Source organism: Lepus europaeus, chromosome 3 (genome assembly GCF_033115175.1).
Source record: "Lepus europaeus isolate LE1 chromosome 3, mLepTim1.pri, whole genome shotgun sequence".
Classification (NCBI taxonomy): Eukaryota; Metazoa; Chordata; class Mammalia; order Lagomorpha; family Leporidae; genus Lepus; species Lepus europaeus.
The window spans coordinates 105,809,221-105,953,399 of NC_084829.1; the positions used below are offsets into that span (position 1 = coordinate 105,809,221).

General features: G+C 44.2%; 1 protein-coding gene across 1 annotated transcript; it reads right to left on the reverse strand.

Moving 5' to 3' along the window:
* Positions 1-30,524: 30,524 nt before the first annotated feature.
* On the reverse strand, positions 30,525-117,371 carry SEC63 (SEC63 homolog, protein translocation regulator). The gene is made up of 21 exons (XM_062186577.1): positions 117,167-117,371; positions 82,477-82,576; positions 77,220-77,334; positions 74,925-75,037; positions 69,619-69,680; positions 68,999-69,057; positions 67,887-67,937; positions 66,464-66,572; positions 63,880-63,974; positions 63,664-63,796; positions 61,962-62,054; positions 61,129-61,283; positions 59,143-59,290; positions 55,494-55,576; positions 53,236-53,295; positions 52,881-53,054; positions 49,394-49,552; positions 47,666-47,767; positions 42,937-43,035; positions 36,113-36,217; positions 30,525-31,578 (listed from the first exon to the last, which is right to left on the reverse strand). Exons 1-21 carry the CDS (start codon positions 117,288-117,290, stop codon positions 31,435-31,437), a joined length of 2,283 nt encoding a protein of 760 aa, XP_062042561.1. The 5' UTR covers positions 117,291-117,371; the 3' UTR covers positions 30,525-31,434.
* Between the last annotated feature and the right edge of the window lie 26,808 nt (positions 117,372-144,179).

A 144,179-nucleotide genomic window follows, 5' to 3' on the forward strand; every position in this document is an offset into this window, starting at 1 on the left:
GACCCAGGTGTCACACAAGGTGCTCCGAGGTGGGACATGATGGCTTAGCAACTAAGGAACACCTGTTCCTACGAAGATCTCTTTTTCAAGACTGATTTATTTGAAAGGCAGAGTTGAGAGAGAGAGAGAGAGAGAGAGAGAGAGAGATGGTTCACTCCCCAAATGCCCACCACAGCCAGACCTGTTGTCTCCCACAGGGGTGGCAGGGAGCCAGCATTTGAGCCATCATCTGTAGCATTCCCAGGTACCTTAGTGGGAAGGTGGATCAGAAGCAGGGTAGTTGGGACTTGAAACACACTCCATCATGGGATCTGGGTGTCCCAAGCCGTGGTTCAACCTCCTGAGCCACAATGTTGGCCCCTACAAAGGTATTTTTTTCCCAAGATTTATTTATTTATTTGAAAGTCAGAGTTGCAGAGAGACAACAATCTTCCATCTGCTGGTTCACTTCCCAGATGGCTGCAACAACCAGGGCTGGGTCAGGCTGAGGCCAGGAGCCAGGAGCTCCATCTGGGTCTCCCATGTGGGTGTCAGGGCCCTCCCCCCACCCCAAGCACTTGGGCTGTCTTCCACTGCTTTTCTCAGGCCATTAGCAGGGAGCTGGATCAAAAGAAGAGCAGCCAGGATACGAACTGGCACCTGTATGGGAAGCTGGCGTAGCAGGTGGCAGCTTTATCAGCAAGGCCAGCCCCTACAAAGCTATTTTTTAATGCAGCATTTATTATAAAAACCACACAGAGTGAGCTGCTGGCACTTTCAGGGCAGAGACTCAGGATGCTGGAGGTCCTGCAATAGCTTGCGGAGGGAGGTGCGGGGATCCCCACACAGTGAAGCGCCACCTTGCGGTAGAGGAAGTCCTTGTTTTTCTGAGCAGGAAATAACCGCACTTCATGTATAAACACCGAATTTCCCGGCCACGCGCCAACCTACACACTTTCTCCCGGAACACGATCAGTAGGGAAATCGAGGGCAGAATATGGCTCTCCTTAGTTCGGAATTCCAAGAGCATCTATCGTGTGGCCCGTTTTAGGTTGTCTTGGCGGGGAGTGGGGCCGCACAGAGCTTCTGGGAGCAGGTGTCAGGGCCCGATCACCCACTCTGCCGCCTGCGTGCACTGCCAGGCCTTATGAGAATTCCCTTGCCTTCATTCCTCTTTCTGTCTCGGTTACAACATTTTGTGAACTTTGCTTAAATGACAGGTGGCAGTGGGTTATGGTATCTGAGAAGTTCAGGATTATAAACAGGACACTGAAAAATTACTGGTAATGAAAATGAGCAGAGAAGGCACTGCTTTAAAAAGAAGTTTGCTGTGGAGCAAAAACACCTTCCCAGGTGGCAACACCGGGCAATCATGTCCTTTCTGGAACCTGCTGGGCCTGGAACAGCCCAGCTGGGCTGTGCAGGAGCAGCCAGCTGTGGGCAATGAAAGAGCTCTTTGTCCTTCGTCATTCTCAAACTGGAGAAGAAAACACTTGACAGACTTCCTACGGCCCTGTGGCCCCTGCAGGTTAGCTAATGCAAACCTCAGTTTGCCCGTCTGGGGGATGGAGATAAAAATACCACCCACATTCACTTCCTGTATGGATCCCACAAGATAAATAAGACTGAGCGTGTTTAGTCTGCATCATTGAGTCTATGGTGTTCAATAACGTAAACACGCGTGTGTTAGCGTGCACGCGGTGCTCATGGCTTCCCCAGTCCTTTTCTGTATGCTGCTTCCTTGAGCCATCAGGGAAGTCCAGCACTGGAGATCTCTTCCCCCAGGAAGGGAGGAGCTCCAGCCAGCTCAGGGACACCACGATACTGGCCCTGGGTCATTCTGGTAGCCATCAGCGGCTTTCCATGTAGTTCCATGTAGATGTATTCTGTGCAGCTCTGAGGACCAAAACAAGCCCTTGGAAGAGGAAACAGTTACTGGAGAAGGAAATTAGGGGAAGTTCTGGGGGTGGGGGGCATGTGGGGGAATGCATTGCTTGCAGCTAGAGCTTGCTCGCCATGGCAAGGCGAAGGCCGGAGCTCTCTGGGGACGCTCTGAGCCCTGCCCTGGGAGGCAGCCTTCGCACCAAGCCAGGGAGCAAGTCTGGAATCTACTTAGAGGCCTCTTCTTCAGTTCTTTCTTCAAACGTCAGAGGGTTATTCAACCTTCAAGTTCATTAATTTGCTCGTTTTAACCAGAGGCATGAGCCGGCTGGAAAATGGTCAGGGACCGAGTGGATTCCTGTTCCCAGTGTCCATTCTCCTCACTAAGGCCCAAGCTTGTATTCTCGGGGGTGAGAAAGGAAATCCCTAGAAACCAGTGGTCAGTGCGCACAGGGAGGCCGCGGGAAATCTGTAGTGGGTGGCCCAGGTCTCCCCCCCGTCACAGGCCGCAGTGGCAACAGAATATACCAATCTGGCTTCAATTAACCAGTGACCACAAGTTTCTCACAACTGAAAAATACAGAAATCTATTCTTAGAGTGCAGCTTTTTACTGGCCAGTAACCCCATGCCTTAGCATTTTTGAGTTGTTCTCTTTGGAATAAACAGCATGTCTCATAGCTAATTGTCTGATAAAGTCACCTAATTTCCCATCAGGGACGGCACCACGCCCAGAGAACTGTGAAGGAAAGAGATCAGAGATCAACCTCTTGTGTTTTGGTTGTTGGCTTTTTTTTTTTTTTTTTTTAAGAAGGCCACAGAGGATGATTCTTGTCCTGCACTAGCTCAGAAATGGTTAGGCCCAGAGGTATTGTTTGTGATATGTGACCGCCAAATCCTTTCTCCAAAACCATAAGCCTTGCAGGAGCTGTGGTATAGTGGGTTAACCACTTGCAGAGCCGGCATCCCCTATAGGTTCAAGTTCCAGCTGCTCCTCTTCCAATCCAGCTCTCTGCTATAGCCTGGGAAAGCAGTAGAAGATGGCCCAAATCCCTGGGCCCTGGCACCTGGAGACCCAGAAGAAGCTCCTGGCTCCTGTCTTCAGATTGGCACAGCTCCTGCCGTTGCGGCCAATTGGAGAGTGAACCAGCAGATGGAAGACCTCTCTCCCTCTCTCTCTCTCTCTCTCTCTCTCTGCCTCTCCTTCTCTCTGTGTAACTCTGATTTTCAAATAAATAAATAAATCTTAAAAAAAAAAAAAAAAAAAAAACAGGATCAAAAGCTGAGGCCAGCCCCAGGCTGACCTGCAGGACATCCAAGGCCTCACCCAGAGCCTCAGCCTTGGCCACCCTTGAGTGTTGCCTGGGCCTCGTGAGAGTGCTCAGAGGCTGGCTCTGGACTCCAGGCAGAAAAATATACTCCTGAATGTCCAACCCTGGTCTGCTCATCAGAGCGATGATGTCCCAGGGAGACCTGTGGACAAGAGAGCAAGGGACAAGAGGAAACCAAGTGTCTCAGCTGAGAGCCAGCTGTTAGCGACTCCTTCCAGAGCGGCACCCGGATGTGAGAGGGGAGCAGCGGCCAAGGCCTCCTGGGAAGGGAAAGGCGAGGCTCCGTCCTCTGGGCTGTGTCCAGAGCTCCTCCGTTCTGGGCCGTGTTCCCCGGGCTGGGCTTGGGTCACTCTTGCCTTTCCCCAGCCCAGTGTTGGTCCCGAGTTCAGCACCCACGTTCATGCATATTTCCTTAGGATTACCTCCAAGTGGTGCTGCTCAAAGAATCAGCAAAGGGAAAGGGAAGAAAAGGGCAAAGGCTTTTGCATCCAAATATTCAGCTCCCAAAAGTTGAGTCACCCTGATGGGGCTCAGAGGACAACAGCGCCAGCTCTCCAGGCCTGGCACTGACACCGTTGTCCCTGGCACCATCATTTCCTCCTGACGGCTGGCTCCACTCCTCCACTCTGCTCTGTGTGCCTAGTGGAGACAGACCACCACCCCACCGCCCGCCCTCCAGAGCCTCACGCAGCCTGGAGGCAGGAAGGGCTCACCATTTCTGGAAATCCACAATGGTGGGCCCACCCAAGTGCCATCGATCCGACCCATAAATGCACTTGCCAGAAGCAGAAATGCACATCTGCCTCCCCATGAGCAACAGTGTAAGCAGCGCGGGTCCAAGCAGTGGCAAGAATAAAAAGGAGCTTGTGCGGCTTCATGTCATCGAACTCTCCGCGTAACACAGCCGGCACCTTGGGTGCAGCCGCAGGAACCCCAGCGAGGCCCGCAGTGAGGCCCTCGCGGTGCGCTCCCATGACCGCAGACGGAGAACTGCCGCTGGGTAACCAATTCCGTTCTGTCCTAAACAGTTGCCTGTGCAGTGATCATCAGAGAGGCAAGAGGCATTTTATGCCCTCAGGGGTAGCAAAAGGTCCCTGGAGATGGTGAAGGTTGATGGACTCTAAATGCATCAGTGCTGCTGGCTGCCACTCCTCACCACCGCATCCCGTACCCTGGCCAAAAGGTAGAGATGTCCACCCCCGGCCAAAAGGCAGAAGTGCCGCTTCACCCAGCAGGGCGCCTTGTACCCTGGATTCCTCCCTGGCCAAGGCTCCTGGCTGAGAGAAGCAGGACTCCAGCAATGCTAACATCTGAAGAACCAGGAGGTCTGGCTTCTGAACAGGGGATGGCACCTGTGACCATGACCACGGGTCGCCTTCCAGCTGCTCTGACCAAATAGCGGTGTCCCTGGTGAGGCTGCCCCTTAGTGTCATCCGCCAGTGACCAGCAGTAGCACTGGGAAGTGTGTGTGTGTGTGTGTGTGTGAGAGAGAGAGAGAGAGAGAGAGAGGATGACAGATTCAAATGCAATCTGACTATTCTGAGCCACTCTTTGGATCTCCGAAGTTTTCACCATGACCTGGATGATCCTACTTGTCTTTGAACCACATGAGGAAATATCACAATCGATTTTTGAATTAAAATCCAGCAGGTTTTTGCCAAAAGACCAATTGTTCACAATTGGCTGTATGCCGGAGAACTCGCTGCTAGGCTGTGGACTGCCGGGACTGAAGGAATTGCTAATTCCAGAGAAGAGTTAATTATCGCCTATTGATAAAGGGGTAATTTTTAAAGCTTGTGATGTGGCGTTCGTGACTCGTTAATTAAAATCTAAAGTCATTTACTAGACACCCTGGCGGCTTCAGGCGCATTAAATCTGTACCAAGCTGGTTGATTTTTCTCGCAGGGGCTATTTTCAGTCCCCTCATTTCTCCTCTTTTGAAGGCAGTAAAAGCAGGAAAAAATATATATGTAAATCCCAAGCTAACCTTCTGGGACATCACGGGATTAAGAAGTAAGATGTTCAAGGAGGTGCATTGTTTCAAAGCTCTGGCTTAGGAATGCCAAGTTTGATTACAAAAGAGATGTGTGCTCACCCAAGGGAACCACTCTCACAAGCCCCATCCCCGAGGGTGAGGCCAGGTTTCACTGACAAACAAATCAGAAGGTCTCCCTCCCTCCCCTTCCCCTGCTGTTCCACTCCACCACCAAAGCCCGGGAGTCAAGGGAAGAACTCAAGGAAGGTCCTCAGAATTCTAGAACCCCCAGCCCAGAAGGCAGTGTCCCCCAGGGCAACCCGCAGGACATGTGCATGGGTGGGGTGGCACTGAGCCCTCCAGGGCACTGACCTAGGGTGAAATCCATCTTTGGGAGTCTAACAGGGACCCTGGGAACCCCACTCTGCCTAGACAAACATTACTCTAAGGCATGAGTCATAGGGATGAGTGTGTGTGTGTGTGTGTGTAACAGAAAGAGAGAACTTGTCCTCCAGCCACACAAGACTGTAAACCTGACACTCCTTCAGCTCCCCAAATCCCTCTGTGATTTCAGGGAGCCACACTTAACGCTTCTCAAACTTGTTGAAGTATTCAAGACTGAAAATCGAGATGAAAAAAGACATCAAAAACACCACATTATGAGAGGTTTAAGGCAATCCGTGATGCTTCCCATGGTTTAGAGTTTAAATTTTTTTTAAAAAAAAGTTCTATCTTTGGACTTCGGGGCGTTGATTGAATGCCAACTCTTGTTTACTCTTAGGCTTTGGCTTGTGTCATTTGGCACCTGACCTGCTCGGTGTACCTGCTGCTGGGGGCAGCCCTGACACCCCCCTACACCCCGGCCTTGGCCCCAGGAAGCAGAAAGTGAGCGTGCTTCTGCTGGTTTCCCTTGCCTCAAAAACACACCACGCAAAGCCGAGAGACTTCGGAACGCTGCTGACCCTGTTTCTTAGGAGTTTTCTTGTCTTTCTATCACCCTTCATTAGCTTTTATGGGTTTACTTTTTTTTGCAACAAATACAAGTCATTGTGATGGCACAGGGAAGGAAATTAAACATGCTTTAAACATACGGCATCTGGTTCGGGGATGGATTTACACTTTTCTTATAATTCCACAAATCAAGGAGACGGTTAAGTATACCAAAATATTCTCGAACTCTTCTGCAGGCACAATTCAAAGAGCTACAGAGAATGCATTCATATTTTAAAAGATTTCTGTCACAAGTGTTCAAAAGCAAAGCCTTGGAAGCCACCCAACGGCTTCCCCAGGATGCGGCTCCGACACTGCACCTCCTTTGAGTTCTGACAACGTTCAGCCAGCGCCAGGGCTCCGGTCCCCACCCTGTTTTCCAGGCTGGCTCCACCAACCAACACAGGAAGAGCCCCGCACAAATATTGCACTCTAGACAGCTTAGCATTCCCTGAGTTTCCCAGGGTTGTTTTTGCATTTTCACTCCAGATAGTCTATTTTGTTTAAAAGTCTTCGGGGGAAAAAAAAAGTCACGCACCCTTCAAAATCGGACCCTTGGGTTCGAAGGAAAGAAACCACAGAGTCGACACACAAAGCCTTGGCTCCAGGCACCACACCAAAGCTGCCTTCTCTGATAGCTCCTGTTGTCTGCCCCTCCCGGGAGCCATCGGAGAACCTGCAGATGTCAGCACAAGACACCTGTCACCCAGCGTCTCCGTCGCCATCGCACGTACTGGGGAGAACTTCTACTCAAGCCCATCAACTACCAGCCAAGAGCAGGCTGCACCTCACCCCCAATCTCCAATCCCTCCCATCCCTCCAATCTCCTTCAGCGACCTGGAGAGAGCCCTTTCCGCCAGTGGGGGAACACGGACAAGGTGGCCCGGATGGAGCGCACTGTCTATTTGAACTTTGGAAAATTGCTCCTGACACCCGGTGGTCACCTGTTTCATTTCCCTCAAAACTAAAACCAGCAACTCGCCATCATTGCTATTCTCATCTATGCCTGCTGAATTAGGGAAAATCCATCTCCAAAACACACTCCCCCTGAGATTTTCAAAATAAAAAATTCAATTAAAAAAACACTTCTACCTATTCATAACCTCCCAATTTTAATAATCAAATGCTAAGTAAATTTTTTTATTCAAGACATTCTGAAATTTTTAAAAATTAAAGGCACAAAGCAAAGCAAAATTATTTGTGGAGAAAACAAAACCAAACAGCTATTTGAGTTCCTAATTGGGAAAAAAAAATGCAGAGCCAAAAAGTAGTGACTGGGCATATATCCCAAATTTATAAACTCTGGAGTTCAATGCCACATGTCCCCTCTGAGATCCAGTTAAGAAGTTCAGGGCTGCATTTTTTGCATAGGAAGAACTCAAAGTTTACCTGCTGGGCTCAGTGTTTTAGCAGAGACACTCAGGCATGCAACCCTGCAAAACGGAAACAGGGAGCTGCCCATCACGCTGCCGGTTACATGAGAGGGAGCTTCGTCAGCGGGACGCCCTCCAACTGAGCCTCTGCCTTACCTACAGCGTGTTCACCCGAGCCCTGATCTGCTTGTCTACAAAGCCCAGGAGTGTTGAGTCAGAAGACAGATGACTTTCAGCACATGCAAACCGAATATTGCAAAAGCGATCTTCCGCCTGTGTGTGAGTAGCTCGCAGTCAGTCTCCAGCAGCCTCGCTCTCTGCCTGCAAACATCTCATCAGACCAAGGCATTCGGCACAGGCAGGAAACGCCACCATAGCCACAGCAACAAATTTCCATAACGCGGACAGCTTCAACCACATCATGTCCGGAAAAGCAGCCAACACTGGCTCTTAAAGAACACACATATTTTACACGCAGAAAGTGGTGTGTGTGTGTGTGTGTGTGAGGTTTCCTTCCTCTTAACATCCAAACTAAGAGTAATGTGCACAGTAGCTTTTTGTCCACACAAGCTACAAGGTAATAACACTTCTGCGTCTTTGGTACTTATGTCCTTGTCATAACCTGAGTCATGTCACAGTTGTCAGAAGGGGTGTTTCCCACATTTCAGTTTTCATTGCCCCTCCTCTGTGCCATAGAAACAAGACTGTGACGTCATCTTTTTTTTTTTTTAAGCCTTCTGGCTTTTTTTTTTTTTTTAACAGGCAGAGTTAGATAGTGAGAGAGAGAGACAAAGAGAAAGGTCTTCCTTCCGTTGGTTCACTCCCCAAATGGCTGCTATGGCCGGCGTGTTGCGCCGATCCGAAGCCAGGAGCCAGGTGTTTCTCCTGGTCTCCCATGCGGGTGCAGGGCCCAAGCACTTGGGCCATCCTCCACTGCACTCCCGGGCCACAGCAGAGAGCTGGCCTGGAAGAGGAGCAACCGGGACAGAACCGGCACCCCGACCGGGACTAGAACCCAGGGTGCCAGCACCGCAGGCGGAGGATTAGCCTAGTGAGCCGCGGCACCGGCCAACATCATCTCTTTGTCCCAGTCCAGCTGCAATGTGGGCCAACACTGGGCTTCTAAGATACTGGTGAGCTGGCAGAGTGAAGGTTTTGACTTTGGACAATTTACACAGTCAGAAATATTCCAAAGCAGCCTGTTCGGGAGAGCCGGGTGTGGGCCAGAGGAGTGTGCCAACCGGAGTGCACGCCCCATGGTTGTGCATATGAACTCTGCAGCTGCCTGCGGCACATGTGGACGGTGCGTTAAACACTGGGCACCGCCTCTGGGTCTGCATGTGCGCGTGTGAGTGCCTCAGTTTCTCTACACTCCTGCACACATGGAGGGTCCACACAGGGTGGCGTGGTCCTCACACAAGAACCGGGCGACTACTCACTCTCTATGCCCCACTGCCTCCTCCTCTCTTTTTGTAAAGCGGAGCGAGGATCCCCGTTGCCCATTTCATTCACTCTGGGGTATTGGAGTGGCCCCAAGTATTTCCTACAGATGAAGCATCCAATCTATCGACTGCGAGTGAGCCGTAACAGAGCTAGCCAGAAGGAAACGTCAGGGAGGGCTGACCAAGGCGTGGGCCACAGCTCGCCCAGTTACGGGGAGTAGAAAACCACGCAGTTATAACTGCGCCATCTTCTGGGTACTTGTACAGATTCCCAGCAGAAAGAAACCAGACATCTCGCTCCTTGAATTATGAAGGTAGGAAAAATTTGATTTTCTAGGTCAACGCGTTGTACTTCTTGAGCAAGAAGTAATTCACTCTTTTGTTCACTTAATCTTTGAATTTGGTTGTTTCATTTTATGCGGGGGAAAGCAGGTTTGGTGGTTTTTCATTTTAGTCGTTTCGTAGAAGTTGACTTCATTAAAGAGTTGGGGGAGGAAGGAGGAGGAAGAGGAAGAGGAGGAAAAGATGAAGATTTCAAGTTTGGCCAGCATCTCTGTTTCAGCTACACACACACAGCTCCACGCTACCTCAGCTGCAAAGCACCTGGAATGGGCTGAGACACAGACACGTCTTCACTGTGGAACATTTCTTCAGGGGCCGACATGGTGGCGCAGCAGGTTAAGCCACGCCTTGTGATGCCAGCATCCCATGTTAGAGCACTGGTTCGAATCTTGGCTGCTCCGCTTCTGATCCAGTTCCCTGCTGATGCACCTGGGAGAGCAGCAGAGAATGGCCTGAGTGCTTGGGCCTTTGGCCCCCCATATGAGAGACCCAGATGGAGTTCCAGGCTCCTGGCTTCAAGGAACCTCGCCCACTTCTGGCCATTTGCAGGCATTATGGGTATGAACCGGCAGATGGAAGATTTCTTTCTCTCTCTCTCTTTCTCTCTCTGTCTCTCTCTCTCTTTCTCTGTGTGTGTACGTGTGTGTCCCTCTCTTTCTCTCTGTTACTCTCCCTTTCAAGTAAATAAATAACAAATCTTTTAAAAAAACTTTTCTCAGATAAATAAAATTAATCTTTATTCAGTAATCAAAAATACTCCTGAAATCCTGTACAAGAAGAAAAAGGCATGGTGGAATCTACCCAAAGGAAAGGCCTGTCCGAGAAGACTTCTGATTTTCATCCCCAGGGCCCAGGATTCCTTGCCTCCTCCCAGATGCGCTGTTTTTGTTTTGTTTTGTTTTTTTTAATTTAATATTTTATTCCCATTTTATTTTAAAGAAAAAAGATAGACACATACAAATACACACACACACACACAGATCTTCATCTGCCGGTTCATTCCCCAAATGCCCACAACAGCCAGGGCTAGGCCAGGTAGAAGCCAAGAGCTAGGAATTCCACTGGAGTCTCCCACTAGTAGTAGCAGGAACTCCACCACTCAAGCGTTCACCTGCTGCCTCCCCAGGCACACTATAGCAGGAAGCCAGAACTGGGAGCAGAGGTAGGACTCAAGGCCAGGCACTCTGATCTGGGCTCCGGGCATCCAGAGCAGCATCGGAACTGCTACATCCAATGCCAGGCCCCCAGGGGTGCTGTTGTGTGTCTTGTCCTTGAGTCCGGTGTGGCTGGGCAGGCCTTGTCATCTCTCAGGCCACATTGGCAAGGATACCGACCATTGAAATTAGCTAGAGCTGGTTTGCTTTAACAATGCACATAGACGTAACTGACTGGGCTTTCTTTAGGCAGCCAGGACTGTAGACCTTAAGATATTAAATCAATGGTTTGGAAAAAAAAAAAAAAACCTATATGTTTTTAATTCCAAGAGAAGTTTAAACCAAACAAGTAGGAGAAAAGAAATTTGGCGGTATGCTGGTATCAGCTGAGAAGGCTGCCACGAGGGAAGAGGCCCTTTTCCCAGCAATGTCCCTGGGGCTGGGATACGCCAGTCCTGCAATTGGGATGCTTAGGCTGAGCCGCGTTGTTCATTTTCATTTCTCTCTGAGATCACAAGCAGCAAGCACCACTCTTCCCACGCACCTGCTGCCTGTTGGTGATTAGCAAGAGGAGCAGGTTAATGTCCTCAAATGCAAAGCCCCTTACAGAGGTCTCCTGCCCACTGCTGGGGAAGCAGACACATCCCACATGGCCCTGGTCCCCGAAAGCTGTGTCCTCCAGCACACGCATCGAGTGGAGGGGACTCCATCTTGAACTGGGGGGTCATTGGCACTGCAATGACCCTCGTTCAAATGAGAAGAGCTGCCATTTGCTGAAGGATTACTGTGGGTGAAGCACCCTCCATACAGCAACCCATTTACAGCAACCCTATGGAGTACACATTAAACCATTCCCATTCTACAGACAGACAGACTGAGACTTAGGGATGTGAAGGAACTGGTCCTCGGTCACGCAGCCCACGGGTGGTAAGTGCAGGATGGACCTGAAGTCTGGCCGCAGAGACACCTGAGTCAATCATCCCGACACGTGGCACTGCCCCTGGTTCCAACTCCTCTGTTAATCCAATGGCACTGATCAAACCACTGCCTCTCTGCGGGAGAAGGGGTAGACACAGGGGACGAGGTCATCTTTATGGCACGCTACAGTCCTGCATGGCGCCGGCACAGACCACTGCTCTGGGTTGTAGGACTGCTCAGTGTGGTCACGGTGCCTAGGAAGCGGCAAGCACCCCTCACCTTCCACAGGCTGGGACTTGGTAAACCAGCATGCTGGGCTGTCCAGCTGGGGCATAGGCAGGGAGCCAAGAGCACGGCGAAAGAGCTGGAAGAAAAGCCAAGATTCCGTCCCGAGAAAGGGGCGAGAGACCAGCCGCCCACGCTCAGGCAGCCCCACAACTCCGCCCCCACATCAGTCCCCCCGCCTCAAGTACGCATGAAAGTTTGAGAACCTTTGGGACTATGGAAGGCACGAGGTTGATAATTACCAAAGGAGAAGGTGGGGCGGCAAATGGCTAACCTGATGAGCCCGCCAGCATAGGGCGGATCTCAAAGCTAGTTCCTCTGTCTGTCACTTCAGCCCAAAGCCGATTCACACAGGCATCTTGCTAAAATAAAAGAAAAACTGTTCTTTGCAGTGAAGCAAAATGAGACCCAACCTACACATTCAATAAGGAGAGATTACCTAAATAAACATTATGTGAGGGCAGCACTGTGGCTTAGTGGGCTAACCCTATGCCTGGGGCGCCGGCATCCTGTATGGGTGCAGGTTCAAATCCCGGCTGCTCCTCTTCCGATCCAGTTCTCTGCTATGGCCTGGGAAAGCAGTAGAGGATGGTCCAAGTGCTTGGGACCCTGCACCTGCACGAAAGACCCAGAAGATGCTCCTGGCTCCTGGCTTCAGATCTGTCCCAGCTCTGGCCATTACAGCCATTTGGGAAAGTGAACCAGTGGATGGAAGACCTCTCTCTCTTTCTAAACTTTACCTCTTAAATAAATAAATAAATATTTTTAAAAAGTAAATAAACATGGCCAGCGCTGTGGCTCAATAGGCTAATCCTCTGCCTGCGACACCGGCACACCAGATTCTAGTCCCAGTCGGGGTGCCGGATTCTGTCCCGGTTGCTCCTCTTCCAGTCCACTCTCTGCTGTGGCCCAGGAGTGCAGTGGAGGATGGCCCAAGTCCTTGGGTCCTGCACACGCATGGGAGACCAGGAGAAGCACCTGGGTCCTGGCTTTGGATCAGCGCGGTGCGCTGGCTGCAGCAGCCATTGGGGGGTGAACTAACGGTAAAAGGAAGACCTTTTTCTCTGTCTCTCTCTCTCACTGTCCACTCTGCCTGTCAAAATAAATAAATAAATAAACAAATAAACAAACAAACATATCATGTGCCCACACCAAAGAACATACAATGCCAGCACCAGAAAGGATGTTATAGAAGAACATGAAATAACACACACACACAAATCTCACTATGTGGTTGCTAAAAAATTGTGGGTTACAAAGCAATACATAGGATAGAATCTTAAGTTGAAAAAAAAATAATGATTCGCAGAATATAGAAGATTGTTAATAATAATGGTTCTTTAATGATAAGATTATAAGTGATTTTAATTTTTTTTCTTTTTTATATTTTCTACAAAGGAATGCCCACTTTTTTGTGACAATAAAAAGTTGCTTGGAATAATTTATTGGGTTAGTAATGGAATTTTTCCTTGTCATATCAGCAACATATTCGCTTACAATCCTCATAAATATTCAAACTCAAATTCAGTCATTGTGCGGAGTCCTGGCTGCCCCACTTCTGATCCAGCTCCTTGCTAATGCACCTGATAAAGCAGTAGAGGATGGGCCAAGTGCTTAGGCCCCTGCACCCATATGGGAGACCTGGAGGAAGCACCTGGCTCCCAACTTCAGTCTGGCCCAGCACTGGTCTTTGCAGCCATTTGGAGAGTGAACCAGCAGATAAAAGATCTCTCTGTGCCGCTCCCTCTCTCTGTGCAACCTTGCCTTTCTATCCTTTTTTTTTTTTTAAGATTTATTTATTTATTATTTGAAAGGCAGAGTTACAGAGAAGCAGAGGCAGAGAGAGAGAGAAAGAGAGAGAGGTCTTCCCATGTGGGTGCAGGGGCCCAAGACTTGGGCCATCTTCCACTGCTTTCCCAGACCACAGCGGAGAGCTGGATCAGAAGGGGAGCAGCCGGAACTTGAAAGGGCACCCATATGGGATATCGGCACTGCAGGCAGTGGCTTTACCTCTTATACCACAGTGCCAGCACCAGACTTTCAAGTAAATAAAATAAATCTTTAAAAAAATAAAATAAGGGCTGGCACTGTGGCGCAGTGGGTTAAAGCCCTGGCCTGAAGCACTGGCATCCCAAATGGGTGCTGGTTCTAGTCCCAGCTGGTCCACTTCCAATCCAGCTCTCTTCTATGGCCTTGGAAAGCAGTAGAAGATGGCCCAAGTCCTTGGGCCCCTGCACCCATGTGGGAGACCCGGAAGAAGCTCCTGGCTCCTGGCTTCGGATCAGTGCAACTCCAGCCTTTATGGCCAACTGGGGAGTGAACCAGCGGATGGAAGACTTCTCTCTCTATCTCGACCTCTCTCTGTAACTATGTCTTTCAAATAAATAAAATAAATCTTTAAAAAAATAAATTAAATTAAAAACATAATTATTGTAATAACAATAGTCGTAGGTTACACGGCCACTGTGTTATCTTGTGCTCCATATTTGAAGCCCACTGTCAACTCACTGCTCAGCCCGCCATCCTCCACTCTGGACCGCAGCATCACAAGTATCTCCAGGTCCCACGCAGGGCACTAGCACTGCTACTGAAAACTCAGGGGCAGACTCCTGGTCCCCCCACCCAAGAGATCTTTCTTAGTGGGGTCCTCTCAGAGCTGACAATATTCGATCCCAGTTTTAGCGAAGCTGCCGACTAAGCACACGGGAGTTGGTGATGCATTGAGTCCCACCCGAGGCAAGGACGAATCACCCACATTCTCCTGGGCCCAGAACGTGGCTCCTCTCAGGCCGGGTCTTGTTTCTTTGCTGCTCTGAGCCTGTGGCCCTGGTTGATATCTCAAGATTGCCTTGGTGGACACAGTGGTCTCAAGGTGTGGCAGTTTCGGTGGAAGCACAGGCCAGAGTTGTCCACCCAAGGGCGGTGCCTGGTTTTAGGGTCGGTACGGTGAGGGCATGTGGCCGATGGCCAGGAGAAGGGAAAGGGACGTCGGGAACTGTGCCAGGGTCTGCATCAGGCTCTGTCCCCCTGCCCCCGCCTCTCGCAGGAAGAGCAGGGTCTCCAGCCCGGAAAGGCCACAGGGGGGCGGGGAGACCCTCTGCCCCCATCGCTGAGGGCTGGCCTGATCTCCCACGAAGCCAGCCCCTCTGAGGTTCTGGGAGCTTCGAGACCTGAGTCTAGCAGTCAAGCAAGCCCCGGTCTTTGGAGGAAAGAGCCGTCTCTGAAGCACCACTGGACAGCTCCTCTCCCCAGGGAGGTTGCGGGTTACACGGTGTCCATGGAGAAAAGGTGATGGCGGAGGCCTAACTCCCTGTGCCACACATGTGGCCTGCTTTGGAGACCTTAGGACCCACGCGGAGTCCTTAGGAATATCAGAGAGACTTGCCACTTGCAAGGGATTGAGTCTTCGTCCCAATTCTTTAAGTAAGAGAAATACCGGTCCCACATGTATGTGTCCCACGGGACACTGGGCAGGAAATGGTTACTGAGACGGAAGCTCATGGTCCAGGGTCGCGTCCAGGCGATGCCCAACAATTCCTCATCAACCTGCACCCCAACCAGAAAGCAAATCTCCCTTCAAAATAGCAAAGTACGGATGTTCTCATAAAGACGAGCGAATGTGAAAGCATGAAACCCCTCAGAAGGGAAGTTGCTGTAGCAGCAGGTGTAGCTAAAAGCCAAGTTTAAAATGATTGGTGGCTTCTTTGAAAATATGCGAAGAAAGCAAGCTGATGGCTTGGGGACAGGGGAACTGTCACAGGCAAGGTTGAACTTCAGCTTTCCTGAAACAAAACAGAGAAGCCAGATTTTTCAAGAACTCTCAGCGTTTTATAAGGGTGATTTAGGATAGATAGATAGATAGATGATAGATAGATAGATAGATAGATAGATAGATAGATGATAGATAATACATACATATATGCATAGAGAGATAGTAGGTAGATAGAGTAAAAACCCAAGTAGAAATAAATTCATTCCTGGCTCAGATTCTAGAAACAAACAGGACAGCTAGCCAAATTTGAATTTCAGGTAAGCAAGAAATATTTGGGATATACTAAAAAATAATGTGCTGTTTATCTGAAATTCGAATTAAGCCCTGCACCCTGTTGTGTGTGTGCAAAACGTGCCAACCCATCGAGAGCTCGGCCAGGACACTGGATCCGGTGGCCGAACGAGGATGAAATTCGTGTTGTAGACCCCTGGTGCAGCCAGAGGCCTCGGCACTTGTCCCCTGGCGAGGAGTTCAGGGCCTGGAGACAGCGTGGGGCGCCCCCGAGGGCAACCGAGGAGAAGCAGCTCGGTCCTGGGGTGGCCTCGGGGTATACTGCTGGGACTTGGGGTCAGGGACACGCGGAAGCCCCCAGGCCACCCTGAACTGCGGGGTGGTTGAGAGCGATGGAGGAGGTCGGGTGGCCGCAGCCTGAGCCGCCCTCGCTCCCCCGCGGGCCTCCAGGGCCGGCCCCCAGCGGCCACCTGCGCCCCCTGGTGGCCGCCGCCAGAGAACCCGCCTGCTCATTTCTCCCGTGGCCGCACCACTCCGCAGGCCGGGGACTGCAGGTCGGCACGGCAGAAGCAGAGAGGCCGCCGACAGAGGCCCTCGGGAGCCCGCGCTTCCTGGGGCAGGGGCGTAGAAAGTACCGTTTGCGCTGAAGACACCACTTTCAGTGTCTTCACCGCCAAAGTAATTACACAGCCGTGAGTCCCCCCAAAGCCCCTACCCCGGCACCCTGTTCTGGTTCAGTGTGCCCAGGAGAGAGCCCAGCTGCTCCTGGGAGCGTCTTTGCCAGCTGGCTTCTGCAGGCATCGAGTTGCCGGATGCTTGGCTGGCCCTACCATTTGGCCACCGTGTGTTCTGGGGAAAATCCCATCTTTCTAAATGCGAGATTTCTAAGAAAAACACACGTCAACATCTTCCTCATTCAACAGTAATAATGGAAAGATCTAGGTCTTCCCACGATGAGTGCATCTCCTTCCCTGTCCCACAGTGCAGTGGGAACCTTCTCTCACCCAGGCAACAACCCAGAGGAAGGTGCTTTGAGTGACAGCCAAGGGCAAGAGGTTCCTGAGTGTGTCCCACCCCCTCCCTCCCCACCCTAAGCAGAGACTGTGACAACCAGCACTTCTACGTCTGACAGCTGGTTTTAGGGGTCAGTTTGGCCAGGCTAAATACAGCATCCAGGGTTTTGGTGGTAATTTGAAGAGAACATGGTTTCAACCAATAGACTTGGAGCAAAGCAGGTTCCTTGGAGCAAAGTGATGGGAGTGGAGCTTGTCAATCCATTGCAGGCCTTAAAAGACTGACCTTCCTGGGGCCGGTGCTGTTGTACAGCAGGTTAAAGCCCTGGTCTGCAGCGCTGGCATCCTGGTTTGAGTCCCGGCTGCTCCACTTGCGATTCAACTCTTTGCTATGGCCTGGGAAAGCAGTACAAGATGGCCCAAGTGCTTGGGCCCCTGTACCCATATGGGAGACCTGGAAGAAGCTCCTGGCTCCTGGCTTTGGATCGGCGCAGCTCCAGCCATTGCGGTCATCTGAGGAGTGAACCAGCGGATGGAAGACCTCTCTCTCTATCTCTACCTCTCTCTGTAATTCTGTCTTTCAAATAAATAAAAAAAAAAATCTTCCCCAAGTCAGAGGGGATTTTGTCCCTAGATCACCTCCTTTCCTTGAAGGGCTGAGTGACAGAGAGAGGGAGAGACAGAGATCTTCTGTGTGTTGGTTCACTCCCCCAAATGGCTGCAACAGCCAGGTGTGGCCCAGCCTGGAATCAGGAGCCCAGAACTCACCATCCAGGTTGCCCCTGTGAGTGGCAGGGTCCCGAGCACTTGGGCCATCCTCTGCTGCTTTCCCAGGTGCATTAGCAGGGAGCTGGGGAGTAGCCAGTACTGCCGGGACTCAAACCAGTGCTCTGATCTGGGATACTCACATGGCAAGCAGGGGCTTAACCCACTGAGCGCCAAAGCCTACCCCAGTGCACCTTCTGACTGCACACCGCAGCCCTGGTTCTCCTCTGGGTCTCCGGCTTGCTGGCCTTCATAATCGGTGAGTCAGTGCCTTCAAATAAACTGGCTTCTCAATAGCTAGATCTCTATAGAGAGATCTGGATATCCACCCATCCGTCTAGAGGGATTCACACACACACACACACACACACGCACACTTGATCATGGATACACATCTACATGGCTGATTTTGTGTGCTTGTGGCCTGGCATGCGGTTCAGCCCGGCTCCACTCCCTCTCACCACCTCCCGAACATGGCTCCAGCAACCCTGTGTCGTGTTTTCTCTTGGTCTTGTCTGTTTTTGCCCCTGCAGTAGGCGATTTCCTTTTGCATAAATCATACTGCTGCTTCTCTCATCTTAAACACCTACCTCGATCCCGCCCCTCTTGCAGCTGGTATTCTCCAGTTTTTTGATCTTTTTGCAATAAAATTCCTCTGAAGAGTCATCTGTCTCCAAGTTCTCGCTCCCACTCTGTTCACCTTTCTACTGTGAGACGTAGCATGCGTAGAGAAAAAAGGGAGAAGACAGGAGCAGGCAGCTGGGATTTCTCCAGAGCAAACAGCCTTGCAGCCAGCAGTCAGGTCAGGAACACGTGGGCACGAGCTCCGACGCCCTCCCCTCCCGATTCCCAGCCCGTCTGCCCCCCGGGGGTCTGCACTGGACTCACTTCCTGGATTTCTTTTATTTGATCCTCTTAGGCGCGAAGCCCCCAGCACTGTCCTTTAGCTTTACTTGATGTTGGAACGTCAAATAATGAAATAAAACAATACGTCTTTTTCTGTGGCTGGCTTCTTTCACCCAATACAGTCTTGTGTCACTTGACAATGATTTTCCTTTCATTGGAAAGAGCATGTTCTAAAATAACAATTAAAAATATAGTGAAGGGGACAGGCACTGTGGTGTAGTGAGTAAAGACACCACCTGCAGTGCTGGCGTCCCATATGGGTGCCGGTTTGAGTCCCAGCTGCTCCACTTCCGATCCAGCTCTCTGCTATGGCCTGGGAAAGCAATAGAAGGTGACCCAAGTCCTTGGACCCTGCACCCACATGGGAGATCCAGAGGAACTCCTGGCTCCTGGCTTTGAATGGGTGTAGCTCCAGCCATTGTGTTAAATTGGGGAGTGAACCAGCAGATGGAAGACCTCTCTCTCTTTGTCTCTCTGCCTCTGCCTCTCTGTAACACTGCCTTTTAAATAAATAAATCTTTTTTAAAAAGTACAGTGAATACACCAGTAACGTAGTTGTCTATCATCCAGCAGTTGCATCGTCCACAGTGGCATATGGACAGCTCACTGGGTCAGCTCACACCATGCACACATGAGAAATGCATTGTGCTGGGACCGTACGACAGCTACCACCATGAGGTCCCGAGGCGATAAGGAGGCTGCAGCCTGTGGTAGCCCTGTGGGGCCACTGTGGCATGTGTAGCCATGGTTTATCGAAACGCCATGGACCATATTGTGTTGGTGAAATCCACCCATGTTAACTGCATTTCACTTATTTTTGTTACTCCATAGGAATCCCATTGTATTATTTATCTAGTGCTGTGTAACAAGCGACCCTAAAACCGAGCGGCTGACAACTAACATTTATTACATCACCCTTGTTCCAAGAGTAAGGGGGCTGAGGGTGGCTTAGCCAGGTGTTCTGAGCCTGTAAACCGCCTAAGACTTAACCAGGCCTTAGGGCTCCATCTCCAGGGGTCAGTGTTGTGGCTCTGTGGGATAAGCCCCTTCTTGGGTGCCCATATCCCTTATTGGGATCCAGCTCCCTGCTAATGCAGCCCAGGAAGACAGCAGATAATGGCTCAAGTGCTTGGGTGCCTGTCACTCATGTGGGAGACCTGGACGGACATCCTAGCTCCTGGCTCCAGCCTGACCCAAACTTGGCTGTTGCAAGGCATTTGGGGAGTGAACCAGAGGATGGAAGGTTCCCCTACCCACCCACCCACCCCTACTGTCCCCATTGCTCTTTTAAGTAAATGAAAACATTTTTTTTTTTAAGAAAGAGAGCCACATCCAAACTCACTCCCATGGCCGCTCATAGTAGACTTCAATACTTCCACACGTCCTTTCTGTAGGGTGGCTCAGGACACAGATCACCCAGAGCAAATAAGCCAAGAGACCCAGCCTGGGAGAGAGGGCGCGCCCAAGATGGAGGCTGCAGTGTCACTTCCAGCCTAACCTCGGATGTAGCAAGCCACCATGCCATGCCCATGGCACCGATCCCACAGAGCAACCACAGCCCGTGTGGGCGGGGACCACACAAGGATAGAAGTGCCAGGGGACAGGGACCAGGGGCCACTGCCTTGGAGGCTACCACCACCTCTATTCTACACACAGAGACAGGTGTCTACCCGTTCTCCTATTGGGGCTGTTTCTAGTTTGGAACTGTCAGGACCAGAGCTCCTGGGAACCTCCTTCTGCGTCTCTCCTGGTGCTGTCAGGTGAGGACACACCTAGAGCGTCCCCGCCTGTGTCTATCTCAGCCTTCCTACCCTGTAGCAAGCTGCTTTACCAAGCGCTCGACACGGTCACACTCCCCAGGTGCACACAGATCCCCAGTTCCTCCAGCACAACCTGATCCACTGAGTTCTTTAACTTCAGCGATTCTGGTGGGCGTGTAGCGGTATCTCACCCTGGTTTTGACATGCCTTTCCCTGGTGGGTACAGAGCTCGAACGGTAGTTCGTGTCTGTGTTGGCCATTGGGATATCCTGTTTGGTGAGGGGCTGTAGACGTGGAGAGAAGACCCTTGGATCTTCCTCAAGGAAGGGTTTGCTGCCTAGCTGTGGGGGCTGCGGGCCTCCTGGGTCCAAGGTCACGCGCTTCCCCAGGGGAGTCCAAGCACACGGGGACTAGAGGCGCAGCTGTTTCAGCCTGACCCGGGCCAGGCGAACCAGCAACTTTCACAGCTAAGCTCTGGCCACGGCTCGACCAGACCTAGGGCGCCGTCCAGCTCCTTCCTCTGCCTGTGCGGCTGCCTCCCCCTGTTGCTCGCTCTATGCCTTGTGCACCCAGACTGCCTTCCCTAGCTTTGCTTCCCAAGAGCCCCGGCCCAGACAGATGTGCTTTTTTCAAGTCTGTTGCACATTTTCCTCTTGAATGTTCTGCAGTTTTGTTTTGTTTTGTTTTTTTCTCTTACCAATTTGTAGCTTTTTTTTTTCACTATGGACATGAGTCCTTTGTCAATTCCATGGGTGGTAAATGTTTTCTCCCGCTCTGTGACTTGCCTTTGAAACATCTTTCTTATGTCTTTGAAAAACAGAAGGTCTTAATTTCCATATAATTCAATTTATCGATTTTTTTTTCCTTTTTTAGAAATATTCTTTGTGTCCTGTGTAAGAAATCTTTTCCTACCCTAAGGTCAGGAATATATTCCCCTATATTATAAAATAAAAGCTTTATTGTTTTGCCTTTTCAAATTTAGATTTATAAGCCACCTGGAATTAATTGTTTTTAAGGCACAGCATGGAGGCCAAATACCTTTTTTTCCCCCAAAATGGCTGTCTTCTTATCCCATATTTTGGGAATGCCTGCCTTTCCCCACAGGGCTGCAGTGTCCACTTGTCACATACATCAAGTGTGTGGGTCCTCCCACACGTGCGGGCCTACCTCTGGACCCTGCTCCTGCATCGTTGGCCTCTTTGCTTTTGTCCCAGACCACAGTCTAACTCTCATTCTCTTTTTCCCCCAGATTTTTTGTTTGTTTTTGTTTTGTTGTGGAAAAGTAACCATAACCTAAAATTTGGCATCTCTTTGCCATTTTTAATGGTGGTACTGACCACGGTCATAATGCCGTACAGCCATCACCTGGTTTCCAGAACATTCTTTCCATCTTGTAGAGCTGAGACGCCCATCAAGCAGTGACACCAACCCCCTCCTCGCAGCCCTGGCAACCATCAATCTGCTTTCCATCTCTAGGAGTTTGATTTCTCTAAGCACTTTATATAGGTGGAATCACACAATATTTGTCTCTTTTAATCAGCTTATTTCACTTGGCATAATGTTCCCAGGGTTCATCTATACCACCATCCTTTTCTTTTTTAAAAAAGAGAAAAACGATTTATTTACTTATTTTGAAAGAGTTACAGAGAGAGAGGAGCAGAAACAGAGGGAGAGATCTTTCATCTGCTGGTTCATTTCCCTAGATGGCTGCAACAGTCAGCGCTGGGCCAAGCCGAAGCCAGGAGCAAGGAGCTTCATCTGGGTCTCCCACATGGGTGCAGGGTCCCAAACACTTGGGCAACCTTCCACTGCTTTTCCTGGGCCATTAGCAGGGAACTGGATGGGAAGTGGAGCAGCCAGGCCACAAACCAGCGGCCTATATGGGATGCCGGTACTGCATGCGGCAGCTTTGCCTGCTACACCACAATGTCGGGTCCCCATTTCTTTCCTTTTGAAGGCAGCATTAGTCTGTTTCTGTTATTATAACACAATACCCGAAGCTAGGTACTCTATGAAGAAAAGAGAGTTATTTAGTTCAGAGTTGGGGAGTTGAAAGTCAGAACAGCATGGCACGGGCTCTGGTAAGGGTGCCCTGGCTGCATCACATGGCGGTGGAAAGCATCATGGTGGGAGCAGAAAGGGAGAGCCCATGGGGTGAGACGGGAAGGCAGACCGAGAAGAGGGGCCTGGTGGGCTCCTTCTCCGATAGACTTCTCTGAAGAACTAACGCAAAGACCCAAGAGCAAGAGCACTACCTCAATCCCTCCTGAGAGCAGCGGCTCCAGCTGCCCTCCCGCCAGGCCCCACCTCTTAAAGGTCCTACTGTCTCTAGCCAGTGCCGTGGCTCAATAGGCTAATCCTCCACCTGTGGTGCCGGCACCCTGGGTTCTAGTCCCAGTCGGGGCGCCAGTTCTATCCCGGTTGTTCCTCTTCCAGGCCAGCTCTCTGCTGTGGCCCGGGAGTGCAGAGGAGGATGGCCCAAGTGCTTGGGTCCTTGCACCCCATGGGAGACCAGGAGAAGCACCTGGCTCCTGGCTTCGGATCAGCGTGCTGCGCTGACCGCAGCAGCCATTGGGGGGTGAACCAACAGCAAAGGAAGACCTTTCTCTCTGTCTCTCTCACTGTCCATTCTGCCTGTTTAAAAAAAAAAAAAAAAAAAAAAAAAAAAAAAAAAGGTCCTAAGGTCCTACCATCTCTTAACATCACCACATTGGAGACCCAGCTTGAAGCACACGATCCCTTGGGTGATAAACCACATCCAAACCACTTAGCAAAAGCTGAATACTATTCTATATATTGCATTCATCCATCAGTGGCCACCTGGGTTGATTCTACATTTTAGCTGTTGTGAATAACGGTGTTAAAAATGCAGGCATACAAGTTTCTCTCTGAGACCCAACTTTCAGTTTTTTCAACTACACATCCAGTAGGAGAATTCCTGGATCATATGGTAACTCGATTATGAGGAACACACTATGGCGGTTCCTTAGCACCTGTATCATTTTATGTTCCCACCAACAGTACACGAGAGTTCCAATTACTCTATATTTTTGTCAATACCTGGTTTTTTTTTTTATAACAGTCATCCTATTGTTATTGTTATCCATTGGTATGGTATCTTATTGTAGCTTTAATTTGCAACTGATTTTTGTGGAGGTAAAGACACTAGTTAGGATGCCTCCGTCTCCCAGGAGAGAGCCTGGGCTCAAGGACCTGCTCCTGCTCCTGACCCCAACTTCCTACTGTCCCAGTCCCTGGGAGACAGTGGCGATGGCTTGCTTCTTCCCAGGCCACAGCAGAGAGCTGGATTGGAAGTGGAGCAGCTGGGTCCCGAACCGGTGCCCATATGGGATGCCAGCACTGCAGCTGGCAGCTTTACCCACTACACCACAGCGCCGGCCCTCCAAGCACCGTTTATTAAAAAGACTGTCCTCCCTCCAGTGCATGCTCTTAGCACCCTTGTCAAAGCTCAGTTGGTTGTGGACATGCAGGTTTACTACTCAGCTTGCAATAACCTGACTTCCTGCTTCACCGTGCTCCTTACATAAGAAAAAAAAATCAAAATAAAACCACAACAGCTGGAGGACTCCTTCTACGACACAAGCCAGATCTTTCACTCATCTGTTCAAAACCCTGCAGTGCTTGGCCGATGCCATGGCTCACTAGGCTAATCCTCTGCCTGTGGCACCAGCACCCCGGGTTCTAGGGTTCTAGTCCTAGTCGGGGCGCCAGTTCTGTCCTGGTTGCTCCTCTTCCAGTCCAGCTCTCTGCTGTGGCCAGGGAAGGCAGTGGAGGATGGCCCAAGTGCTTGGGCCCTGCACCCGCATGGGAGACCAGGATGAAGTACCTGGCTCCTGGCTTTGGATTGGCTCAGCGCACCAGCCGTAGCAGCCATTTGGGGAGTGAACCAACAGAAGGAAGACCTTTCTCTCTGTTTCTCTCTCTCTCACTGTCTAACTCTGCCTGTCAAAAACAAAAAACAAAAAACCTGCAGTGCCTCTCACTTTACTCCCACTGGAAGCCAAACTCCTTCCAACAACCTGCAAGGCCCTGCCCGTGGGACTGCCATTCTCTCTCTCAGCTCCTGTCCCATTGCTGCCCTGTCACTTGCCTCGCCTCAGTCGCTGGCTTCTGGAACATTCGTCCCTCAAACATCCAAGTGGTTAACTTCACTCCTTCAAATCCTGGCTCAGATGTCAGCTTCCGCATCAGTTGTGTCCTGGCCACTAAACTTGGGGCCTGCCCTTCTTCCTTCTTCTACCTTGCCTCTCCACCATGCACTCAGCAGCTTCAGCTGCAACACTTCAATGGCTTCTGCATCCCACCTGGTGCTTTCTCCTCCCCAGCTCCCAGACTGCTTGGCAAGGCTCTTTACCTGTGTTTTCTCCTGGTTCGTTCTTTCTATCCAAGCACTTAGAATGGCAGACAGTAGTCACAGCTGGTTTCGTCCCCTGCCCCTGCCTAGATGCCCAGGCCCCTGGACTGTGGCCATGTGCAGAGCTGTGCACCGCAGCTTCCTGTTGGAACTCTGCTACAGAAAGACATTCTGGGCACTGGGAGAGCCCCGTTCCAGTCCCGGCTCCGGCACTGCACAGCGCGTCTCCCGGTCCGTGTCACCTGCTGTCCCTGGGCTTGCATTTGCTGGCCGGTGGAATGCTGACACCTTCTCATCCGTCCCGTCTGTAGGACTTGTGGGAAGGCCAAATGAGATGATGTCTTGAGGATGCCTTGCAGAGTCTGGAGGGGCAAACGCAAGCCAGCATCACCGTGCCGTGGCGCGCAGCCTTCTCTTTGCTGTTCCCAGGACAGGATGCCAGGCTTGGGGACCCTGTGTTCAGGCTGTGCACTGCACAAAGGATGAGTGCAAGAGCAGGCCTCCCAGGTACCCCACACTGACACTGCCTTCCCCTGCCGAGAATGCACCCCATGGAGGTACCTCCAAGAGTAAAATTCCCGGGATTCTGTTTCCAGGCCTATGTTCTAGCTAGAGCGGGGTCTGGGGGCAGACACTTGGTTCCATCAGGTTCTAAGTCCCCTAATATGAAATGAACGCAAACAAAATTGTAGCTCCCACACTGAGTAGAAAATGGCTTCTTAAAAAAATTTTTTTTTCTCACTCTAAAAATTGTTCAACACCTTGAAACATTCAAACTTCGACTCAAAACTCTGATTCCATATTAGCAAGTCCAGGGAGACAGCCCGGCATTGGGTCAGCAGGCTTGGAGGAGGTGGGGGTCCCAACCCTCCAGCCACATCCCCCTTCCCAAAGTGCTCTGCTGAGGATCGACTTAGTCCTTGTTGTTTCCATGACAATAGATGGGGGGGGTGCGCAGGAGTGGGTGGCTGGGGCACCAGCTCCTGGGAGCTGTGTGAAGGGTGGGAGGTGGCACCCCTGAGCTGGCGGGGCAGACACCAGGGACTCCGGCTCCTCTCAGCTCAGGCGCCCCTCCTGGTACTCGGCCCCTCCCCATCACGGGTAGTCATGTCTGGAAGAAGAGCAGCATTGCTTCTGGAGCAATCTGGGAAGTGACATAGAAGACAGCCAGTGCCTGGAGTCCCAAGAAGGTGGCAGATTCCAAGCAGATGAAACAAAACCAACCAATCAACCAACGGGAGAGAACTTAGGTGCAATTATAAGGCTTGGAGCCCAATTTAGGGGACACAGATGCAGGTGAGGAAGACAAATAACTGACTTCGAAGATGAGAACTTTTCTCTCTCACGGAGCTGCAGTCACAAACACCCATCAGCCAATGAGATGGCCCTCCGCGCACACCAGCCAGCTTGGTCAAAGACTTCTCACGGTTCAGTCTCCCCTCACAGGAAGGCAGGGTACCAGGAAGTCTGCTCAGGCATTTCAGCCAATGAAAGTCGAAGGACTCCCCAGGCATGGGCGGCATATTTGGGAAAGCGACATCCCGACACGACTTCAAACTATTCTACAAGGAACCAGAGTCCCTAGAAGGCAAATATTCCACTTACCCTGAAGGGAAGCGCACAGGTGCTGTTTGGGGAAGGGTGCAGGAGGTCAGAATTGAAATGGATGCTGGTTCCAAGAGGCTTCGTGCCATTTTGTTAGACAACGCCTTTTCCAGGATCTCAATGGGCTGGATTTCACTTGGAAATGCTGGGTTTTCTTTGGTGCTTAGGTAAATGAACTCTCTTCCGTGGCAATATAAAACTGGTGTGGTTTTTTTGTGTGTGTGTGTATGTGTGTGTGTGGGTTTTTTTTTTTTTTTTTTTTTTTTTAATTATGGGGGCTGATGCTGTGGCACAGCGAATTAAAGCCCTGGCCAGCAGTGCCAGCATCTCATATGGGCACCAGTTTGAAACCTGGCTGCTGCACTTTCAATCCAGTTCCCTGCTAATGTGCCTGGGAAAGCAGTGGAAGATGGCCCTAGCGTTTGGGCCCTTGCACCCACATGGGAGACCCAGAGGAAGCTCCTGGTTCCTGGCTTCAGACCAGCTCAACTCTGGCCATTATGGCCATTTGGGGAGTGAACCAGTGGATGGAAGATCTCTCCTTGTCTCTACTTCTCTCTGTAACTCTTTCAAATAAATAAATAAATCTTTTTTAAAAATTATTTTCAAGGCAGAGAGAGAATTCACTCTTCAAATGCCCACAACAGCTGCGGGGTGGGAGCACAAAGCAGGAGCCAGGAATTCAATCCAGGTCCTACTAGATGGCAGGAACCCAAAAACCCAAGCCATCGGCACTGTCTCCCAGGGACTGGGACAGTAGGAAGTTGGGGTCAGGAGCAGGTCCTTGAGCCCAGGCTCTCTCCTGGGAGATGCAGGCATCCTAACTAGTGTCTTCACCTCCAGGCCCAAACCTCCACCCCCACAAAGCCACCTTTGATGACGCGCCATTTGCAAGCACACATTCTTCTCAAGGACAATGTCCTCATTCGTCCTAATTTTCACTAAATACAACTCATTCCCTTAGAAGTAAGCATCCTGGGCCTCTTTGGAACAGAGGCCCTGTGTGTATTGAAGCCTCACTTTCCACAAGTCTTGCCCTTCTCTGCACCCCTGCACCCAGAGGCCCACCTGCTTCTGGCCCAGACTGCAAGGATGCTTGGATAGCAAACTGCCTTGGGAGACAGGGCAGCCCCCCTTCCAGGAAGAGCATGGGCTCTTGGCCCCTCGGATAACACAGATCGCACAGGCTGGCCTGCACCCCCTTCCACAGATTCAGTTTCCACCATGCTCTGAGCCTGCTGCACGTGCAGCATCCCCTCCATGGAACTCGGGGGACAGGAGGAGCAGGTGAGGACACGCTGTGCTGCTGACCGTGCAGGTGTTAGCACGCACGTGCAGCGAAAATCACACCCCTCCATACTGACACCAAGCCCCAAGCAAAAACTTTAAATTGTATAGAGGGAAAAAAAAAGTCTGTGTCCTACCTGGCCACCCGCCTCTGCCAGTACACAATCCAGAATTCTGGCACCAGGAACCAGCTTCTGGAGCCTGCTGCACAGGGGCTTAGTGCTTCCAGCCAGAAAACCTGTACGTAAATTGATGTATGAAAGAGCGTAGATAAGGCAAGACATAGCTTAGGAGGATATACAAAGGTGCAGATGGAAATAAATTGCGAAGCATTGCTTTAATTCTGGTTCTTAGTTCCACAGAAAGCCCTGTTAGAGAAAACTATAGCCCTATCGCCCTCTACTGGCACCAAGCTGGAAACGACAGGGAACTAGTCCAGCTGTTGACACATCTGTCCAACTGAACATCCTCGTGCTGCCACACCCACCTCCCTAATCTGCTGGGACCAGGAACAGAGCCGCTGCCTCCCTCAGCACTTCTGCCCCACTTCACCTGCCCCACTTCCGTTCCACAGGCCAGCTCTGCTTGGACCCCCTCCCTTACCAAGCCTCCTGGGCTCCAGGTCACAGTGCGGCTGCCAACTCCTCGGCCCTAGGGCATCACACCCGGTCACTACCACAAAGCAGTGAGGTCCACCTTTTGATCACGCACCCGAATCCGAAAAAACATATCTAATGCACCAATAAATGTATTATTTATTTATAAATTACAGAAGTGTACAATTGTACAATATATTATGTACATTATAAAACACACAAAAATAGAAATTTAAAAGGATGAAGATTAAATACAAATAATCACTTTTAACATTTTCTCAATGGACCGGTCATCTGTATACTCCTGGGATGTACACACCCCCACTTGAAACCACAGCCCTAAAGCATAACAATGACTGCTGTTATTTGGGTTTTTAGCTCAGGTTACAGAAAAATGTACAAGATTACATTTGTTTTTCATTTTTAGGTTTTGCAAAATAGCCCTAGCTTTAGGTTTAGATGTGTGAAGAGGCTTGGTGCTAACTTCTTGCGACACAGCTGGGCTGACCATCCCAGAGCTGGTAAAATGTCCCAGTACAGCTCACTGTTCTACTTTAAGGCAGACTAAATAGGGATTTCATAGAGCTGAGCCAGAGTATGGAGGGAAAATGCTTTAAACAAGCCTTTAAAAACAAAGGATGGGAATTAGTGTATTTTTAAAAAGTCAAAACTTAAATAGCTAGCCCCTAACCTTTCCTCTGCCTACAGTGGAAAGACATTTAAAAAAAAAGGCATTCCAAACAATGGCTGCTAGCCAAGGCAAACGGATAAACACGGACTGTCACACATGTGCCTGGCTCAGTCCCAGACTTCTGAACTCAAACTCTTTGATTTTTACAGCCCCAGTGTCCCACCCCACGTCAGGCGCACAGCAGCTAACAAGCAACCTCTCAGAAGGGATGGAAGGTGCTGAGTTACAATGACCCAGGAACTGTCACTGAAGAACAGCCCAGAATATGGCTTTGATCGGCTGAAGCAAGTACTGAGGGCATGTTGTAGTCAAGAGCAGTGGGCTCCCAGCGCCTCCTTCCACTCCAGTGCTGGCCTTGGGCCCTCCTGCAGGGGCCAGTGAGGCTGGCCAGCTCCGCCTTCCCCACCCCCAGGACAAGGGGCGAACACGGCACAAGCTATGGCTCTGCAGAGTCTGTAGACAGCTTAGTCAGTGTGCTCAATTCTTTAAAATAGTCACAAAACTCTAAAATAAAATGGAAAAGGGCTAACAAGCATCTGCTTAACTTTTAAGATTGAGATAGGCACACGGAAAACACCACGGCGCCCTTCCAATGGCTTTTCAAGGCTCCTGGGAGAAGGCTCTATCTTCAGGTACTCAATTTTAAGAGGTAAAAAATTAGTTTAAGTAACTTTCACTAAAGAACCCACCTCACTTCACATACTGTGTGTCTTTCCATCCACATGCCCACCTATTGTGCTGACAAAACTCACTGTTTTGTAAGAGGAATGAAACTTGACTTGGTAAGTTTCCACGAGGTTAAATGCAGAGCAAGGCAAGTTATGTACGAGGATGTGGAGTGCAGCAGGCTGCTGGGGGAGATCCCGCAGCGCAAAACCCAGCCTGACTCCCACCCAAGGCAGTCGGGAGAGCAGCGCCACGTGGTGGGGAAAGGGGGCCGACGGGTGGCCCTCGCCACTGCCTTCAGCACCCTGCAGCTACTAGTTGTGAAATCGTCCTCTCGTCTTAAAACCAGGAAGAACTTTGTGAAGCCTCTTTAAGGCAAAAGAGCCACTAGAAAAGAAACTTCCTGTAGAAAGTATCTTCAAGGGAACCAGAAAAAGCGCTCACTCTGCGTTGTTCTGTCTGCTCCCTTCCCCGGGGGAGGCCACACGGTACTTCCCCTGCCCTCTCCTCTCCCTGCACACACAGGCTCGCTCCTGTCACCACACCTGGAGGACCAGCAGCTGCTTCAAGACACTGGAGCCTCACTGTAAAACCTGATCTGAAAAGTGAACGTCTCCCCCTCTGTCTGTAAAATCAGAAATGACACAGCCTCCTGCCAGTCCACGAAGGTGACATTGAAGTTCCAAAGGAAACACATCCTTGACCATCAAATTTAGACCCAAAAGAGCCATTTGTGGGTTGTTGTTGTTGTTTTTGTAATTTCCAAATTTTATTTCCAAAGACTGCTGTAACAAGATACCAGCGGTGACTGCGTGGCAAGTCGCAAGCTCTCATGTAAACAAGGTCCACAAGGGCACGTGCTGGTCCTCCGACAGGGCTTTGGCCTGTGGAGGCTTCAGAGCAGAGGATGCTTACAATCTGGCCCATGCCGTACTCCGGCTTGGGCTCCCTCCACGTCTGGTGGTGAGGACACTCATTGTGCCTGGTGATGCGCCACGTACACACTATGCTGCATGTACCGCAGGAGGGGAAACGCCTCATTTGTAGGTTTTCCTACAGCCTACAGAAACAGCAGTTGCTTCAGCAGCAATGTGCAATATTACTCAATTTTTAGTTGAAAAACAGAAGAATGGATTACTGTAGTTATGTCCTTTCTCTGAGAATAAAGACACACACCATTACAAACATAAAACGAGTCAAACTTCTATTTTATTGACAGGAGTCCAAAATGAATACAAAAAATGCCTCCTTTGCATGTTATATTTTTCCCTTAAAAGGCTTCTGATAGGTAGATTAAAAGCCAAGAATGTAGTTCAGCTTTTATAGTAAACCTTTTACATAAGCCACCAACATCAGAGAACATATGGTCCCACAGCACTTTCAGACTGACAGCTTATCAAAATAATTAGATCCTGCACTGATCTGCTAAGACAGAGATTTTAAAATGTTTTTAAACCATTTTTATCATCTGTCTGTCAACTCTGGCAATTCAGAAAAGGAAGAACCCTCAATGCAGCCCTCTGTAGTATGTGGAATGTGAGAGAATGCCAACTTGCAACCCAGATAGGTGAAAATAAAAGATTTAAAGCTATGTATGGAGCTGTTATAAACAGTCTTATCACCTGTAGAATGTCAATAAAGGAACAGAGCTTATCAAGAGATTAAAAACTCAAGATGTTACTTAAAACATACTTGTGTTGTTTATCACGCTTTGTTTACTAAAACTAAAGCTGAACAAATGAAAGTTGCTCATTTATAGATTGTTTTTCATGTACCTTTACTTTTACTGGGACCATAAACTGATCAGATAATACACAGCCCACACTTCTGGACAGGTACAATAACCGAGGACTTATTATCTTTCGCAGATGTAGTGAATGCACCACCCCAGGTTTGAAAGGCTTTAATAAACCTTCAGCTTTTCTCAGATTGTACCAAGGCAGCACCAACTGCCCAGTTATTTGATGCACCCATCTCCAGTAAAGAAAGTAACGCTCCCTCGACATCAGTTCTGCACTGCTTCTGGTTTATTATACACTTCCAAAACAGCAAAAACTTTGCAAGTATGTGCGAACGCTGTGGTCCATTCACAGCACTGCTTAGTCATCATCTTCCTCTTCTTCCTCTTCTTCCTCAAAGCTGTCTTCAAAGCCCTCGCTGTCCTCCTGGTCTTCATCTCCCTCTATTGCTGTATCCCACTGCGGGTGATTTTCTGGCACAGGCTTAGCCTCATGAACTTCCAACTATAAAGAATTAAATGCACATGTCAGAAATTTGTGAAGAATAACAGAAGAAATTCTGGTTAAAAAAAGCTTTTCTTTGATTATAGCAATCACAAATAAATAGATTTCTAGGGATATAAATAAATTTAACACATTCATTTAGAACAGATATTTCATCCCTAAATTTACTAACATGTAAATATACTTCAATTTCTAACACAGGAAAAAAAAAAATTCTAACACAGTTTGGTATTTTAAGTTTATACAAATTATACTATTTTCGAAACTATTTCTGTGGCACAAAAGATTAATACTTGTAATTTCAGAGTAAGAATGCTAAGCAATATCTTAATAGAAGTTTTCTGCTAAAGAAGAAAAACTCATGTGATTTTCACACATTTGCAGCCTTCAGATTAGTAAGCAAAATTCTGTAGCCGGGGCTGGTTTGTGGCATAGTCACCACCTGTGATGACAGCATCTCATACCGGTGTCAGTTTGTGTCCAGGCTGCTATGTTTCTTTTCTTTTCTTTTTTTTTGCCAGGCAGAGTTAGACAGTGAGAGAGAGAGAGAAAGAGAGTTATAGACAGTGAGAGAGAGGCAGAGAGAAAGATCTTCCTTCTGTTGGTTCACTCCCCTAATGGCCGCTACAGCCGGCGCTGCGCCGATCCAAAGCCAGGAGCTGGGTACTTCCTCCTGGTCTCCCATGCGGGTGCAGGGACCCAAGTACTTGGGCCATCTTCCACTGCCCTCCAGGCCATAGCAGAGAGCTGGACTGGAAGAGGAGCAACCGGGACAGAATCCGGCGCCCCAACTGGGACTAGAACCCGGGGTGCCGGCGCTGCAGGCGGAGGATTAGCCAAGTGAACCACGGCACCAGCCCTGCTATGTTTCTGATCCAGCTTCCTGCTAATGGCCTAGGAAAAGAAGCAGAGGATGACCCAAGTGCTGGGACCACTGCCACCCAAGTGGGAGACCTGGATAAAGCTCCTGGCTTCTGGTTTCAGCCCAGCCCAGCTCTAGCCATTGTAGCCATTTGGGGAGTGAAACCAGTGGATGGAAGATCTCTGTCTTCCCCTTTCTCTAACTCTTTCAAAATAAATAAATAAATCTTTGTTGTGGTACAGTGGGTTTAGCCACTGCCTGCAATGCTGAAATACCATATAAAAGCACTGGTTTGAGTCCTGGCTGCTCCACTTCTGATCCAGCTCCCTGTTAATGTACCTGAGAAAGCGGCAGCAGATGGCCCACATGCTTGGGCCCCTGTACCCATGTAGGAATCCCAGATGAAGCTCCTGGCTTCAGCCAGGCCCAGCTCTAGCTACTGCAGCCATTTGGGGAGTTATCTCACAGATAGAAGATCTTTCTTGGGGCCAGGCACTGTGGCACTGTGGGTAAAGCCGTTGCCTAGAGTGCTGGCAGCCAATATGGGTGCAGGCTTGAATCCCAGCTGCTCCACTTCTGATCCAGCTCTCTGCTATAGCCTGGGAAAGCAGAAGAAAATGGCCCAAGTGCTTGGGCCCCTGCATTCACGTGGGAGACCAGGAAGAAGCTTCTGGCTCCTGGCTCTGGACCAGCCCAGCTCTGGCTGTTGTGGCCAACTGGGGAGTGAATCAGCAGATGGAAGACCCAACACCGGCCCCCCTTTCCCCCCTTTATTTCTGCCTGTCTGTGCCTTTCAAATAAATAAATAAATCTTAAAAAACAAAAAACAAAAAACTCTCCTTCTGCCTCTCTGCCTTTGAAATAAATATAGCTTTTCAAAAAAATTAGTTTTAGAAACTAATAATTACAATAGAGTCTGTGGTAAAAATACCTATGATTTTGGGGCTGGCTTGTGGTGTGGCGGGGCTAAGCTGCTACCTGTGACACTGGCATGCCATGTGAGCACCAGTTCAATTCCCAACTGCTCTGCTTCAGATCCAGCCAGCTCCCTGCTAATCTACCTGAGAAAGCAGAGTAAGATGGCCCAACTATTTGGGTTCCTGCCACCCATGTAGTAGGAGACCTAGATGGAGTTTCTGGCTGGCTCCAAGATTCAGCTTGGCCCAGCCATGGCCATTGTAGCCATTTGGGTAGTGAACCAGCGGACAGAAGATCCATCTCTCTCTCGCTCTCTCTCTCTCTGCCTTTCAAATAAATGAATAAATATATCTTTTATAAAAAAAACCAAAACAAAACAAAAAAAAGACCGTATCTGCTGAGGCACTGTAGTTACAGCATATCACAGCACATTTAAAATGTACTGATAAAGTAATCTAATTTGTTATATGAGGGGTTGTCAAAAGATTCACAGGAAAAAAATATGTACTAGGGGGCCGGCATCGTGGCACAGTGGATTAAGCCACCACCTGAGATACCAGCAGTCCATATAGGCACCGGGGCTCAAGTCCCAGCTGCCCCACTTCCAATACAGCTCCCTGCCAATGCACCTGGGAAAGCAGTGGAACATGGTTCAAGTTCTTGGACCGCTGCTGCCCATGTGGAAGAGATGGATGGAAGATCTTTCTTTGTCTCCCTCTTTCTAACTCTGCCTTTCAAACAAATAAATCTTGAAAAAAATAAAAAGAAAAAGCGTATTTCATAAATTCATACTGATTTTTTATAACATGTCTGAACAGGATCTAGTTTGAGGAACTAAGAAGGAAAAGACACCATTTGTCTAGAGGCCCTACCAAAACAACATGAATTCTACTAAAACTGAAGCAAAAGTAAATGTAAAATGTATGGTTAAGTTTGGGTTGGAGAATGGTGAAAAATCACTGATGCTTTACAAAGTTTATGGAGACAACACCCCAAATAAAGGAGCAGTTTACAAATGAGTAACTGGTTTTAAGAAGGGACTAAGGGACGGTGCAGTGGGCGCAGTATGTTAACCCTCTGCCTGCGGCACCGGCATCCCATATGGACGCCAGTTCTAGTCCCAGATGCTCCACTTCCAATCCAGCTCTCTGCTATGGCCTGGGAAAGCAGTAGAAGATGGCCCAGGTCCTTGGGCCCCTGCACCCTCATGGGAGACCAGGAAGAAGCACCTGGCTCCTGGCTTTGGATCGGTGTGGCTCCGGCCATTGCAGCCATTTGGGGAGTGAACCAACGGAAGGAAGACCTTTCTGTCTCTCCCCCTCACTGTCTGTAACTAAACCTCTCAAATAAAATCTTTGGGAAAAAAAAAAAGGGGGACAAGATAATGTTGAAGATGAGGCCCACAGCAGCAGACCATCCACAATAATTTGCAAGGAAAAAAATTAATCTTGTTTGTGCCCCAACTCAATAGGAAAAGTACAATTAACAGCACAAGCAAATAGCCAACACCATAGATGTGTCAACTGGTTCCACTTACACAATTCTGACAAAAAAATTAAAGTACAGCAAACTTTCTGCTCTATGGGGGCTAAAACTGTGACACCCAGATCAGCCACAAGTAAGGGCAGAACTCTGTCAATCAGTGAAAATCAAGATCCTGAAATATTTCTTCAAAGAATTTATCAAGAGATGAAGCATGGCTTTACAAGTACAACGCTGAAGAGAAAGAACAATCAAAGCAATGGTTACCAAGAAGTGAAAGTGGTCCAGTTAATGCAAGTCCAGATCAAGTCAAGGTCAGAGGTCATGGCAATAGTTTTTGGACTACTCAAGACATTTTGCTTGTTGACTTTCCAGGGGGCCAAAGAATAACAAATCATGAGTGCTTTGAGAAACATTCAGCAGAAAAGCATCCATGAAACAGTTACCAGAGTTCTTCTCCACCATGACAATGTTCCTGGCTCATTTCTCTCATCCAAAGGACAATTTTTGATGGGAAATCATTAGGCAGATACCCTACAGTCCTGATTTGGCTATTTATGATTTCTTTTTGTTTCCTAATTCAAAAAAACATCTTCAGGGGCTGGTATTCTGTTGCAAAAGATTGTTGCCACCTGCAAAGCCAGCATCTCAGACAGGAACTAGCTCAAGCTACAGCTGCTCTACTTCTGATCCAATGTCATGCTAACACACCTGGGAAAGCAGCAGATGGTCCACTCATATAGGAGACCCAGAAAAAGCTCCTGGCTCCCAGCTTTGGCCTGGCCTGGACCAGCCATTGCAGCCATGTGGGGAGAGAGTGAACCAGAAGATGGAAGATCTCTCTCTCTCTAATTCTGCCTTTCAAATAAATAAATCATTAAAAAAAGAAATCTTTAAAAAGCACCCATTTTTCTTCAGTTAATAATGTAAGAAAGCTGATAATGATATGGTTAAGACATCAGAACCCTCAGTTCTGTAGGGATGAACTAAATGGCCTAAACCAATGCTTAACAAAGTGTCTTGAACTTGATGCTGCTTATGTTGAGGAAATAAAATTCCTGTTTTTAATTTTTATTATTCAATTCCACTTTCCACAAACCTTTTGAAGTCCCTCCCAACCCCTTCTTTATAATCAAGCAACAACTTAAGTTTATTATTGAAAGAGTACAAGATGACCCATTCCATTACTCTATTTCCAAACCTCAAATGCTTCCCTAGTATATTAAACACTTAAACAAACAATTGTATTTATCAAAGAATCACTACTCTTACCTTCAATGGTTTAATCTGATCCAAACCCATATAGGAATCTGATCTCAGAAACACTGTATATTGATAATTTCCAGGCTTGCCAGGTGCAGGAAACTTCAGTTCTACCTAAAAGATAAAAATTAGTGCTTAAAAATCTGTATTTTGAAGAGGAAACAAAAGTTCACTCTTAAAATTCTTAGACTGTTGACACTAAATACTTCCTAGTATTTAGTAGCCAGGAGCTTACTCAGATAACACAGGAAGCCCTAACAAATGTTACCAAAGTCCTACCACCACCATCACCATCATCACCACCACCACCACCACCACCACCACCACCACAAAAAAATTATATATATATATATATGTGAAGCATGTTATACTATATATTGTATCTATTGCACAGAAAGGAAACCAAATTAGGAAGAATTTATGAGATAATTTGTATTTCCTCTATCAAGAAAGCATATTTACAGCAACTAAGTTCTATGCTATCACACTTATAACCTGAAGAAATTAAGTAGATATAAAAGTATAAATAAGCAAAATGTTGACATTAATGACAGACTTCATTAGGAGGTAGAATATTCTTATGAAATTTCCTTATTTCTATGATAAATGGTCAGTGCCTTAAAAGGTCAAGAAAGTCTGTTTACTATCAAATCATAAACTCCAAAATTCAAACAGTAAAAAACTCTTAGAAGTTTTGATTTTGAACCAGAATTGAGGTATAGTGACTTTAAGCCACCATCTGCAACACCAGCTTCCTATACTGGATTCCTGGTTCCAATCCAGCCACGTGGCTTCTAATCCAGTTTCCTGCTATTGCACCTGGGAAAGCAGTAGATGATGGCCCAAGCACTTGGGCCCCTGCCACCCACATGAGAGACCCAGATGGAATTCCAGACTCCTGTCTTTGGCCTAGCCCAGACATGGCCATTGCAACCATTTGGGGAGTAAACCAGCAGACAGAAGATCTTTCTCTTTCTCTCTCTCTCTTTCTCTCTCTCCTCCTTTCCCCTCCCCCTCCCTCTGCCAATCAGCCTGTCAAGTAAATCAATCAATCTTTGGGGAAAAAAATATAAATACATCTGGGGGAAAAAAAGTTTTGACTCTACTTGGATGAAGAAAGACTACATTTTTAAAAATGACACTTGGATCCTCTGGTTATCTGCCTCTCATCTCCAAATGACAGATTTTTGTAGCCCAGATTATACATTAAATTATCCCATAAAAAAATATAAAAAGTCATGAGAACTTTTTTTAAAGATTTATTTATTTATTTGAAAGTCAGAGCTACATAGAGAGAAGGAGAGCAGAGAGAGAGAGAGAGAGAAAGAGGTCTTCCATTGGTTGGTTCACTCCCCAAATAGCCACAATGGCCAGAGCTGTGCCAATCCAAAGCCAGGAGCCAGAAGCATCTTCCCAGGTGCAGGGGCCCAAGGCCTTGGGCCACCTTCTACTGCTTTCCCAGGCCACAGCAAGAGAGCTAGATTGGAAGTGGAGCAGCCAGGACTCGAACCAGTGCCCATATGGGATGCCGGCACTGCAGGAGGTGGCTTTACCTGCTACGCCACAGCGCCGGCCCTAGAGAATTTTTTTCTTAAAAAAATTAATTTCAGATTGGCCTTTCTAATTATAATACAAATGTAAAATGTATAAAAAGAAGTATTCGGCCGGCGCCGTGGCTCACTTGGCTAATCCTCCACCTATGGCATCAGCACACCGGGTTCTAGTCCCGGTTGGGGCGCCAGATTCTGTCCCGGTTGCCCCTCTTCCAGTCCAGCTCTCTGCTGTGGCCCGGGAAGGCAATGGAGGATGGCCCAAGTGCTTGGGCCTTGCACTCGCATGGGAGACCAGGAGAAGCACCTGGCTCCTGGCTTCGGATTGGCGCAGCGTGCCAGCCGTAGCAGCCATTTAGGGGGTGAACCAATGGAAAAAGGAAGACCTTTCTCTCTGTCTCTCTCTCTCTCACTGTCTAACTCTGCCCGTAAAAAAAAAAAAAAAAAAGTTTTCCTGCAGTGGGCATCTGTAGCTTTCAACACCAGCATCCTATTCCAGAGTGCTTGGAATCAAACCCCACCTCCACTTCCAACCTAACTTCCAGTTAACTTGCCAGGAGGCAGAAGATGATGGTCCAAATACTTAGGTTCCTGCCACCTATGTGGGAGAACCAAATAGAGTTCTGAACTCCTGGCTTTAGCCTGCCTCAGCCCTGGCTATTGTAGGAATTTGGGGAGTGAACCGGTGGATAAAAGATCTCTTTCATTCTCTGTCAGTCAGCCGGCTCTGTGGCACAGCAGGTTAACACCCTGGCCTAAAGTGCCGGCATCCCATATGGGTGCCGGTTCTAGTCCCGGCTGCTCCTCTTCTGATCTAGCTCTCTGCTATGGCCTGGGAAAGCAGTAGAAAATGGCCTAAGTTCTTGGGCCCCTGCACCCACATGGGAGACCCAGAGGAAGCTCCTGGCTCCTGGCTTCAGATCCGTGCAGCTCCAGCTGTTGCGGCCAATTGGGGAGTGAACCATCAGATGGAAGACCTCTTTCTCTCTGCCTCTCCTTTCTCTGTGTAACTCTTTCAAATAAATAAATAAATCTTTAAAAAAAAAAAAAAAGCTTTTTCTAAACTACATACAGGGGCTGGCACTGTGACACAGCAAGTTAAAACACCAGCCTGCAGTGCCAGCATCCCACATGGGCAATGGTTCGTGTCTTGGCTGCTCCTCTTCCGATCCAGCTCTCTGCTATGGCATGGGAAAGCAGTAGAAGATGGCCCAAGTGCTTGGGCCCCTGCAGACCAGGCTCCTGGCTTCAGATTAGCTCAGCTCTGGCTGTTGCGGTCATTTGGGGAGTGAACCAGCAGATGGAAGAACCTCTCTGGCTTTATTTCTCTCTGTAACTCTGTCTTTCAAATAAATAAAATTAAAAAAAAAAAAAAGACATTAAAAAAAAATAAACCGCATACAACAAATGTGAGGGTACTTCAAAACGTTCATGGAAAAATGGAACTAAAAGCTAACTGGTATTAATAGATTTGGAAATTTATACATAATTCTTTCCTAATATGCATCTTATATGAACTTTTTGAAGACTTCATAAGAAAATGAATAAACATATTATGAATGTTTATATATATATATATATATTTTTTAACAGGCAGAGTGGATAGTGAGAGAGAGACAGAGAGAAAGGTCTTCCCTTTTGCCGTTGGTTCACCCTCCAATGGCCGCTGAGGCCGGCGCATCACACTGATCCAAAGCCAGGAGCCAGGTGCTTCTCCTGGTCTCCCATGCGGGTGCAGGGAGCCAAGCACTTGGGCCATCCTCCACTGCCTTCCCGGGTCATAGCAGAGAGCTGGCCTGGAAGAGGGGCAACCAGGATAGAATCTGGCGCCCCAACCGGGACTAGAACCCGGTGTGCCGGCACCACAAGGCGGAGAATTAGCCTGTTAAGCCACGGCGCTGGCCATAAATGTTTATATTTCTATTTGATAAATAAATACATAACAGTAAAAACAGAAACTGAGGGGAAATATTTAGAACATATCACAAACTGCTAATCTTTGGATGTGTATTTTTTTAAATTAAAATGTTTCTTTTTTCCCTATTATTATAAATTGTACATATTTATGAGATACAGTATGATACTTTAATACATGTATTCAATGTATGATAAAATCAGGTTAACATTTCCATCTCCTTAAGATTTCTTTGTAATATGTTAAGCATCAAAAAATGTATGAGCCAATTACCTAACATTTAAAAAGTAAATTTGCAAACCAGTAAGAAAAGACCAACAAAAATAAACAATGGTTACACACATTCTCCCACCCATACCACATGAGAATTAAGACTCAAACACACGAAGCATATTCAGTTTTGTTCCTACAGGAAACAGAAAACAAAACTACACTGAATATAATGGGCAGAGTAAATACTGATCTAGACAAGAATCATCAAAGTGTGTCAAAACGCGTGTATAAAAGGCTGCTGGAGAACAGCATGTTCACACAGGACCCAAACATCATCCCACAGATTAGAGGCGGAAATACCTTTACAATAGAGAAAAGCCTTAACTAAATGACTAACTGTGGTATTACCAATGTGGGGCAAACTGACACTGTCTAAGAAATACATTACCAATGTAGTATGCGTGCCAACATGAATTTAACAATGAGTAAGCAAGAAGACAAATTTATATTCTACAAAATATCGTTAGTCTCTTAAAATTGTCAGTACCATGAAAGGAAAAAAGAGGGGCAGGTGTAAGGCCTAGTAGTTAAGATGCTGCTGGCTGGGACGCCTGCATTCCCCATCAGAGGGCCTGGGTTCAAGTCTGGGATCCTCTTCAGATTCCAGCTTCCTAATGTGCACCCTGGGAGGGGGCAGGTGATGGCTCATTTATTTGGGTTCCTGCTACCCACATGGGGCTCCTGGCTTTGGCCTGGTCCAGGCCTGGCTGTTTCAGGTATTTGGGAAGTAAACCAGCAGAAGGGAGCTCTCTGTCTCTCTACCTCTGAACTAAATAAAATTTGAAAAATAAAAGATCTAGTAGGCCAAGCATGTGGCATAGTGATTAACTCTGTGTAGAACACCCACATCCCATAGCAGAGGGCCTGGTCTGAATCCTGGCTCCTCCAATTCCACTTCAGCTTCCTGCTCATGCACCCTAGAAGACACCAAGTAATGGCCCAAGTACTTGGGTCTCTGTCACCCACATGGGAGACCTGGATTGAGTTCAGGTCTCCTGGCTGCAGCCTGGCCAACTCCTGGCCGTTGTAGGCATTTGGAGATTAAACCAGTGGATGGGAGCTGTCTCTCCTTCTCTACTTCTCTTTTAAATAAAGTAAAAATAAGTAAGATAGTTAAAAGATCTGATTCCTTCATTTAAAAAAAAAAGAAAGGACAAGAAGTATTCTAAAGTGGCATGACAACCAAATAAAAAGTGCTATTCACATTGGATTCTGAATTAAAAATCAAAACACTATAGTAAACATTCGTGGAATATCTGAGGAAATTAGAATATTGAACAATAATACCATATCAGTGTTAAATTTCCTGAGGACAACAATGGTATTGTGCTTATAAAGAAAAAGGTCTTTGTTCTTTGGAGATACATGTCCAGATTATACAGGTGAAAGAAAAAGGTAAGATGGAAGACAGAATGTATGCTATTGTTTGATTGAACTGGGATAGAATCAGGTATATTTGCTTGCAATTTATACACAATATCACATGAAGGATACATAAAAATCCGACAACATTGGCAATCTCCACAAAGAGGAAAGGGTGACTAGGACCTGGGTATATAAGATGTCTCACTGTATGTACTTCTACACGCTCTAAAATGCATTGTTTTTTAAAACAGGTAAGGGGCTGGCGCTGTGGCGTAGTGGGTTAAGCAGCAGCCTGTAATGCTGGCATCCCATATGTGCACTGGTTTGAGACTCAGCTGCTCCACTTCTGATCCAGCTCTCTGCTATGGCCTGGGAAAGCAGTGGAAGACAGCCCAAGTCTTTGGGCCCCTGCACCCGCGTGGGAGACTGGGAAGATGCTCCTGGCTCCTGGCTTCGGATTGGTGCAGCTCTGGCCATTGTGGCCATTTGAGGACTGAACCAGCAGATGGAAGACCTCTCTCTCTCTCTCTCTCTCTCTCTCTCTCTCTCTGTCTCTCCTTCTCTCTCTGTGTAACTCTTTCAAATAAATAAATAAATCTAAAAAAAAAAAAAAACAGTAAAATTTAAATTAAAAAATTGCTCTGTTGAAGAAATATCTGAAGTTGGCTCTAACTTTAGGTGTTAAATAAAAAAACACTAAGCTACTTCACATGTTATCAATTGGTTATACAAGTTAAAAAAAATTTTTTTTAACCAAAAATCAGTCTCATACAAATATCACGAAAGTCAAGAGCCTTGCCCTGCATCAGTGAAGATTCTGGGAGGCAGTGACAATGGCCCAAATGACTGGGTTCCTGCAACCCACATGGCGGACCTGGACTGAGTTCCTACCGCTGAGTTTCAGTACTTGCCAAGGGGCCATTTTGGACATTTGGGGAGTAAACCAGTGGATAAGAGTGCTCTCTCTGCTTCTCAAAAAAAAGAAAATTTTTTTTAGAAAAAGAAAAAAAGCCTTGTTGTTCTTGTTCACCGATCCAGGCAAACAGAACTGTCTTCCAAGAAGAAGTAGCACATAGGGGCCAGCATTGTGGTGCAGTGGGTTAAGCCACCATTAAGCCGGTATCCCGTGAGCACAGGATCAAGTCTCAGTTGCTCTACTTCCAATCCAGCTCCCTGCTAATGTGCCTGGAAAAGCAGAGGATAGCCAGAGTGCTTGGGCTCCTGATACCCACATGGGAGATTAGGATGGAGTTCCAGGCTTATTTTCACCTAGCCCAGCCCTGGCCAGTGCAGTCACCTGGGGAGTAACAGAAGTAGATGGAAGAGGTGTCTTTCTGTCTCTCACCCTTTTTCCCTTTCTATAACTCTGCCTTTCAAATAAGTAAATAAATCTTAAAAAAAAAATCTTAAAAGAGAGAGAAGGTAGCACATTAAAAAAGATGAAAAAAACATAATGCATTTCCCAAGAATAATATGTTCATCACAACGCTACTTTAGTGATATCATAACAGTGAACAATGATTCACAAATAAAAAATTCCACTCTACAATATCAATTTCTAGTTTTTTTATTTTTAAGACAAAAGGTCTAATATTTAGCATTAATCCAAAGAGGACAAAAATCCTAAGTTTTTATAAAATATAATGAGATTCTGGAGGAGGAAGAAAGGCAGCATGATGGTGAGATATTGTACAATGCTGAAAACTGAAATTTTATTGTTGGATAATTACCTCTTCTGTATCTTTTAGTGTACACACATGATATGGCATAGATATTAATGTCTGTTCCTTCCTGTCTGCAATATAAAGCCACCACCATTCTTGTTTTTCCTAGAAAGAATAAAACAGAAGAATATGAACAATCAGAACGAACCAGAGAGAATCAGTACGGGTTTATCTTCTTTCAGAGATATTATCATCTTGTTTTGTTCATTCTGTTCATTGTTACATCCCTAGCACTGACACAGTGCCTGGTACAAAACAGATGTTCAATAAACATTTCTGAATGAACAAACTGTTATTAACCATTTGTAAATCTATCGTCCATTCCCCAAAATAATTCTGCCCACAATTTTGGGGGTTTCAATAACCCTACCTAAAGCCCACTGATGTGCCTCCATCTTGATAAACCTTCATTTACCTTAAATGAGAAAAGATATGCCAGTGGGTAGACTTTTGGCCTACCAATGAATATGCCATCTAGGAAGCGCACATCCCCCATCTGAGTGTGAGGGTTCAATACCTAGCTCCACTCCTGACTTCCTGCTAATGCAGATTCTGGAAGTAAGCAGTGATAACTCAACAAACTGGGTCCCTGTCACCCATGGGGAAAACTGGACTGAGGTGCTAGCTCCTGACTTTTGCCCTAGCTGTGGAAGTCACTTGGGGAGTGAACCAGTGGATGGGAATGGTCACACTTGTGTGCATAAGCACACACTTGTTCTCTCTAAAATATTAAGTATCATGTAACAAATAATGTAATCTTACTTAGTAATAAATAATCAAAGAAACAAAGGAGTAGAAGGGATTTGGGTAGCCAAGTCAATAATCGATACATTAAAACACTTATGAATCTAACAGAATATCTCATATTCTACGAGTCTTAAAAATTTTCTATTCATTTATTTTCATTTTTATTTGAAAGGCTCTAAGAGACCTTTTATTATACCTTTCATTGTACATTATTTTTTTAAAAATCTTTTTTAAAAGATTTTATTTATTTACTTGAGAGGCAGAGTTACAGAGAGAAGCAGACACAGAGAGAGAAATCTTCCGTCTGCTGGTTCACTTCCCAAATGGCTGCAACAGCCAGAGCTGGGCTGGTCTGAAGCCAGGAGCCAGGAGCTTCTTCCAGGTCTCCTACAAGAATATAAGGGCCCACACACTTGTATCATCTACTGCTGCTTTCCCAGGCCATCAGCAGGGAGCTGATGGAGCAGCCAGGACTCGAACCAGCACCTATATGGGATGCCAGAGCCACAGGCAGATGCTTAACCTACTACACTACAGCGATGGCCCTGAATGTACATTTTAATAAGTTTGGCATTTCTGGTTGAACTCCAAAAAGATTAAAAGGCTGGGTAAAGAAACTGCTACCAGAATGCACAATAACAGCAGGGATAAATGACAGAACAAGAGACAAAAAACCATTTTTAAAAAATCTTTGAGGGGCCAGCACTGTGGCATAGTGGGTAAAGCCACAGTCTGAAGTGCTGGCAAACCAGAGGGATGCTGGTTCATGTTCTGGCTGCTCCACTTCCTATCCAGCTAGCCTTGGCTATTACGTACATCTGGGGAGTGAACCAACAGATAAAAGATCTCTGTCACTATTTCAAACAAATAAATAAATCTTACAAATAAATAAACTCTATGATGTCCTAAATATTCATTTAACCAAATAGCATGAGACTATTCTGAACTCTGAATTATCTAAAACAGTCTTAAAAAGCTTCATAGAAACAGTTTCATTGCAAAAATGTCTTACAATTTTTAAACGAAAATTATAGCACTTTCTATTTCAATGAGATTTAAAATTCAGTTATCTTTCGAATACCACACTAAGTATAATTAAGTATCTAGATGGCTTTTGATACAAAGCACTGAAACATTAATAAGCCTAATAAATAAATTATAAGTACATGATGCTGTGTGTAGCACTGAACAAGAAATTTGAATTTTGTTTAATCCAAAGGTTAGGCCTACCACGACAGAGGTATTTGTATACATGTTTGTCTATGTATGTTTTGCATATACAAAATATACAATGGACTCAAATTAGAGTATTAATTAACCTGAGTTTAGTGGGCCAGAGTCTCTGTTGCAACTAACCTGCTACTGTAGCATTAAGAGTAAGTGACTATGTTTGTTTTGTTTTCTTTTCTTAAATATTTATTTTATTTGGGAGCTGGTGTTGAAGGTTAAGCTTTGGCTTGCAATGTTGGCCACGCAGACACTGGGGTTTGAGACCCAGCTGGCTCCATTTCTGATCCAGCCCCCTGCTAATGTTCCTGGGAAAACAGCAGAAAATGGCCTAAGTGCTTGGGCCCCTGCACTCCATGGGAGACCTGGAAAAAGCTCCTAGCTTGACTCAGACCTAGTCCCAGCCATTGCAGTCATTTGGGGAGTGAATCAGTGGATGGAAGATCAATTGATCTCTCTGTAATTCTAGCTTTCAAATAAATAAAAAATAAATCTTAAAAAAAATTATTTATGGGAAAGGAAGAGTGATGAGCGAGAGAGAGACAGAAGGAGAGAAAAAAGAGACAGAGATTGAGATTGAGATTGAGATAATGAGAGAGAGAGAGAGAGAGAGAGATGGAGAGAGATCTTTTATCCACTGATTCATTCCCCAACTGCCAGGGCTGGGCCAGGCCGAAGCCAGTAGCCTGGAATTCCATCTAGGTCTCCTATATGGGTGGCAGGTCTTCCCAGGCACATCTGCAGGAAGCTGGAATGGAATCAGAGAAGTCGCAGACTTGAACCAGCACTCTTATATGTATGGAGTGCTAGCATTGCAAGTGGCAGCTTAACCCACTGAGCCACACAGCTAACCCCATGGCTATGTTCTTACGAAACTTTACTTATAATAAAGCTTCATTCACAGAAATTGGCAGAGTGCCAGATTTGACCAGCAGGCTGTATTTTGCCAGTAGTCATTTTAAAGCTGTTCAGACCTGGGTTCTTTCCCCTCTCTAGCACTTTCCTTGTCTATAAATGATGGGTGCCTGCCTCTGGGTATGTTGTGAAGATGAACTGAAATAATGCAAGTTATTAATACATGTCAGAATGCCCAGCACATTAAGCACAATAAATGATAGTTATGATTATTACTAAAATGAAGCCCAACAATAAATCTCTTTTAATTGATTCTGACATTTGTCAGAAATATCATTATCACAACATGTATAAAGTATAAGCACAGGGATATGCTCAAGAATGCACAGTTCCTCTTTACCTCCCCACTTGCTTTTCCTTCCATTCTCCCAGGCAGCTTAATTATAATGATACTCACTCAAGAATATTTACAAGGAACTAGTGAGTATCCATCAATGGTACATCAGTGCCTAGACTCTGATGCACACGCTAAAAATGAAAATAGCTGTTCTATGAGTTATCTGCACTTTAAATAAAGTTTTTTTGGTATGTGAAATTTCCAGTCATTCTTAACATAGTAAACATAATAGTTCTGATAATATGTAAGTTAATTATTAATTCTAAGTAGGTTCATTAGATAAGTACCAAAAACTAAGTCAGAAAGATGTTAAAAAGATGCTATGTAAGTGTTATGTGACAAACGACACTTTGAAATGTTTATTATGCACATGCAGACTGAATTAGAAAAAAGGCATTTTCACTAATCAAATGGTCTAAGGGAATGAATGAATGTTCCATTTACTAATTAAGCATGGTCTAAAATGAAACACCATCACATGGGTACAAATTATTCAGCTTACAGCATCCCAGGGCACTTTCTAAGCCAATCAACGAGTAGGATTTATCTGCTGGATTTGGGATTGTGTGGTGTTGGCAGACTTCATCCGCAATGGGCAAAATGCCCCTAACAGATGGGCTCAAGCTCAGGACAAGACAGAAGATCAGCCTGTGCATGAGATGGAACCCTGGGCAGACGTCTCTCCAGGTCAAAACAAAAGTCTGTGCAGAGTCTATCTTAGCACTGGGAGAGCCAAATTGTGTAGGAATTTGCCTTAAACGGCCTGCTGCAGCTCTGGATTTACACTCTTGAGCAGAAAGCAGATCTATACACGCACTCTCTGGCCCGACATGACTGGGGAGCAGAGGGTTCGGGGCAAACTGGGAGGCAGCCTGTGGAAGAGTTTCCCGTGCTGGGGGAATCAGTTCTTGATCTCTGCTCCATACATAGGATCCCCTCAAAATCAAAATGTTAAGAGAATCCCAAAGTACTCTGAAAGACAACACAGGCTAGCAAGGAGATCAAAAGTTGAGCAGGCCACAACCATGAAGTAAACAAGGACAAAGGAGCAAGCAGCACTATAATTGCTATAATTGGGGCTCAGTCATGCTCAGCTCTTCCTGTACTTTATTCAGGGCCAAGAACACAGCTGGTCGCATAGCCATGGGCTCTCCCATTCCACAGTATTAGACTGGCTCTAATACTGTGGCTCAGAGCAAGTCCAGTGGCTCTAGGTGGCCTGTGTAGTACCCTTAAAGAGAGTATTTAAAGTTTTTTTTTTTTTTAATCACAGAAAAGAAAAGCATAGGGAACCAAATACTTTAAAATTTTATTAACAATTTCTCTTTTAAATAACACATTCACCAAATGTTATTCACACTGTAATTTACTCTTTAGAAATGTAGCCTATCTAGAAGAGACACATTTAGCACATTCTGAGCTCATACATCCCACAGGGGCGAAAGTCAAATGAGAAAAGTCTGAGAAGAAAGTGAATGAAGGAAAACACTAGGCCTGTGTTCAACTCACCTCGGGAAAGTAAAGACTGTACACAGGATGGGTTATCTTTGATTTAGTTTCCAGGAGAGCCCTCTCCTTTCGCTGTATACTTTGTTGTAGTTCTTGCCACTCCTAGTAAAGGACAAATTAAAGTATGTGAAATGTTTTTGATCTTTTTGAGGTGTTTATAGCTGTACTCCTGACAATGCTAATTAACTACTTAGAACAAGTTCATTTTCACAAATATGATCATCCCTCCACTCAAACTTCAGTACCTCTTTTTATATATAAATGAAATTCAGCCCCTTTGGCTCATGCCACACCACAGCTATTCCAGTCTCCCGTTACTGCTTTCCTTCTTGCAGTTTCACTCTAGTCATTTCAAACCACCTCCAGTTTCTGAACTTACCAAACGATCTCCCTCCTCCCAGACCCCACTTGGGTTTTTGTTCTTCCCTTTCTCTGTCTAGCAAATTCCTACTCGGTATTGTTCCAGAACCAGCTACCAGCTGAAGCAGGGGTGCCTGAGGAGAGCCCACAGTCTCCCTTCGTCTCAGGCTGAGCTGCTGATGCCCTACTTCATGCTGCCACTGCACTAGGCTCTGCCTCCTCCGCTTGTCTACACATCAGTCAGGGGCAGAAACTGTTTCCTATCTGGCTGCATTCCTTGTCATCTAAGACAGTACTTTGTGATGTGATAATGAATAACTATTTATTGATTAAATGAATGTATTTTGGTTACATGAAGAAATGAGTGTCAAAACCCCAAGAATCACTTCTACTAACCCTAATATACTAAGAAAGGATATGTCAACTCTTTCCCAAAGTGAGGCTAGGGAACAATGACAGATCTTGATTTCCTAGCAATCAATTTAATTCTCAAAAAATGAAAACAATAAAGGCCCAGCAATTGGTAACAACAGTTATTCCTATTTGTTTCTCACCATTCCCAAGGCTGGGAGGGTTCCTTTCTTACACTTTGACCCTTTAAATCTTCTTTCTGCCCTCTCCTTCTGCCCCAGAGGGCTATTCCCTTCTTCTCTCCCAACCCACATGGGCTGTTTTTAGATCAGTGGCCCAGTCAAATAGAACACCACCACCAAGTGGAGGAATGGCTCATCACAGTTCACACTTCATCTACAGTGAGTCTCCAGGGACCCTTGTTTGCCCACCAAACATTTTCTTCTCTATGGTCAGCCCATAGATCATATGCCACTTAATGCCATGAGATCTTTTCCTATACTCTAGATTCTTAACCATCTTAATCAATACCTTTCATGTCTTTTCAACCCCACGAAATCAGGTGTCACTCTATAATGCTAGCTTTCCCTTATCTAACCTTTCACTATCAGGGCCCCCAGGAATGCTTCTTTACTTGAAACTTACAAAAGCCTCTGTCACCTGTTTCACAGTCCACTGTCCCTGACTCATACTTCCAGAGACATCTCCAATGCTGAAAACTCCCTTTAGAGATCAAACTGACTTCACCTCAAAGCAAAGTCATACTTCATATAGCAATATAAGATTTAAGAAAATTAGGATTTCCTATTTTTCTTAGAAACAATTTTTATTCATAAGCTCTATTTATGAATAAAAAATTCTTACAACAATCCTTACAAAGTAATAAAATTATAACATATAGGGGTATTATATAAGACAAGTAAACAGATAAGTAAGCAAGCAAATAAATGAGGAATAAGAAACCCAAAGCAGTTGTCAGAGGTATAATTTCAATTACTTTAAACCTCTAAGTCGTACCGCTTCATCATCTTTGTTTTGTTTTTCATCTTGTTCTCTGTCAGAGTCTCTGTCACTCCCATCATCTTTTTCACTCTGGGAATCTCTATTGGTTTCCTCTTCTTCAGAATCACTGCCTTTGTCTGATACTTCTTCTTCATCTTCTTTTACCACAGCTTCCTAAAAGCAAAAAGCAAGTACTAAAAGTTCTAAATATTGCAATGAGTATATATTATTCTGAATCCTGAATCTTACTTTGACATAACCAGCCCAAGATTATAATTTCATTATTCATGTAAAATTCTAGAAAATTATAAATATTTTTATTTATAAAAAATGTGAGTGCTAGATTGCAGACTTTAACATTTGGCTTATCTACCAGTAGTTGTACTCATTTGGTATAATATGTAAAATAAAAATATTCCATTTATATTTGCAAAGAATACTACTACCACAATGGTGAAGATGACTCAGCTTTAAAAAAAAATCAACAATTATATCACTTTCTATAAACTGACAGGGTTGTAATGCAGAAAGGAAACTCAATATCCCAGGCAAAATACCTACTAGTTCATTTCAAGAAGCAAGAAAAAAGACAGCAAATTAAACAAAGAAAGAAGTAAACAGTATAGAAGATAAAGCAGATATACAAGAGAATCCCCCCCCCCCAAACAAAGCCCAAAATTGGCTCTTAGAAGTTCAAGTTCCAGCTCTCCTTTTGATTCCAGCTTCCTGCTAATGTATACCCAGTGAGGCAGCAGGTGATGGCCCAAGTACTTGGCTCCCTGATACCTATGCAAAGACCTAGCCTGAGTTCCTCATTCCTGGCTTTGGCCTGGCCCAGCCCTGGCTGTTGTGGGCATTTAGAGAATGAAATGGCAGATGGAGCATCTGTGTGTGTGTGCGTGTGTGTGTGTGCGCACTTTTCACATAAATAAAAATTGTAAGAATAAAAAATAACTTCATGTCAATACATTTAATAACTTAGAGGAAACAAATTCCTTGAAAAACAAAACTAAAAAAAACCTAAGACCTATAAAAGAAAACAGCAGAATATATGTTAAAGAAACATATTCTATAACTAAACCACATCCATTACCAGATGGCTTCCCTAGAAAATTCTTCCAAAGAAGAAACTAACAAATCCAAGCTTACATAAAACTTTCCCAGGTAAAAGAGAATATTTCCTAATTTGTTTAATGAGGTCAATAAAAATTAAATAAAACCTGACAAGGATATTACAAAAAGGGAGCAATAAAACAATATTACCTCATAAATGCACACAAAAGAATCAAAACAAAATACCACCAAATCCAAATAAATATGAAAAAGGATCGATCCCATGTTATAGAGATTTGTTTAAAAAAATGCAAGAATGGCATAAAATTTTTTATTCCATCAATATAGTTCACCACATTAACAAAAGGAGAAAATTAAAATGATCATTATAAAATTCAGTGTCTGAAGTTGGGAAATAGAAAGGAATAAATATTTCCTTAACCTGATTTTAAAATACTACAAAAATCCTCTATCATTATACTTTTTGGTGAAGTATTGTTTACTTTCTGAGATCAAAATGAAGACAAAGGGTCCATCATTATTACTTTTTTAAAAAAAATTTACTTGTTTGAAAAGTCAGAGTTACAGAGAAAGAGGTAGAGACAGAAAGAGAGAGAGAGAAAGAGAGAGGGAGACCTTCCATCTGTTGGTTCACTCATTCCCTAGATGGTCACAAGGGCCAGGGTTGGGCCAGGAGCTTCATGCAGGTCTCCCACGGCAGTGGCAGGGCCCCAAATAGTTAGACCATCTTTCGCTGCTTTCCCAAACCACTGGCAGGGAGCTAGTTCAGAAGTGGAGCAGCCAGGACTTGAACTAGCATCCGTATGGGATGCCAGTATGGCATATACAGGAAGGTGGGAGGTTTTACAGGCTTCACAACAAAACCTACCCCATGTCAATTCTCCCCAAACTGAACTTTTTCAATGTAATACCAACCTAAATTCCAGCAGCTTTTTAAAGTAGAAATTGTCAAACTCATTTTAAGTATTTAGCTGAAAATCCAAAGGACAAGTTAAGACAAGTTTGAATTAGTAAAATAAGAGTTAGAAGACTTATACTGGGGTCAGTACTGTTGTGTAGACAATAAAGCATGGGCATCTCATATAGGATGCTCCACTTCCAATCCAGCTCCCTGCTAATGTGCCTGGGAAAGCAGCTGGGAAAGCAGAGGATGGCCCAAGTCCTTGGGCTCCTGCACCCAGGTGGGAGATCAGGAAGAAGTTCTTAGCTCCTGGCTTCAGATTAGTCCAGCTCCAGTAGTTGTGGCCAATTAGGGAGTGAACCAGCTGTTGGAAGATCTCTCTCTCTCTGCCTCTCTTCTAACTCTGCTTTCAAATCAATAAGAAATAAATTTTTTTAAAAATTAAAAAAAAAAAAAAGAGAGAAAGATACTACAGTTAAGACACTAAGGTACTGACACAAGAACAGACCATTGGTGAAATGGACTAGAGCTAATAGAAAGACCTATACGTTGTAAACAGTACAGCCACACATTTTACAGGAAAGCATCACTGCAATTCAGTGGGAAAAGGATGAACTTCTCAATAAATGGCACTGGAGTAAGTGGCATACAGCCCCTACCTCACACCATTCTTGAAAATTAATTCGAGACAGAATAAATATAACAAGTAAAATAATATTTCTAGAAGAAAATAGAAAAATACCTCTATGTCCTTAGAATAGGCAGAGATGTGTGAAACAGGAACCAAAATAGCACTAATCATAAATCAAAGACTGGTGAAATGGACTTCATTAAAATTAAGGACCATCAAAAGCTACCATTAAGAGGAGAAAAACAGGACTCAAGTCCAGAATATATAAAGGGGTCAAACATACTGATAAGAAGATAAACAACCCAATATAGAAAAAGATAGCTGCCTGCAGTGCTGGCATCCCATATGGGCGTCGGTTCAAGTCCTGGCTGCTCCACTTCCGATCTAGCTCTCTGCTATGGCCTGGGAAAGCAGTAGAAGATGGCCCAAGTCCTTGGGCCCCCGCACCCATGTGGGAGACCCAGAGGAAGCTCTTGGCTCTTGCCTTTGGATTGGCGCAGCTCCAGCTGTTGTGGCCAACTGGGGAGTGAACCAGCAGATGGAAGACCTCTTCCTCTCTGCCTCTCCTCTCTGTGTAACTTGGATTTTCAATTAAATAAATCAATCTTTAAAAACACAAAACAGTGCCTGGGTTCAAGTCTCAGCTCTGCTCCTGATTGCAGCTTCCTGTTAACACACATTCTGGGAGACAGCAGATGATGGCTGAAGTAACTGGGTCTCTGCCACTCACATGAGAAGCCTGGACTGAGTCATGTGCTCTCAGCTTTGACTTGGCCCACTCCTGATAGTGAAGGCATTTGGAGAATGAACCTGCAGATAGATGGGAGCTGGTTCTAGTCCTGTCTCTTCCTGGCTTTCCAAATAAATAAATAAATTAACAAAGTTAATAAACTTACACTTCCAACAACTCCATTTGCCTGCTTTTGTTTCTGTTGTTTTGTCTGTGGTAATGGCACAGGCGTAGGTTTTTTTTTTAAAGGCTTCTTTTTTTTGGATTTAGCAGTTTTCTTGGGTCCTTTACTCTTCTGTTGCCATCCTCCTTTTGCTCTGTTCTTATTAATGTCACCCTGCTGTAAATCACAACACACATCACACTCAGTGACTTGCAACAACAGGTTCACCTGGAACTCACAATAAATTTTAGATGGAAAGGACTGAATTACTCTCCAACAGTTATAGAAGTCAATCAGAGAAGCAAATAAAAGCTTTCTTTCACTAGGAAGGAGAAGCACAGAAAGCTCAAGTTTTTACCGCATCTTCTGCTGGCTGTTCCTCTGCAGCGCAGATTGACTGTTCCTTTTCAAATACTTCCTAGGGATAGCAAGACAAAACGTAAAATCTGTAAACCTATATTTAACATAAACAAAGCAACCTGTAAAATACATAATCAGTAAGTTTCATTCAACTGGCTACAGTGGGGGATGGAGGGGCTAAGCAGTTTACTAACTGAGAAATGTGTACGTTTGTACATAGCTATCTTCTGATCTTCAGTATATTTTGAAAAGCATAGTCTGCTTCAGAAATGACTCAAGATATGTAAATTTACTATAAAGCTAAAAATATTTCATAGTTTAAAATTTTACTATAATTCTAACAGGAGTCAAATTTGAGTATTTTAATGTCATGAGAATTTAAATATATCAAATTATTTTCTCACATTCAAACCTCATTATAGTGACACTGCTCTCAGTTCTGTGACTAAGAAATGGATCACCAATAAAATCCACATATTCCAGAATATATTTATCTGCTGCATCATCAGTTTAGAATCAGTGCAGAAGTTATAAATTTAAGATTTAAATCTCATAAAGAACCCAGTAACAAGCTATACTAGAAGATGAGAAAGACGTAGGCTGTGTTTTATAAACTCCCTGGAGTTATTAAAGCTAACCTTATGATCTATACAAGTGTACTACAAAAAAGTTCATGGAAAATGGAATTAAAAGAAAAGTTTAAAGGTAGGTGTTTGGTACAATGCTTAGCATGCCTGCATCCCTTATTGGAGTGCGTTGTTGGAGTCCCGAACTCTGCATCTGATCCAGCTTCCCACTAATGTGTACCCAGGGAGCCAGCAGGTAATGATGGCTCAAGTATTTGGAATCTTGCTACCTATGTTGGAGACCCAAGCTGAATTCCAGGCTCTGGACTTCAGCCTGGCCCAGACTGGGAAGATCTCTTGCTCTATGTCTGTCTGTCTGTCTGTCTGTCTCTCTCTCTCTGTATATGTTATTTATATATATAAAACATAAAGCCTTCCAAATAAATTGAGGCCAGCATTGTGGCACAACAGGTTAGGTTGCTGCTTGGGACACCTGCCTTCCATATCGGAGTGCTGGTTCTAGTCCCTGCTTCCCATCCAGCTTCCTGCTAATGTACACGGGAAGCAGCAAATGCTGACTCTAGTACCTGAGACACTGTTACTCAAATGGGAGACACAGACAAAGTTGCTGGCTCCTGGCTTCAGTTTGGCCCAACCACAGATGCTGTAACCATTTGGAGAGTGAACCAGTACATCAAAAATCTGTCACTCTACCTTTCAAATAAATAAATTTTAAAGAAGGGGAGAGGGGGAATATTTTTTTAAAGCAATGTACCTGATTACCCTACCCTGAAGGACAGGTTACACATGAATGGGAATATAAATACTCATTTTCCTTATTCCAAGACAATTTTGCTTTTTCCACTATCAACTAAGTTACAATTTTATTGGTTAACTTGGAAGGTAATATATATGTATGCAATAGAAATAAATAAAAACAAGATGCATAAAATATAACAAAAAATTTAACAACAAAAAAATTAGAGAAGCATTAATGTCAAAATGTCCAGATAAAAAATATGAACATGCAGGCAGCCATGAAAGGACATACATAACAGTGTGAGTTATGGTCACCTGGTACTGGCAACGGGTTTTATCAAGGGATCCATGATACAGACACCACTGAATTCTGCAGGCATACATGTACTAGCATATATGCAGGGATGGGCTGTGAAACTAATCATCTCAAAGCCATAGGTAAATTTAATTTTTTGGCATACTTTTCTGCATTGATTTTTTTTTTACCAGACAGTATGAATTTTTCACACCAGAAAAAGTTATTTTCATTGTAATTTTTAAATGTTTTAAATTTTATGAAAGTAAATCCTCTAAGGAATTGATTGAAAATGAGTAGCTGATAAAATTCTTAATCATCAGTAATGAGCCTCTGTGAAGTACAACTTAACAACCAATATCCACATTACTTTGTTATTAATATAAGGTTTTATTGATAATTAATCTACCACATGAAGAACTAATCTATTTTCTAGGCTTTTTTGCTGTATATGAAAACTATGTCTTATAAAAATTAATTTAGAATTCAAATAACAGCTAACAGAACCTGCAAAATTAAATTTAAAAAATTAAAACTGTTACAAGTTTCAACTTTGAGAAGTTACTTAAAATGAGAAAAATATAAAAATCTTGATCTCTTACTCTTGAACCATAAAAATACAGACAGACTACTTACTGCCATTGTTTGCCTTGTCAACTTAACCAACACGGTAACTAAGGATCCTACTGTGATATTGTTGCTATCTTCATCATCCAATACTGTAAGATGGAAAGAAAATAAAAGAGAACAAATTAAAGTTCTATGTCAACACAAACAGCAAAATTTTACTTACCCAAATCAATGTGGTACTATCATATTTTGAATATATTTTAAACTTATTAAAGAATAATTTAGACTACTCTGTATGTGACTCCAATAAATACCTACAAACTGACTCATTTAATCCTTACAGTAAGCTCTCCAAAGTAATACTATTATTTCCACTTCAAAGAAGAAAATGAAGTTCAGAAACTGGCATTGATGTCTTGAATCCAGGTCTTTGAAATCACAATATAAGGACTACCAGAACACAGTTCTCTTATAGTGATATAAAAAACGGGCTCACTCTATTAAATTGAACAAAGCTTATACTCACAAGATTTTATCTGTATGAGCAACCCCTGAATAACATAATGAATGAAAGCTAGTGTCCTAAACCTATTAATGATTTGACCTGATTCCATCCTCTTGCTAACACATAACCTGAGAGGCAGCAGGTGGTGGCTCAAGTATCTGGGCCCATGCTACCCACATGGGAGACTTAGACTGAGTTCCTGGTTACCAGCTTCAGCCTGGCTCAGCCTTAGCCATTCTGGGCATTTGTGGAGTGAAACAACAGACTGGAGTTCTCGCTTCTCTCTCTCAAACAAATAAAACTAAAAATAATAAAAAGTGACTTTAAAAATATTTTCCAAGGAGCTAGTGTTGTGGAGTGGTGGGTTAAGCATTGTTTACAACACTAGCATCCCACATCAGAATGCTGGTTCTGGTCCTGGCTGTTCCACTTCCAATGCAGCTTTCTGCTAATAAGCCTGGGAAGGCAGCAGAAGATGGCACAGGTACTTCGGCTCCTGCCACCCATGTGGGAGACCTGGATGGAGTTCCTGGCTCCTGACTTCAGCCTGACCCACACCTGGCTGTTGTGGCCATCTGGAGAGTGAACTAGTGGACAGAAGATGATAATCTCTCAATCTCTGTCTCCTCCACAACCCCCACCCTGTCACTCTGCCTTTCAGATAAACGAATATTTAAAATAAACTTATTTTCTACAATAAGTATTACTAAATAAAATTTTTCAATTATTTAATTTTTAAAACTATATTTACCTCATATTGACCAAGTCTAAAAAAAATAAAATAAAATTAACGTAATTTTTCAAACATATCTTCCATTTCTACTGAATTAACTCACTTTTTCTACAGCTTTTATCGTGAAGTGACTTCCTCACTACTTATTTTTGCCTACAGTTCTGGGAATTAAGTTTGGTACACTCCATCCTAGTCTTTTCTGACATACCAACAGTTGGGAAGCAAAGGGTCCCAACAACCTATAACTGCGAACTCCTCACTGGCTCTGAGGCACGATCACTGAGCGTCAAAAGGGTGCAGTATTCTCCTCCACTCTGGAAGTCTCCATTACCAAAAATCAAATCCAGGACACACATTCATCTACATTTTTCATTTTATAAAGAGGTATGTGCATGAGCAGTGCATGGGAAGTGACTACTATATCAATGTCTACTGCCATTTGATAGTTTAAAATGAAGAAAAAGATTACAGGAGAGTCTATACAGCCTCCAGCAACGTGGGGAAGGAAACCTACCATCTTCAGCATTGCATTACCCATGTCCCTTTTTCTTGCTTCCACTCTTCTTTTATTAACTATAAGTTACTATAAATATACAAAGTCATAAACTCTCTATATAAGATGCTATGGAAGGAAACTTGTGGCCGTGTTTCATGGTGAGAATGAATATTCTCATTTCTTATATGAAAATATCTTCTAACAGTTTTTCTAAGTATGCACTTTTAAAAATTTTTGATTATATCAAAGAGTACCTCTAAGTCCCAAACCAGATTTTTATTTGAACAGTTTCTGGTTAAGTAAGTGCAGTCCTAAATATACCTTTTACCTTTAATATTACAGTTTTTAAAGCCTGAAAACTCAAGGACCCAAAAGGAAACCTCAACTCCCCTCCAAAGCAGTCCAAATTTTCACAGGTATCCTGTAATCTAGCCAAAGCAAAGCCAGACTGAATAGTCTGCCTTTGTTTCCCAATATTTGCAAGTCATTTATTTCTTCCCAATTCCTTTTAGAATGCAAAGTCAATAAGGCAGAGATTGTGTTATCACTGTTTCCCCAACACCAAGAACACAGGGCATTCAACATTTGTTGCATCAATACATGGCACAACACCTGTGTCACTCACTTAACACTTAGCGTGTGTTCTCTTGTTTTCAATTCTACTTTCTCAACAAAGACACCTAAAACATTCCTAACATGTCTCTGAATTCTTGGTACCTACCAGATGTTTTCACAACAGTGACTTGATCAATGTTAAAGCTCAGAACAATATCAGAATGAAGGAATGGAGCAGGTGATGACTAACACAGTCATTATTCTACAGTATTATTTTCCAGCTATCATAACTCATGCGGCGGGGTGACTCTGTGGTGTAGTAGTTTAAGCATCTGCCTGTGGTGCAGGCATCTCATATGGGCACCGGTTCAAGTTCCGGCTGCTCCACTTCGGATCCAGCTCCCTGCTGATGGCCTGGGAAAGCAGCAGAAGATGGTCCAAGTGCTTGGGCCCCTGTACCCACATGGGAGACGCAGAAGAAGCTCCCTGGCTCCTGGCTTTGGACACACCTAGCTCTGGCCACTGCAGCCATTTGGAATGAACCAGCATATGAAAAACTTCTCTGTCTCTACCTCTCTCTGTAACTCTGCCTCTCAAGTAAATAAATCTTAAAAAAAAAAAAAGAAAAGAAAAAACTCATAGGGGAATTATATAGGTTAAAAAAAAAGAATCTGTTTTCCTCTCAAAGCAGACACAGAGGTAAGATGTGAAAAACACTTGAAATACGGCATAAAACAGGGTAATTTCCAAGGCTTAATTAACATAAACAAGTTGGGTTTTTGAAAATTAATTTTAGGGGGCCGGCACTTTGGTGTAGTGGGTAAACCACTGCCTGCAGTGCCAGCATCATATGGGCACCTGTTGGAGTCCCAGCTGCTCCACTTCCAATCCAGCTCTCTGCTATGGCCTGCAAAAGCAGGAGAAGATGGCCCAACTCTTCGGGCCCCTGCACCACATTGGAGGCCGGGAAGAAGTTCCTGGCTCCTAGCTTCGGATTGGCGCTTCTCTCTCTCTTTCTCTATCTCTCTCTCTGCTTCTTCTCTGTGTAACGCTTTCAAATAAATATTTAAAAAAATTTTTAGGACATGAAACTTTTTTTTATACTAACAATGTGTTTCAAATATCTCTCACTGTCTTATTATACCTGGAAATCTCTTTCATCTTTGGAAAAGTTAAGAAATTCCTGAAAGCTGAAATACAAAATAGAAAGCTCTCAGTCTTAGTCCTATTATGAAGACAATAAAATCAGGATTCTATCAGTTTTCTAAAAACACTTAAGGATACATCATTTTCCATCCTAGTAAATCTCATAGGTAAACAACTGTTAAGTCTAATTACAAGTTATATTTTTATTCAATAAAATGTCTCAGGAACCTTAAGTCAAATCAATGAGAGCCAATGTTCAACACAGAAACCTCCTACTTACCCTGTGATTTTATGTCCATGGTCACATATGGAAAACTCCCAAGGACAGCCATAACTTCTTCATATTTTTCATCTTCAAGGAAGTGTAATAGACTGTGACGATCTGATTCTTTTAAACTCACCAAATCCTGGATGGTTTTAATTTTGTACTGAATAAAAGAAAAAAAATAAATTCCTAACTCATAAAATTTTCATAAAAAGGAAATTATTAGCACGTTGACTTAAGATCCAGCAACTTCCAGAAAAAAATGTTAAGATACATGCATTTCAAAGCAGTAAACAAACAAATGGCAAATTCATGGCTTTTCTTTCATGGAGATTTAAATAATGATTTTTTTATTACACAATTAACACAGGCTTATGCTTTTTAATCTGGGGGAAAAAAAAGAGGCCATCAATATAGAATCTTCAGCCAAGCAAGAAGTAACACCAACTGGTTAAGCCACTGCTTGAGATGCCAGAATTCCATATTATAGTGCTGAGTTTTGAGTCCTGGCTGCTCAGCTTCTGATCCAGCTTCCTGATAATGCACCTGGGAAGTCCGCAGAAGATTTCTGGGTGGTTCTTACCATTCATATGGGAGACCCACTGGAGTACCTGACTCCTAGCTTAAGCCTGGCCCAGCCCTGGCTATTTCAGACATTTGGAAAGTGAACCAGGGGACACCGGTTTGAGTCCTGGCTGCTCCAATTCCAATCCAGCTCTCTGCTATGGCCTGGGAAGTCAGCAGAAGATGGGCCAAGTCCTTGGGCCCCTGTGCCCATGCAGGAGACCCAGAAGAAGCTCCTGGCTCCTGGCTTCAGATCAATGCAGCCAATCAGGGAGTGAACCAGCAGGTGGGAGATCTCTCTCTCTGTCTCTCTCTCCTCTCTAACTCAGACTTCCAAATAAATAAATAAATCTAAAAAAAAAAAAAAAAAAAAAAAAAAAGAATGAACCAGTGGGTAGGTTTCTCTCCCTCTATATCTCTCCCTCTCTCAGTACAGCTTTGCCTTTAAAATATATAAATCTTAAAAAAAAAAAAAGGGCTGAAAAGTATATAAAACTTTTTTATTTGTTACATTATTTTTGGTAATACAATGCTATTTCAAAAAGTTTATGGAAAATGGAATTAGAAGTATGAGTCTATTTTGATGTAAAAACAATTTTGAAACCCATATAGTTTTTTATAATATATATTTTCCACCTATTAGGAAAAAAACCTTTTGTACCAAAATAAACTCACTTTTAATTTCATTTTCCATGAACTTTCTGAATATTGTGAGGAGTTAGATGGGCAGGTCCCTGTGTTAGGCCAGGTCCCTGTGGAATGAAAAAAGGGAGAGTCTCTTTCAGAGTGGACAAGATGCGTCTGCCAAAAGCTACCTTTAGCAAGATGAAAGTACTGATTCCCACCCCTCTGAGTTTCTAGTTTTATCATGAGAATAGAAAGGTGAGGTTACCTATCTCTCAGCCTTTTGATAGCTTTTTTGTTTCATCACTATCAAGCTAGACAGGATTACAATTCTGGCCCTCTGGAGGGTTTTGTGCCTACCCTCTGATTGTTAGCTGTTATTCTGCTCCCCCTAATTGTATTTAAAAGACCTCAGTTTGGCAAGTTTCCTCTTGGAGCCTCCTTCCTGACATTGTGGTAGGTGGTGTCTGACTTAAATAAATTTTGCCTTGCTCACTGTCTTGTCCACATGGAATTGAAACAAGAAGGGAGGTTGCCTTTGTAGCTGTTTCCCTGTTAACAGTATCTTCATATAAGATAACTACTAAAACGCACTGACTCACACAAAACAGGAAAATTATTCACAATAGCAAAATATTATAAAATTAGCTACCTAATCAAGAAAATATTAACAGAACCACATGAGAAAGTTTTAGAATACTTAAGACATTCTAAATCTAAGAAATTCATGGTAACCATTTTAAAGAATTTTTTATTCATATCACCTTGAAGAAACATGACAAACCGCTAAAAACAAAAGTGGCAGAGAACTACCTTTTTATGATTGGAAACCCGTCTCAGATTGTCTTCTTCAATGTGAGGGAGCTGCAGAAGAGGAGACTTAAACTGCTGAAGGCCTTGAACAGCCATCTGGGAAAGCTTCATGCAGTTTTCTAGGGATGCCAAAGTTGGAGCGCGAAACTCCCTTTCTTAGAAAGAATAGGAAAAAAACAAACAAGGCTGGATTTTTCACTTGTTCAGGAATATACAATCCATCACAAACACAAAATTCACACTAACAGCCTTAACACCTCAGATTTTAAGATCATAATGTTGATTTTCCTTTCAAAGTTAATGAAGAAAATATTTAAAAATCGCAAACTTGGTCAAATACACATTATTCAGCAACAACCACTGATTTAATGAAAACTTCTTTGCATCACCTCCCACAACGGTAAATTATCAGATGCTCTCATTATTCAGAACACACAGAAAGCATGCGAGCAACTGACATCACCACAGCTGCCTCTTTCTTAAGGGCCTCCCTTTCCACTGCTTTCTACAAATCCCAATTCTCTTCCTTTCTCACACACACACACACACACACACACAATCATGTTGGGGGAATCACTACATCAGTTAAGTAATTATTATTTCAAGCTCATTGTTAAAATACAGAATGACCTAACTACAAAAATATTCAGAGAAAGGCAAAAGAAGATTTTAAATCTCTGCAAGTCAAACAATGAAACAAGAAAAATCGTGAAAGCTGACTGAACTGGTAGAGAGAAATACAGTAAGCACTCATAAAACATAAAACTATGAAGAGTAATCTGCATATGCTTACAAGAAAGAGAGAAACACAATGAATTACAGTTCCTCCTCACCTTCCCGGCTGCGCGCCATTATTATGAGCTGGCAGATAACATTAACCATTTCTTGAAGTAGAGCGGGGCATTTTTTTAGCATAAATTGCTGATCTGTAAAATAATCAAAAACCTGAAACAAATCATTCTAATTTTATAATAAAGCATCTTCATCACCTGCAGCCCAAGACTAATACTAAATTGAAGCTGTACCACAAATATTTCACATGACCTCCAAGTTTTACAGGTTGAAAGGAAGTTTCTCCTCAGTATCACTATGTCAAAAACTAGTCAGGAAACCTGGGCTCTTACCAGCTATGTCAAAATACTTTTTCATATTACAGAGTTTAGCTTAATGAGTCAATTGTTTTTGTTTTTAAGTCTTTAAGTTGGGGCCAGCACTGTGGTGTAGCGGGTAAAGCCGCCATGCAGTGTGCCAGTTCAAGTCCCAGCTGCTCCACTTCCCATCCAGCTCTCTGCTAAGGCCTAGGAAAGCAGTAGAAGATGGCCCAAGTCCTTGGTGTCCTGCACCCATGTGGGAGACCTGGAAGAAGCTCCTGGCTTCATATTTTCTTTTTTAAATGAAGATAACTACATATCTGTACAGAACATTAGCAACAGAATTACTAATTAAATGAATACTTCAACTCCAAAGTTCCCAGACAGTACTCCCACATTCTATCCTAAGCATCTATTCTATCACCTATTACTGGATATCATTTTTCTGAGGCACTTGACTGCATTATTAGCTTAAAGAGAAGGGAGGTAGGAAGATCTCAGTGAGAAAGAACATTTATTTCCTAATAACTTTCTTTGAAAATTTCAATTGAAATAATACACATAGAGGCCGGCGTCATGGCTCGCTTGGCTAATCCTCTGCCTGTGGCGCCGGCATCCCATATGGGCGCCGGGTTCTAGTACCGGCTGCTCCTCTTCCAGTCCAGCTCTCTGCTGTGGCCCGAGAGGGCAGTGGAGATGGCCCAAGTGCTTGGGCGCCTGCACCCACGTGGGAGACCAGGAGGAAGACCTGGCTCCTGGCTTCAGATTGGCACAGCGCAACAGCCATAGCAGCCATTTAGGGGGTGAATGAATGGAAGGAAGACCTTTCTCTCTGTCTCTCTCTCTCTCACTGTCTAACTCTGTCAAATAGAAAAAAAGAAAAAGAAAAGACAAAGTAGAAATAAGAAAAAAAAAGAAATAATACAGGTGAACAGGTGACAATCAATTTAATGGCATCTATGGAAATAACATTGTCCCAATCTACTAATTTTCATTTACGTAGAACAGACAGCTTCAAGTGTTTTTGAAACTTTAAATAAAAATCAAACAGATACTATTAGTAACCACTGTTGGAAAGAAGGGGTGGGTAGGGAAGGAGGTGGATATCAGTGGAAATATTTGCTGCAAAACTTTTTGTCCCTCCAAAATGCTTACAATGTCCCTTTAAAAAAAATCATTAGGAACTTTTTCTATAATCCACAATTATCCAAATATTTTTCCTATAGCGCATTCTCTCATTGTAAAGTATTAGACTTTTGACATTTGCCAAAACCTCTGACTTATTTAGTCCTTCAAACTCTCTGTACAGTAATTATACAGCATATAGATTTCTTTTAAAAAGGTCCTTGAGCAATTTTTGAGCAAAAAATGACAGTGACAAAAACACTGCAAAATCTGTTGTTCGCTACAATTAAAACCTTGTAGATATTAAAATTCCAAGTACCTTCTTCAAGGGTCTCCGGAATTTTCATTCTAGCAAGATGAGACAGTAAAAGAACTCTGGCCTTCAGGCTATACGGGCAGGTAAGTGGAGGCTCATTCTTCTTCAAATTAATGCTGCCAATTTCTCTGATTAGCTAGAGCAAATAAAACAATTCTTCAAACATACATACTTTATAAAGCATTCATTCTGGTGCTTAACTGCAGAGATGATCCTAACCTGTGGTATTAGAATATTATCCGTTGGTCTGCTTGTGGCATCTTTATTATACTGAGGATCAAATTCAGAAGCTCCAGCCAAAACCATGATAAGGCCTAAGGAAATGAAAGAAATTTTTGAAAATAAATAAATCTGCTTCTCTATTAATTTTCCTTTCAGGGATACTTCATTAATGTTAAAGTGGGACACTTTTCAAATTATGCACAATGTTAAAAACCATCTGAACTCCACTATTGAAAAGTGATAACTTTTCCCACTAAAAAAAATTTCACTTTTTCCAATGTGCACATCATCTATCCCAAGTGACGTTTATATCAAATTAAGAGAACCAAAGCAACTGATGCATTAAAATCACTAAAAATAGTATCTATTTCTAAACCTCAAGCATGTGTTCCATAGCAATTTTCTACAGAGTATTATTAGCATTCCACATGAAGTTAACTGTTATGTTAAAATAAGATAAGGGGCCCTATGGCTAAATATGCTTGGAAATAATGGGCTAAAAAGAGTGAAAGGTTTCTTTATTGCATGACTTCTCAGAGCTGAGTAAATTAAACTATACTGTAATTTCTAGAAATTGAACTATAGAAGCCTGAAGGGTTTTGTGGAAATACACATGACTGAAATACACAATTCATAGCCTCAAATACTAGCATTACTTTTGTTAGCCATCATATGCTCTTCAAGAACTGGCACTGTAGTCATCAATCTCACATTACAGCAGAAAATATATGTAATGGACTCACGAAAGGCAAGACAATAGATGCTGGAATTTGGTCACTTTCTAGCTAAATGATCTCTCTGCCCTTCACTTTCTTCAATGTGCCCGACATACGGCAAGCACAGTGGGAGCTATTATTGTTACTACCCTCAAATTTCAGGAAAATGCTCATAAGACAGCTGAATTACCTAAGGATGTAAAGGAATTCACCAGCTTAATGTTTTTCAGAAAGAACTGTGTAAGGCTACAATGACACTCTCAGAAATGAAACAGAAATCAAGATTGAGGCAAAAAAGATATTAAACATGAAGCATTTTTATAAGGGAGTAAGATTCTGTATTAGTATTTCAATTTTATGTAACGAAGAATAAAATGCATAAAGGAGAGAAATACTCATTTCCAGGAAATACAGTTATCTGTTCACACACATTCATAACAATCCTAAGGAGTCATTTTCTCACTACCAAGAAACTCAGTAAAATTGGAAAATCCAAAAAGTTCAGTTTCAATTTTGGAGAAAAAAACAAAAAACAAAACAGGGACTCTCCAATACAGGCAATTAAAAACTTATGTCTTTTTACTTTTAAGGAAGGAGAGCGGGGTATCTATGATTCTGCAGAAGTCATTATGAAAGGCAGTATTATAGGCTGGCGCTGCGGCTCCATAGGCTAATCCTCCACCTTGCGGCGCCAGCACATTGGGTTCTAGTCCCGGTCGAGGCGCCGGATTCTGTCCCGGTTGCCCCTCTTCCAGACCAGCTCTCTGCTGTGGCCCGGGAGTGCAGTGGAGGATGGCCCAAGTGCTTGGGCCCTGCACCCCATGGGAGACCAGGAGAAGCACCTGGCTCCTGGCTTCAGATTAGCACGCTGAGGTGCACTGCAGCGCGCTGGCCACTGGAGGGTGAACCAACGGCAAAAAGGAAGACCTTTCTCTGTCTCTCTCTTTCACTGTCCACTCTGCCTGTCCAAGAAAAAAAAAGAAAAAGAAAAAAAAAAAAGAGAGACAACATTATATGCAAAGATAAATGCTACAAAGTTTGCTTTATTTTTTTTCATAAAAAGCTTTTTAAATAAGACTCTGGAAGTGAAATATTCTGACAGCTTTCTTTCAATATACCCAAGACCGCCGTTTATTTTTACTGTCTTAACAGTATATTGTATGCAATGGTTTCAAGATCAGAAACTAGTAAGCCAGGTTCCATCCTGACTCTGTCACTTAGGTATCCCTTCAGCATGTTACTTTTCTATGTCTCAGTATCTTCAAGTATAAAATGAGCTTTAAAATAGCACATAAAGAGGGCAGGTATTTGGCACAGCTATTAAAAACCTACCTGGGACAACGCATTCCTTATCAGGGTGCCTGGGCTCAAGCCTCGCTCTGCTTTGGATTCCAGCTTCCTACTAATGTACACTTTGGGAGGCAGCATGCTCAAGCACTTGCTCCCTGCCACCCACACAGGAGACCCAGACTGAATTCCAAGATCCTGGCTTTAGCCTGGCTTAATCCTGGCTGTTGAGGTCTTTGGGGAGTGAACTAGCGGAAGAAGTTCCCTCTCTCTCTTTTTCCCTCTGTCTGTTGCTCTGTCTTTCAAATAAATGAATCTTTAAACACTCACACACACAAAATTGGCCTACATAAAATTTTCAATAATATATGTAACTGAGTAAATGGGAATAATATAAATACAAATCAAGAAACGTGATAAATGGTCAGAGCTCTTTGCTTCAGATTTAGTTACATGAACTGTTTGTCTATAAAACTGTAAAATCAAATTCTTCCAGTAGAGTTTAGGAATATATATCAACTCCACATAAATGACTCAGAAAGTAGTGTGACTAATAGTATAGCTATTTGTTTACTTACGTTTCATATCCATATTTCGGGTTTTATAAACAAAGTATGTATAAATCTGTGTTGTACGTATTAGAATCTGGTCCCCACTATAGCGTATTGAGCGATACCACCAAGAGCCCTAAAACACAAATACAATTAAACAAGAAATGATGCATGAAAACAACACTGATAGTTTGATGCAAAATATGATTATAGTCAACTTTTCCAAATACTTATAAAGCAATAAAAATATCTGAGCTTTAGAACAAAACCCTCTGTTACAGATTTCAAATGATTTGCTTAGCAAATATTTATATGGCCTGAAGCCAAAATACTATCCTAAATCACTGCATTTATATGATTAAAGCATAAGTTTTATGTAGAAACTGAGGATGAAATAGGAATAAAACCACTCACTGCTACAAGCAACAAATTTATTCTTGACACAAAAAATGTCTTAAACAAATATTGTATAAATATAGGAACAATTTTAGAGTTGACATGATACTTTCATTCACAAGGTTTCAAGTAAATGGATTCTCACACAATTCTATGAAGAAGGCATGACAGGTTAATTATTAGACTACAAATGGGACTCAGACAAATTGCAGACTTAGAAAGAACACAAGTCACTAAGTAATAAAAGATACAATTCATAAACTTGATGGGATCTCCATATTACGATACTAGGCAGCTATTGTTTAAAATGAAGCTGCTATGTATGTTGTACCCTCTATATATCAAGCAGCAAAAAACACACAGAATAACACATCCAGTAAATTAACATTAAAGCATACAAACCGTTTGTGTACAAAAATGAATAGAAAAATATCTAAGAGAAAACACCAAATCTAGCAATAATTATCTCTGATAAAAATGGAACTGAAGAGAGATGAAGAAGCAAGACTTTCATTCAAGACTTTAAGTATATCTGTATTATTTCAGTTCTATGTTTTTGGATTGGGAAGGGATATACATTTAAAGATTCAAGTGATGTCACCTTTAGAAGATCCTATAGTTGTCTAGAAGATTCTTAAATTCAAGGATCAACGGATTGGGGCTGACACTGTGGTATAGTGGGTTAAGCTGCCAACTGCAGTGCCAGCATCCCATATGGGCACCAGTATCCCATATGGGTGCCAATTCAAGTTTCAGTTGTTCCACTTTCAATCCATTTCCCTGCTAATGAGCCTGGGAAAACAGCAGAAGACGGCACAAGTCCTTGGGCCCCTGCACCCACGTGGCAGACTCAAATGAAGTTCCTGGCTCCTGGATTCGGCCTGGCCCAGCCCTGGCCATTGTGGCCATTTGAGAAGTGAACCAGGAGATGGAAGATCTCTGTCTCTCCCTCTTTCTCCGTAATTCTAGCTTTCAAATCAAATAAACAAATCCTTTTTTTAAAAAAAAGGGTCAATGGATTATATTCTAATACAGATTAAAATTTTACACTTACCACGACAACTGGAAGGATAACCATAAACGCCAATCCATATACAAGTAAAACCTAGAATTGAAGCGGAAAAAGGATGCCCTTCATCAAGTAGATGGTAACAATACTCATGAATACTTATTTCAAGGTTTATAGTGGGAAAAGCACTATCAAAAGCACCCTTCATGTATTATTTCAATCAACTCTTATTATCAGTCTATGATAATAAAGGTTTCCTTTTGTGAACAGGGTACCTGTTATACATACAGACTGCATAGCTTGTCTGTAGTCACACTGCTAGCAGATAAGTAATACAGTCCAGATCTATAGCCTATGCTCTTATCCACTATAATAAATTACCACTTAATTTGCTATTTACTGACACAATATAGATAACAACAGCAGAACAATTTTATAAATTATTTTAACTTCCAGTAAGGTATTTATATGTTCAGACTGTGCCAAGTTATTGGCGCCTTGGAAATTAATGAGATAAGAAGCCCTTGGTTAAACTGGTTCCTCTGCTCAACTAAGCCACTAAATAATAGTGTTCTGTTTGCTAGTAATTTCTATCAATGTTTTCCCTAGTGTTTAATCTTAAATCTGGCAGTTAACTATTTTTCCCTTCTTTATTGTCCTCACAAAGTAATCCTAAGCATGATAAACACACTTAAATGATAAACACAGCAACTATGTACCTCTCTCTCTCTTTCTCTCTCTCCTCTGTAACTGTGACTTTCAAGTAAAAAATAAATAAATCTTTTTAAAAAATTACATTTAAAACACACACTCCCAAACCAGTAGCCTAATAATGGTAACCAATTCTTTTCTCCATTATGTAAAAACCATCTTCACAATACATAGTTAAAATAAAAACAGTACATCAGTATTTTCTTTGAAATAGCTCTCTTTATATCAACACAAAAAACAGCACAATAATTTTTGAAATCTACAGTTTTTCATAATATTCCTTTTCCATGAACTTTTAGAAGATCCACACCACCATGCATGGTATTCAAATTTCTGAAGCAAAATAAACTTACCATTTAATTCCATTTTCCCATGAGTTTTCTGAAATGCCCCTATATAACAGTACATCAAATACATCATAGCATGCCTTATTTAAATGTACTCACCAAAATTGAATTTTTCTGGTCAACTATCCAAGCTGGCAGGGCAATTCCAAAGCTTGTGGCTGAAACAGGGAAAATATCAATTCCTAAGGTCTCTACTTCCACTTATATATTTATTCATATCTCAAAACTCTCCTTCCTCCCCCAACAAAACAGTAAAAAAAACTTCTAAGAAATATTACATTAAGTGTGTCCCTATTACAAAACAGTTGAGATATGCTCTATTAAAATTTTTAAGGGAAAAAAACCCTTAAGTACACTAAGTCCTTGTTCTTAAAAAACTTAAGCTCTTTTGTATGTTTTGAATTTATATTACATACTATTAATATATGAGAAAATGAAGTCATGAAAGAAAAAATGTTTTCTCATCTAATTTTTATCTACTAACCTGAAATGACTAATAATGGTGATTATTCCCTCCAAATCAAAGTTTTATCTTTAGGATTAGTCTTAAGAATGAAAAATAAAATTAAAGAGACGTCAATTAATGTATTTGTTTAACTCCTTGTAGCTACACCTTTCCTATTCAGAAATGAAGATAATCAAAATATCCCTTTTAATGCACTTAATATTTTCATAATGTATACCATTTGCCAATATTTTAAAATCATCATTTACCACACCTTGTGGCCCATCTGGATTTCCAAATTCTTCCCAATTTTTCCGGGACTCTTCATCTGTTAAGCTAGCATTAAAAGAACAGTTACTAAATTAGCCACATCTGAAAAATTAAGTATATATAATGACAAACTCCATTAACCAACAAATTCATTTCTTAGAAGACATTAATCCATGGAATCAATACAATTATCTCTAAAATCAGAAAAAAGAAGGGAAGGGACACATCACGATGCATCAACTAACTACAGAGCCTTGACACAAATTCCTGCTGGGCCCAAGAGTACTAAAGTTCCTTCCACGCATATGGGAAACCTGATGGAGTTCCAGGCTCGTGGCTTCAACCTGGCCCCTAGCCCCACCTGTTGTGAGCATGTGAGAAGCCAGCGGATGGAAGGTTGGGAGAAATCAATTTCTCTTTCTCTGCCTCTCTCCCTCTCTTTGCCACTTCACCTTTCAAATAAATAAATACATCTTAAGAAGGAAAAAAATTCTTGATTCCTTCAAACACTTTGCAAAGTAGTGAAAAGGCAGACCCACAAAAAAACTGACCAAAATTACTTGCATAGTAAGGAAAGCTTTCTTGTAGATCATCAATGAAAGATTCTGCTCAAATCTTACTTTAACCATATTTCTACTTCCAGGAACTTAAAAAGTTCCAGGTTCAGAAAGGGGATGCAGAATTACCTTCATAAAATAGCAAAAAATACTCATACTAGTTTTCAATGATTTGAAAATATTTTTAAGGGCCTGTGGCACTGGCATCCCATATGGGCAACAGTTCAAGTCTGCTCCATTTCTGACCCAGTTCCCTGCTAATGTGCCTGGGTAGACAATGGAAGATGGCCCAATTCCTTGAGCTCCTGCACCCACGAAGGAGACCCAGAAGAAGCTCCTGGCTCTTGATTTCAGACCAGCCTGGCCTTGGCCATTGTGGCCATTTGGGGAGTAAACCAGTGGATGTTCTCTCTGTCTCTCCCTCTCTCTCTCTGTAGCTCTTTCAAATAAATAAATAAATAAATCTTAAAAAAATTTTTTTAAACTTACTTATTTGGTCATTTGTGAAAACTACCTTGATAACATCTTTAATACTCAATAATAAACTGCAACTACTATGTAACTTAATTCCAACTACTATTCAACTTAAGGCCACAGTAAAATACAGAATTCAATGAAAAGCATTATTAGAGAACTTGCAAGTTAAAAAGTGCTAAGGGAGCCGGTGCTGTGGCATAGCAGGTAAAGCGACCATCTGTAGTGCCAGCATTCCATGGTGGGCGCTGGTTGGATCCCTGGATGCTCCACTTCCGATCCAGCTCCCTGCTACAGCCTGGGAAAGCAGTAGAAGACAGCCCAGGTGCTTGGGCCCCTGTATCCACGTGGCAGATCCAAAAGAAGTTCCTGGTTTTTGATTGGCTAAGCTCTGGCCATTGCAGCCATTTGGGGAGTGAACCAGCAGATGGAAGACCTCTCTCTGCCTCTCTGTAACTCTGCCCTTTCCAAAAAAAAAAAAAAATCCTTTAAAAAAAAAAAAAGTGCTAAGATTCCTGCTGATGAGGGAATGTTCCTCAAAATATTTTGCCCTGGTTTCCCTGTACAATTTGTCCACTCAACCTAGACCTTTAATATTTCTCTCAATATTCTGTCTTCTAACGAGATTCTTCCCCAAAAATAGAATCTCTGCCCCATCTGCCTTTCTGATAACTGCACAACAAACTGTACTGTTCTCTACACAGTATCTCTAGATTTTGCAAAACACAGCTCACAATACAAAGTATAGCTGATTTTGCGAACTGCCCACACATACATACACTTGACTGCAATCACATTAACTCACTCATTAATCTGGCTTTTATAATTGTTATGTGACAGGTATTATGTTAAAGAATCAAATTAAAGAAAGCAGCAACCCTTTTACAAGTAGTTTAAGAAAGCAAATGACTTTTTGTTACTTACTAGTGGTTTGGTATAGTATCATTCCTAAGAGTTAAAGTACTAAAAAATGACATAATTGCAGTATAGTTCACATATAGCAAGTTTAAACATGATCAGTGTATTAATAGTATTAATATAATTTCTTTTTTTTTTTTTAAAGTTTAAGCAGGTGTGGCTTCCCAAAAATGATTATATCCCTTAATGTAGAGAAACAGAGAGCAGAGAATGGAGGAACGGGAGGCAAAGCACCATAAATCCTATTGGGAATCTAATTCGACACAGCTGAAGTTTAGCCCAGTCGTTAAGATTCCAGTAATGAAGCCAGCATCCCATATCTGTGTATCTGGGTTCAACTCCTCCCTCCAGCTTTCTGCTCATGCAGACCTTGTGAGGCAGTAGTGATAGCTCAAGTAATTGGACTCCCACCACCCATATGACAAATTTGGATTAAGTTCCCCGCTCCTGATTTTGGACCATGCCCAACTCTGGAAGGTTTAGGCATTTGCAAAAGCAATCAACAGATTGGAGAAAATGGAGAAGGTTGCTTCTCTCTTGGTCCCCTGCCTGTCTCTCAAATAAACAAATAAATAGAACAGGATGAAATATATGCTCCTTTTGGCCTGGAGAAAATATATACATTATAACATACATAAGTTTTGTATTAAATTTCAGAGACCCCAGATTTTAAGGTCTGATCTAGAGAATGGTTTCACTGAACTGTGAATAATACCAAGTTAGCTATGTGATGTTAAGTTACATATTCCTGATGGAAGCACATGAAAACACATGCTTTTTAAAAATTAAAATTCTTTGGCCTGGTGTTGTGGCATAGGGAGCAAAGCTGCCACCTGCAGTGCCAGCATCAATATGGGAACAGGTTCATGCCCTGGCTGCTCTGCTTCCCTGCTAATGGTCTAAGAAAAGTAGCAGAGGATAATGGCCCAAGTGGTTGGGCCCCTGCACCCTTATGGGAAACCTGGATGAAGCTCCTAGCTCCTGGCTTTGGCCTGGCCCAGCCTGGCCATTGAGGCCATTCAGGCCATTCTCTTTGTCTGTAACTCTGCCTTTCAAGTAAAATAAAAAAATCTTTTGAAAACAATTAAAATTCTTTAAGGTAGCACCTATTCTTTCCACTTGCTATAAAATAGTTTAAAGACAGGTTTTATACCTGAAAGCCAAACTTCAACTGTATGCGGGAAAATGAACCAGAGAATTAGATGGTCTGACTCCTCTAATTTAGTTATACTCATGCAAGTTATAAGATCTCTAAGATAATTTTACTTCCTTATTGTTCTGATAGATCATCTATTTAACACATTTTATAAACAAAATAGTCTATAGCCTTATCATGTAACTGAGTGAAAAATAAAAGCCTTAAAAACGTATTCTTTTTCCACACCTTTTAGAATAGTGACTATACATCATAAACAGTAAGTACCTGTAACCTGAGAACAAAATAATGAACCTGTTATAATACATGAATACTAAGGGGGACAAAAAACTTGCACCACAAGCATTAGAGTTGCTAATTAAATAATCTTGGCTATCTCACACTTTCTGGAAATCCAATTTTCCTTAAATGACTTGAAAATACAAGGATAAATGGGGAAGGGGTTGGCATCATGGCACAATGGGTTAACCAACCACTTGGGAAACTAGCATCCCATATTGGAATGCTGGTTTGAATCTCAGCTATTCTACTCTGATCCAGCTCCCTTCTAGCAAGCCTAGGAAGCAGGCTCAGATGGAGTTCCTGACACCTGGCTTTAGCCTGGCCCAGTCCTGGCTGTTACGGCATTTGGGGAATCAACAAATGGATAGAAGATATCTCTATCTATCTCCCTCCATCCCCCCACCCCCCACCCCCATTACCCTTTCAAATAAATAAATAAATCTTATAAAAACATAAAAAAGAAAAAAAGGGGAAAGGGACACCAACTGAAAGATAGCAATCTGTAGGACATCTGCTATGTGGAAAATGTACGCACTTCAGAAGTTCCTGGGTAGCTCTGCTTTATTAAAGTGAATGGTAGGGGCCAAAGTTGTGGCTCTGTAGATGGCAGCAACTCACACAGGTGCCAGTTTGAGTCCTGGCTGCATCACTTCTGATCTAGCTCCCTGCTAATGTACCTGAGAAAGCAGCAGAAGATGGTCCAAGGGCTTGGGCCCCTGTCATCATGTGGGAGACCTGGATGAAGCTCCTGGCTCCTGGTTTCAGCTTGGCCCAGCCCTGGCTGTTGCAGCCATTTAGGAAGTGAATCAGCTGTGGGAAGATCTCTCTCTGTCCTTCCTTGTCTCTCTATAACTCTATCTTTCAAATAAATAAATAAATCTTCTACAAAAAAGTGAACGATAATTTATGACAACTACAAAGTCACAAAGAGAGACAGGGTGCACAAAGACATAGTCTATACTAAGCACAAAAATAAGATAATACTTCCAAAACTTCTGTTCGCCACATGCCACTTTCACAGTTTACTATTAAATTTACTTGTCTTCTATTACTTACTTGTGTTTTTTAAATTAGCTCATAAAATTATACATCAAGTCCTCAAAAATTTTACCCCTAATGCAACGTTAAGAGATGAGTAAGGATATCTCTATCCTGAGTCCTGTAGAACCCAGCTAATCTTTTAGATCTATTATAATATTAACATCCAATAAGTAACTACTTCTAGTTTTATATACTTATATACTCTATTCTTCCCCATACAGTGTGCACATAATGCATTTATGAACATTACATGGATCTTGACAATAACAATATACCTCTCTAGGCCACCAAGGATTTGTAAGTTCTAGAAAGATCATTAAAGAAAAATTATCTAGGCAATAAAAAGGAGACTGTAAAAATCTAGATCACAAGTACAGTAATTAACACATAGGAACCAGGAATAATTTGTTATAACAAAATTCTAAAATGAAAAAGACTTCAGAACTGAAGCACTTAAAAGTAAAAAACTGAACTTGTGTTTAAATAGTTAAAATGAGAGAAGCTGTATTGCTAAAACAAGAGAAAAAGATCTAATTACAAATAGGAACAAAAAAGCCTTGAAATGAGAATAAGGAATGAGTATATCCAGTTCTAATCAGGATACTTGGGAAACAATTCTATTAACTCTACACTTACTCTCTGATTTAACCAAGTCCACATGGCAAAAGCACTATCTTAACTCTCAACGTTGTTACTTAAAATTAAGGTTTAATTGAGTTACTAGATTAGGGCTACTGAACAGTTCCATTTAAAAAGGACTAACCATACAAGATCAGCATTTAATAAATGTATGTGACACCTATTTTACTTACTATTTTATTAAAACAGAAAAAGCTATCTTTATCTCTCTTAAAAATGTATAACATGTCATATGGTACTTACGCCGCATAAGCTTTTGCTATCCTCATGAACATAACCTCGTCACCTCCTTTATCTGGATGATATTTAAGTGATAATAAACGGTACTGTTTCTTAATTTCTGCTACTGTTGCTCCCTAAAAGGAAAAGCTTTGTGTTCGTGAAAGTAATCACAGAACTGTAAAGAAGTAAGCCATCCTATTTTAAACTGAAAACACAAACTACTCAATTAATAATCTGAGAAACAATAAAGTTTTATCCCACATATTTTCTCATACATTTTTAAATAAGAATTACACTTACTTTGTCCAGCTTTTATTTTATTGAGCATTTACTGAGTGCAGTGCAGTATACTAGGCACTGATGATTTGAGATTGAAACAATATAATGACACATTTAGAGAAAATAAAGAAACACTGATATCTAAATGTCAAAACATGATCACAGCATATAAGACTGGCTCAAAGACGCTTTAGAGCAAAGGTTAACTTCCTTTATAATCTGAGAAACACCTGGCGGTTTTATCTGCCTGTCAATATATTATCAATATAAAGTACATATTTAATAACCTGGCCTGTGTCTAATTAACATCAGTTTCTACTTGTAATTAGTTTGTTGCCCCCAAACCTTCCAAACCTGGGAAGTCTCTCCTGATGACCATGGTCATCACACAAGATAAATCAAATGTCATGCAAACCTTTTTTCTGCATGGCAGAAAACTAGATAAATACACTCCTTCAAGGATTCTACTGAACAAGAGACTGTAAGTAAAAGAATGTGGTTTAGGGGAAAAGTTGAAAACAGTAGTAGATTCAGCTTGGCTACTAAGAAGCTATGGGACCCCACACAAGATACAAATTTTTCAAGCTTCATTTTTTCTATCTGAAAAAAGGCTAGATGGGCTGACATTGTGTCACAGATAGCTGGGCTGCCACTCGGGACGCCTGCACCCACGCAAGTCAGGTTCAAGTTCCGGCAGCTCTGCTTCCGATCTCTGCTAGTGTGCCCGAGGAAGTGGCAGATGATGGCACAAGTACCTCAGTCCCTGCTACTATGTGGCAGAGCAGATGGAGTTCCTGGCTCCTAGTTTCAGAACAACCCAGCCCAAAATGTTGCAGCTATTTGGTGAGTGAACTAGCAGATGGAGGATCTCTCTCTCGCTTTGCCTTTCAAATATATAAATAAATATTTTTTAAAATGTTATCAAAGCATTTTTTTAAAAACAAGGCTAGATGATCTGCCATTAATTTTAGTTCTAACAGTCTCCTGATAGACCCAAAAGATTAATTTCTATTAGGACTCATCAATCAAGGTCAATCAAGAGATCACTTAAGGAGCCACTCAAGGTTAATTTGATCTTCTGTGACAATGGTAATACTTTTTCTTTTCTTTAAAAAAAAAAAAAAAAAAAAAAAGATTTATTGGGGCCAGTGCTGTAGTGCAGCGGGTTAACGCCCTGGCCTGAAGCGCTGGCATCCCATATGGGCACCAGATCAAGACCCAGCTGCTCCTCTTCCAATCCAGCTCTCTGCTATGAAGACCTCTCTCTCTCTCTCTCTCTGTCTCTTCTCTCTGTGTAACTCTGACTTTCAAGTAAATAAATAAATCTTTAAAAAAAAATTTATTTGAAAGGCAGAGTTACAGAGAGGCAGAGGCAGAGAGAGAGAGGTCTTACATCCACTGGTTGACTACCCAGATGGCCAAAACACCAGAGCTGCACCAATCTGAAGCTAGGAGGCAGGAGCTTCTTCCAGGTCTCCCATGCGGGTACAGGGGCCCAAGGACCTGGGCCATCTTCTGCTGCTTTCCCAGGTATAGCAGAAATCTGGATCAGAAGTGGAGCAGCTGGGATTCAAACTGGTGCCCATATGGGATGCTGACACTGCAAGCAGCGGCTTCACCTGCTACGCCACAGTGCCAGCCCCAACAGTTTCTTATAGGACACTGTAACACAGATATAACTGCCTAAGTGTCAATTAACAAGGTCATAAATTTTTACCATTTAACTAATATAAACAGACCTCCTACTTTGATTTTATTTTACATTAAAGCCAATCTTACAGGTGGCTTTTAAAAATATGGTCATTACCTTCTCATCTCATCTTCAAATATTCTTAGATTTTACCAACTGCAAACCAGTCCTGAATGTAGCAATCAATAGCAATAGCTTAAATATATAAATATATGTACATTAGAAGTGGTAATAAATTAGATGTATCATTTTAAAAAACAAATTTAGCAAACCAAATTAGACATTACTCAATTTCTTGTAGGATATGGACTATAGAGTATTAACAAGCATTATTGAGAAATACTTACAGGATCCAAATTTAATACTTCATAAGGATTGTATTCTTGATATTCTCGGTCTGTTTTGGAAACTTTGTATGTAAGGAATAAGAACAATGCCCATCCTGCAAGCAGAACTATTTTCCTGTTTAGGAGAAAGAGAAGTGAAATGTAAATAAGCTCATCTGAGTGGCTTTCCTTTAAGAGTCACAGGCATTAAGGCATTTTAAGGCATAAGATAATCTGAAGTAATTCCTTATCACCATGATACTAACTCAAATTCTGTAGTCACTCAGTTGTAAACTCCTGTTACAGCAGAGACAGTGTCTTTCTCACCTGATTCCCTAGAATTTAGTATAGTGCTTGTTTGTAATAGATTTTCTCAGTTACTACTTGTAGAATTTTAAGTACAGAGGTTAATTCAATTTAATGACTTATTGGATTCATTATAACAAAACACATAAATACTAAGTATTATCCATTTAATGTAAAAAAAAGAAATGCTCTTATCCTAGTAATTATACTCTTGGATAAAAGTAGAAAAATAATTTCTCTGAGGGAAGGAAGGAGGAATGGAAGTATGGTTATCTTCTTAGAATTATCTGCGGGGGCAATGCTGCCATCCCATATGGGCACTGGTTTGTGTCCCAGCTGCTCCACTTCTGATTCAGCTCCCAGATAATGGCCTGGAAAAAATAGCAGTGGACGGCCCAAGTACTTGGGCCCATGCCACCCACATGGGAGACAAAGAAGAAGCTCCTGGCTTCAGTCTGGCCCAGTCCCGGCCCAATCCAGCCATCTGGAGAGTGAACCAGTGGATGGAAGATCTCTCTCTTGTGCTCTCTCTCTCCCTCTCTCTCTGTAACTCCTTCAAATAAACACATAAATATTTAAAAAAAAAAAAAAACTATGAAATTTGTTCTCTTTATATTAGTAAAAATTATTTTAAAAATTTATCAATTGTATAAACATGAATAAATAGTCTTGGTTATAAAACTTTGGAAAACAACCTAAACATTCTTTTATAGAGAACTAAACTATTTATTGGAGACTAATTAAATAAGCCGTAACAGAGACATTTTGCGGCCAATACAGATATAATTGTCTGTCTTTTAAATAAATAAATAAATCCTAAATAAATTAAAAAGCTCACAAAAAACAGAATTTCATTTGATTTGATGCAAAAAATTAGAAATCCATACATATGATGACTCTCCAAAAAATTCACACAGAACGTGCATTATGAAAAACCATCCAGGGGCTGGTGCTGTGGTGCAGCGGGTTAACACTCTGGCCTGAAGCATCGGCATCCCATATAGGTGCCAGTTTGAGGCCCAGCTGCTCTACTTCCCATCCAGCTCTCTGCTATGGCCTGGGAAAGCAGTGGAAGATGGCTCAAGTCCTTGGGCCCCTGCACCCATGTGGGAGACCTGGAAGAAGCTCCTGGCTCCGATCAGCACAGCTCCAGCTGTTGTAGCCAATTAGAGAGTGAACCATTAGATGGAAGATTTCTCTCTCTCTCTCTCTCTCTCTTTCTCTCTCTGCCTCTCCTCTCTCTAACTCTGACTTTCAAATAAATAAATCTTTAAAAAATAAAAACTATCCACAAGGGTTGGTGTTGTAGCACAGTAGGTTAAGCCACCATCTGCAATGCTGGCATTCCATTTAAGCACCAGTTCAAAACCTGACTGATACGCTTCTGAACCAGCTCACCAGCAAATGTGCCTGGGAAAGCAGTGAAAGATGGCCCAAATGCTTGGGCCCCTGCCACCTAAGTGGGAGATCTGGATAGAGTTATGGCCACTTCACAAGTGAACCAGGAGATCGGAGATTCTACTTTCGATCCAGCTCCCTGATCATGTGCCTGGGAAGGTGGCTGAAAACAGCCCAGGTACTTGGGCCCCTGCACCCATGTGGCAGACCCGAAGGAGGCTCCTGGCTGCTGGCTTCTGCCTGGCCCAGCCCTTGTCATGACAGCCATTTGAGGAGTGAACCAGTGGATGGAGGAATTTTTTTCTCTCTCCTCCTTTTTCTGTATCTCTGCCTTTCAAATAAATTAATAAATCTTTCAAAAAGAAAAGACAAGTAAAAACTATGCACAGATCTCCAAAATTTTTTGTACCAAAATAAACTTTAACTTAAAATAATAAATTTGTAACTCAAAGTTTGCTATAACCCCCAACATGATGAAGATCACTTAAAAATATACTTCATTCCCACACAAATTAGTAACTCCACAATTTGTTTTGTCAATTTCCCCAAACGCTAACAAAGTTCACAGAACTCAAAAAAGTAACTAAAAACCACAAAAGCAAGATTTTAGAACAAATGGAAAGAGTACAAACCACGTAGGATACGCTAGACTCTACGTTATATGCTCTACAGGCATCTGGCTCTTTGAGCCAAGAAATGAGGACAGGGAAAGATCATGAGAGGACTCCCCCACCCCAAAATTGATGAAAACTACCATAGCTACTAAACCATGCTCAAGTCTCCTGAAAGCCAAAGCAAAGGTGAAAAGACAATAAATTACATCATGCTGTGTCCAATAAAGCATATTAGGTTCCTAAAAAAAAATTCTCCTGAACGTAGCTTAGGAACTAACATATGAAGTTTTACATCTTGTTTCTATAAGCATAATTTAAGCATAATGTTCTATAAATACTTTGGAGGCAACTTCCAGAATTAAATACTTTAGTTTCAGGGATGCTATCAGAAGAGAAATATTAGACAATGACGTGCTTCATTTTTAAATAATGCTTCAGGAATGAGTAGCAAAAATGTTTTAATGATTTCTAGCCTTATCTAAATTGTTACCAGTATCTGCTCAATTCTCCTTTACTTAAATATCCCTTAATGTGCACTTTGATTTAAATCAATCAATTAATCACTGAAAAGAGCTTGAGTTTTTTTTTCCCTTCTAGGTTGAGGTTCAGATACCCACAAAATGTTTAATAAAATCAGAAAAGAGATTTGGTGGCCAAAAGAATTTGCCTGGCTGCTCCATGAAAGTTTAATTTAAAACAAGAACCAACATTGAAGAAAAACCAAAAGTGAATAGAAAGCTACTCTTGTCAACACTAATTCTGTCTTTTGTTTCATATCGATGAACAATCAACACCAAAGCTAAAGATTTCCCTCTTCTTACAAAGGAACTAGCTACAGTTAAACCTTACAAACAAACAAACAAAAAAAAAAAACCAGAAAACATATTTAAGCAACCTAAAGTAACACAGCTATAATTAAAACTATCATCATCATTTAAACCAAGATTTAAAAATAATCAGTTCTACCTACTCTTTAAAAAAAAAAAAAAAAAAGATTTATTTATTTATTTATTTATTTAAAAGTCAGAGTTACACAGAGAGATAAGGAGAGGCAGAGAGAAAGAGAGAAAGAGGTCTTCCATCCACTGGTTCACTCCCCAGTGGGCCACAACGGACGGAGCTGTGCTGATCCAAAGCCAGGAGCCAGGAGCCAGGAGCTTCTTCTGGGTCTCCCATGTAGATGCAGGGGCCAAGGACTTGGGCCATCTTCTACTGCTTTCCCAGGCCATAGCAGAGAGCTGGATTGGAAGAGGAGCAGCTGGGATTCAATTAGTGCCCATATGGGATGCCAGCACTGCAGGTGACAGCTTTACCAGGTATACCACAGTGCCGGTCCCAGTTTTACCAATTTCTTCTGTTAGGTCTTCCCACTTACTGGATGGACAGATGTAGGCAATAAAGTCCTCCGTGGAGCTGACATTGTGGCGCAACAGGTTAAATCACCACTTGAGATGCCAGCATCCAGTATCAGAGTGCTGGTTCAAGTCCTGGCTGTTCTGCTTCCAATCCAGCTGCCTACTAATGCACCTGGGAAAGTAGTGGATAATGGAACAGTTACTTTGGACTCTGCTACCCACGTGAGAGACAAGGATGGAGTTCCAGGCTCGTGGTTTCAGCCTGGCCCACACTGGGCTATAATGACCATTATGGGGATTGAACAATGGACGGAAAATCTATCTTACTCATACTTTGTCACTCTGACTTTTAAATAATTAAATCTTTTAAAAATAAAATATAGGGGCTGGCACTGTGGCGTAGCAGGTAAAGGTGCCACCTGCAGTGCTGGCATCCCATATGGGCGCCAGTTCAAGTCCTAGCTGCTCTATTTCTGATCCAGCTCTCTTCTGTGGCCTGGGAAAGCAGTAGAAGCTGGCTCAAGTCCTTGGGCCCCTGTACCCGTGTGGGAGACCCGGAAGAAGCTCCTGGACCCTGGTTTCGGATCAGCACAGCTTGCAGCCAACTGGGGAGTGAACCAGCAGATGGAAAACCTCTCTCTTCTGCCTCTCCTTCTCTCTCTGTGTAACTCTGACTCTCAAGTAAATAAATAAATCTATAAAAAATATATATATAAAGAAAAGCTCTCCAGTAACAGAAACTCTTTTACCTCTTATTCATTTAATATCTCTACTACCTCTATTGATGACTTCGAGGAAAGGTCCAAAGCCTAAGCTCCAAACCAAGACATCTCACAACCTGATCGAACAGAAGATGCCAGTAGGCTGTGTAAGCAGACAGACTTGCCAAAGTAAAGATGAGCAGGGCCCTTGCTCCACTATCTTCAGCTGTGAGCTTGGTCAAGTTACCTCTTTTTCCCTATCCTCAGTTTGAGGAAAATGTAAGAAAATTTACCTTGAATTTTAACATGTAATTAAATAATATAACATATAAGGATACTTCAAAAAATTCATGGAAAATGGAATTAAAAGATAAATTTTCATCCCAATAATTCTGAAATCCAGTCATAGAAGGTTTTTTATAGTATGCATTGTCTATGACCTTTTTGAAGACCTTGTCAATGCAGATTTCAAAATTTTTGGAACCAAAACAAACTTACCACTGAATTGTTTTTCCATGACCTTTTTGAAGCATTCCAGTACAAAGCACCTGGCATACGGTATGTGCCCAATAATCTTTGTCACCAGGAAATGCAAACTGACCATGACATCTCCCTGCTTTTGAAATCTTTTAAAGATGCTGTAGTCTTTAGGGTAAAATTCGAATCATTTCTCTCTCTGTCCTCCTCTCCCTAGTCAGAAGCACACTCTCCCTTGTCCTTTGGATTTCTAAACCATTCTGTCCAGACAGCTGCGATACTTACTAATTATACCTTACCGTTACTACAGGCTACAGCTTCTTTACAAACACAGTGTCTGATTACATTATTACACCTCTTTTTAGTGTGATTCCCAGCAAAGAGTAAGCATTATGTATTTTTTCTTTAAATTGAAACCATTACTTACTTTACTGTAGGGATAATATTCGGCTGAGGTTTTAATAACCGTAAACGATACCACATACATCTTCCATACACTTTTCTGATATTCTTTAAGCGAATTTGCTCTGTCAAGAAAGAAAAATAAGATGGGTTAAAACATATTCCACATGAAGGTAACACCAGAGTTAATACCATCCTAACCTTTATTACCATACTAATATTTTACTGGAACATGAAAGTACTGCTTATTCAAATAGCCTTTTAAAAATTCACAAGATAGGTTAAATTTTCTACCATTTAGAATAGCCATTTTGAAATACTTTATTCAACTACCAGACAACCATTTTTCATGTGAGAATTAAATAACTTCTTATTGAAAACACGGAAATTGTCCTGAAACCAAAATGTTTATAGTCACAAAATAATTTCTGAGAAGTTCACTACTCCATTCTTTTCTCTTACAGAAGGAAAAGTATAAAACAGTCAAAATTGGTTTATCAAAGAAGCTAATTAGAAATTACATTCTTCAAACATGAAAATAATTGCCTACCAAAAGATCTGCTAATCAAAAATCGAATTTAATCTACTTAACATATACAACCAACATAATTTGGAGATTTAACATAAAAATCAACTTTCAGTAAAAACAATAGCAGAGTAAAATTCAAAATCACAAATTCTAGGATGTGCACTGTGGTGCAGTGGTTAAGTAACCACTCGGTACACCCACATTCCTTTACCAGACTGCCTGGTTTCAAGTGACAGCTTCTCTTCTGCTTCTGCTTCAGCTTCCACAGGAGGCAGCCTGAAAGGGCTCAAATACTTAGGCCCCCACCAACCATCATGAAGAGACTCAGATGGAGTTCCAGAATCCTGGTTTTAACCTGGCCCAGCCCTAGTTGTTACAGGCATTTGGGAAGTGAATCAGCAGATTGAAGATCTCTCTGTCTCTGTCATCCTTTTAAATGAAATAAAATTTTTTTAAAAAATCATAAATTCTCATTATTCTATGTTAAATTGTTATCCAGAACCATAAAAAGTTAAGGCAAATTTATATAACAGTTGTGACAAAAACTATTATTTTAGTCACCAAGAAAATTATGTGAATCAATTAGACATCGAATCAAACCTAAATATCATGTGTTTTTGCTAAACTTATCACAATCACTTGGTTTGAATTATTCTCCCAAGTTTAAAAAAATAAAAATCTACTTCTCACAAGATGGTGTAAAAGGAAAGATGCCCCTGCTCACTGCAAGCCAAATCCAAATCCGAGAGCTCTGAAGTCCCAATCACAGAATAAGTTAGTTCCGCATGTCACCCACCCTTCAGTGGCCTAAGACACTGCAGCTCAAATATCCTCAGAAGAGCACCCTCTCCAGAAACAAGCTTGATAATGATGCTATCATCAAGATCTCCCTGACAAAAGAGCTAGTTGAAAAGACAATGACACACTTATGTTTATTATGGATGTCTAGATTAAATAGGAGCCAAATTACCACCCAATGCCTTTTAGTATAGAAATACAGATGTAGCTCTATATACACACATATATATTCCAGATCTTGGTTTCTAAATGGTATCTGCCAGTAACAAGAACCAGGAATCCCAATCTATTCTCCTAAAATCTTAACTGCAAAGAAGAATGACTTTACAGTAAGCAAGCATGACAGGTTGAATAATGGTCCACCCAAAAGGCCCACAGTCTAACACCTAGAATCTATTATTTTAAGTGGCAAGGGGACTAAATGTGACTAAATGAAGGATCCTGAAATAAGGAAATTATCCTAATGTGACTAATATAATCATAGTGGTACTTAGAGAGGCAGAAAGGTCAAGGGTCAAAGACAAAGGATATAATGAAACAGATATTGAGGAGGTGCTCTGTTTGAAGATGAGAGACATACCACAAGCCAAGGAATACAGGCCATCTTTGGAAGCAGAAAAAAGGAAGCAGATTCTACTGAGAAGCCTCCAGAAGGAACTATCCCCACCAACACTGTGGCTTCCACACTGTAAAACTGATTTTGAACTTCTGGTTTCCAAAACTGAAAGAGAATAAAAACTTTTTTTTTTTTTAAGATTTATTTATTTGAAAGGCAGAGTTAAAGAGAGGCAGAGACAGAGGGATAGAGGGAAAAAGGGAGAGGGAGAGGGGGCAGAGAGAGAGAGATCTTCCATCCACTGGAACTCCCCAAATGGCCGCAATTGCTGGAGCTGAACTGATCGGAAGCCAGAAGCTTCTTCTGAGACACACAGGTGCAGGAGCCTAAGGACTTGGGCCGCCTTCTACTGCCTTCCCAGGCCATAACAGAAAGCTGGATCGGAAGTGGAACAGCCAGAACTCGAACTGGCACCCATATGGGATACCGGCACTACAGGCGGCAGCTTTACCCTTTACGCCACAGTGCTGGCCCCTGAATTTTTTTTTTTAAGATGTATTTATTTATTTATTTATTTAGAAGGCAGAACTACAGAGAAGCAGAGGCAGAGAGAGAGAGAGAGAGATTCCATCATCTGGTTCACTCCCATGATGGCCACATCAGCCAGAGCTGAGCCAATTCGAAGCCAGGAGCCAGGAGCTTCTTCAGGTTTCTCACGTGAGTGCAGGGGCCCAAGGACTTAGGCCATCTTCTACTGCTTTCTCAGGCCATAGCAGAGAGCTGGACTGGAAGTAGAGCAGCCAGGACTCAAACTGGCATCCATATGGGATGCCAGCACTGCAGGCAGCAGCTTTACCTGCTATGCCATAGCACTGGCCCAAATCTGTTGTTTTAAGTCACTAAATTTGTAGTATTTGTTTTAACAACAAAATGACACTAATACTAACTAATCTGACAGTTACCACCTTAATCACATGTTCAATGAACATCACCAAAGAGCAAACTGAAATCATAGTAGAATGCAAAGAGAACACCACACACTCAGTTTTATGATACTAATGCCTAAGAAACAAAATCTGAAACTAATGACAACCTAAATTACAGTTCATTCTACTAAATTGGCCTGTAACATTTAAAGTCAAGAAAGACTGAAAAACTATTTTAGATTGAAGGAAACTAAAGAAACATGCCAACTAAAATATGATACATGATTCAGAACTGGATCTTTTGTTATAAAGGACATCATTGAGACAAGAGACAAAGCCAGAATGGGGTCTAACAATGAGATCACAGCAATATTAAATTTTCTAACTTTCATAAGGTTACATTATGAATACTTTTCAAAATACCACTTGCAATTTAATCTGTATTTCACTTAATTAAACCTTTACAGCCTATCATTTTCAAGAATAAAATCAAAGTTTGATAAGGTTTTATGTGAATAATGGTGATGTCTCCTTATGTACCAGACAGCTTGATCTATTTAAAGAAATGTTCTTGTAACATCCTTGGCCAAGAGAAGTATATGTGCTTTTCAGCACCCACAGTCTTACACAGTATGTACCTGCACCTTGTATGCCACACTCTTAACCTAAAAATGAAATCTTAACCTTTTAGCAGAATATTTAAGTCACTCACTAAGTATCACAGGGTATGTTTTGCATATTAACATAGTGGCATTTATTCGTCCAACACAACTAAATATTCATTGCAAATGGCATGCATTCCAAATCTCTGTACCCTGACCTCAAGTCAAAGTAACTATCACAAATCCTTCCAGATAAATTTTTAATAAGACATTTAGTATAGCAGTAAGTTCACTTATAAAATTTTTTTTTAGTTTATAGAATTACTGGTTTCATGGCTACTAAAAATTGTTTGGAATATCATTAACTAACAATGTAGTTTTTAAAGAAATGTTCCAGGGGCCAGCATTGTGGTGTAGTGGGTAAAGCTAACACCTGCAGTGCCAGCATCCCATATGGATGCCAGTTTGAGTCCCAGCTGCTTCACTTCTGATCCAGCTCCCTGCTAATGCACCTGAGAAAGCAGTGGAACATGGTCCAGGTACTTGGGGTCCTGCACCCACATGGGAGATCCCCCAAGACACTCCTGGCTTCAGCCTGGCCAAGCCCTGGCTGTTGCAGCCATTTGGGGAGTGATGGAAGATCTCTGTCTCTTCTCTTTGTAACTCTGACTTTCAAATAAATAAATCTTTAACCAAAAAAAAGAAAGAAAAGGAGGGAGGGAGGAAGGGAGGGAGGGAGGGAGGGAGGGAGGGAAGCGCTGTGACAGATCAAGTTTACGCCCTGGCGGAAGCGCCGGCATCCCATATGGGTGCCAGTTTGAGTCCTGGCTGCTCCTCTTCCAATCCAGCTCTCTGCTGTGGCCTGGGAAAGCAGTAGAAGATGGCCCAAGTCCTTGGCCCCTGCATCCACATGGGAGACCCAGAAGAAGCTCCTGGCTCCTGGCTTCGGATCAGCACAGCTCCAGCCGTTGCAGCCAATTGGAGAGCGAACCATCAGATGGAAGACCTCTCTCTCTCTCTCTGCCTCTCCTTTCTCTGTGTAACTCTGACTTTCAAATAAATAAATCAATCTTAAAAAAAATTTTTTAAAAAGAAAAGTAAAAAAAGTATACAGAAAACAGAAAATTCCAAGGTCATAAATCAATTTTTTTTTTTTTTGACAGAGTGGATAGTGAGAGAGAGAGACAGAGAGAAAGGTCTTCCTTTGCCGTTGGTTCACCCTCCAATGGCCGCCGTGGCCAGCGCACTGCGGCCGGCGCATCGCGCTGATCTGAAGCCAGGAGCCAGGTGCTTCTCCTGGTCTCCCATGCAGGTGCAGGGCCCAAGGACTTGGGCTATCCTCCACTGCACTCCCGGGCCACAGTAGAGAGCTGGCCTGGAAGAGGGGCAACCGGGACAGAATCCGGCGCCCTGACCTGGACTAGAACCTGGTGTGTTGGCACTGCAGGCGGAGGATTAGCATATTGAGCCACAGCGCCGGCCCATAAATCGATTTTGTAATTTAAAAAAAACCAGCACACTAGATCCTGACTGCTGTCAAGATCTGGCCTTTATAAAGTTGTTGGGACAGTCCAGGTTTGGCGTGAGGTTATTAAGATTGTGCTTCACAAGCTATATGGTGCTTTTGCTGAAACAGTTACACGGTCCTTTGCAAGGACAATCTGCCTGTCTGTAGCATAACTGAATGAACTCTTAGCAACATATCCAGAGAACCCATAAGAGCTGGAAGAATGTCAGCCAAATCTGACGTTTTCATACTTGCTTGTCTGTTTACCAGAAAAGAAAAATCATGTATCTTCTTGTAGACGTCCAATTTGGCATCTAAAATTTTTCATCAAAAGTTTGAAGACCCGTTGAGGGTATCATTTCTGACCAAAAACAAAAAACAAACAAAAAAAAAAAAACCTGACATTTTAAAATAAAATAGTTCCATTGCTCTTAAATGTTTTACACAAAATTTTAAAAGCCATCACAATTTCAAACCCAACATCATTCATTCATTAACAAAAATTCAGAAATAAGCCTGTAATTTTGCTCTCCCAAATAATTTTATTCTGATGGAATATATTTCTATCCTGGTACAACATCTCTTTTACTCCTAAAACATATTTATTAAATTTATTATTTTGGGGGCAAACATTCAACCTAGCAGTTAAGACACAGGTTAAGATGTCCATGGCTGGCTGGCATCGCGGCTCAATAGGCTAATTCCGCCTGCAGCGCCGACACCCTGGGTTCTAGTCCCATTTAGGGCGCAGGATTCTGTCCTGGTTGCTCCTCTTCCAATCCAGCTCCCTGCTGTGGCCCGGGAAGGCAGTGGAGGATGGCCAAGTGCTTGGGCCCTGCACTCGCATGGGAGACCAGGAGAAGCACCTGGCTCCTGGCTTTCAGATCAGCGCAGCGCGCCGGCCGTAGCGGCCAGAACCAACGGAAGGAAGACCTTTCTCTCTGTCTCTCTCTTCCTCAGTGTCTAATTCTGCCTGTCAAAAAAAAAAAAAAAAGATGTCCATGGCTTACATCAGAATATCTGAGTCACACCTGGCTTTGGCTCCTGAGTCCAGCTTCCTGCCAATGCAGACCCTGGGAGATGGTGGTGACAGATCAGGTTAATTGGGTTCCTGCCAATTACTTAGATTGAGTTCCTGGCTTTCAGCTTTGCCTAGGCCCAGACCCAGCCCACTGTAAGCATCTGAAGATTGAACAAGTAAATGAGAACTCTGATTCTCTCTCTCTCTCTCTCTCTCTCTCACACACACACACACACACTCATAAATAAAAACTGAAAACATATTTTGATTCCCTATGACTATAAAATATTCTCCACATACTTATTAATTTATTTAAAAGAATGTATGTGACAGAGAAAGAGAAGTCCATCTACTGGTTCATTCTCCAAATGACCACAACAGCCAGAGCTGGGTCAGGCTGAAGCCAGGAGCCAGAAACCTGAGTCACCTATGTGGGTGGCATAGACTGACATAGTCAAGCCACCATCTGCTGTTCCCCAGGCACATTAGCAAGGAGCTGGATCAGAAGCAGAGTTGCTGGGACTCTAACTGGTACTCGAATATGGGATAGGTGTCCCAAGCAGCACTTGACCCTTTGTACCACAACACTTGCCCCTCCCCTCCCATACTTTGTTTCAAAATTAGTCACACCATCAGATACACTGAAAGAACATTACAATGAACAATATTCACTCGAATTCACCAGTTATTAACAGGTTGTCACTCTTGGCTTTCTCTCAATTTCCTTTTTCCCTTTTCCTCTCATTTTCATCTGAACTATTTTACATTAAGCTGCAGACATCAATATGATTCACTTCTAAATGTTCTGGGTACGTATCATCAAAGAATATCAGTAACCAAGTCTATCATATTCAACTTTAGCACCCATAAATTCTTTTACACTGATACTATGTTTTCTGGGTGGTATCAAAACACACAAATATAAACAAATTATTAAAATAAATTTAAACTATGTGTATGTTTTCACTTTTAAGACATTTGCAAATACTCCACATATCCAAAAAGAGATCAAAAACTAAATATGGGGCCATCGCTGTGGCATAGTGGGTAAAGCCACCACCTGCAGTGCCAGAATTTCATATGGGTGCCAGTTCAAGACTCAGCTGCTCCACTTCCAATCCAGCTCTCTGCTATGGCCTGGGAAAGCAGTTGAAGATGGCCTGAGTGCTTGGACCCCTGCACTTGTGTGCGAGACCCAGAGGAAGCTCCTGGCTCCTGGCTCCATATGGGCTCAGCTCCAGCCATTGTGACCATCTGGGGAGTGAGCCAGAGGATGGAAGACCTTCTCTCTCTGCTTCTGCCTCTCTGTAACTCTACCTTTCAAATAAATATTTAAAAAAAAAAAAAATCCAAATACTAAAACTTACTTTTTAATATCTTTATTTTCATTTTACTTAAAAGGCAGAAAGAGAAATACAAAGAGAGATCTTCCACCCACTGGTTCACTCCCCAAATGCTTACAACAGCCAGGGCTGGGCCAGGCCAAAGCCAAGAGCCTACTATGTCCAGGGATGTACATTACCAAGGGGTGGGACTGAAGTAGCTGTGATCAGGGCTTGAACCAGAGAATCCAATTTGGGATGAAGGCATCCACACCAAACACATACCCTAAAATTTACATTTTTAATTAAAAGTATAGAGGCAGGACTGGTGTTGTACTACAACACCAGTCGCTTGCGACACCAGCTTGCCATACTGGAGTGGTAGTTCAAGTCTCATCTGCTCCACTGCTGATACATCTCTCTGCTAATATGCCTAGGAAGACAGTACAAAATGGCCGAAGTACTTGGGCCCGTCACCCATGTAGGAGACCAGGACTGAATCCTTGGCTCCTGGCTTTAGCATGGCCCACACCTGGTTATTGCAGCCAGGGAGTGAAGAAGTAGATGGAACATCCTCTCTCTCTCTCTCTCTCTCTCTCTCTAACTCAGCCTTTCAAATAAAGAATCTTAAATAATAATAACAATAATAATAACAAAAAAAAATACAGAGGTGGGTGCTATTGGTTAGAGCCACTTGGCACGTTGTGAGCTCCAGCTCCGCGCCCCACTCCAGTTTCCTACTGATGTGCACCCTTGGAGGCAGCAGGTGATGAGTCAGAGTTGGGGTCTTAGAAACCACAAGGGAGACTCAGACTGAGTTCCTGATTCCTGGTTTTGACCTGGCCCAGCTCTGGCTGTTGTGGGCATGTGTAGAAGACAGGAGATAAATTTTAAGCTATTTTTAATGATATAAAAAGTACACTTTTGTGAATATTGAACACTTGATAAAACAGTTTTTTCTTACTTCAAGTATATCTTGTCAAAAAAAAAATGGTGAGATTAACTAATTCAACTCACAAAAATTCTACACTGCAGAAATCTAATTGGCAAAGGAGTGCTCACTGTTAAATTAATCAACGAAATCAAAATATCATGAAAAGTCTGACTTCATTTTTCACTGACAATAAATACATCAATATATATTTTGATTTTTAAGGATTACAAAAACCAATGAGAAATTTCAGAACATGCCTGTATATAGGTACTAAAACTAATAAATCCAAATAACAGATACATAATTTATTTCACTGTAAACTATTTTTTAAGACTTACTTTATTTGAAAGGCAAAGTGACAGAGAGATGGAAAGGCAGAGACAGAAAAAGATCTTCCATTCGCTGGTTCACTCCCAAATGGCCACTGAAGCCAGGAGTCTAGAACTCCATTCAGATCCCCAATGTGGGTGGAAATGGCCCAAGTACTTTGGCCGTCTTCTTTCCACTTTCTTCTCAGGCACATTAGTAGGAAGCTGGATCAAAGGAGACTTGAACCATTGTGAAGGGACTTGAACCAGTGTTCCAATATGGGATGTTGGCATGGCAAGCAGTAGCTTAACTCACCATGCCACAACACTGGCCCCTCAATATAAACTATTAAAAGAAAATGATGTACAATTTCTATTCCCAAAATGTTAAGATTCTTAAATCCCTAGGGACCTAAGAAAATAGTAACAAAAATCAGAAAATCATATGCAATAGTCCCAAAAGTCTAAAAGACATACATGAACTTTCTAGCTACACAAAGTTTCTCTGAATCTAGTCAAGATGCCAGGTACTTTACAAACAGCATGGAATGAGGTAGGCGTTGTGGCATAGCTGGTAAAGACACCATCTGTGACACTGGCATCTCTTAAAGATGCCAGTTTGTGTCCTGACTATACCATTTTTGATCCAGCTCCCTGTTAATGGCCTGAGAAAAGCAGTGCAGAGTGGCCCAGTGCTTAGGCCCCTGCTACCCATGTGGGAAGACCTGGAAGAAGCTCCCTGGCCATTGTGGTCATCTAGAGAGTGAACCAGCAGATGGAAGATCTCTCTTTCTTTTTCTCCCCTTCCCCAAATCTGCCTTCAAATAAATAAATAAACCTTAAAAAATAAAAAAGTCATGGAAATTACATATTGTGAAAAAAACTATGCATGGATTTCAAAAAAAAAAATTTTAAGATTTATTTATTTATTTGAAGTCAATTAGAGAGAGAGGAGATATAGAGAGATCTTCCATCCACTGGTTCACTCCCCAAATGGCCTCAATGGCCGGGGCTGGGCCAAGCCAAAGCCAGGAGCCAGAGCTTCATCCGGGTCTCCCGAGTGCAGACAGGAGCCCTAGCACTTGGACCATCTTCCACTGTTTTCCCAGGCACATTAGCAGAGAGCTGGATTGGAAGCGGAACAGTCAGGACTTGAACCGGTGCCCATAGAGATGCTTGCCAGTACTGCAGATGGTAGCTTAACCCACTACACCACAGTGCTGGCCTTTCAAAAAAATTTTGTGCCAAATAAACTTATCTTTCAATTCCATTTTTCATAAACTCTTTCAAGTACCTTCATATTATCTTCCTATGGTAAAACTGGCTCACTTATTTGGACAATTTTGTAGCTTTATTTATTTATTTATTTTTTTCTGACAGAGTGGACAGTGAGAGAGAGAGACAGAGAGAAAGGTCTTCCTTTTGCCGTTGGTTCACCCTCCAATGGCTGCCGCCGCGGTAGCGCGCTGCGGCCGGCGCACCACGCTGATCCGATGGCAGGAGCCAGGTGCTTCTCCTGGTCTCCCATGGGGTGCAGGGCCCAAGCACTTGGGCCATCCTCCACTGCACTCCCGGGCCACAGCAGAGAGCTGGCCTGGAAGAGGGGCAACCGGGACAGGATCGGTGCCCAGACCGGGACTAGAACCCAGTGTGCCGGCGCCGCAAGGCAGAGGATTAGCCTAGTGAGCCACGGCGCCAGCCTATTAATGTTTTTAAAAACAAGAAAAACACTAATAGTAGTTTGTTTCCCAGAATGTTTCAAAATACGAAAGGCGTGAGTATGATAATTTCAAAGTACAAACTTGAGAATTGCCACTCTAGAATACCAAAAATAAAAGTGACAGTCATCCTAATCACAAAGGAGTAACAAATTAAAGGTTCTGTTACATCATCAACATGAATTTGACACTTAGCCAATTCAGAACCAGTTGGACTTGGAAGAGACAGAGGCTTCACTACATACTATTCAGCATTCCCACCACACAGCACATAGATTATCTAAATTGGAAAATTTAAGGAAATCTGCGTTCATCTGCCATCTATACTCTGTGCATACTCTGGCAATGGAAAAGGAAACTCAAAAGACAACTGAAAAGTTTTTTGAACTTAAAAAAAAAATTAGAGCAGAACTATCTCACAACCAAAGTTCACAGCCCTCAAGAATACGTAGGCAGTGTTAAGTGCCAACAAAAACAAACCAAGTGGTTTAAACACATCTAGGGCTATTCAGTCTTCCAAAGCTGGTACTTGACTGGACAGAAGCACAAAATTACATTGTATGCTTACCTACCTCAATGTTCTTTTCCTTTTACGGTACTGAAACAAGTACTATGCAGAATTTTTCAACCTGGCCCCCACTGATAGTTTGGAATACCTGTATTACATAGTTTGTTGTGGAGGGCTGCTCTGTACATTACAGGAAGTAGAGGAGCAAGATGGTCTCTATCCACTAGGTGCCAAAAACCACCTTCTCAGTGGAGACAATGAAATACACTGCCGGGACCGGCGCCGTGCGCAGTAGGTTAATCCTCCACCTGTGGCGCTGGCATCCCATATGGGCACTGGTTCTAGTCCCAGCTGCTCATCTTCCAATCCAGCTCTCTGCTGTAGCCTGGGAAGGCAGATGGCCCAAGTCCTTGGGCCCCTGTACCCACATGGGAGAACAGGAAGAAACACCTGGCTCCTGGCTTCGGATCGGCACAGTTCCGGCCGTTGTGGCCATTTGGGGAGTAAACCAGTGGAAGGAAGACCTTTCTCTCTATCTCTCCCTCTCACTGTCTGTAACTCTATCTCTCAAATAAATAAATATTAAAAAAAAAAAAAAACAGCAAAAGCAAATGAGCAGATGGAAGACCTTTCTCTGTCTCCTCTTCTTTCTGTGTGTAACTCTGCCTCTCAAATACATAAATAAAATCTTTAAAAAGAAAAAAAAAATAAAGAAAATAGCTCTGGTGATGACAAAGATACTGAGGTCAAATACACGAGGAATTTGAAAATAAGTTTCCTGAAATGTAAGGGATTAAAATTGTACTGCTAAAGTACAGTTGTAGGAAGCCAACACTGTGGCACAGTGAGTTAAAGCCCCAGTTTGCAGTGCAGGCATCCCATATGGGTGCCTGTTTGAGTCCTGGCAGCTCCATTTCCAACCCAGCTTCCTGCTAATGTGCCTGGGAAAGCAGCAGAAGATGGCCCAAGTCCTTGGATGGAGTTCCAGGCTCCTGGCCTAGGATTGGTCCAGCCACACTCATGGCAGCCATTTGGGGAGCAGATGGAAGACCTCTCTCACTCTCTCTCTCTCTCTGCCTCTCCTTCTCTGTGTAACTCTGACTTTCAAATAAATAAATAAATCTTTAAAAAAAAAAACAAAAAAAAAAAGACAGCTGTGGGCTGCTTCAGTCAAGGTCTTCAAGAATTTCCATAGTGTGTTGATAGCTAGTACTTCTTTCTATTTCAGCAGTTGCCTAAGTGATAGTTTGTCATAGAGCAGAACAAGATATACAAAAGCCAGCGTAAGCATAGTATGCTATAATGTACCAGTGTTTAAACTGAGAGATGATAACATGAGGCTGAAGCTTGTGTGAAGATGGCATTAGCTGGGGTGGATATTTGACACAGCAGTTAAGATGCCACTTAGTATGCCTGTATCCCGTAACAAAGAGGCTGCCTATGAGTACCAGCTCCATTCCCAATTCCAGCTTCCTGGTGATGGAATTGGGTACCTGCCATCCAAGTGGGAGATCCAGACTGTTTCCAGCTCCCAGATTCAGCACTAGCTTAGGCCCCAGTGGGGACATTGCAGGCATTTGGAGAACAAACCAGTAGATGGAGGTTTGCAGGAAAAAAAAAAAAAATCTCTCTTTCTGTCTTCCAGATAACTTTTTTAAAATTTTTTTAAAGATGACATTAGCTGAAATTTTCAAAGTCCTAAACATTTCTCTTTTTAGAAACTCACTGTAAATATCACTCAGTGAAGGGCTAGCCTTGTGATGAAGCAGGTAAAGCTACCTGCTGCTATACCAGCAATCCCACACGGGTGCAGGTTTGTGTCCCAATTGTTCCACTTCTGATCCAGCTCCCAGCTCATGGCCTGGGAAAAGCAGGGGAAGATGGCCCAAGTGTTTGGGTTCCTGCCACCCAGGTGGGAGACCCAGATGAAGTTCAACGGGCCAGAGCGGCCCGTTGTAGCAATCTGGAAGAATGACTCAGCAAATGAAAGATCTCTTCCTCCCTCTTTCTGTCTCTCCATATATATATCCATATCTATATATCCCTATATATATCTATATATAACAACTCTGACTACTATTAACTAAATATTATATCATATTACACCCACCATCCTATAATTAGACATATAAATTGTTACTAACTTTTTGTTGTTTTTTTTTTTAAAAAAAAAGGAGTACCTTTGGTCTTGTATTTAGAACACTATATCCCTTACAACCCAGTACCAGAGGTGGAATTTCTAGGTTTGAGAATTCCAACATTTTTAGTGTTCCTTTCTTATTTTTTTAAAAGATTTTATTTATTTGAGTGGCAGAGTTACAGACAGTGAGAGGGAGAGACAGAGAGAAGTCTTCCATCTGCTGATTCACACCCTAGATGGCTGCAACGGCCGGAGCTGCGCCAATCAAAAGCAGGAACCAGGAGCTTCTTCTGGGTCTCCTATGCAGGTGCAGGAGCCCAAGAACTTGGGCCATCTTCTACTGCTTTCCCAGGACATAGCAGAGAGCTGCATAAGAAAAGGAGTAGCCGGGAACAGAGCCAGTACCCATATGAGATGCCTGCACTGCAGGCGACAGCTTTACCCACTATGCCACAACGCTGGCCCCAGCGCTCCTTTCTTATTCCTCATCACTGTATCAATCATCCCTCAGTAACCAGTACTAAAATCTGTAGCTGCTCAAGTCCTCTATATAAAATATACAATATTTACATATAACCTACAAACACCCGCACGCAAACTTTATTTTAAAAAAAGATTTATGGGGCCAGCACTGTGGCATAGCAGGTAAAGCCATCGTCATATGGTCGCCAATTCTAGACCCAGTTGCTCCACTTCTGATCCAGCTCTCTGCTATGGCCTAGGAAAGCAGTGGAGGATGGCCCAAGCGCCTGGGCCCGGGAACCTGTGTGGGAGAACCGGAAGAAGCTCCTGGCTCCTGGCTTTGGACCAGCGCAGCTCCAGCCGCTCTGGCCAGGGGAAGTGAACCAGCGGATGGAAGACCCCTCCCCTCGCCTCTCTGTATCTCTTCCTTTCAAATAAATAAATAAACCTTTAAAAAAATATATTTATTTGGAAGGCAGAGTTACAGAGAAAGAGAGGGAGAGACAGAGACAGAGAGAGAGAGAGAGATCTTCTACCCGTTTGGGATGCCAGCATTGCAGACAGTGGCTTAACCTGCTACGTCACAATACTCACCCTCTCACGTATACTTTAAACCATCCCTAGATTACTTATAATACCTGATATAATGTAAATGCTATATAAATAGTTGTTATACTGTGTTGTCTAGGGAATAATGACAATCAAAAAGTCTGTACGCCATTTCTGTGCATCTATGTTCAGCCTGCAGTTGGCTGACTCTAGATGCAGTCACAGGGGCTAACTGCACATGCGCTGCAGTTTGCACACGACACCACCATTCTTCAGCAGGAATAGTAAAGTCAATTTTGACTCCTCTGCACTCAGGCTCTTAAGGGGAAAGACTGTATCTCAACCATAAATGACTGCCCCTCTTTCTTTCCATGTGCCTGGAATATCATAGTCACTATTTGTAAATATTTGTAGAGAATGACAGACTCCTTTATTCAACATACACTTTGTACCTACTATGTATCAGACTTTTCTGGAACTAAGAGCACAGCAGAAAACAAAACAAAAACCCCTACTCTCATAGACCATAAAGTATTCCAGTAGAAGAAACAGCAATAAATTAAATGAGTAAATTGCATAGAAATTTCACATTTTTAACATGATATTTAAGGACGGCATCACTGAGAAACTGTATTTGGATAAAGACAATGGAGATGGAGGAGGTAATTTGGCTATCTGGAGGAAAATCACTCCAGGCAAAGGTGAGACAGGATAGAAACAGCACTTAATTCACAAAATCAAAATTCTGCCAACCCAACCATGTATCCATTTGCCCAACTGCATCCATGGGCTGCCCCACCCAACACCCAGCCAATTGGGAATAAGAAGCTCCTAAGCCTTGACAGTAAGGCCCCCTCTGCCCTGACAGAGATCTTCCCGACCTAGCACACACGCCCAGGAGAGCCCAATGTGACTGACGTGACCTTCCTGGGGAGGCAATAGTAAGCGACACTGCCATTTTGGTCGTGTCATGTGCAAGAGGTACAACAGGACCTGCACAAACCACTGAGCAAATGGCAAACTGTGCCCAGGGGGTAAGTCAAAAACCTAGAGGACGCTGCCTCAACCTCCCCAACCCAATAAAAACCCTGCCCAGCTCTCTTTGAAGAGCGAGTGTGTCAAAGAACCTTGGGTGGATAAAAACAGGAAAAACAACACTTTGAGGGTCTGAGGGAAGGCATGTACCTCTATTACCTCTACTTAGTTAACTCCAACAGAGGCTGGTGTGGCTGTCAATAAACCAGATAGTAACTGGTAGTGGAGTGATGAAAAACAGACCAGATGTAGTATGTTTTTCTAGGATTTATTAGTTTGTATACAAGGCAGAGTGACTGGGAGGAGGGAGACAGAGATCTTCCATCTGCTGCTTCACTCCCCAGATGACTACACAGCCAGCGCTGGGCCAGACTGAGGCCAATAGCCAAGAACCCCATCCTGGTCTCCCGTATAGGTGAGAGACCAAGTACCTGGGCCATCGTCCACTGTCTCCTCAGGCACATTAGCAGGAAGCTGGATCAGGCAGAAGTTGAGTGCCTGATATGGAAAACCTTGGATATGGGATGCCGCTGTCACAAGAAGTGACTTCACCCTCTGTGCCACAACACCAGCCGCTGAATATAGTATTTTAAAGGTAAAGCCAACAGTCTGTAAGAAAAGTATGAGTCAAGAAAAATTACAAGGGGCTGGCACTGTGGTACAGCGGGTTAAAGCCCTGGCCTGAAGTGCCGGCCTCCCATATGGGTGCCGGTTCTAGTCCCAGCTGCTCCTCTTCCAATCCAGCTCTCTGCTGTGGCTTGGGAAAGCAGTAGAAGATGGCACAAGTCCTTGGGCTCCTGTACCCACGTAGGAGACCAGAAGCTCCTGGCTCCTGCCTTTAGATCGGCACAGCTCTGACCACTGTGGCCATTTGGGGAGTGAACCAGCGGGTGGAAGACCTCTCTCTTTGTCTCTATCTCTCTTTGTAACTCTTTCAAATAAAATAAAATAAATCTTCAAAAAAGAAAGAAAGAAAGAAAGAAAGAAAGAAAGAAAGAAAGAAAGAAAGAAAGAAAGGAAGGAAGGAAGGAAGGAAGGAAGGAAGGAAGGAAGGAAGGAAAATCCCAAGGCTTTTTGCCTGAAAAGAGTTGTTACTAAGCTATACTCTTTCGGTCAGGACTGGGAGGTGAAAGGAAAGAAATGTCAATTTTGTGCCCATCAAGATTAAGAAAGACCAGATGTCCAAATGCGAATGTGGATTAGGCACCAATACACAAGCCATAGTTCAAGGAAGGAGGTCTAGACTGGAAATAGAAATTTCGAAGTCCTCATCATATAAGTGGTCTTCAAAAAGTTCCAAGAAAAGGCACATTATGAAAAAAACACATCAATTTCAAATATTCTTGCACTAAAATAAACATCTTTGAATTCCATTTTTCCAATCTTTTAAGTACCCTCAGAGACAACAGCTAAAAGCTTTTAGACTGCAATGATCACCAAAGCAGTTAAGTGTAGATGGAGAAGTCAAGAATTCAGTCTTGAGGAATTCTATTATGAGGCCCTCACTACTATGCTCAGCAAGTTACCCCATATTCTATCTATACATCTATGGCAAGCTGATTTCAGACAAAAATACAAAGCCACTACATGGGGAAAGAACACTCTTCAGTAGTGCTGGTTTGCAAACCGAAAACAATGAATTTGGACCCCTCCCTCATTGTATCTTATACAAAAATTAGCTCAAAGTAGATCAAATACCTAAATATAACAGTTAAAACCATAAATCTCTTAGAACACACCATGAGGATAAATTTCCATTTACTTAAGAGTTGGCAACAGATTCAGAGATATGACACCAAAAGCATAAGCAACAAAAGAAAGGTAAATTTAATTTCAGCAGTATTAAATACTTTTGGCTTTTAGTTCAAAGGACATTATCAAGAAAGTAAAAAAGCAATTCATAGAATGGGAGAAAATATTTGCAAATCATATATCTAGTAAGGGATTCATAGCAAGAATACATAAAGAATTCCTATAAGTCAGCAAGAAAAAGATAAACCACCCAATCAAAAAACAGGCAAATGGAGTGGATGTTTGCTCTAGAAGTTAAGATGCCAATTAAGACATCTCAGCCATCGTGGAATGCCTGAATTCAATTCTCAGCTCTGGTTCCTGATTCCAACTTCCTGGAAGACAGATCAGGCTCAAGAAGTTGGTTTCCTACCACCCACCTGGGAGACCTGAATTGAGTTCCTGGTTCCTAGATTTAGCCTGGCCCACTTCTGGCCACTGTGGGCATTTGGGGAGCTCACTAACTAAAGGGAGCTCTGTCTGTCTCTGTCTCTGCCACTCAAATACATTTTAATTTTTTTTTAATTCTTTTTAAAACAGACAACAGATTTGAATAGAAATTTCCCCCAAGAACTTCAACAAATGGTCAATAACCACAAACCATAATGAAACCATTTCAAATCTAGTAGGAAAGTTACAATTTTTTTATAGAAAATACATATTGATGATATGTGGAAACTGGAACCCTCATACACTGCTGCTAAGAGTATAAAAGGTGCAGCCACTGTGGGAAATAGTTTGGGAGTTCCTCAACAAGCTAAACAGAATTACCATGAGACCCAACAATTCCAGTCCTAAAAACATGCTCAAAAGAATTGCCATGAAGGATTCAAACAGATACTGTATGCTAATGCTCACTGCAGCATTATTCAAAACAGCTGAAGGGCAACAGCCCAAATGTTCATCAACAGATAAACAAAATGTGGTGGATCCAACAATGGAATGTTACTGGGCCATAAAAAGAATAAAGTTTTGATACACGCTACAATGTGACTGAACGCTGAAATTATGCTAAGTGAAATGTCAGACACAAAAGAACAAATCTAAGATTCTTAGAAACAAAAGGTTCTTTGTGGTTTAACTCTGCTTTTTTGGCCTTTCTCACATTTTTTTCACCCTATGAACCCTGGCTCCAACTGACTCAATCAATGCCTTGAACATATTACATGCTTCCTCGTCTCTACACTTCCACTCAGGCTCTTTGCACTATCCTCTGTCCTCCACCCCCACAATTCTACTCATTAAAATCTTTCCTCATCCTAAAGCCTAAATCCACTTATACTACAAAACCTTTCCTAATGTCTAGATCCCCATTATTATCCCAATTAGGTACAAATATTTATCCAACTAATTTCCACAGCACTTGTTTTTACTTCTCTTGCATGTTTTTTTCTGATTCTGTATATAATTCATGGATTTGTCTAATCCTAATCCTCCATACCCTACCCACATTACAACAAGACTATATTTTTTTTTTAAAGATTTATTTATTTATTTGAAAGTCAGAGTTAGAGAGACAGAAGGAGAGGCAGAAAGAGAGAGGTGTTCCATCCACTGGTTCACTCCCCAACTGGCTGCAACTGCAGGAGCTGCACCGATCCAAAGCCAGGAGCCAGGATCTTCTTCCAGGTCTCCCAAACGGTTGCAGGGGCCAAAGGAACCAAGCCATCTTCCATTGCTTTCCCAGGCCACAGCAGAGAGCTGGATCTTGAACCAGCGCCCACGTGGGATGTCGGCACTGCAGGCGGAGGCTTAACCCACTACACCACAGCGCTGGCCCCAGCTATATTTATATTGCATTCAACTTGTATCACCTGCTGTACCTCGTACAGTGAATGCTAAGTACCAGATTTAAATATACAAACGAAATCTAAAGCAGAAGAGATTTATAACAGACACAAGAAAACTCCTTCATCCTTACTGACACACAATTCCAAGATGTAAGAAACATCTTTTTAAGAGAATTAACTAACTAGACCTTTCAAGAATGCAGTGGTGGGGCTGGCGTTGTGGCATAGGGAGTTAAGCGGCCACTTGTGATGCCGACATCCAATATGAGTGCTGGTTTGAGCACTGACTGTTCTCCATTTCCAATCCAACTCCCTGTTAATGCACCTGAGAAGGCAGCAGAGGATGGCCCAGATACTCGGGCCCTTGCACCCTCATGACCTGGCCCAGTCTAGTTCTGGCACTGCAGTCATTTGGGGGTGAACCACAAATGGAAAATCTCTTTCTCTGTTTCTGTAACTCTACCTTTCAAATAAACAAATCTTTGGAGAAAAAAAAAACGAATGCAATGATGACATGGTATAGCAACATTTCTCATCAATAAAATCTGGTAATAAGAAACATTTTTAAAAGGAAATCCAAGAATATGGATATATTTGTAATGACCTTTGTGTCTGAATAAAAGGTATGACTAAAGGAATAAACACCTGAGGGGTTAATCCTCCGCCTGTGGCATTGGCATCCCATATGGGCGCAGGGTTCTAGTCCTGGTTGCTCCTCTTCCAGTCTCTGCTGTGGACCAGGAGGGCAGTGGAGGATGGCCCAAGTGCTTGGGCCCCTGCACCCACATGGGAGACCAGGAGGAAGCACCCAGCTCCTGGCTTTGGACTGGCGAGGCGCCATCTGTCGCAGCCATTTGGAGAGTGAACCAATGGAAGGAAGACCTTTCTCTGTCTCACTCTCTCACTGTCTATAACTCTACCTGTCAAATTAAAAAAAAAAAAAAAAAAGGAATAAACACCTGAAAAAATGAAAATAAACCTTTTTTATTTCTTAGGTTCTCCTAAGACCAAGCAGCTATGCAACATGACCTTTAAATAAAATCAAATTTACATAATATAGTTACTAATCCTTGTTTGTCACCACACCTATAAATTCTAAATGTAGTACTATTATTCTTTCTGCCACCAAGTTCCCAGCTGGTTTCCTCTGTGTGGGATGTAAGTGCCTATATACATGTCTGATATCCTTCTCTGTCAAGACAGAACACAGAGGGAATGGGTTTTTTTAAGATAATAACTCAAACTTTTCTTAATCTCTAATATTCCTTGAAGAACTAAAGTCTTAGCAATACCATGCACCCCTACATGTGAACATTCATAAAAATACACTACTTGGAACACAAAGCTGAAACTCATTTTTTCAAACAATTTTTTTTTATATGTAATCTGGGTTACACTTTTCTTTTTTAAAAAAGATTTATTTGAAAAGCAGAGAGAGAGAGAGACAAAGGGGAAGAGACACAGAAAGATCAACCTTCTACCTTCTGGTTTACTCCCAGAAGGTCACAAGAGCCAGCGGTAGACCAGGTAGAAACCAGGAGCCAGGAACTCCATCCCGATCTCCTATATGTGTGGCAGGGGCCCAAGTTCATGGGTCATCTTCCCCTGCCTTCCCAGGCACATTGGCAGAAGCTGGAATGGAAGCAGAGCAGCTGGGACTCAAACCAGTGCTCTGAGGTGTGTCCCAAGAACCAGCTTAACCTGCTCAACTACAATGCCAGTCTCCTACTCAGTAAGAGATAAGATAATCAATCATACTATTAAACATAAATAAATAAATAAATGTCATCCTCCATCCTTAAGCCCAAAACTGTTCAATTACCAATTAGCTTTTAAGGGGTAGAAATAAATAAAGGGGCCGGTTTGTGTTGCAGCGGATCAAGCCACCAACAGCAACACTGGCATCCTAGTTGTTCTGCTTCCAGTCCAGTTCCCTGCTAATGCACCTGGGAGGGCAGAAGATGGCCCAAGTATTTGAGCCCCTGCCATACATGTGGGAGACTGAGATGGAGTTTCAGGCTCCCGCCATGGCCTGGCCCAGCCCTGGCCATTGCTCTTCAGGCTGCCTGCACTTATGTCTGAGTGCGTATTATCTTTCTGCCTTTCAATAAATCCTGCTCTTCTATTCACCTCTACCTACATCTCCCAGTTTATTCTTACACATGAGAAGACAAGAACCTGGACTAAGTCTAGCTGGGGGTTTTTCCCAGTCCAACCAGGGTTCTCCATCCCCACAATATAATTTGGGAATCTCCATTCCCATTAGAAAAGGATATAAACACGTAATTTAGGGCCAATGTTGTGGCAAAGTGGATTAGCTGCCAACCTGCAACACCAGTATCCCATATGAGCACCAGTTGAAATTCAGCTCCTCCACTTCCCATCCAGCTCCCTAATGCACCTGGGAAAGCAGAAGATGGCCAGAGTACTTACTTGGGCCCTGGATACCCACGTGGGAGACCTGGGTAGAGTTCTAGGCTCCTGGTTTTGGTTGGCCCAGCCACAAGCCTTTATGGCTATTTGAGGAGTGAACCAGTACATGAAAGATCTGTTTCTCTTTCTGTCCCTCTGTCCCTCCCTCTCTCTCTCTCTGAAACTCTCTCACATAAATAAATAATCTTAAAAAAAAAAAAGCATAACATATCTAGTAAGCAAACATATGGAGAAATTATAATAGTAATAAAAGAAATGCAAAAAAAAAAAAAAAACAAAGCACCAAAAAAGATGAAAATGAATGACAATTCAAAATCTGCACTCCACTCTCTCACTCGCTCTGCCCCAGTACTTATATTCCACAAAGAGCCCAAGCTATCTTAGAATTTTCCTTCTAATCTGATCCTCCCTCTACAAGCTGAGGTCTCAACAGAACAAGCCTCTGAAATGGATTCCCCTACATTTAGTTTCTCCCTACCCAGCCTGCACACAGAACTCCACAAAAGAAAAGCTGACCATGATATTATCCTACTTAGAAACCTGTATTGTTTACTAAATGACTTTTATGATGAAGTATAAACTTCTTTAAACAGCTGGCTTAGTCCTAAGGGTCAATCCCATTCACATCTTTACCATGTACTGCCTATCTTCGCGCTTTTGCACAAGCTTTCACCTACTTCTGGAAGGGTCTTCTCCCACTTATCTTTAAAATCTACCTTAAATCACCTCATGTACATGAACACTTTCCCAAATAAACAGAATCACTGACTCCCATAGCACTTTCCACTTGCCATTTTAAATTGTTATACTGTGTTATATTTGTTTATTTACAGGAGCCAGAACACAGTGGTGGCTAACAAGAGAAGTTTTGGTGTAAGACAAATCTAAGTCCAACAACCAGTCTTCCCCAACAGCGATACTGCTTTAGGTAAATCGATTACCTCCTCTAGAGCTCGACTTTCTCAAAACTAGAATTGAGGTAATACAGGAAGCCAGCTCAAGTGCTGTTTTGAGTATAAGGATCCCTCCCCACCTCAAGGTTAGTGAGCATCCAATAAATGGCAGTTGAGCCTGGAGGGGGAGGAAGAGCATTCCTCCACAAAAGACTAGGTCTAGTCATCCCAGAAGAAGGTGGAGTAGGGAATACAGGAATCTGTCCTATGAAACTGCTATAGAACTCAGGAATCTATTGTTTTAAATATCCATTTATTTATTTGAAAGAGACAGCACGCATGCACTTCCATCCACTGGTTCATTCCCCAAATGACCACCACAACAAGGCCAAAGCCAGGAGCCAGGAACTTGCCCCAGGACTCCCAGGTGGGTGGAGGGCCCCAAACACTTGGGCCATCTTCTGCTGCTTTCCAGGTGCATTAGCAGGGAGTTGGATCCCAGAACTCAAAACCAACACTCAGAATAGATGCCAGTACCACAGACAGTAGCTTAACCCACTGCATCACAATGCCGGCATCCAACCCTGAAGTCTACTGAAGGCTTTTAACTTTCAAAGGAAAGGCTTGACATAAGTTGTGATTTATTTCTGTTGGTTTCTGCTCTTAGCACAGTACCTCTCGCCATTCCCAGCTCTCTGGCAGAAAGCTGGGCAAATATTCCTGGAGCAGCTTACAATAGCAAGTGTGGGGAAAAAGGACCTTATTCTCTAAATATTAAGGATCTGTGCTTTTGGGGCCAGCGCCGTGGCTCACTTGGTTAATCCTCCACCTGCGGCGCCAGCATCCCATATGGGAAACCGGGTACTAGTCCCGGTTGCTCCTCTTCCAGGCCAGCTCTCTGTTGTGGCACGGGAGGGCAGTGGAGAATGGCCCAGGTGCTTGGGCCCCTGCACCCGCACGAGAGACCAAGAAGAAGCACCTGGCTCCTGGCTCTGGATCAGCGCAGCAGCATTTGGGGAGTGAACCAACAGGAGGAAGACCTTCCTCTCTGTCTCTCTCTCATTATCTATAACTCTACCTGTCAAATAAAAAAATAAAAATAATTTTTAAAAAGGATCTGTGCTCTGATCACAAAAAGATACAGAGGCACGTGGTCATTTTGACTGTCCCTCCTCCTCCAGCCGACGTGACTTCCAAGGAATTTAAAAGGTGGCACCTTTACCTCTGCCCCTTTACTATTCTCTTTTTCCCTTTCGGGAGCTACACATTAAAGAGTAGGGCATTCAAAACCAACCACATATATTGGGGGGAATAAGAAAATGAATGCATATACAAAGGGAAAGGCTCACATTCAGAAAAGAACTGAGACCTTTTAAAAAAAGATTTATTTATGTATTTGAAAGGCAGAATGACAGAGGTGTTTTTGCCTTTTTTTTAATTTATTTATTTGACAAGCAGAGTTACAGAGAGAGAGGAAGAGATAGGGAGATCTTCCACCTGCTGGTTCACTCCCTAAATGACCACAACAGGAGTCAGGAGCTTCTTTTGGGTCTCTCACATGGGTGGCAGGAGCCCAAGCATTTGGGCCATCCTTTGTTGATTTCCTTGACACATTAGCAAGGAGCTGGATCAGAAGTGGAGCAGGCAGGACTCGAACTGGTGCCCATATGGGATGCCAACATAGCAGGTGGCAGATTAACCCACCACAGGGAGAGCGAGAGAGGGAGGGACGAAAGGAGGGAGGAAGAGAGCGAGAGCAAGAGCGAGAGATCTTCCACTGGAACTCCATCTGGGTCTCCCATGTGCAGGGGCCCAGGTATTTGGGCCATCTTACACCACTTTCTCAGGTACATTAACAGGAAGCTGGATTGAAGTGCAGCAGCCAGGACTGGAACTGGCAATCATATGGGATGCTGACATCACAAGTGGCAGTTTAACATGCTGCGCCACAATGCCAGGCCCAAGACTTGAGACCTTAAGTTTACATCTCAGGCTGATCCTTTGCACAGACAAGGCCTACAATTAAATACAATAACAAAAAAAGCAAAGTCTGGAGAAGATTCGCAGACTTATCACTTTTTTTTTTTTTTTTTTTTTTTTTTGACAAGCAGAGTGGACAGTGAGAGAGAGAGACAGAGAGAAAGGTCTTCCTTTGCTGTTGGTTCACCCTCCAATGGCCGCTACAGCTGGCGCACCGCGCTGATCGGAAGCCGGGAGCCAGGTGCTTCTCCCGGTTTCCCATGTGGGTGCAGGGCCCAAGGACTTGGGCCATCCTCCACAGCACTCCCAGGCCACAGCAGAGAGCTGGCCTGGAAGAGGAGCAACCGGGACAGAATCCAGCACCCCAACTGGGACTAGAACCTGGGGTGCCGGCGCCGCAGGCAGAGGATTAGCCTATTGAGCCGAGACACCGGCCCACAGTTATCACATTATTAGATTCAAATGTCCAGTTTTCAATAACCATAAAATCATAAGGCATACAAAGAAATAGTTAACTATGGTGGCCAGTGCTGTGGTGTAGTGGGTGAAGCTGCCTAAGGTGCCAGCATCCTATGTGGGTGCTGGTTCAAGTCCTGGCTGCTCCACTTCAGATCTACCTCCCTGCTAGTGTGCCTGGGAAAGCAGCAGAGGATGGCCCGAGTGCTTGGGCCTCTGTACCCATGTGAGAAACTTGGAGGAAGCTCCAGGCTCCTGGCTCTGGAACAGCCTAAATCCAACCACTGTGGCCATTTGGGCAGTGGAACAGCAGATGGAGGATCTCTTTCTCTCTCTGTGACTCTGCCTTTCAAATAAATAAATCTGCTTTTAAAAATTAACTATGGTGATTGCCGGCGCCGTGGCTCAACAGGCTAATCCTCCGCCTTGCGGCACCGGCACACCGGGTTCTAGTCCAGGTCGGGGCGCCGGATTCTGTCCGGGCTGCCCCTCTTCCAGGCCAGCTCTCTGCTGCGGCCAGGGAGTGCAGTGGAGGATGGCCCAAGTGCTTGGGCCCTGCACCCGTGGGAGACCAGGAGAAGCACCTGGCTCCTGCCTTCGGATCAGCGCGGTGCGCCGGCCACAGCGGCCATTGGAGGGTGAACCAACGGCAAAGGAAGACCTTTCTCTCTGTCTCTCTCTCTCACTGTCCACTCTGCCTGTCCAAAAAAAAAAAAAAAATTAACTATGGTCCATTCAAGGAAAAAACACATCAACAGAAATAAATCTGGGGCCAGCATTGTTTTGTAGTGAGGTTAAGCTGCCACTTGTATCACATATTGGTACCGGTTTGTGTCCCAGTTCCAATCCAGCTCACTGCTAATGGCTTGAGGAAAGCAGTAAAGGACGGCCCAAGCATTTGGGCCCCTGCCACCCATGTGGGAAACACAGATGAAGCTCCTGGCTTTGGCTTGGCCCAGCACTGGACAATGCAGCAATCTGGGGAGAGAACCAGCAGAGGGAAGATAGCTCTTTCACTTTAGCGCTCTCTCTCTCTTTCAAAATAAATAAATCTTAAAAATTACAAACTCAAATCAGCAGATCTACCAAAGACTTTAAGAAAAGATGTGCAGGCCGGCGCCGCGGCTCACTAGGCTAATCCTCCACCTTGCGGCGCTGGCACACCGGGTTCTAGTCCCGGTCGGGGCACCGATCCTGTCCCGGTTGCCCCTCGTCCAGGCCAGCTCTCTGCTGTGGCCCGGGAGTGCAGTGGAGGATGGCCCAAGTCCTTGGGCCCTGCACCCCATGGGAGACCAGGAGAAGCACCTGGCTCCTGCCACAGGATCAGCGTGGTGCGCTGGCCGCAGCGCGCCTACCGCGGCGGCCATTGGAGGGTGAACCAACCGCAAAAGGAAGACCTTTCTCTCTGTCTCTCTCTCTCTCACTGTCCACTCTGCCTGTCAAAAAAAAAAAAAAAAAAAAAAAAAAAAGGAAAAAGAAAAGATGTGCAAAGAATAAAGGAAGTCATGAAACATGTCAAGAAAATTATATATGAGCAAAATGGAAATTTCAATAGTCAAAAAATCTAAAAAGAAACCAAAAAAAAAAAAATTCTGGAGCTGAAAAGCACAATAACTAAAATGAAAACTTCACAAGAGGGATACAAAGGCATTTGAGTAGGCAGAAGAAAAAGGTGAGTGAGGGGACAGGGTTGTGGCGCAACTGTTTAAGCCACTGCCTGCAATGCTGGACCCCACATTGGAGCACTGGTTCAAGTGCCGGCTGCTCCGCTTCCAATCCAATTCCCGGCTAAGGTACCTCTAAGGCAGAAGATGGCCCAAGTACTAGGACCCCTGCCACCCACATGGGAGATCCAGAGGAAGCTCTTGGCTCCTGGCTTCTGCAAGGTACAGTCTTGACTCTTATGGCCATTCAGAGAGTGAACCAGTGGATAGAAGATTATCTGTCTGTCTGTCTCTCTACATTTCAAATACATAAGTAAATCTTGAAAAAAATTAATAGAAGCAAGTTGTTATAGAAAGTAAAATTCACCAAAACATAGAAATTAAATAATACTTTCTTAATAGACCAAAGAAACTACAAGAGAAATCAGAAAATTTTCAGAGAAGAATGAAAACCAGAACACAACATACCAAAATTTATGGGACATGACAAAGTCAGTGCTAAGGGAGAAATTCATAGCTATAAAAACACTTTCATTAAAATCATCCCCACAGGAAACTTGTTGAAGTGAAATGGACACTATGAGAAACAGTGACTTGATCAGCTCTTGTCCTGACTGTTGATGTACAATGTAATACTTTATCCATTTTAGTTTTTTTTTTTTTTTGTCCTAGTACTATTGGTTGAACTCTGTAATTAACACACAATTATTCTTAGGTGTTTAAATTTTTAACTGAAAAGTGATCCCTGTTAAATATAAGAATGGGAATAAGAGAGGGAGGAGATGTACAGTTTGGGACATGCTCAATTGGACTTGCCCCAAATGGTGGAGTTAGAAACGTGCCAGGGGATTCCAACACAAGCCCATCAAGGTGGCATGTACCAATGCCATCTCACTAGTCCAAGTGATCAACTTCAGTTCACAATTGATCACACTGATAGGTCTAAGAGTCAAAAGGATCACACAAACAAGCCTAGTGTCTGCTAATACTGATAGAATCAAAAAGGGAGAGAACGATCCAACATGGGAAGCGGGAGACACAGCAGACTCATAGAATGGCAGATGTCCTAAACAGCACTCTGGCCTCAGAATCAGCCCTTAAGGCATTTGGATCTGGCTCAAGAGCCCATGAGAGTATTTTAGGCATGGAAAGCCAAGACACTCTGTCAAAAAAAAAAAAAAAAAAAAAAAAAAAAACCTAAATGAAAGATCTCTGTGAGTGAGATCCCAGTGGAAAGAACGGGGCCATCAAAGAAGGAGGTACCTTTCTCTGAAGGGAGGAGAGAACTTCCACTTTGACTATAACCCTGTCGGAATAAGATTGAAGTTGGCAAATCCAAACGGCTTCCACAGTCTTGGCAACTCATAACTAGAGCCTAGGGAGATTACTGACGCCATAAACAAGAGCGTCAAATTGTTGAGTCAACAACAGGAGTCACTGTGTACTTACGTCCCATATGGGATCTGTCCTTAATATGTTGTCCAATGTGAAGTAATGCTATAACTAGTACTGAAACAGTATTTTTACACTTTGTGCTTCAGTGTGGGTGCAAACTGATGAAATCTTTACTTAATATATACTAAATCGATCTTCTGTATATATATATATATATATAAAGATAATTGAAAATTAATCTTGATGTGAATGGAATGGGAGAGGGAATGGGAGATGGGAGGGGTGCAAGTGGGAGGGAAGTTATGGGGGGGGGGAGCCAATGTAATCCATAAACTGTACTTTGGAAATTTATATTTACTAAATTTAAAAAAATTTTTAATTAAAAAAAAAAAATCATCCCCACAGCTCGCACTGCGGTGCAGCAGGTTAAAGCTCCAGCCTGCTCCACTTCCAATCCAGCTTCATGTTAATGCACTTGGGAAAGCAGCAGAGGATGGCCCAGGTTCTTGGCCACTCATGTGGGAGACCAGAAGTAAGCTCCTGGCTTCAGATAGGCTCAGCTCTGGTCATTGCAGCCATCTGGGAAGTGAGCCAGCAGATGGAAGACCTCTCTCTCTCTCTCTCTCTCCTTCCCTCTCTCTCTTTCTCTGTCTACCTCTTTCTGTAACTCTTTCAAATAAATAAAATAGATCTTTAAAAAAAAAATCTGGCCGGCGCCGTGGCTCAACAGGCTAATCCTCCACCTTGCGGTGCCGGCACACCAGGTTCTAGTCCCGGCTGGGGAGCTGGATTCTATCCCGGTTGCCCCTCTTCCAGGCCAGCTCTCTGCTGTGGCCAGGGAGTGCAGTGAGGATGGCCCAAGTCCTTGGGCCCTGCACCTGCATGGGAGACCAGGAGAAGCACCTGGCTCCTGCCTTCGATCAGTGCGATGTGCCGGCCGCAGCGGCCATTGGAGGGTGAACCAATGGCAAAAAGGAAGACCTTTCTCTCTCTCTCTCTCTCTCTCACTATCCACTCTGCCTGTCAAAAAAAAAAAAAAAAAAAAAACTTTTATTCCCCACAGGAATAAAAAAGGGATGTACACACCAAAATGTTAACTGTCTTGTATTGATTTGGGCGAAAGCATTATAAGCAGTTTTTATTCTGTGCTTTTCTGCATTAATATGCAATTTAAGAAAAAAATTACACTCACTTAAAAATCTGATCCATTATCAGAGTGCCTGCAATCAAGTCCAGACTCCAATTCTGATCCAACTTCAGGCTAATGTGTACCCTGGGAGGCAGCCCATGGTGGCTCAAGTACTTGAGTCCCTGGTACTCATGTGGAAGACCTGAACTGGCTGCTTTCTTGAGCCTGGCCCCAGTCCTGCTGTTGGTGGTTGCAGAGTAAACCAAAGAATCAAAGATCAGTGTGTCTTTCTGTCTGTCTCTCTCTTTTGCTCTCACTTTCGCATTCTGCCTTTCAAATAAACAAACTTTCAAAAAAATAAATAAATAAAGTGGTGCTGTGGCACAGCAGGTTAACACCCTGGCCTGAGGCGCCAGCATCCTATGTGGGCGCCAGTTTGAGATCCAGTTGCTCCACTTCCGATGGGGCTCTCTGCTGTGGCCTGGGAGAGCAGTGGAGGATGGCCCAAGTTCTTGGGCCCCTGCACCCTCATGGGAGACCCAGAGGAAGCTCCTGGCTCCTGGCTTCGGATAGGTGCAGCTCCAGCCATTGCGGCCAGGTGGGGAGTGAACCAGTGGATGGAGGACCTCTCTCTCTGCCTCTCCTCTCTCTGTGTAACTCTGACTTTCAAATAAAAATAAATCTTTAAAAAAAAACTAATGTAAAATAGTTGTCACTCTTAACATACATATATAAAAAAAGTGACCCATCACCTAAAAGCAGCATCTAGCATAAAGTTAATACTCTATAAATAATTGTAAATGAAGGAACGCCTACAGTGCAGTAAGTTCTGCCAGCATGTCTTTATGCATTTCTTCCTTTGCTTCTTATAATCACTTCTTGAGTTGGTATTATTACCTTTAGAAAATGAGGCTGAAAGTTCAGAGATAACTAAATGAGGACTAAAATGAGACTCAAAAACCAAAATTTCTACCTTTTCAAATTAAGGGTTTTCTTATTACTATATTATTAAGCACCAAAAGTGGGCTCCCGCTCACACTCCCAAGCCACAGAGCCAATTCACTTATGAACTGTTTGAGAGGAAGCAAGTAATGAATAAATGTATTTTCAAAGTTTCATTATCCTTTCAACGAAAAAAACAAATGCACTTTAGTACCAAACCAAACTATTTGAGAAAGTCCATGCAACCAGAAGTAGAAGATAACAGCATTGCTATATGTCAGACATTGTTCTAAACATTCTACATCTCATTTAATCCTTTTTTCAATCCTCACTTTAATATGAAACAGATTACTGTCTGACAGAAGAGTACACTGAAATGTACAAAAATCAAGTAACTTTCCTAAAATGAGAGTAAGTAAGTGACAGAGCAATGTTTCAAAACCAACCAATGTTGAAAAAGTAAAAAAGGGAGTAAGGTCAAGTTTTGAAAAAGTAAGATGGAGCCCCGAGGGCAAGGGCAAGGAGTCAAAAAATAAACAAAACCCAGGAAAATGTCATGATTTATTTTACCTCAATTCAAAAAACCTATAACCTTTAACCTATAGAATGAAAAGCATTTTTTGATTATCTGAAATTCTATGAATAATTACAAGCAATCAGTTATTTTCTCTTGCCAAATATACCAATGCGAATCTGGTATAAACAATGAGAACAATGTTTAAAATGTAATAGACAAAATTATGTACTTATAACAATAATGGTCAGATTGAAATTACATATAAACATTAAGAACACTTGTAAAAAGTACTATGCAAGACAATAGTTAACACTGTCAAGACAGAACAAAGCGGGCAGCCATATAAAAGGACAATATTAAAAGTAACACCAAAGTTAGGTAGTGGCTAAGGTAACTACGTGAAATTATTTCAGAATTTAAGGATATCCAAAATACCTAAGGCTCCAATCACAGCACAATGTTAAATACTTTGGAAGCCATTAATAGGTGACTTTGATACATTAGTTGTGAACCTGTATTATTAAAGTTGTTTTTTCAAAAATATTTGGTTTCCAACTATTATAACTTTACAGTGCTATTCTATAATAAGCACTTTCTAGCTCTGTAAAACAAAAAAGCTAAGACTTTAGTTTTTTTTAATTTTTTTCCTAAGCAAAAAGAACATACCAAAACAAACTTACTACCCTCCAAATGACAACTATAGCAAAAGACTATCCTAAGGAAATTCTCTTCTAAACATCAATTCTGAAACACAACTACAACTTAGGATCATATAGGGACCATTTAAAATATGAATTTGCAGCACCCACTCCAGATCAATTAAATCAGAATAACTGCAGATGGGCAGAAGTGTTTTTAAAAGCTCCCCAAGTGACACTAACAAAGAGACACAGCTGAGAATCATCATTCTTGGGAAATTGAAACCCTTCATATTATTATTTCTTCATATAAAAATTTTGTTTGTAACTGTCTAAAAAGTATTTTGTGATTTCATTCAGCCAATTTGCAAACACCCAAGAGTGTAAGGCCCTTCATGACTAAAAGGGATATTATCACAGTACCAACAGCCCAGCAAATCAAACAAAAATCAAAGCAAAAGGATTCCATTCATAACGCTTTAGACAACAGCATCAGTTCAATTCACAGGTCAAATATGCAATCACTAACCAAGCTAAATCTGCTTTCCAAATGCTAGTTCTTACAATCTTTGAAATGGCAGTATGCCTCCTGGTTCACTTAAGAACCCAACAATTCTAAGAGTCATCCTGAAACAACCACCAACTGTGACAATCAAAATCCCTAATGTCATTTAAAAAAAAAAAAACTTAAAGATTGCTTAAACCAAAATTTAAGGTTGTGTGACTGTCAACAAAGAAAATCTTTTCATACTTTCATGCAGAAAATATCCCTGAAAACTCAAGACTGTCAGAAGAACTCTGAAATTCAAACTCATGCCTTTATTTTTTTTATTTAGCTATGTAAGAGCTTCACAGGAATACTAGATAATCTTTAAAAGCAAATATTAAAATATGTTACAGTGTTACTCAGACACCCTACTACAGGTCCACAGCCTCTATTCAGAAACTTGAGGGCAGACTTCTGGATTTCAGAAAGATTAACAGTGTTTATACCCTGGCATGGCCTGGAAGGTCTCAAAAACCACCAATAAGGCCGGCGTGGCTCACTAGGCTAATCCTCCGCCTACGCAGCCAGCACCCTGGGTTCTAGTCCCGGTTAGGGCGCCGGATTCTGTCCCGGTTGCTCCTCTTCCAGTCCAGCTCTCTGCTGTGGCCTGGGAAGGCAGTGGAAGATGGCCCAAGAGCTTGGGCCCTGCACCCGCATGGGAGACCAGGAGAAGCACCTGGCTCCTGGCTTCGGATCAGTGCAGTGCGCCGGCCACAGAGGCCATTTGGGGGGTGAACCAACGGAAAAGGAAGACCTTTCTCTCTGTCTCTCTCTCTCCCTAACTCTGTCAAAAAAAAAATTTAAAAAGCACCAATAACCAAATAAATTAATATTCTAAAAGCAAAACATGACTTTTTTAAGTAAGATGAATAAAGATCAAGCAGGGGCCAGCATTGTAGAGCAGTGGGTTAAGTCACCACCTGCAGTGCTGGCATCCCATATGGTTGCCTGAGTCCCGGCAGTTCCACTTCCTATCCAGCTCCCCGTTAATGTGCCTGGGAAAATAGTGGAAGATGGCACGAATACTTGGGCCCATGCACCCAAGGCAGAGACCCCCAATGAACCTCCTGGCTCCCGGCTCCCGGCTTCCACCTGGCGCAACCCTGACCATAGCAGCTAGCCATTTGGGGACTGAACCAGTGGATGGGATGGCAGATCTCTAACTCTGCCTTTCAAATAAAATAAATTTCCTCCGCAAAAAAAAAGATTAAGTAACCCCCATCAGTAAAGTCAACAAATTATTTTGTTGCAAACATCTGAAAAAACTCTTTTACAAAGCTTTGTATGAACCTGTAATTCAAGATTTCTGCTGGATATTCAAGATACTGTAACTAGGCTTGGGAGTGGGGAGTATTCACTATGATGAAAACATCCTTTTAATCCCATTGTAATTTTAAAGAAACAAGTTATTATGGTAAATCCATGATAAAAGTCCAAGTGATGCCCAACAATTTTCATCATGATCAAGAGTACATAAGTGTCCACATTAATTTTAATAATGAAATTTGGGGCAAGACCAAACAAGCACATCAACACGTGCATATGTTTACTAAGGCAAATGGATATACAGAAGGGGCAAATCAACACCCATAGTTCACCCAGTTTTCTACCCAGCGGTATGCAGACACAGAGCTTTGCAGCTAAGCAGACCAATGTTCTAACCAGACCCCACCACAGAGAAAGGTTACTTAGGCCCCCCAACCTCCAATTTCCTCATCTGTAAAACTGGGTTAATCATCGTAGCTATACCACACTACATTTTTTAAAGGATTAAATAAAGTTACATTTGAAGCTCATGACTTACAAGCCGTCAATTCCCTCCACCTAAACTGCCACCATTTGTCTAAAGACCACCTATGCATTAAAGAGGTTCAAGAACGACTTGCCTGTGTCATCAGGCAAATTTTATACGGTAAAAGTCACTATGGAAAAGGCTTTCAAATTTCAGAAATTCAGTTAGTGGTGACTAATTTCTGAAATCAGAGCAGCTTCTCCAACCACACTGTAACAAAACCTACCTACCCTGCTGATACTCTTTTGTCTTCTACACAGCCAACTGCATGTACAAATGGGTGACAAGTAAAAATACCATACCCACAAGTGGGCCCTTCTACCTTGAAATACCAGATTGGCCAAGGTTTTACAGATAAACCCGTACAGTACTTAGCATTAATCACTTAGACACATCCATTGTCCAAAGAACCCACACAATCCAAATGCACCTAGAAAAAAAAACAAGACAACAGTCCAAAATCCACATTTGGTAAACTACCCACTGAATGAGAACACTCAACACTGGTAACTAGGGCAGAGTGTTGCACTGACTACCTATTTAAACTGTCAAACGTTCCAAAACATGGAGTCCTTAGTTGCTCTTTATCCTAAACTCACAGTGTTTTGGTTCTATTATGCGTAACTTTAGAATTTTACAAGGCTTTAAGTCAGTCTTAATGTATAACAAGCTCTGAGTTGATCCAATGTTTTCCTATTAGCAATTTCCCCAAAGTACAATAAGTAACCTAGACAACCTAGACTTCCACCACACCCAACTTAAGATATTTAAGTTAGCATACCTCTTGTAACAGGAAAGCTCTCTCTAAATGTTAATGTTAAAATCCAAGCAGTCACTGTTAACGCTACCATAAATAACCCATGCAGACTCCTGCTGTTCCATCGACTTTAAGAACATCATCTGTCAACATGTCCTCGCAGAGGACAACAAATGGAATCGAAACATTACTCCAACAGAAAAATGACTTTTAAAGAACCTCTATTATCCTGTGTTCTAATACGATAGTGTTCGTCGCAAAAAGATTCAGAACTAAAAGCAAACGGATCCAGCACTGCACAACTACCTATGACTTACAGGAGTCTTAATCCCACACACTTGCACTTTCCCCGTCATAAACAGGAAACTCCAAAGAAAAGGAGAGACACAAACGCCTGGTTGGTTTGGTTTTTTTTTTTTTTTTTTTTTGGGGGGGGGGGGTGGCTAGGAGGAATAATAAAGGCATCGCTTCCAACTCCCACAGTCTGAGTGAATAAATGAAAAAGCCACGGGAGGAAGTGACGGGGGTGGGCGGCTGGTGAGCTCAGTTGAGAGTCCTAAACATGCCACCCAGCTCGCAAGGTGCCTCGAAACATCTGTACCGTCAGCTGCGGCAGGCGAACGGGGGAGGGTGCGGGCTCAGAGTTGTGTGCCTGCACGCCTGGCTTCCTCCTTCGCCAACTCCTCGCACCTCCCCATCCCATCCCATCCCATCCCGCTCCCTTCATGAAAAAAAAAAAGCAGGCGAACCCATAAAAGCAGAGGCAAGAACACAAAGAGGCAGGAAGCGGCTGCAACGAGCGTCCAGAACAATGGGGAGAGGGTGCGAGGCGAACTCTCGAGGAGGACAATGAAGCGGGGTGGGAAGGCACCGAGGCCAGCGCCGCCGAGCCCGGGTCCTGCCGGCGGCGGACGCCGGGACGCCGAGGCCGGACCGCGCGGCCCGTGCCACCCCGGACGCCGAGGGCTGGGCTGGGCCGGGCCGGGCCCGGCCGGGGCAGGCAGGCGGGAGCGGCGGGGCCCAGAGGGAGCGGCGGGGCCTGCGCGGGACCGCAGGCAGGTGCCGGCAGCACTCACCGGCGTTCTGGTCTCGGGGCCAGAGGTAGTAGGTGGCTGGGATCACGATGAGCCCCACGAAGGAGGTGAGGAAGTAGAAGAAGGTGTTCCCGCTGTCATCGTACTGGAACTGCTGCCCCGCCATGGCACCCCCTCCTCCTCGCTCTTCTCACCACCGCCGCCGCCGCCGCCACGACCCCGCTCGGCGCTCCGGCTCCCGGCGCTCCGGCCCCGTGTGGCGCAGCTCGGACGCCGCCGCCGCCGCCGCCGCCGCCACCGCCTCTCCTCCCCGCCCCCACGCTACTCTCACGGACACGCCGTCGCCGCTGCTGCCGTCGCCAGCTCTCGCGAGAGGAGCTAGTTCCCGCCCCGCTCTGTTTTTCCCTCCTCCGGGCCTGTCACCCAAACGCTCACTAAGGGAGACGTGGCGCGCGCAGCGGTGGAACTCTTCGAGGGCCTCCCTTAGCCCCGCCCCCAAGCCCTTGTAGGCCCGCCCCTGAGGCCCCGCCCCTAGCCCAGAGGCCCGCCCCTCTTTCCACCGCTTCCTTTCCCCGCGCCCCGGGCCGGAGCCCGGATTCCTGCCCGTGGGGTCCCCGCGAAGGCTTCCCGGCGGAGCGGGCGGACACGGGCGCTCCCCCAGGAGCAGAGCGAGGCTTCCTCGCCTCCCGCTCTGGGGCGTCCCTACCCGTCCCGGCCTCTCGCGTTTCAGTTGCCCTGGTAGTTGTGATCCCCTCCTGCAGCCCCCACAAGTTGGAAACTTGGGGCTGGAGGAGGGAGTTGCTGCTGTGGGCTTTTTTTTGCAAGATAATGTTTGCTATTAAAAGACCGCTGCCTACGCCACGCCCCCTTGCAGACGCGCCCCGGCGCGGCTGACATCTGTAGCTTCCAGCTCAGGAGCGCTCTCCGCCGCCCAGGCGCCAGGCTCAGACCTTTACTGCTTTCTATCTCTTACGCCTCAGGAAAACCCCCGGGGACAAAGCCAAGCGTCGCTGCCCCTAACAGATGAGGAAAACGGATGCCCGCAGAGATTTGCCCAAGGTCAACGCACCAGGCACAGAAGGTCTGGGGATTCCAACCCCGATGGCTCTGACGCCACAAAGCCGGTGCCCTTGAGCTCCGCGTCGCGTGCCCCTGCAGGCGGCGGGCGGGGGGCGCTCTGGGGAGCCGGGGGGGCGGGGCGGGGCGAGGGCCCCTCTCTCCGCGACCCCTCGCCTCGCCCGCCCCTCTGGGGGGCCTGAAGGGTGGTGGTGAGGATTCCAGGAAATCGTAGTGAAAACGCCTCTCAAAGGAAGATGACGTAACCTGGAGGACCCCAGGTCAGGCCGCATTTCTGAAGCCTCCCCTGAGGGGCGAAGTGGCTTTCCGTGTGCCCGGGGTCGGTGGCCCGTCCTCTGTCCAGGGCCAGTGTGGTGACCAAGGCTGTTCTTCCTAACATTCCGTTCGCCCGCCTTCTGTCGTCCCTTTCGCACTTCCCACCCACCCGCTCGGAGGGAACATTTCTCCAAGTCGTTTTCCCTGCGTTCCCTTTGCTGTGGGAAGTTTCCGAAGACTCCACTGGAGGGGGACAGTGACCAAGGACACCGTGACCAGCAAGCAAGCTGGGCTGCCAAGCCAGCGCACCTTGCGGCCGCGGGGCCTTGCGACGTGCCCGGCATGAGCAGTTCTTGGCCAGCTCGGCTCCACTCAAGCCAGTGGGACCCTGAAGTTCCTTTTGTTTGTGTTCAACCTGTTGTTAAGACTGCCCAGGTTTTAATAATGTTGAACTGGTTCCAATTATGTTCTACTCCGCTTTTGCGTAAAGATAATAGGTGAGTTTTATAACCTTGTGGCAATATCCATTATCGATGATAAACACTCCGCTTCTGGCTTCCCTCATCTATTTGGTGCCGTCTGCAGATCACGCATGAGAGTGACCAAGCTTACCCATGCAACAATTTGAACAAATCGCATTAGTTTGCTAAACTCCAGAACAATCTAAAATAAGATTTTTTTCAAAGCATATTACAGATTTGAAAATGGATCTTCTGTATTCAAAAGTATAAATACCTTTTATCCTCAAAGTTTTCCCTAAAAGATTTTTTAGGGAAATAGTTCAGAATAGTAAATGGATATGAAGAAAGCAGAACTACAAACATATTTCACCCTAGTCTAACACCACATATTAAAGGGTATTTTAGTCTCATGTGTATTTGTTTCTGTAAATATGTATTTTAATCTATTTCGTTGTAATTGCTGAATAGATATTTCCTGTCCAGTATAGAAAGCCTGATCCTTTTTTTTTTTTTTTTTTTTTTTTTTGACAGGCAGAGTGGACAGTGAGAGAGACAGAGAGAAAGGTCTTCCTTTGCCGTTGGTTCACCCTCTAATGGCCGCCGCGGTAGCGCGCTGCGGCCAGCGCACCGCGCTGTTCCGATGGCAGGAGCCAGGTGCTTCTCCTGGTCTCCCATAGGGTGCAGGGCCCAAGCACTTGGGCCATCCTCCACTGCACTCCCGGGTCACAGCAGAGAGCTGGCCTGGAAGAGGGGCAACCGGGACAGGATCGGTGCCCCGACCGGGACTAGAACCCGGTGTGCCGGCGCCGCAAGGCGGAGGATTAGCCTGTTGAGCCACGGCGCCGGCCGAAGCCTGATCCTTTTTAGATTCTTCTTAACTCATTTTTTCCCTCAGAGTGAAATTTTCCTTCATTGTTGTCTTCTTTATATTACTGGTATTGATTTACATTTATACATTTGTTTAGCTATAATCAACATTATTCATTTATCTATTTAATGAAATTAGCTGCTGCACAGAGACTGAAAGGAACCGAATTATTAAATAGGTACATGCAATTATTTCCAGTCATCCCCTTCCCTCATGCTCCCATGGACTGCAACCTTTACTACCAATGCCTAGAAAATGACATTTAATGCTAAACCCCTCTTACCTTGTTTCAGAGTCAGGATTTTCTTCCCTAAAAGGATAAGTGTTGGGGCCGGTGCTGTGGCACAGCAGGTTAAAGCCCCAGCCTACAGTGCTAGCATCCCATATGGGCCCCGGTTCTAGTTCTGGCTGCTCCTCTTCCGATACAGCTCTCTGCTATGGCCTAGGAAACAGTAGAAGATGGCCCAAGTCCTTGGGCCCCTGCACCCGCATGGGAGACCCAGAAGAAGCTCCTGGCTCCTGGCTTCCGATCAGCTCAGCTCTAGCCATTGTGGCCATGTGGGGAGTGAACCAGCAGATGGAAGACCTCTCTCTCCTGCTCTACCTCTCTCTGTAACTCTGTATTTCAAATAAATAAAATAATTCTTTAAAAAAAATAAAGAGGATGTGTTTTCTGATACAAATTAACCAGTTGTTTTTTGCACATAATAACAATGAAATGCCCCATCATAATGACATTAGTAACATCAACAAAGTGACATTTGTGTAACACTTATGATGTACAAAAATCTTTTACATCATTAATCCAATTAAAATTTCAAATCATGACCCACGTGCTGGGAAAATGGTTCCAAATGATTGCAATCCTTTCCTCCACTAACCACCAAGGATATTCGGACCCAATGAAACCACAGCATCATATCTGGAAAGTAAAGGCAGCCAGGAGCTGGAAATCAGTGAGACTATACTCAACTCTGAAATCACGAAAACAATTTTAAAAGAGAAACTCAGAGCTATAGTTTTCTTTTCTTTTTTTTTTTTTTTTTTTGACAGGCAGAGTGGACAGTGAGAGAGAGAGAGACAGAGAGAAAGGTTTTCCTTTGCCATTGGTTCACCCTCCAATGGCCGCTGCGGCTGGCGCGCTACGGCCGGCGCACCGCACTGATCCGATGGCAGGAGCCAGGTGCCTATCCTGGTCTCCCATGGGGTGCAGGGCCCAAGGACTTGGGCCATCCTCCACTGCACTCCCTGGCCACAGCAGAGAGCTGGCCTGGAAGGGGGCAGCCGGGACAGAACCGGCACCCCGACCGGGACTAGAACCCGGTGTACCGGCGCCGCAAGGCAGAGGATTAGCCTAGTGAGCCGCGGCGCCGGCCTAGTTTTCTTTTAGTATTGGGAGCAGCTTAATATTTTGGCTCCTCTTTTCTAAAGCATGGTGGACTTGTTGATACTATTTGTTCTTTTCCGTCCCTCCTTTCCTGATTACAAAGCCGAGAATTTGTTGTCCACAATGCACTATAAAACTCGGATTACTCCTTTATGAATTAATTTTATGCCTTACCAACTGTTACAGTTTGAATGTGTCCCTTGGAAAATTCAGGTACTAAAATGTAATTGCCAATGTTATAGCATTAAAAGGAAGGGCCTGGGGCCCATGTTTGTGGTGCAGCAGGTTAAGCTGACACTTTGACATCGGTACCAACACAGGTGCTAGTTCAAGTCCTGGTTGCTCTATTTCTGCTCCAATTCTCTACTAATGAGCCTTGGAAAACAGCAGAGGATGGCCCAAGTCCTCAGGTCCCTGCCACCCACGTGGGAGACCTGGGTGAAACTCCTGGCTCCTGGCTTCCAACTTCCGCTGAGTAGATCCTTCCCTCTGGAGGCTGCAGCAGCAAGGCTCCATCTTGGAAGTGAGATCATGCCCATCACTGGGTGTCAAGCCTGCCCTGGCCTTGCTCTTGTACTTCCCAGCCTCTAGAATTGTGAGAAATAAGTTTCTATTCCTTATAAATTCCCCAGTTGCAGGTAGTTGGTCATAGTAGTACAAATGGACTAACACAGCAACATAAGCAAAAACAATCCATAGGGGCTGGTGCTGTGGCTTAGCAGGTAAAGCCACTGCCTAAGTGCAGCATCCCATATGGGCACCGGTTCAAATCCTGATGGCTCCACATCCCATCCAGCTCCCTTCTAATGTGTCTAGGAAAACAGAGGAAGATGGTCCAAGTCCTTGGGCCCTGCACCCTTGTGAGAGGCCTGGATGAAGCTCCTGACACCTGACTTTGGTTTGGTCCAGTCCCAGCCATTGCAGCCATTTTGGGAGTGAACCAGCAGATGGAAGCCCTCTCTCTCTATCTTTCTCTCTCTCTCTCTGTCTCTCTGCCTCTGTAACTTTGCCTTTCAAATAAATAATAAATATTTTTTTAAAAAGATTGATAGTTGGCCGGCGCCGCGGCTCACTAGGCTAATCCTCCGCCTTGCGGCGCCGGCACACCAGGTTCTAGTCCCGGTCGGGGCACCGATCCTATCCCGGTTGCCCCTCTTCCAGGCCAGCTCTCTGCTGTGGCCAGGGAGTGCAGTGGAGGATGGCCCAAGTCCTTGGGCCCTGCACCCCATGGGAGACCAGGAGAAGCACCTGGCTCCTGCCATCGGACCGGCGCGGTGCGCTGGCCGCAGCGCGCCTACCGCGGCGGCCATTGGAGGGTGAACCAACGGCAAAAGGAAGACCTTTCTCTCTATCTCTCTCTCTCTCACTGTCCACTCTGCCTGTCAAAAATTAAAAAAAAAAAAAAAGATTGATAGTTTACATTAAGCCATTAGACTAGCACTTAATAGGATTTCCCAATCAAACAGAAATATAACTTGGCGGGGCCGGCGCTGTGGTGTAGCAGGTAAAGCCACTGCCTGCAGTGCCAGCATCCCATATGGGTGCCAGTTCTAGTCCCAGCTGATCACTTCTGATCCAGCTCTCTGCTGTGGCCTGGGAAAGCAGTAGAAGATGGCCCAAGTCCTTGGGGCCCTGCACCCACGTGGGAGACCTAGAAGAAGCTCCTGGCTCCTGGCTTCAGATAATCACAGCTCCAGCTGTTGCAGCTATCTGGGGAGTGAACCAGTGGATGGAAGACCTCTCTCTCTCTCTCTCTCTCTCTCTCTCTCTCTCTCTCTCTGTCTCCTTCTCTCTCTGGGGAACTCTTTCGAGTAAATAAATATTTAAAAATAATAATAAATATAGGGGGCCGGTGCTGTGGCTCAGCAGGTTAACACCCTGCCCTGAAGTGTGGCATCCCATATGGGCACCAGTTCAAGACCCGGCTTTGGATCGGCACAGCTCCAGCCATTGCGGCCAACCGGGGAGTGAACCAGCGGATAGAAGACCTCTCTCTCTCTCTCTATCTCTCTCTCTACCTCTCCTCTCTGTGTAACTCCGACTTTCAAATAAATAAATAAATCTTTTAAAAAAATAAATATAACTTAGAAATGGTGTCATAAATAGAGGTATTCACTATGGGCAGTTTCACAGGTGTATATTCAAGTAAGAAGAAAAATTTTCAGTAGAGATTAAAATTAAAACTCCAGGAAAAACCAATCATCTTGTTGAAAAGCAAATGTTGTGGGTCCTGAAGCATAAAAAAGTGGGGGGAGAACAGATATTATGGTTCAGTGGGGTAAGCCATTGCTTGGGACTTCCATATCCCATATCAGAGTGGCTGGGTTCAACTTCTGCCACCATTCTGATCCAGCTTCTTGTTAATGCATACCCTGGGAAGCAGCAGATGCGGGCTCAGATAGTTGGGTCTTTGCCAACCCTGTGGGAAACTCAGATGGAATTCCTAGCTCCTGGCTCTGAACTGTCCCAGCCTTGGCTCTTGCATACACCTAGGGAGTAAACCTGTAGATAGAAAATCTCTCTCTCTCTCTCTCTCTCTTACTCTCTTCCTTCCCTCTCTTTTGTTCCTCTTTTCAAATAAAAACAAATTAAATGGAGGCAGGGCCCTCATTATGAAAAAATACTGGATTATAAATATAAAGCATGAACAAAGTTAATATTTATTTGTTTTTTTTTGTGTGTTTTTTTGGTGGTTTTTTTTTTTTTTTTTTTTTTGACAGGGCAGAGTGGACAGTGAGAGAGAGAGACAGAGAGAAAGGTCTTCCTTTTTGCCATTGGTTCACCCTCCAATGGCCGCCGCGGCTGGCGCGCTGTGGCCGGCGCACCGTGCTGATCCGATGGCAGGAGCCAGGTGCTTTATCCTGGTCTCCCATGGGGTGCAGGGCCCAAGCACTTGGGCCATCCTCCACTGCACTCCCTGGCCACAGCAGAGAGCTGACCTGGAAGAGGGGCAACCGGGACAGAATCCAGTGCCCCGACCGGGACTAGAACCTGGTGTGCCGGCGCCGCAAGGTGGAGGATTAGCCTAGTGAGCCACAGCGCTGGCCCAATATTTATTTGTAATATAACCACTATGGCTTTGCGTTCCACAAACAGAAATATTCTGACACATTCTAGTTGGTATGATTTCCATCAGAAATTTTTCTTTTTCCTTGACTCAGGTTTATTTGTACATACAGCACAGAAAGGCACCAGCCCCAGACAGACAGCAGCCCAGGGGTCACACCAGTCCTTCTGTCCTTTGTATTGGCAAATGCACTTATTACAGAGCCTTCACAGGGGGCTGGGAACCTTTGGAGGGAGCCTGACTGGAACTGGAGCTGCAGGAGCAGGTGCAGCCTGGGCCTAAGCCTTGGGCTTGCTTTGGGCCTGGACTCTGGGCTTGGTCTGGGCCTGAGCCTTGAGCTTGGTTTCAGCATGGGCCTTATCCTTGTCTTTAATTTGAGGCTCAGTCTTGACCTTTGCCTTGGTCTTTGGCTGGGACAGCCTGAGATCCCTGGCAATGTGGGCAAAGCACATTTCTCAAGCTTGGGGTGGGTGATGTAGGCAAATCAATCTGGCTTGTGGCTGACACCCTTTGGGATCGTGGGCTTAGCTTCCTTAGGCTTGACCAGGGCCTTAATAGCGTCAGCAGGTGCACTCACAGCCTTGGCATTGTTGGCCTGCTTCTTCTTCAGGCCCTTCTTGTTGAGCTTCTTGGAGAAACTCATGGTTCTTAGGAATTTGGGGTCCACCCCTTTAAGAAATCTTTATGATCAGGGTTTCTTTTTTTTTATATATAAGCTTCTATCCTTTTTAAAAAATAAAAAAAGATTTATTTTATTTATTTGAAAGTCAGAGTTACAGAGACAGAGAGTGAGAGAGAGGTGTTCCCTCCGCTGGTTCACTCCCCAGATGTGCTGATCCGAAGCCAGGAGCCAGGAGCTTCTTCCAGGTCTCCCATGCAGGTGCAGGGGCCCAAGGACTTGGGCCATCTTCTACTGCCTTCCCAGGCCATAGCAGAGAGCTGGATCAGAAGAGGAGCAGCCAGGACTAGAACTGGCGCCCATATGGGATGCCAGCGCTTCAGGCCAGGGCATTAACCTGCTGTGTCACAGCGCTGACCCCTCTTTGTGATCAGGGTTTCTTGACGCCATTTCTGTGCTATTTGTGGGACTGGTTGTGGGTGGTGTGGGTCTTGGACTTGACCACGACTGCACTGTAACTTGCAACTGCTGAAGTGCCTGGGACAAGCATCAGACTTTTATTTACTTTTTTTTTTTTTTTTGACAGGCAAAGTTAGACTGTGAGAGAGAGACAGAAAAAAGAAAGGTCTTCCTTCCGTTGGTTCACCCCCCAAATGGCCGCTATGGCCAGTACTGCGCCGATCCGAAGCCAGGAGCCAGGTGCTTCCTCCTGGTCTCCCATGCGGGTGCAGGGCCCAAGCACTTGGGCCATCCTCCGCTGCCTTCCTGGGCCACAGCAGAGAGCTGGACTGGAAGAGGAGCAACCAGGACAGAACCCGGCAACCTAACCGGGACTAGAACCCAGGGTACCAGCGCCACAGGCGGAGGATTAGCCTAGTGAGCCGCGGCGCCGGTTAGCATCAGAATTTTTTTAACATGAAACATTTATTATTGTATTTACTGTATATGTGGTCCATTACTACTAATATTTTCCTTGTTTTTGTTATTGTTTTTTAAGATTTATTTATTTTTACTTAAAGGCAGTCACAAAGAGAGAGAGAGAGAGATCTTACATCCACTGGTTCACTCTGCAAATGGCCCCAATAGCCAGGGATGGTTCAAGTAGAAGCCAGGAGCCCAGAACTTCATCTGGGTCTCCTATGTGGGTGGCAGGGGCCCAAACCCTTGGGCCATCTTCTGCTGGCATATCAGCAGGGAGCTGGATCAGAAGCAGAGCAACCCAGACTCGAGCCTCTGTTCTGATACAGGATGCTGGCATCACAGGTGGCAGCTCAACCCACTGCACCACAAAGTTTACCCTGAGATTTTTCCTTTCTGATGAAGCTCAACCAGGAGATCCAAATCAATCCTCTGCTTACAATTTTAGAATCTGGTAAGTGGAAGAATTTTCCAGGGAGTAGTTTTTTGATCCTATACATTTCAAATGATGTTTCTCCTCTGATACCTACATGCCTCAGGTGCCAGGCCCCATGGATTGTATCCATATCATGAATCAAGGCATAGCACTCTTTCATGTTACAAGGCTGAGTGAGTTTGTCCCATAGGTGGAAGGAGTATCCTGCAGGTGATGGATAACTATACACAGACTAGATATCCCCCAGAGCTCCAGAGGACTGTACAGGGTTCCCAGCTCTCCTGCCTACATCAGATTAGCCCCTCTCCACGTACTCCCATTGAAGCTGTTTGAATAGCAGCCAAGAAGCTTCAGCACCAGCAGGCATATCCAGTCCACCAAAAGCAGATTGGTATGGGCCATCCCTGCCAACACTAACTAATTAGACAGGATAAGGGTAACCTTGACCTACAGAGCAACTATATTCAGCCTTCATTTTAATTTCTGATTCACTAGACAAGTTGGCATGAGACCAGAAGTGTCAAGTAAATGAATAAACTTGCCCTGCAGGTTAAGTTGTTTTGATAGGTAGAAAGGCAGTAGCCAGAACTATACGACAATAGAACTCTTACCCACAGCCCTCCCAGGAACCAATCCAGGGAGCCAACTCACAACTTCTGCAGCAACTGGCCTAAAACATGAAGACTTAGTCAATGACCATCAGCCTCCCGATTTTTTGGCCCCACTTTCAAATCAGGATCAACCTGCCAAATACATTCTCGAAGCTAATCACATCAGATGCCCTGCTTCTAATTAGCCTCCCTCCAGCTTCTCCAGGCCAAAAGCCTACATCCTAGCACAGCTGAAGTTTTCCTATTTTTCTCTCCAAAGCTTCCTTGCTCCCCTTCCTGGCTTTGAGTCTCTGCCAAACACAAATGATGGTGGTAGAATCCTTTGCTCCATAGCAAGCTCTGAATAAATAGTGTATTTTCTCATTTAGGTGGTCTTCATTTATTTCTTTGGCAGGTAAATACTAAATGAATGACTTGTAACAGTCAAGTATAGTATTACACATACATTGGTAGTCTTAGTCTAGATGTCTCAATGATCTGCCAAGTGTTGATTGCTTTCTCTAAAACGCAGACACTCGGGGAAAAAATCAGACAACAACCAGCCTGAGACTCGATCCTACTGCCGAAATCCAATTCAGGTCCATAGAAACAAAAAAAGCCTTTTTAGAACCTAAGGAACAGGAGTCAGTGTGCACTTGCTCCCTATGTAGGACCTCTGTTCTTGATGTGTTGTACTATGAGAATTAACAGTAAAACTAGTCTTCAAACAGAATTTTTTACTTTGTGTGTCTGTGTGGGTGCAAACTGTTGAAATCTTTGCTTAGTATAGAGTTTTCTTCTGCATATAAAGATAATTAAAAATGAATCTTAATGAAGAAAATGGGATGGGAGAGAGAGTAGTAAGTGGGATAGTTTGGGGGTGGGAGGGTGGTTACGGGGGAAAGAACTGCTATAATACAAAAGTTGTACTTATGAAATTTATATTTATTAAATAAAAGCTTTTCATTAAAAAAAAGAACCTAAGGAATGTTCTTCCTTAATTTGACCCTTCTCAATGGCCTTGTGAATGCATATGGATGTGACATTCCCTGCTCCCATGGAGAGCCAGCAACCACTAAACTCCATATCATACACAGCCACATTCTTTGAACTTTGAAATTATTCAAAAGATATATTTATGTTATGACTCAGTGTATTATTGACAAGTTTTATTAAAGAATACTCAACCTTCACCATGTACAATGCCCTGTGATATTTTTCTATCTTATTATACATATTTATATTAAATATAAATAAATTATATATATTAACATATAACATGTTTTATGAAAGAAATACTCAGCCACAGTCCAGAAGCTTTTAAAATGTGCATGGGATGCTCAGTTATAAAATACAGATAAGGTCACCTTAGACAGTAAGTGTGTTTTTGGACATTCTTTGGATTATCAAGTAAAGAGTTTCTCATTTAAAGAACTGGGTCCAGAGCTGTGGTACAGCGGGTTAAAGTCCCAGCCTGCAGAGCCAGCATCCCATAGGGGCAGTGGTTCAAGTCCCAGTTGCTCCACTTCTGATGCAGCTCTCTGGTATGGCCTGGGAAAGCAGTGGAAGATGGGCCAAGTGCTTGGGGCTATGCACAAGCATGGGAGACCTGGAAGAAGCTCCTGGCTCCTGGCTTCTGATCAGCTCAGCTCTGGCCATTGCAGTCATCTGGGGAGTGAATCAGCAGATGGAGAACTTTCTCTCTCTGGTTCTGTCTCTCTCTATAACTCTGTCTTACAAGTAAATAAAAAAATAAATCTCTTTAAAAAAAAATAAAAATTCCTCTGGTGCAACAATTCTCAAACTTCAGAGTGTGGTTGCATGCAGATCTCCTGGAAGGCTTGTTAAACACAGATTGCTGGACTCCGGCCTCAGAGTTTCCAATTCAGACCTTCCAGGTCAAAATGTGCATTTCTGGAGTTCCCTGGTGATACTGCTGCTGCTGCAGGTCTGGGAGCTGCACTGCCCTTGTGAGTCATTTTTGCAATTCAAATAATCCTTTTGCACAGTGAACAATTATTTTATCTGTCCATCCTATGTCAAGTGTATGGTACCGGTTGGAGAGGTGTGACTGTAATTTGTGCAGTTTGTGCGGGAGGTCAATGGTAAGTAGTCCAGGGACACAGCCTGCTTTCTAATTCTTTCCTCCAGCTACCTTGGTGTTCCTTTTCTGAATTACTTAACCTTTCATTCATTTACTTAAAGAGCCATGTTCTAGATTACAGCTGGCCTGAGCATTTAAGAACGTATTTCCCTTCAGAAGGCTGTCAAACATGCTGAGACTGCTTTTCTGCCCTTTTAAAACCATTTAGTTCTTGATGGTGAGGATCTGGTGCCCTTCCAGAAAAAGATGACAGAAGCAGACAACTGCTGTAGTTGTTAGGGCTACAAATCTACTGGTCTTAGAAAGCTATATTTCCTTAACCTCCCCAGTGAAAACAGGAGGCCCTGGGTGCTGGCTGAAATGACAACCCCCACGTCCTTGGCGATTCTCCGGTGGGGGGATGAGAACTGTTCATTGTATTTTGAGCAAGCACTTCAGATGAGTCTTAAAATCAAAGCAGTATTGGAATCACTGTTTTAAAGTATTTTTGAATACAACACAGAACCCAGAATCCTGTTAACCAAACAGGGAAAGCATCCACAATAGTTCAGGGGTCCTCAAATATTGCTGTGTGTCAGAAGTACTTGGAGAACTTAAATAATTTCCAATGCACAGCTCACTCCAATTGATTTATTTACTCTGAAATAAATTATAGCAGAATCTCCCCCAGGGGATTTCAATGGGCAGCCAGTTTTTAGAACTGACACAATCATTCATGTTTGAAGCACCTTTCATAGCCCTCCTCCCATTGTAGCCTCTGCCCTCTCATCACCATGACAACCTACATCCTTTTTGTTTGTTTGTTTGTTTTAAGAATTATTTACTTGCCGGCGCCACGGCTCAATAGGCTAATCCTCCACCTTGTGGCGCCGGCACACCGGGTTCTAGTCCCGGTCGAGGCGCCGGATTCTGTCCTGGTTGCCCCTCTTCCAGGCCAGCTCTCTGCTGTGGCCCGGGAGTGCAGTGGAGGATGGCCCAAGTGCTTGGGCCCTGCGCCCCATGGGAGACCAGGAGAAGCACCTGGCTCCTGCCATCGGATCAGCGCGGTGCGCCAGCCGCAGCACGCCAGCCACGGCGGCCATTGGAGGGTGAACCAACGGCAAAAGGGAAGACCTTTCTCTCTATCTCTCTCTCACTATCCACTCTGCCTGTCAGAAAAAAAAAATTAAAATTAAAAAAAAAAGAATTATTTACTTATTTGAAAGGCAGAGTGCCAGAGAGAGAGAGAGGAGGGAGAAACAGACAGATCTTCATCCATTAGTTCACTCCCTAGCTGGCCACAACAGCTGGAATGAGGCCAAACCAAAGCCAGAAGCCAGAACTCTAACCAGGTCTCCCACGTGGCAACAAGGGCCCAAATACTTGGGCACATTAGCAGGCAGCTGGGTCAGATGCAAAGCACCTGGGACTCAAACTGGCACTCCAGTGTGGGATGCTGGTATCACAAGCGGAGGCTCGACCTGCTGCGCTACGACACCGGCCCTCTACCTCCTCTTAAAGTGCAGGAGAGTTCTCGTCAGGTGATTTTGAGGCCTCTTGATCTACTGAAGCCAGTAACCCCTTAGCCTTTGACAGCGCAGTAAGGGATCAGGAACTACCCCAAAGTTAAAGTTTAGTGTCTTCAGATTCTACTCAAAGCTGTAGATCAGTGCCTCTCAGGCTTCAATGTGTATATGAATCCCTGGAGAATTATTGAAATGAAGTTTCTGATTCAGGTTAGGGGTGGGATCTGTGATTTTTGCATTTTTTAAATAATTCTTTATGTATTTATTTGAGAGCCAGAGAGAGACAGACAGACACATAGAGAGCTTCCGCCCACAGGTTTACTCTCCAAATGCTGGGCTAGGCAGAAGCCTGGAGGCAGGAACCGAATCCAGGACTTCTGCTTGGGTGGCAGGAACCCAATTACTCGAACCATCACCTGCTGCCTCCCAGGGTCTGTGTCAGCAGGAAGCTGGAGTCAAGAACTGGAACCAGGACTCAGACACAGGCACTCTGATACAGCATGTGGGTGTTTTAACCGCTAGGCCAAACCCCTGCCCTGATTTTTGTTATTTCTGACAAGCTCCAGATGATCGTGTGGCTAGACCATGAAGTATACTGAGTAACAAAGCTGTGGTCTCCGTCAAGTCTAATGTCAACAGGTAAAGGTAGCAAGGGTACATAGCAATGACAAATGGAATAAAAGGAAATGGTGACTCACATGTGCATAATGCTCTAAAGCCTGTTGAGGGGTGGGTACTGTGGCATAGCGGGTAAAGCCACCACCTGCAAGTTTGGCATCTCATATGGACGCTGGTTGTAGTCCTGGCTGCTCCATTTCTGATCGAGCTCTCTGCTATGGCCTGGGAAAGCAATGGAAGATGGCCCAAGTCCTTGGGCCCCTGCACCCACGTGGGAGACCTGAAAGAAGCTCCTGGCTCCTGGTTTCAGACCGGCACATCTATGGCCATTGCAGTAGCCTTCTGGGGAGTGAACCAGCAGATGGAAGACCTCTTTGCCTCTCCTTTTCTCTCTGTGTAACTCTGACTTTCAAATAAATAAATAAATCTCAAAAAAAAAAAAAAAAAAGCCTGTTGAACAGCATAACAGCATAAAAATCAGTACTTAGGGAAACAACAATGGAAAGAACTATGGACCAAACATATGAGATAGATTTGTAAGTCAAAGTTAAACTAACTGAAACACATGGCTAGAGGGGAGATGAAACCAGCATAGCAGAGAGGATAAGAGCATGGGCTTCCAAACCAGGTTAACACCCAAAACCTGGCTCTACTACTGACCGCCACCATGATCGCCCTCATCTGTAGAATGGGAATAGCCTAGTTATTATTGGTAAGTGAGATGTTGCAGTCTGTTTTCTGTTCCTGTGAACAGAATACCCGAGACTTGATAATGTATAAAGAGGTCTATTCTACTCACCGTTCAGGAAGGCGGCTGGCTCCTTGAACCCTTGGCACAAACTGGAGGGCAAGTCGACACAGACCGAACACAGGGAGGGGTCAAATGGGCCAGGCCTTTGGCAGCTCGCTCTCACGCTCTCACGGTAGCTAACTCCTGCACAGCCGAGCCCCCATGACCTTAACACCTCTTAAGGTCCACTCCGCCCCTCCATCCTGCTACCTACACAATTGAATTTCAGCACGCTTTCTAGCAGGGGCAAACCCCATCCAAACCATAGCATGGGTTAACATATAAAAGGTGCAGCCATTTGGGGAGTGTAAGGCCAGCACAAAACACACCGGACACTGGAGTAAGGGAAAGGGTTTATTGGGAGAAACCCAACAGGCCAGAGGGAAGGGGCACAGAAGAAAAAAGAGAAGAGAGTGTAAGAGAGAAATCTCGAGAGAGATCTCAAAAGAGATCTCGAGAGAGAGAGAGAGAGAGAGAAAGAGAGAGAGAGAGAAAGAGAGAGAGAGAGAGAGAGAGATCAGGAGCCGGAGAGAAAGGGAGGGAGCCACGTGTTCAGGAACAGGTCCTTTTAAAACTTTGCCGGGGGCAGGTGGGGAAGTAGGAGCAGTGAATCCCTTTAGGATGGAGGTGAAGCTGACACCGGTGGTTGGGGCATGTGGCCACCTGGCTTCCAGCAATGGCAGTGGAGGCTAGAGCCAAGGATGGTGTCCCGGGCATAGATTGCGCCATAGATAAGACTGAGGTCTTTTTTCTAACGGGAGTGAACCAGTGGATGAAAGACCTCTCTCTCTCCTTCTCTCTCTCTCTCTCCCCCCCACGCTTCTGCCTCTCTGTAACTCTGCCTTTCAAATAAATAAATAAATCTTTAAAAAAAAAAAAAAAGCTTGTAGGAAAATGGAATTAAAAGATTAAGTTCATTTGGAGTGTAAAAAAAAATCCCAAAATCCATGCAAATGAAGGGTCTTTAAAGAGTTTGTTAGGAAAAGAGTTGCAGATTGGTGCACATGGGGCACCAAAATGTCAGGAAAAGAGTCACAGAATAGAGAAGAGGCAGTGTACAAATGTACAGCCAGACCGAATTTATTCAGAGAAAATAAATCCGCAGAGGTGGCTGACCAACAGCCAGCGTGAACATGATGGAACATGTGGCAGAAGGCCCTGACCCCCAGGGACCAGGCCTTTTTATATTTTAGGAGGGCTAGGGATGGGGGCGGGGTAGGGGGCAGCAGGGAGGGGAATTCCAGGAACTGGGCGAGGCCTTGGGAACCTGGAAAAGAATGTGGGGTCGGGTAGGAAGGCAATAGGGTGTGAGACCCAACTGAGTTTCAAGGGCAAGAAATACATGCCAACGTTTATCTCCTTTGGGCAATGAGGGAGGATGGCTGAGGCTTGTGTCCTTGTTCCATCAGAGTTCATAGCAATGATATAATGAAAACACTATGCATAGATTTCAAAAGATTTTTTTTCTCTAAAATAAGCTTATCTTTCAATTTCAGTTTCTCGCAAACTTTTAAAACTACCCTTGTACATCACTTGGCTCATTTTGAAGTGGGCAGGCATATAGGTTAAAATCAATCAGGTTTGAGAACTGGAAGACCACGCCCTTGTGTGACCTCATGCCCTTACCTGGCCACACCAGGGTGCCTACCAGCCAATCAGGTTAATTAACCACTCCCCTTTGGAGTGGGTTAAAAGCCGGCCACGCTGCTCTTTTTCCCTGGATTCTTGCTAGGGAGGGGCTGGCTGTAGCCCTGTGCCTCCAGGGCTCATGGCCTTGGGGCCATTGTGCTCTAGGCTTCCTGGCCTAGATGCTCATCCACGTGGCTGGTACCTGGTGCTTGGTATGAACCCCTATTTACCTCTCTCCCCTAAATAAGCTCTCACTCTCCTATGCATCTTTCTCACTAAATAAAAGCTTAAAACGTACCATGCTGCCTCGTTTATCTGTGCCGGTATTTAGAATTCTTCTCTAAATATTAGGCAAGAACCCTCTCGGGCTTATTGATATCGGGTATTTAGTAATAAGCCCGTGTTGAAATCGTAAGGCACCCCAAATTCTGGTAGTGCATGTGGCACCCCGGATAGCATTTCTAGGGAACTTTAAGGGGACACATTTTAGTGTGAATTTTAGGGGGTCTTGTCCGATTTCAATTTCACCCTCAAACAGCTCCGTGAAGTAGGAACTATAAAGGCGCCCTTTTCCCACAGGAGGAAAAGAAGCCTTCGAGATGAGGAAATGTGCCCAGGCTCAGGCAGAGAGTGAGCCGCAGGGGCAGGTGTGAATCCAGCAGGTGGACTCTGGGACAGAGATGTCAGACTTCCTGTCCCCTCACAGCCTGCTCCCTGCTCCAGAGATGCCTCTTACTTATCCACCTGCTGGCTTCCCCGGGCGCCTGCCAATCAGACACACCTGCACGTCTGAACGCCAACTGTGGACAGGGCTCAAGTATTTTATCCAGAAGCCTCCTCAACTCTGGTACAAATCAGTGAATGCAACCACCAGGGCACTTCAAGAAGTTTAAGGAAATAGAATGAAAAGGTAAGCTTAATTTGGTGCAAATATTCTTGAAATCCAGCTGTAGGTTTTTTCATTACATGCATTTCCATGAACTTTTTGACGTACCCTGGAGCTACAAGGCTCCACTGTCTGGGAGATTCCCAGCTGCAGCCCAGCAAAGTCCCTGGTTATGGGATGAATGCAATAATGAGGGAGCCAGTTTGTAAAGGGCTTTGAAGACTAGACTTAGTTATCAGGGCTTTAATCTATACACAAATTCCATGATTATGTCCTTTTTTATTTTATTTGACAGAGTTAGACATTGAGAGAGAGACAGAGACAGAGAGAAAGGTCTTGCTTCCGTTGGTTCACCCTGCAAATGGCCGTTATGGCCAGAGCTACGCTGATCCGAAGCCAGGAGCCAGGTGCTTCCTCCTGGTCTCCCATGCGGGTGCAGGGCCCATGCACCTGGGCCATCCTCCACTGCACTCCCGGGCCACAGCAGAGAGCTGGCCTGGAAGAGGGGCAACCAGGACTAGAACCCTGCACCCACATGGGATGCCGGTGCTGCAGGCAGAGGATTAACCAAGTGAGCCACGGCGCTGGCCCCCATGATTATGTTTTTAATATAATTCACAGCAGTGAGGGGGATTTAAAAAAGAAGTAAAAATCTTCATTGCAGGGTGAGGCATTGTGGCACTTCGGGTTAAGTTGCTGCTGGCAATGCCTGCACGCTGTGTCACAGTGCAGGTTCAGGTCATGCTGCTGTGCTTCTGATCCAACTCCCTGCTGATGTGCTGGGGCAAGCAGCAGAAGATGCCCGAGGACTTGGGCCAGTGCAACCATGTGGGAGGCCCAGATGAAGCTCCTGGCTCCCAGCCTTGGTCTGGCTCAGCCCTGGCCATTGTGGGGGAGTGAACCAGTGGATGGAAGATATCTTCCTCTCTCTCTCTCTCTCTCTCTCTCTCTCTCTCTCTCTCTCTCTCTCTCTTCCTCTGCCTTTCCCTCTCTGTAACTCTGCCTTTTGAATACATAAATTTAAAAAAAAAAAAGGACGTAAAAAGGACGTAAAGAGGGTCTAGTGTTTTTAATAAACACACGTTGGGAAATTCTTGTCCAGTAGCTTTGGCAAAATAGATTCCACCAGTAGATGGTTTTCCCAGGAAGAGTTGTAATGGAGTGTCTGGGTTGAGGAGAAGCCACTTTGCAGAGCTAAGAGGGAGAAGGAAAGACAAGGAGCAGTGACTGCTAAGCGCCTGGGCTGCTCCGCCAGGAAGGGAAGAAATAGGGAGAACTGGAAGATGGGGCCTGGGATGGGGCATTGTAGACGGAGACTGATTTCTCATGGGTTGGTTGCTTGGATGGTTTTTTACGTGGATGACTTTGCCACATTTCTATTACATCCTCCCAGCTCCATTGTTCTCTTTCCACACTGGAGGCTTCTAGCTGCACTCCTGGCTGGGGGGAACATCAGGGAAACCATCTCCACTGCTCCACCTCCCTGATGGGTCCCTCTTGGTCAACCACAAGGTTCCCATGCCAGCTGCTCAGGGGCCTGGGTCCTTTTTGTCTTCAGATACAGTGTTAACTTACCTCCCATCCCTACAGAAGATTTAAGCAATAATGAACTCAAAGCTCTCAAGAAAGAAGGCCAGACCCAGCTTTACTGGGGACAGAAGTTGGTGGGCAGGGTTCCTGGGGTACTGTGAGGCTATTTAGGGTCCATATGCTCCAATCCTTAAGCAGGCACCATTCTCAAAGCAGGGCCCCACCACGGGGTTTTTGGGAATCTGAAGTCTTACAGCCTTTTCTTGTATTGGCCCTCAGTGGGCAGCGAGGGGCCAGGTTCTCTGGGCCTATAGTTGGAGGGACAAACAGACACTACCATTTGGCTCTGACCTACAGCATCCGCAGCTAAGCATTTCCAGTCCCTTGAAGAACGGCTTTCAGACTCTGTATGGTGTCCATGAGAATTCTCACTGCTCCTCGTAGCTGCATTCCGACTCTCTTGAGCGCCAGTGAGCCAGGGTCAGGCCTCTCGCCTGTGCTGACAACAGGCTTGGGAAGTTCGGACCGCTGGCGTGGCGGTGGAGGGTGTGTAGGTGTCTGTGCATGCCAGGGAATGGGGAGGAAGAAGGAGGAGCTCGTGGAATCAAACTTATTTATTATTGCTGGCCTGTCTTTCACGCTAGTGATCAATGTAGTTATAAATAAGCTCGGCAAGGGAAACATGTAGTGTAATTTATCATCTTAATGGATAAAAGTACAAACATTAAGACAAATGCTCCGGCCGGCGCCGTGGCTCAACAGGCTAATCCTCCGCCTTGCGGCGCCGGCACACCGGGTTCTAGTCCCGGTTGGGGCACCGATCCTGTCCCGGTTGCCCCTCTTCCAGGCCAGCTCTCTGCTGTGGCTAGGGAGTGCAGTGGAGGATGGCCCAAGTCCTTGGGTCCTGCACCCCATGGGAGACCAGGAGAAGCACCTGGCTCCTGCCATCGGAACAGCGCGGTGCGCCGGCCGCAGCGCGCTACCACGGCGGCCATTGGAGGGTGAACCAACGGCAAAAGGAAGACCTTTCTCTCTGTCTCTCTCTCTCACTGTCCACTCTGCCTGTCAAAAAAAAAAAAAAAAAAAAAAGACAAATGCTCCTTAAAAACAAAGGTGCTCGTTGTGAATATGCCATGAGCTAACTTTGCGACCTTGGCCAAGTCACTTCATGGTACATTTCACCATGGTGTATTTGCTTTTGTCCACGAATGATGCAATATCATACACCTTATCTTCCTGCCAGGAAGGTCAAATCAGATTGCATTAAAATAGTTGTAATCACTTATATTTGCATAGTATTTTGTCATTCACAAAGCATTTCTGCATATATTATTCTATTTGCATGAAAGAGCTTTGGAAAGTTACAAAGTTGTACAGAAGGGCAACACCTAGATTTGAATACCAGCCCCATCCCTCACTGATTCAACTTGTTCCTTACAAAGATGGGGATGATAACAGTACTACCTACCTTACAGATTGTTAAGAGGATTCCATAATAGAATGCCCGTGAAGCTATTGGTTCAGTTCCAACATACAGAAATACTGGACATGGTTCGGAGCTGTGTCGTAGCAGGTAAAGCCGCCACCTGCACTGCCGGCATCCTGTATGGGCGCTGCTCTACTTCCCATCCAGCTCTCTGCTACGGCCTGGGAAAGCAGTAGAAGATGGCCCTAGTCCTTGGGCCCCTGCACCCACATAGGAGACACGGAAGAAGCTCCTGGCCCTGGCTTTGGATTGGCTCAGCTCCACCATTGCAGCCATCTGGGGAGTGAACCAGCAGGTGAAGACCGCTCTCTCTCTCTGACTCTTCCCCTCAGTAGCTCTGCCTTTCAAATAAATAAATAAAATAAGTAAATATAAAAGAAATACCGGACAAGGTTCACTTGGTTCAGGTGTATAGGTGAGTGTCCCCTTTCTCCCTCCACTGTCACATCCTAGTCACTTTATTTTGCTGAGTCACATTTAGCCCCACCTGCTCTCACACCCACTTATTTGCTTACTGTCTGTCTCCTGCATTAGAATAGGTTCTCCCTGAAAACGGAGACCTGCTCTGTCCTGTTTGGCTTTGTATCCCCAACAGCAATTGGGTGCTCACTGAATATTTGAGGAGTGAGTGAAGTTAGCTGCTCTAACTGCTACTTTTGTCTTATTTCGAGCCCCTCTCTCATTCTGCCTTTGACTCTCTTGTATCATCTTGGGCATTAAAAATATTCTTTCTGGGGCCTGGCATTGTGGCACAGTGGGTGCAGCTGCCACTTGTGAGCTGGTATCCCATATTAGAGTGCCAGTTAGAGTCCTGGCTGCTCCGCTCCTCACCCAGCTCCCCACCAATGCACCTGGGACAAGCAGCAGAAAATGGACCTAGTGCTTGGGCACCTGCCACCCATAGAGAGACAGGATAGAAGCTCTGGCTGTTGCAGTCATTAAATCAGTGGTTGGAAGATTCTCTCTCTCTCTCTCTCTCTCTCTCTCTCTCTCTCTCTCTCCCTTTTTTCCCCTTTCTCTCACGCTACAAGAACCCCTTAAGTCAAACAGGAACCAGGTCATTGCAGCCTTCCTAAGAATTATTGCCTAGTATGAAAGACCACCAGCAGATGGCAATCAAGGAATGCAAAAACTGAACTTACCCTACTTGAGAGTTTGGTAACTAGATTTGTGAAATAACACAATTACATATTTAAGGAGAGCAGACCACTGTATCCTATCTCTCGAATACCAGTTCTTCACAGAGTCACAATTTCTTATGCTCCAAGTAAATATATTTCCTTTCATTAGTGACTAATAAAAATATCTAACCCCAAAAGAGTCACCAGAGACAACTCATTGATTCTTTAGGTAACCACTTTGGTAACTCTTCATGAAAATTAGAGTTTGCTTTTATTCAGACATCATATTACCTTAAGATTTTTCTGCTTATATCACAAGCAGAACTGTTCTTTAGTATGAAATATGGACACCTGTGGGGCGGGCAGTGGGTACAGCAATTAAGACTCTAAGCCAGCATCCCATATGGGCTCAGGTTCAAATCCCAGCTGCTCCACTTCTGATGCAGCTCCCTGCTGATGGCCTGGAAAAGCAGCGGAGGATGACCCAAGTGCTTGGGTCCCTGCACCCATGTGGGGGACCCCAATGAAGCCGCTGGCTCCTGACCCAGACCTGGCCATTTGGGTTGTGAACCAGTGCATGCAAGATCTCTCTCTTCCCCTCTCTGTAACTGTGCCTTTCAAATAAACAAAATAAATCCTTTTTTTTTTTTTTTTGACAGGCAGAGTGGACAGTGAGAGAAAGAGACAGAGAGAAAGGTCTTCCTTTGCCGTTGCTTCACCCTCTAATGGCCGCTGCGGCCTGCGCACCGCGCTGATCTGAAGCCAGGAGCCAGGTGCTTCTCCTGGTCTCCCATGCAGGTGCAGGGCCCAAGGACCTGGGCCATCCTCCACTGCACTCCCGGGCCGTAGCAGAGAACTGGCCTGGAAGAGGGGCAACCAGGGCAGAATCCGGCTCCCCGACCGGGATTAGAACCTGGTGTGCCGGCGCCTCAGGTGGAGGATTAGCCTATTGAGCCGCGGCGCCGGCCTAAAATAAATCTTAAAAAAAAAAAAAAAACTCAGCTTGAGACACCTGCATCCCATATTGGAGTGTGTGTAGGTTCGAATCTGAACTCCACTCTTAATTGTGGGTCCCTATTGATATATATTCTGGGAGACAGTTGTGATGTTTCAAGTACCTGGGTCCCTGCTGACCACGTGGGAGACCTTAATAGAGTCCTTGGTTCCTGGCTTCAGCCTGCCCCCATCTAGGTGTTGTAGGCACTTGGGGAGTGAACCAGCAGATGGGGGTGTGCTCTCGTTTTCTCTCTCTCTCTCTCTCTCTCTCTCTCTCTCTCTCCTAAACAAATAAGTAAATTTTAAGAAGTAAATATTTGGGGTCGGCTCTGTGGCGTAGTGGGTAAAGCCGCTGCCTGCAATGCCAGCATCCCACAAGGGCACTGATTCGAGTCCCGGCTGCTCCTCTTCCGATCCAGCTCTCTGCTATGGCCTGGGAAAGCAGTAGAAGTTGGCCCAAGTCCTTGGGCTCCTGCACCCGTGTGGGAGACCTGGAAGAAGCTCCTGGCTCCTGGCTTCAGATCAGCCCAGTTCCAGTTGGGGAGTGACCCAGTGGATGGAAGACTCTCTCTCTCAGATCTCCCTCACTCTCTCTCTCTCTCTCTCTCTGTCTTCCTCTCTGTAACTCTGCCTTTCAAATAAATAATAAATAAGTAAATAAATAAAATATTTATAAAATTTTTTTTTAAAAGTTATGGAGAAATAAAGATTTTTTTTAAAAAGAAGTAACTACTTGTAGAAAGGGCTTTCCGGTAGTAGAAGACACACTGCAGAATGACCAGAGGGCGGGACTTCTCCTGAGTCAGGCGTGTGTGCAAAGGCGGGAAGAGGAGGGGTTTCAAAGCAAGCACATCTGCTTTCACAAAATCAGAAATTCCTTCTTTTCTCTTTTTTGATATTTTTTTTTTTCTCAGACCCTACCAGTGAGTAGTTCTCAGTTAAATCAGACGTTCTCCATAAGGCGACTAATAGGCAAGCAGGGTGACAGGAGACTTTGTCCTCGCTGGACAATACTGGTATTTACCTTTTCCATTTGCTAAAATGCTGTGAGCCCACAAGAAAGTTTCAGGCAGCAGAGCCTGCAGAATGTTAGTTTCCCTGTTAGGATGAAACAAAGGGAATTCAGCTTGTGGCTTACCCGTGAGGCATGTTTGACAGCATAATAAAACCTCTTTATACCTGGCAGCAGAGGCATTGTAGAAAATAATTTATTTGTTTTGTTTTGACAATACCTTTGTGTTAAATAAAAAATAAAAAGTCTCACCTAGCACTTAAAACAACAAAGATTGGGGGCTGGCACTGTGGCACAATAGGTTAATCCTCTGCCTGCGAGGATTATGGGTGCCGGTTCTAGTCTCAGTTGTTCCTCTTCCAATCCAGCTCTCTTCTATGGCCTGGGACAGCCTTGGAAGATGGTCCAAGTTGTTGGGCCCCTGCACGCATGTGGGAGACCTGGAAGAAGCTCCTGACTTCGGATCAGCTTATCTCCAGCCGTTGTGGCCATCTGGGGAGTGAATCAGTGGATGGAAGACCTCTCTCTCTGCCTCTCCCTCCTCTCACTGTCTGTAACCCTACCTCTCAAATAAATAAATAAAATCTTAACAAACAAACAAACAAAACCAAAAATTGAACCTGGAGTGTTTGGGCAATACTCAGTGTTTAAGAGAAGTTGTGAGCAATAAATAGTATGGATTGGGCAATATTATCTCCATACAGCTAAATTATTTGGCTCCAGATTGACAGATGGGGAAATTAAGGATCAGTGAGCATCATAATTTTCCCAGGTTACACAGCTAGTGAGTAGCTTTCCAACCCTGGCCTCTTGGGTGAATGTCAGCAAGTCCCTACACTGCAACTTTTCATCTTGTTCTAATAGGCGATATTAAACATTTGGAACCTTCCAGCAAATTCAGAAACTTAACTCACCTGTGGAAATTGCTAAACATAGAGTCCAAGGTCAAAGCCTGCAAGTTCAAAGCCAGCAGAGCTTGTGTGGGGCCCGAACAAGCTCCCCTGGCGATTCTGGTGCAGTTACTCTGTGAGGCCTCAAACACTGTGAGACAGAGGGGCCCAACCCCGTGAACCTTACCATCTTTCGTGAGCTAAGAACATGCTGAAAGTCCTTGAGCACTTTCTCAGAGGCATGCATGTTTACTGAATCCTGCAAATATTGCACACAACCTTAGGGGGTTCACACAGAGCCCCTGGTGCTGTGGGTGCGAGGTCTTTCCAGTCCCAATCCAAGTGGACTGATAAGGAGCCCCTTCCATCGTGCCTCCAAGAGATGTCACTCTTCAGCTTCAACGAAGACTTCAGGTTCCTCAAAGACTCCAGTTTTATCTTTGTTCCTTTCTCCTCCCCAACAAAGGGAAGCTTCCCAGGTACAGTTCACTGTTTGAAGAGCAGCTTCACCCATTCAAGGGAGGAGACCATGGCCCAGAATCTCCAAAATGAAGCAGAAACAGAGTGACAGTGTTATGTACAGCCAGAAGAAAGCTGGTCTGGGAACACAGGTGTTGTGACTCAAACAAACCAACAGTAGGGACCCCAACACGAATAGGGACACATCCAGAACAAAGGAGCATTACCTTTATTTTCTCAAAAACCTTTTCTCTGACCTCACTTTTTAATCCCCACATTGTCTCTGAGGTCTCCATTTAACGTGAGGCTTTCACATCTCTGAGTAACCGCAGGGGTTCACAGCTCACCACTTCAAACATGTGCACGAATGATATTGACAGAGAGCCCTCCAAGTTGTGCTTGGGAGGGGCTCTGGGATCTGCGAAACAGGGGAGGAGTGGGGAGAACACGTTCTCTCTGGGAACTAACCGGGGCTCCAGGGCAGCCTCTGTATAGAAGCACAGCCTCATATTGTACAGAAACGGCCATGGTTAAGGACATTCCAGGGGAGAGAGTGCACAACCAGAATGCCAGAAGTAATCATTTATAAGAAGTCTTGAGTCACAAAGGCCAGACAAGCAAACAGGATCAGCAGAGCCTGGTGGTACAGGCGTGGTGACCAGGGTCATCTGACACACCGCGGTGTCCTGATTTTGGTTTGGATTTGGAGCACTGTCCCAGAAGATCTGCTTGTCCCGATCAGAACATGTTTTTGGGACCTGCAAGATCTATGTAAGTGACAAGAGCAGATGATACAAATCCCTACCGCACTGGATGGTTGGGAGTCACCCACGGCATCCCCTGTGTAAAGGCAAGAACTCGGAAATGTTGGTTTTGGTTCCTTTTTCCCACGGCCATCCTAAGAGTCACTCAAGATGGGGATGCTGAAGGCGAACTGCCTCCAGCTCCATTGTGACTGCACCTGCTCTGGCTGACCCAGAGCCTGGCTGGGGAAACCAGAAGGGAAGCAGGCATTCCCGTCATCCAGTCCACCTCTGTTGCAAAGGCAAGCAAGGGTCTTCATCCCAGAGTGTGCCCGAGAACCACAGGGAGTCACAAGTCCTAGGAGGAGCTGGACCCAGACAGTAAGGAGGCAGACAGAACCAAAAATAAGTCAGCCCAAGCCACAGGGACTGGCACACTCACACTACACATGGAAACACAAATATTCTACACACTTGGAAACGTGTTTTGCTAGAAAGGACAAAGTCTGGTGGCATTGCTTTAAGGAGCAATCATGAAGGAAATGATTATTGAGCAATATGTTTAAAGTGGGGCAAGGGATAAGATTTTGAGAGAAAGAGGAGAGGGGAAAGCTGAACAAAGAAGGAGGAGAGAGCACAGGGGCAGGCTTAGGAGGGAGGTGGTGGTGGAGTAGATTTGTGGGCAGCGGGGAAGCCAGGCTGGAGGGCCTGTGAGCAGAAGACGGCTCATCGCTAATTGGTAGATACCCTTAAAGCCATGATTAGGAGCGCTCATGTAACTCAAGAGGCGGTTAGAAGGGGAGCAAGTCGATCACAATGATGCTTGTAGGCTTCCAGACAGTGCAGTGCGTTAGACAGAGGAGCCTCCCACCAGGCAGGGAGGCTAAGCTGAGTCTGGCTCCCGAATCCAGATGGGACAGGAACCTGGTCTAGAACAGGACTCTGGGGATGGCATGGAGGGCGCAGAGCTAGAATGTTTGGGGGAGGAGAACTTTTTATTCATTCTTTCAAAATCAGACACCGGATAAGGCACCAGGACATTGCGGGACACAGGCACAGAGGCTGGGCTGGGGAGAGACAGTTAAGCAGTAACTGTGCAGTGAGAGTGGCAGTAGCAGCAGCTGGGGCATGGAGAGGGCACAGGTGGTCAGGGGAGCCTCCCCAGTGGAGAAGGTGTTTAAGCTGGGCCTGTAGCCAGCTATAAGGGGCTTCCATTTAGGAGCCTGTGAGCATGGGTATTAGGTGTGGGGGTTAAGGTACCTCTTTGGGTGCCAGCATTCTCTACTGGAGTGCCTGGGTTTGACTCTCAGTTCCATTCCTGATTTCAGCTTCCTACTAATGAACACCCTGGGAGCCAACAGGTGATGGCTTCAGTAGTCGGGTCACTGCCATCCACATTGGAGACCAGAGGGAGTTCTGTGCTGGCTTCAGCCTGGCCCCACCTTAACTGGTGAGGGTGTTTGGGGAGTGAACCAGTGGATGGGAAGTCTGACCGTCTGTCTTTCTGTGTGTGTGTGTGTCTCCCTTTCTGTCTCTCTGCCCCTCAAAAACGTAAATACATTTTTAAAATGAGATTAAGGGGGCCAGCGCTGTGGCATAGTGGGTAAA

Bases quoted from the DNA above. Each gene is read 5' to 3' on its own strand.
- SEC63 (XM_062186577.1), bottom strand. From the start codon at position 117,290: ATGGCGGGGCAGCAGTTCCAGTACGATGACAGCGGGAACACCTTCTTC. The intron at 69,058-69,618 runs GTGTGGTAAATG...TCCCTGTTTCAG, and splicing joins AAATCCAGATGGGCCACAAG to CCACAAGCTTTGGAATTGCC. The intron at 43,036-47,665 runs GTGAGTTGAACA...TATTCTTTCTAG, and splicing joins ACAGTCTTTACTTTCCCGAG to GAAAAACAAGAATGGTGGTG.